General features: G+C 43.1%; 3 protein-coding genes across 10 annotated transcripts; 2 read left to right on the top strand and 1 right to left on the bottom strand.

Annotated features, from left to right (window-relative positions):
- Window positions 1-4,416: 4,416 nt before the first annotated feature.
- Window positions 4,417-61,896, top strand: LOC139542125 (plexin-B1-like). 5 transcript variants are annotated; one of them, XM_071347189.1, is made up of 39 exons: window positions 4,418-4,775; window positions 6,530-6,639; window positions 31,907-31,984; window positions 32,078-33,197; window positions 34,101-34,283; window positions 35,077-35,205; window positions 35,492-35,592; window positions 35,758-35,893; window positions 35,985-36,141; window positions 36,280-36,388; window positions 36,480-36,582; window positions 36,915-37,814; window positions 38,309-38,407; window positions 38,513-38,635; window positions 39,762-39,855; window positions 39,955-40,121; window positions 40,203-40,354; window positions 40,449-40,554; window positions 40,663-40,799; window positions 40,969-41,142; window positions 41,225-41,459; window positions 41,799-42,041; window positions 42,164-42,340; window positions 42,533-42,681; window positions 42,801-42,901; window positions 45,191-45,408; window positions 45,557-45,735; window positions 45,869-45,935; window positions 46,038-46,184; window positions 46,357-46,525; window positions 46,759-46,862; window positions 46,995-47,079; window positions 47,272-47,444; window positions 47,570-47,730; window positions 55,093-55,240; window positions 55,443-55,507; window positions 59,558-59,633; window positions 59,770-59,844; window positions 59,955-61,896. In XM_071347189.1, the coding sequence occupies exons 4-39, from the start codon at window positions 32,088-32,090 to the stop codon at window positions 60,057-60,059; spliced, it is 6,657 nt and encodes a 2,218-aa protein (XP_071203290.1). In that variant the 5' UTR covers window positions 4,418-4,775; window positions 6,530-6,639; window positions 31,907-31,984; window positions 32,078-32,087; the 3' UTR covers window positions 60,060-61,896. The 5 variants fall into 5 exon arrangements, with proteins under 5 accessions (XP_071203292.1, XP_071203290.1, XP_071203289.1 ...); XM_071347191.1 differs by lacking the exon at window positions 6,530-6,639 and having other exon boundaries at window positions 4,417-4,775; window positions 41,225-41,369; XM_071347188.1 differs by lacking the exon at window positions 6,530-6,639.
- Window positions 61,897-70,108: 8,212 nt separating this feature from the next.
- Window positions 70,109-79,834, top strand: LOC139542127 (SRSF protein kinase 3-like). Of its 3 annotated transcripts, XM_071347194.1 has the most exons (12): window positions 70,155-70,334; window positions 74,003-74,106; window positions 74,852-74,960; window positions 75,061-75,148; window positions 75,454-75,541; window positions 75,653-75,759; window positions 75,902-76,067; window positions 77,731-77,807; window positions 78,211-78,318; window positions 78,592-78,661; window positions 78,782-78,874; window positions 79,221-79,834. In XM_071347194.1, the coding sequence occupies exons 1-12, from the start codon at window positions 70,282-70,284 to the stop codon at window positions 79,403-79,405; spliced, it is 1,248 nt and encodes a 415-aa protein (XP_071203295.1). In that variant the 5' UTR covers window positions 70,155-70,281; the 3' UTR covers window positions 79,406-79,834. The 3 variants fall into 3 exon arrangements, with proteins under 3 accessions (XP_071203297.1, XP_071203295.1, XP_071203294.1); XM_071347196.1 differs by having other exon boundaries at window positions 70,109-70,334; window positions 78,782-79,232; XM_071347193.1 differs by having other exon boundaries at window positions 74,006-74,106; window positions 78,782-79,232.
- An 8,276-nt stretch (window positions 79,835-88,110) lies between these two features.
- Window positions 88,111-121,172, bottom strand: LOC139542128 (LHFPL tetraspan subfamily member 3 protein-like). Of its 2 annotated transcripts, none has more exons than XM_071347198.1 (4): window positions 120,096-121,172; window positions 95,134-95,373; window positions 94,442-94,458; window positions 88,111-94,205 (listed from the first exon to the last, which is right to left on the bottom strand). In XM_071347198.1, the coding sequence occupies exons 1-4, from the start codon at window positions 120,499-120,501 to the stop codon at window positions 94,146-94,148; spliced, it is 723 nt and encodes a 240-aa protein (XP_071203299.1). In that variant the 5' UTR covers window positions 120,502-121,172; the 3' UTR covers window positions 88,111-94,145. The 2 variants fall into 2 exon arrangements, with proteins under 2 accessions (XP_071203299.1, XP_071203298.1); XM_071347197.1 differs by having other exon boundaries at window positions 94,430-94,458.
- Between the last annotated feature and the right edge of the window lie 7,204 nt (window positions 121,173-128,376).

Genomic DNA, 128,376 nt, shown 5'->3' on the forward strand with positions numbered 1-128,376 from the left:
CCTTCTCCGCTATACAATCTGGCTTCCGAGCTGGTCATCGGTGCACCTCAGCCACGCTCAAGGTCCTAAACAATATCATAACCGCCATCGATAAAAGACAATACTGTGCAGCCGTATTCATCGACCTGGCCAAGGCTTTCGACTCTGTCAATCACCACGTTCTTATCGGCAGACTCAACAGCCTTGGTTTCTCAATGACTGCCTTGCCTGGTTCACCAACTACTTCTCAGACAGAGTTCAGTGTTTCAAATCAGAGGGCCTGTTGTCCGGACCTCTGGCAGTCTCTATAGGGGTACCACAGGGTTCAATTCTCGGGCCGACCCTTTTCTCTGTATACATCAATGATGTCGCTCTTGCTGCTGGTGATTTTCTGATCCACCTCTACGCAGACGACACCATTCTGTATACTTTTGACCCTTCTTTGGACACTGTGATAACTAACCTCCAGACGAGCTTCAATGCCATACAACTCTCCTTCAGTGTCCTACAAATGCTCTTAAATGCAAGTAAAACTAAATGCATGCTCTTCAACCGATCGCTGCCCGCACCTGCCCGCACCTGCCCGCCCGTCCACCATCACTACTCTGGATGGTTCTGACTTAGAATATGTGGACATTTAAAAATACCTAGGTGTCTGGTTAGACTGTAAACTCTCCTTCCAGACTCACATTAAGCATCTCCAATCCAAAAATAAATCTAGAATCAGCTTCCTGTTTCGCAACAAAGCTTCCTTCACTCATGCTGCCAATCGTACCCTCGTAAAACTGACTAACCTACCGATCCTCGACTTCGGCGATGTCATTTACAAAATAGCCTCCAATACTCTACTCAGCAAATTGGATGCAGTCTATCACAGTGCCATCCGTTTTGTCACTAAAGCCCCATATACTACCCACCACTGCGACCTGTATGCTCTCGTTGGCTGGCCCTCGCTTCATATTCGTCGCCAAACCCACTTGCTCCAGGTCATCTATAAGTCTTTGCTAGGTAAAGCCCCGCCTTATCTCAGCTCACTGGTCACCATAGCAGCACCCACCCATAGCACGTGCTCCAGCCGGTATATTTCACTGGTCACCCCCAAAGCCTATACCTCCTTTGGCCGCCTTTCCTTCCAGTTCTCTGCTGCCAATGACTGGGACGAATTGCAAAAATCACTGAAGAAAATCACGAATTGCAAAAATCACATATCTCCCTCACTAACTTTAAGCATCAGCTGTCAGAGCAGCTCACAGATCACTGCACCTGTACATAGCCCATCTGTAAATAGGCTATCCAACTACCTCATCCCCATATTGTTATTATTATTATTTATTTTTTGCTCCTTTGCACCCCAGTATCTCTACTTGCACATTCATCTTCTGCACATTTATCACTCCAGTGTTTAATTGCTAAATTGTCATTAATTCGCCACTAAGGCCTATTTATTGCATTACCTCCCTAATCTTACCTCATTTTCACACACCGTATACAGATTTTTTTCTATTGTGTTATTGACTGTACGTTTGTTTATTCCATGTGTAACTGTGTTGTTGTTTGTGTCGCACTGCTTTTCTTTATCTTGGCCAGGTTGCAGTTGTAAATGAGAACTTGTTCTCAACTGTCCTAACTGGTTTAATAAAGGTGAAATAATAACATTTAAAAAAAATATTAACAGCCAATAAAATGTAGGCGCTGGAAGCCACGCCTACATTTTACTGGACGTTACATTTCTAGAACCCTCCCCCATTGTCTCATGTCAGATGGCGTCATTCTAAAGCTACATGCACTTGCTAGGAGACGGCAGTCGCTCTTTCTGATGTGAGACAATGCCATCCCCCCAACATGGCTGTAAATTGGATGCTGCATGTAATGACATGTGTCACTGGGTGTTCGTGCTCCTCACTCCAAGGACGTTCTATTTAGTACGGTCTTGTGAAGACGAGAGTGTGGAGAACTCATCAAAAATTACATTTGAAGCACTGCACACTCAGTGCTACTGCATTACCTTTGACCAATACAGACAAAACCAGATAACTACATAAATCAATAGCTAGCTTGTAATTTCATAATTATCAGCCTTTATGGGTAGCTAGCTAGCTACCAATTCTTCATCAGTTCACCTGTGGTCTATGCAAACTACAGTGGATATTTTAGTCAGGCAACATACTTGTTATGTCTCGTGGGTTTCATAACCACGTCTTTATAACAATTCAATAATAATGAGACAAGAATTCAGTTCAACCATTTATCTCAAACGTGATCATCTCAACATACCACAACTCCCATGATGCTCTGAGGCACAACCCCAATACACAAAATCTCCTCCACTCCTTCTTAAATTGCCCCCATTATGAACAACAGTCCTGAAAAGGTGACTGTGAGCCCCTAGGTGACGGCTGCTGGGACAGGATGTCACCCGGTAACAGTTCTGGACCACTCACAGTACTCAACAGTAACTTATCTGTGTGTCTTTTCCAGATGAAGTCCTCTGAAGTCTGGACAGTGTGGGACACAGGACCAGTCTGAGCAATGACTGTAGCAGGATCCCACTTTGGTCTGTTGAGCTAGTACCTAGACAGTTTCTCCAGGATTGAAAGCTCTGTCCTTTTAAAAAATATATATATATTTAACTTTTATTTAACTAGGCAAGTCAGTTAAGAACAAATTCTTATTAACAATGACAGCCTACCCCGTCCAAACCCTAACGATGCTGGGACAATTGTGCACCGCCCTATGGGACCACCAATCATGGCCAAATGTGATACCAGCCCAGGATTGAACCAGGGTCTGTAGTGACACCTCTAGCACTGAGATGCAGTGCCTTAGACCGCTGCACCACTCGGGAGCCCGCTCAGTTCACATTGTCACACTGTCTCCTTTGCGTTCAAAGGTTTGAGTAGATCGAAACTTGTGCGTAGCTCTCTCTTCATGAGTAGTGATACAGAAAAAGCCTTGGTGGTTGTGTGTGGCATGTTCCTGTAGGATAGCAGGAAGCTGTTCAAGCGTTGGTGCCGTGCCCCTTGACCCTGAGACGCTTTCAAGTCATGTTTCATGGTCTGTACAAACCTCGCCACCAGCCCGTTGGTTGATGGATGATACGGTGCAGACCTGATGTGCTGTACGGCATTCACATGTAGGAACGAGGCCATTTCTTTGGACATTTCTGTGGTCCGTTGTTGTTAACGAGTTGGAGTGGCGATCCAAACCGACTAAACACTTCCACAAGCTTCTCAATAGTCTTCTCAGCAGTAGATCTCATAATGGCAACCACTGGCCACTTTCTATGAGCATCCACGACCACGAGAAACAAACTTTGACTGAACCTGCGAAGTAGTCGCAATAGTCGACAAACTATTCCTAGGGCTTCCCGTTTTATTGCGTTGTAACTTTCTGCTTTCTACAATGTCCTCGATGCGAAAGCAATTGGCTTCTCTTCACCGGAAGGCATGATATAGGACATGACTGCTCCCACACCATAGGGACTAGCATCACAAGCTAGTTGGATGGGCAATGACGGGTCGAAATGTGTCCAGATTAATCGAAATCCCTCAGTTTCTTCTCCGCAAAGAAACCCACAGTACCTCCCAGATGATATCTAGAACGCGAACACATTCTAACCGTTCTGATTGGTTCTAGAAGTTGATGGGTTGGGCCAGAGCTAGAACACACATGGTTAAAGCAGTTTTGAAAATGCATGGTTGGCTTTGATACTCTGATTGGTTAGAAATTATCCAATCACTGATTACTTTATTTTGTACAACACCCCTCATTTTGACATGAGTGGTGTTATACAAATTTTGACTTAGATGATGGCAGTCACACTGAAGCATGTAGCAAAACATAGAGCAGCGGAATAAATCAGTTTGAGTCTTCAGGCAACAAATTAAGTGTGATATACAATGACATCGCAACACAAAAAACACATAAGTAGGAGGCAAAAATGGTTCCTACACAAGTAAAGAATGAAAGACATGCTATACAATTATGAGTGGTAATCAAATCTGTTATTTTATTTTTTTCCTCGCCTGGTACGTTAGGTTATTTTTTGTGTAACTGTGCTTTCAGTCCCACTGGCAACCACCAGAGGAGGCTCATATCACATAGGTCTACATACGGATTTTGAGGTGATACTGTCATTGAATTTCCTCTTGTATTACCACCTGGAGCTGTGAATTTATACCGTTCTTTGTTGTTTATAACTAATTATGTTTGTGGTGGTAACACGTATGTTTTGGGCAGGGGATAGGCCTACGTATGGGAATTTGCTAAATCATTATAAAACGAATATAATTAAAATGAGGATAAAAGTATCCATTATTTCAAGTATTTAACTTGTTTTTGTGAAAGTTCGACGATATCATTCATTTATTGCGCGTCTTGCTTGTCTGTAAACAATGGCTCACTGCGGGACGAAGCAATTGCGCTTCCACAAAATAAGTTGCCCACTCCCAGATATGCCTAAAAAGAAGTCTGCCACTCAATTTGAGCTTGTTCGTTGTAGTAACTGTTCCTCTGAACTCCCCGTGCGCAAACCAAGCGGCGTGTCAGCTGTGGCGATCCTCAAAGACAACGAATGTACAATACGACAACTGACACAGTGCTGCTCGGTAAAGAATAGGAAGGGGCAGTAAAGTAAACGCACGTTTTTAGAATAATTTGTCAAACAATTTGCATTTGGATTAGCTGGAGATAACGGTCGTCCATTTGGACGGAGAACAGACACTTTTCTCTCGCTAATAACGCCGGGGAGCTCAAATCGAGATAATCCGTGACATCGTATCGCTTTACTTTTTAAGGTAAGAATACAGTTTGATTTGAATGCCTTTTAAACAAAAATGTACTTAAAGTTGTTTTTAGTGCCTAATAAACATTACAACCTAGAGGAGAAACAAATGCGACAATTCAGACTACGTTGAATGAAACAAATTACGGGCTAGTTTCAGATGGTACCTCATTCCATAGATTTTTAAGATGGGAAGGTGCAATAATGTATTGCGTTGTTGCAATACTTTAAAAGTTCCTATGTTGTCAAAAAACAAGTCCAAGTCAAATGTAATATCACTCAATACATCTTTATTTGTCCATGAGCATTTTGTTAAATGTTTTTAACACTAACCCCTGCACCGAAGGAAGGTATCCTTGAAATAAAAAATGGTTTTGCGTATGGGTGTATTATATTGAATTGCTCAGTGGAGACAGTTGTCTAGTGTGATTATTCCACTTGGGGTCGTTGTTCAAATTGTCTAGGCATAGACCATCAAAACAAATGTTTTGTCTGACTATCATTTGGCAATTATCAGACAAACTATTGATGTACCACCACCACTTTTTGGCGTTATGCAAGTAAAGCTGGCAGCATGCCATTCTCTTTCTCCCACATGTAGGGATTGATGAGATGATGATCCAGCTGACACAGTTGGGCTCCACTCTCACCTGATATAGATACTGTAACTGGATGTGTTGTGTGATTTTTCCAATGCCATTTTCAGCTGCTGTCATAATCTTTTGGATACAGACACACATCCTCTTCCTAACTGTCTAAAGCTGTTGTTCCCCCTTTTGAAATTAGCTTACAACTTGCCATTGGCAAAATCAGTTGAATTTGTACATATCTGTATGTTTGCCTAGGTGGGATTCTGAAAAAGTTTGGTCTTATCTTTTAACAGGGGTTACAATTATAGCCTAACAGTGGAAGTGTATCTTTTTTAAATAGCCACTCCCTTTCTTTTTCTTTCTACTGCAGCAAATTATTGTGTAATATTCAAACTTTATTCATACAATGGCCAACGTTTTATAAAGGATCACATGCTATGTTTTCAGCTGTGATCAGGCTAGGAGAGGCTTTGTTTAAAATCCCCCAAAATCCTGTTTTGCACCTAATAAACCCTATTGAGATGGTGCTTTCATTCTTTCCCCCCCAGTCGGTTTTCACTTTCCTACCTTGTGTAGGTAATCCAGAAGTGCAATAAACAAAACCAGATTTATATATATTTTTGTATACCAAAGGACAACCTTTTTCTAGGTGTATTGGCTGATCAGATGTAATTTGATTACGTTGGATTAGGGTTTTGATTATCCAGCATCTTACCCTAGCCCAGTAACATCATTACAGGAAGACTTTGTCGTAAAATGGCCATGGGCATGACCTTCGAGCGCTTACTCTTTCACTTGTTTTGCTGTTCAAAACCCAGACGGACATTCTTGAATAGCAGGCCATCTGCTAGTCCAAGTGCTTTTTCCATGAGCACAATATCACATTACCCTCAGATCACTTTGCAATAGTGGGGGATGTGATTTGTTGGCAAGGGGGAATACAGTCTCATTCCCAGTAGTATGTCTTCAACACAATGTCTGGTAAAAGGCTTTTACATTTGTGTGGGTGGCTACCACCAACACCATCTTTGCTTCCGCTAAAAACCCTGCCATCTGATTGGTTGAGACTTGTGGGCTCACTTTCCTTGGCTGGCAAAGACACCACGGGATAACTCTCAGATTTGGATTGCTGTGTGCTTTCGCTCATGTCTTAAAAATGTCTGACTATTTGGCCCAGAGGCCTATTTCAAGTTTTCAGGTAACAGGAATGAACATGCCGGCCTCCAGTCACCACTAGCCAGCCTCCTTCCGGTACCCTGCCCTGCACCTTAGAGACTGCTGCCCTATGTACGTAGTCATTGAACACTGGTCACTTTAATAATGTTTACATATTGTTCTACCCACTTCATATGTATATACTCTATTCTAATCAAGGCTCATCCTATATAACTACTGCTGTACACACCTGTCTATTCATATACTGTCCATTCATACCATTATATAAATGTATTTTATATTTATATTCTGGACTATGACATTGCTCGTTCTGATATTTTTGGGATTTGTGTGTTGTTTTATACTGTTAGGTGTTACTGCACTGTGGGAGCTAGAAACATAAGCATTTCGCTGCACCTGTGACAACATCTGCAAAATATGTGTACGAGACAAATGCAATTTTGATTTGAAAAGATCAAACGTTGAAGGCACTAGGACCTCTCAGACGGACAAAATAAAAAAACTTCATCAGCGGCTGCCGTTCAATCTTGCTTTGTGACAATTTTTTTTACAAGCAATAGAAGGGAGGCTGTCATCTACAGGATAGATATACTTGATTGATAAGTGAAATGTTTAAAGGATACTTTGGGATTTTGACAGTGAGGCCTTTGATCTACTTCCACAGCCTCCAATGAACTCGTGGATACCACAAAAGTTAAAGTGTTAAGTTTCAATGTCACATACACAAGTACAGTGAAATGTCTTTCTTGGAGACACAAAGCCCAACAATGCAATAATCAATAACGATGTATTACTGGGAAAGAAAAAAAAAACTAGAAATAAGAGATACAGTAAGTAAGCATACCATATACAGGAAATATTTAAAGTCAGTTCCAATACCATATTTACATGTGCAGGGATACTGGAGTGATGGAGGTAGATATGTATAGGGGTGAGGTGACTAGGCAACAGGATATAAGATACACAAAGTAGCAGCAGCTTGCATGTGAGTGGGTGCAGGTGTGTAGAGTCAGTAAAAATGTATGTGCATATTATCTGTGAGTGAGAAAATGATGGAGTGAGCGTATGTGTGCGTGTTGGCGTGACAGTGTGAGTGTGTAGGGCTCTGTGAGTGTGCATAGAGACAGCGCAAATACTGAAATAAAAGGTCAAACTCGGTCCGTGTAGCTATTTTGTTAGCTATTTATCAGTTAGCTACGTATTGGTTGGGGATCGAAGCAGTTCAAGAGCTGTCTGCAGAACCCTCTGTAGTGCCATGCGATCCATGGTGGTGCTATTGCAGTGATGCTATTGCTATTGCAGTGATGCAGCCGGTCAATATGCTCTCAATGGTACAGCTGTAGAACCTTTTCAGGATTTAAGGGCCTATGACTAACTTTTTCAACCTCCTGAGGGGGAAGAGGCACTTTCGTGCCTTCTTCATGAATGTGCGTGTGTGTTGGAACCATTTTAATTATTTTGTGATTTGGACACAGAGGAACTTGAAGCTGTCTACCTGCTCCACTGCCGACCTGTCAATGTGTATGGAGGCATGCCCCCCCCCCCCCCCCCCCCCCCGTTTCCTGTAGTCCACAATCAGCTCCTTGGTCTTGCTGAGGGAGGGTTTGTTGCTCCGGCACCACACTGTCAGGGCACTGACCTCCTCCTTGTAGGGTGACTCATCGTCGCCGGTGATCAGGCCTACCACTCCTGTTGTCAGCGAACTTGATAATGGGGTTAGTCATGCGTGGCCACATGGTCATGAGTGAACAAGAAGTACAGGAGGGGACTAAGCACACACCCCCTGTGGGGCCTCCTGGGTCAGTGTGGTGGAGGTGAGGTTGCCTACCCTCACCTCCTGGGGTCAGCACGTTAGAAAGTCCAGGATCCAGTTGCAGAGGGAGGTGTTCAGACCCAGAGTCCAAAGCTTGGTGATGAGCTTGGAGGGGATAATGGTGTTTAACACTGAGATGTAGGCAAGGAACAGCATTCTCACAGGTATTCCTCTTATTTAGGTGGGAGAGGGAAGTGTGGAGAGCAATTAAGATTGCGTCATCGATTGATCTGTTGGGGCTGTATGCAAATTGGAGTGGATCTAGGGTGGCTCGATGTTGTCAAAGCGTGCATAAAATGCATTGAGTTCGTCTTGTAGAGAGGCATCGTTGGGCAGATCACGGTTGAGTCTTCCTTTGTAATCCGTAATAGACTGTAGCCCCTGCTCATGGGGCGGGTGTCGGAGCCTGTGTAATATGATGCCACCTTATTCCTATATTTTCCTTTTGCTCGTTTGATGATTCTGCGGAGGTCATAGCGGGCCTTCTTGTACTTATTCCTGTCTTCGGCCGTAGCATCAGGGTTGTCTGCGATAGCTCTGTGTTCAGTAGCCCTGCTCTTTAGTTTAGCGCCAACCTCTGTGTTAATCCAGGGCATTTGATTGGGGAAGAAGCGAACCCTCACCGTGGGTACAACGTCGTCGATGCATTTTCTAATGAAGCCTGTTGCTAACTAGTGCTAGCGCAATTGCTAACTATTGTGCGAACGTTTGCGAAACTACCTCTAACTTCCTTCATACTGAACACAGAGACAAATGGTAAACACGAGTTAATCTGACTCTGGGATATATCCCTTTAATGATGTAGGCTAACCCTTTTGCTTTTCTCAACATGAGAACAAGCTGACCGAGGGGTGAGTTGTTGGCCCTTTTGAAACAGGATGCTTACTGTATGAGTAGTGGGTTTCCCAGAGTGACAGTTGCAAACCAGTATGTTCTGAGATAATAAAAAGTAACTGCTCACATGTAACATGAGCATTAATGGAATTTAGGGATTTTTTTCGCTCTGGCCAGCTGGTCTAGCCATTTCTCCTCATCCTACTCCGACTGGTCGTGTAGACCTGTATTCTAGGCCCCAGAGACATAGACTATTGACTATTGGATTGGTGGAGATCCCAAGCCACAGTCTCAGTTCAGCATGGCAAAGGGGATTGACACTTGTCTTCCTCTGAAGCAACAGTAGATGTACCTAAAGTAATTATTCTCACAGTGGAACAAACACTAGCCTAGATGACAGAGACTTGACAATAGGGAGAGAGTGGGTCAAATAACTCCAAGCATATCTAGACAGAAGGACATCTTATAGTAATCTCCTTTAAAAAAATATTTTCGAGTGATATGGGCATCTTGAGGTTGGAAGATCTGAGAGGTCAAGGATTGGAAGGAGGTATTTGGGGCGTCCACCCCATCAATCACTCTAGCAGCAGCTGCTCTTCCCTTATGATGCATTCTTGTGCTGCGGGGTGTGGTTTTATGATCTGCCGGGGTGTGGGAGGTTGACAAGGGGGCACCACTCTGGACATACTGCTCGGAACATCACTGTGAGAAAATGAAGGAATATTACAAAGGATTTACATGGTGAAAGTATATAAAGTATTTTAACTGTTTTAACTGGCAAAAGTTGTATCGGCCCATCTTTCATAATTTGTCCACCACAATGTGACTATCATAGGTAACTATGACGAACATGCTGTACATCCTGCTGTTTTGGTAATTACATCTTTCAGCCAGACCTGTAGCTTGATGCACTGCACAGGTTGAGTGTACTGTACAGTTGCCGTATGCAGATCTCAGAAGCTGCCGACTCGTTGACTGCTCTGCATTACATCACTAAGCCCACCCAGGATGGAATATTCATTAGCTAATGCTAACACGTGTGAAAGCCCTGCATAGTTTCCCTTATTTTTTAGGTAAAAGTGTCTCTTTATGTCCTTATCTGCTTTCATGTCTCCCCTCTTTCTTGCAAGTCACTGTGGAGGTTGGAACACACTCCGGCTGCTGATCCTCCTCTGAGGCTGTGCCCATTTGATTTGGCTTCCTAATAAATACCCCTTTTCATTAGTGGTAAGCAGCTTCTGTGTTGTGCTTACCAATGATAAGCTTTTCCATTTCCTGACTAAGCTAGGGACAGTGCTAATGGTCATTACCCTCAATAGGGTCTGGTGGACTGGGTTGAAGATGAGCACTGTCTGGATACCAAGTTACTGCCTTTTTTTAGGTCTTTCCCTGGCCTTTGGAAACAGGTGATGTTAGAGCCTGAGGAAACAAGGACGGTCACAGCAAACACCAACAGCTGTCAGATAGGTTAACAGAACATTGTTTTGTAAAAACATATCCCCATGGGCTGTTTTTCCACTCTATTTTGGTGTCATCACATTGTATCCTGTTTTCCATCAAAGCCTTAAAGGCTGTTCAAGTTCTATAGTGAATGTCAATTGATAATGTCCCTGCGATCCACCTTGACACTTGAAATGTATAAAAAATAAACATAATTTAATTTTAAGTGTCGTAGTCTGCTGAAAATTCCCCCTTTATCATAGCTCTTTGCAGTCCCATGGGAAGCCCCAGATATGGAGGGTGTGGTTATTGTGCGGTAACATGGCAACCTCCCTCCCTCCCTCCCTCTGGACACTTGCCTGTGAGCCCAGCTCAGCTATGCAAGTTATTTCAATCACAGTTGTTAGCATTCCCTTGCTAAACGACATGCCAGTAGAACCTTGTGGTCCCAACTGGAACCTGGCATGACTGACAAATGGTGTTTATGCAGTCTGGCGTCAAATGTTCAGATAATAAATGATACATTATTGCACAAGTAATGACTAAAACCAGCCTAAAACCAGTTGATTGATTAAACAAACCTCCAAGCATCTTATCCCTCTGCCAATCGAGTTAATGCATATGGGATTACTGTACTTGAACAGAGGGGTGTATTGCGAAGTCAGCTTCGCTTCTCACAAGTTCTCTGTTTCTCATCTTTATTAGCAGTGAAGGGGATTTGGAGAGAGTCTGGGTAGATCCTAGATAGGAGATCGCTTTAATCCCCTTTACCTCAGACAATGAGATTGAGGAAGAGGAAATATGCACAGTAAACAGAAGTTAAGGACTATAGTCATGTTTCTTTACTCGATCTTTTTTTACTTCCAATATCTAACTTCCTGAAGCACATTGACGGTTCTGTTAGATCCTCCTCATCAAATATGTGGTTCGGTATCAGAATAAAATGCTAATATTCAAATGTAACTTTCTACCTTGCTTCTCCTAAGTTGATTTGGAGGGTTGTTTCAGTATCGTCATTGCTATTTAGACTCAAGAGTTTCTTGTTTGGATGTTAGTTAAATCCCTTGCACCTTGTCCCTTGATTTAAGGAAAATGCTAAAGAAGAGTAGTGCATTAAAGTTGAACTCAGCCTTGACTTTAAAGATTAGACCACAGGGCTGGCCTCCCAGTCTTGATGCTCAGCCCAATACGCTATGCAAGTGACGCGCTCCTAAGTCATACTTCCGTGTTCATGTCCCTTGTCTTTTTGAATGGGCTTGACGATGATCTCATAAATTTCATGAAAACACAGTCATATAATATAACAATTATGTTCTTGTTTGCTTATGAATTTACTTGTGTCAGATGCCTTTCATGAAGTTTTGGCACTAAAAAGCCTACAAAAGTTAAAAAACTGAAAGGCTACTTGCTGTGTCATTTTGCATAGCGTGTATGCCTTTTTTTAGAGTATGGCGTGCCAGTTTGTTTAGACATTAGAAGGGAAAACTCGGCAACAAGGAAAGCAAGATAAATATTTTGGTTATTTGAACCTTTTTATTTTAATCTTTGCATGCTTTGAACGATGTTGACCTTAGGTCTCAGTCAAAGGCAAGTAATTGGCTTCACAAAACATTCCCTTTTGATCTCAAAATAATGAATGACATGGTTGTTCTGAAATGTCCACATAGTTAAACAGACCAGGGACGATAATGCTGATATCTATCTATGTAATGCACATGAATGTGCAGTAATGGCGTGTATTCAGAGGACACGTTCAGAGACCAAACCAGAGCCATTATGGTAGGAACAGAGTAGAGCGGATGATACGAGATGCTTGTACTTACATTGACAGTAAATAACCTCAAATCGAAGAATTAGATCATAATTCCAATGAAGAAGCTCACAGTATCTTGATCCCAAAATTCAAGATGCTTGTTTAATGTTTACCAGATGTCATTAAATTGATTATTCAACTAAAGTTTCTAATATTGCTAGTAGGCCTTAGACAAAACTATTCCATAGAAGTAACATTCTGCATTATATTTAGCCTATTCTTCAAATTGTGTTAAAGGTTAGTTTCACTCAGACCGTGGTGAATAAGCAGATGCGTAGTCCTTTTCTTTGTATTGAACCTGAGGAGTGGCTTTAAATTTTTCAACCAGTCTCTGGTTGAAACCTAGCTACGTCTCAGACCAATTGAAGATGCCTTCTGCCAAGCATCCCTACTTAGTGGGATCGGAGACTGACTGCTTAGTGTTCTATCAAATGGCAAGTATTGGAATTTCTGCCTGTTGAACTTTGTAATTTAGTAGAGGATCTTGGCCAAGAAGGCCGTGCTGTTTGTTCCAGTTCTATAGTCAGCAGAGAGTAAAAAATGTAGCGTTGTTTTGACCCACTGCAAGCGACTCTGTAGGCCTACAGCCAATTCAATCAGATCTTGGTAACACAAACACGTATTCTATTTCTGTGCGCTTGTGAGCATACATTTGCATTATGTTCTGTATGCATCGCCTGTCATTTGATTCCTGAGAGTCTTGTCCATGTATGCCTCTGTCCAGGGATCTACTCAGTCACAGCACCTTCATTCATCAGTCTACCCTTTATTGTAAAGACTTCTTGGGCACTCTTGAGCGGAAGTCAAGTTGTGGTAGTGGGGTAAAGAAACGAAGGAGATTGTATTTTTCTAATTCGGTAGCTAGGTCTAGAAAACACACATTTTCCTTAGAACCTACAGTATTAGAGTAGACCACACAGTCTTTGTGTGGGGAAAGTGAGACAAACAAAACAAACATCCTCAAGCTCAGTCTAATACTTTGAGCCTCTCTCCCCTCTCTCTGTCATTGTTCAGTCACAGCTTTGCTGCTTGCTTTTCCATGTATACTGAACAAAAATATAAACGCAACATGTCAAGTGTTGATCCCAAGTTTCATGAGCTGAAATAAAAGATCCCAGAAATGTTCCGTATGCACAAAAAGGTTATTTTTCTTAAATTGTGCACATCCCTGTTAGTGAGCATTTCTCCTTTGCCAAGATAATCCATCCACCTGACAGGTGTGGCATATCAAGAAGCTGATTAAGCGGCATGATCCTTACACATGTGCACGTTGTGCTGGGGGACAATTAAAGGCCACTCTAAAATGTGCAGTTTTGTCATACATCACAATGCTACAGATGTCTCATGTTTTGAGGAAGCGTGCAATTGTCATGCTGACTGCAGGAATGTCCACCAGAGCTGTTGCCAGAGAATTGAATATTAATTTCTCTACCATAAGCCACCTCCAACGTTGTTTTAGAGAATTTGGCAGTACGTCCAACCGGCCTCACAACCGCGGACCACGTGTAACCATGCCAGCCCAGGATTGTTTGAGGCCAGCCACCCGGACAGCTAATGAAACTGTGGGTTTGCACAACCGAAGAATTTCTGCACAAACTGTTGTCTTCACCAGGGTCTTGACCTGACTGCAGTTCAACGTCGTAACTGACTTCAGTGGGCAAATGCTCACATTTGATGGCCACTGGCACGCTGGAGAAGTATGTTCTTCATCGATGAATCCTGGTTTCAACTGTCTTGGGCAGCATGGCAGTATGGCATCGGGTGGGTGAGCAGTTTGCTGATGTCAACATTGTGAACAGAGTGCCCCATGGTGGCGGTGGGGTTATAGTATGGGCAGGCATAAGCTATGGACAACGAACACAATTGCATTTTATCGATGGCAATTTGAATGCACAGAGATACCGTGACGAGATCCTGTGGCCCATTGTCATGCCATTCATTTGCCACCATCACCTCATGTTTCGGCATGATAAATACACGGCCCCATGTCGCAAGGATCTGTACACAATTTCTGGAAGCTGATTCCATGGCCTGCATACTCACCAGACATGTCACCCATTGAGCATGTTCGGGATGCTCTGGATCAACGTGTACGTCAGCGTATTCCAGTTCCCGCCAATATCCAGCAACTTCGCACAGCCATTGAAAAGGAGTGGGAAAACCTTCCACAGGCCACAATCAACAAACAGCCTGATCAACTCTATGTGAAGGAGATGTGTCGAGCTACATGAGGCAAATGGTGGTCACACCAGATACTGACTGGTTTTCTGATCCATGACCCTACCTTTTTTTTTAAGGTATCTGTGACCAACCAATGCATATCTGTATTCCCAGTCATGTGAAATCCTTAGGTTAGGGCCTAATTTATTTATATAAATCAGTAAAATCTTTTAAATTGTTCCATTTATATTTTTGTTTAGTGTAGAACTTGGCATTGCTACAACTCTCTCTGGTGATCTAGCAACATACTCCAGGGACCTTAACCCTGTCAGCTCTCATCTGCAACATTGTGTTTTCTGTGAGGATGTGATATGGGTCAAACTGAGTTGTTTGCAATAACTTAAGTCATTAGTTAGAAAACATCCATGTCAATGAAAAGACAATGTCCTATGTCTTCTCTTTTTGAGACTCGCAGTGTTAGCTCAGGGAATTGTGTGTGTTATTTACCGTTGTAATTGCTGCTGTCAAGAAAGAGGCTAGCCTCAAACCAGCAACTTGGGTAGAAGATGACAGCATTTGAAGCTTTTACTGTTTTTTCTTAGCACAATAATTATATAGGCTTACTACCACAACACTACTAAAGACTGGAGCAGCCATTTTTAAGTCTGTCTTGGCCTGTCCTCTTGATGTACAGTCATGTTGTCTGGATGCTTCGGGGCTTATGAAGTTGGAAATGTGATCCAAAGACATAATTAAGTGGTAAACTGCATCTGCTCATCTTCATATACCTCTGTAATTCTACTTATAATTGATTGCAACGGTTATTAAAACTTCAATTGTATCAGCAATTCAACTTCATCTAAATACACGGAACAAAAATTTAAAAAATACTCAAATATACAGAAAGTACTTTAAATCCTAGATACTCAAATACCTGTTTTTGAACCCAGGTCTGATTCTACAACATTTAACCCGAGCTAAGAGTTTCCATATAACTTTGAGGCAGCACTAATTTCACAGTAACAGATTTAACTTTTCCACAGCTTGCTGCGTATCGCCATTTTTAGACATTGAATTACATTTTGGAGATGTCTGACGTTAGCAAACATGGCAAAGTGGAGCCTATTGGACAAGCATAGCTGGCGACGTGAAATCCCACCTCCAGCAAGAGGATATGTTGCCAGACGCCTCAAAGAAATCTGATTTGCCATTGTACATTTACTGTACATGCTGATGCTGTAGCCTGCAAGCATTGTGACCACACAGTAGCTCCATACAATCCATCCATTGTGGCAACAGTCTGCTAACCAGGAGTGTTCTCTGTGTTTATACAGATGAGCCTCCCCGCATTGCGCTCCCTACAAGCAGCCCTGGCAGCATATTGTTTTAATATCTCCCTTTCAGCTCCATGTGTAATGGCAATTTGAGAAGGAGCACGGCCCACATGGTGGCTGTGTTTTAATTGGGCGCTCCAGGGCATTCAGTGGCCTCTCCTCTCTTCTGTTCTGAGACGTGCTGCAGTCTAACCAGGTCTGTTTGTCCAGCTGCTGGATTACCCCCCCCCCCATCTCCCCCTCCTTGTTCTCTTTTTAAATATACGTGCACGCACACACGCATTCACGCGCACACACACTTGCTGAGAGTTTTCCAATCGGCCTTTGTCATGACAAAAATGGGTTCCGTTTTCCCCCTTCACTCAGTGGCATGTCCAAAGGCCATGTTTGTCTGTCTCCCTCGGTCCTTCTCCTCTCCTCCTCTCTCTTTGTGTCTTTCCTTTTCCGGGTGTGCAGTTTGACCCTGGTTGCCCTTGACACATGTGCCTCTAAAAGCTGAACCAATCAATATGGCTCTCAGGGTCCAGTGTCAGATGTCTCCGCTCACTAATTGAATTCAACATTTCAGTTTATGCATGAATGGAGGGGCTATAGGCTAATTTGCAGCATTGTTGTTTTGATTTGGACTTTTTGGTTTGGGAACATAAAATAGTAGGCCTAAGCTATTTCTAAAATGTCTCCAACTCAATCCCAAAAAGTGGATAGAATAATTTGTTTGGAGCCTGAATGTTGCTGACCTGTGAACAGAGGGAATATGTTCATTTTATTGCAGAGAATAAAACTCACACAGAGCAGAGTCAGGCGGTGTCAGTGTGCAAATTTGTCATCAAGGCAAAGGGTGGCTACTTCGAAGAATCTGAAATATAAAATATATTTTGTTAACTTTTTGGGGGGGGGTTACTACATGATTCCATATGTGTTATTTCATAGTTTGATGTCTTCACTATTATTCTACAATGTAGAAAATTGTAAAAATAAAGAACCCTGGAATGTGTAGGTGTGTCAACCTTTGACTGTGTGTACGTGTGTGTGTGTGTGTGTACGTACGCACAGACAGACAGTTGATGTTGGAAGTTTACATACACCTTAGCCAAATACATTTAAAACTCCACTTTTCATCATTTCTGACATTCAGTCCTAGTAAAAATTCCCTGTCTTAGGTCAGTTAGGATCACCACTTTATTTTAAGAATGTGAAATGTCAGAATAATAGTAGAGAGAATGATTCATTTCAGCTTTTATTTATTCCATCACATTCCCAGTGGGTCAGACATTTGCATACACTCAATTAGTATTTGGTGGGATTGCCTTTAAATTGTTTAACTTGGGTAAAAAGTTTCAGGTAGCCTTCCACAATAAGTTGGGTGAATTTTGGCCCATTCCTCCTGACAGAGCTGGTGTAATTGAGTCAGGTTTGTAGGCCTCCTTGCACACACATGCTTTTTCAGTTCTGCCCACACATTTTCTATAGGTTTGAGGTAAGGGCTTTGTGATGGCCACTCCAATACCTTGACTTTGTTGTCCTTAAGCCATTTTGCCACAACTTTGGAAGTGTGCGTCGGATCATTGTCCATTTGGAAGACCCATTTGCGACCAAGCTTTATTTTCCTGACTGATGTTTTGAGATGTTGCTTCAATATATCCACGTTATTTTCCCTCACCATGATGCCATCTATTTTGTGAAGTGCACCAGTCTCTCCTGCAGCAAAGCACCCCCACGACATGATGCTGCCACCCTCGTGCTTCACGGTTGGGATGGTGTTCTTCAGCTTGCAATCCTCCCCCTTTTCCCTCCAAACATAATGATGGTCATTATGGCCAAACAGTTCTATTTTTGTTTCATCAGACCAGAGGACATGTCTCCAAAAAGTATGATCTTTGTCCCCATGTGCAGTTGCAAACCGTAGTCTTGCTTTTTTATGGTGGTTTTGGAGCAGTGGCTTCTTCCTTGCTGAGCGGCATTTCAGGTTATGTCGATATAGGACTCATTTTACTGTGGATATAGATACTTTTGTACATGTTTCCACCAGCATCTTCACATGGTCCTTTGCTGTTGTTCTGGCATTGATTTGCACTTTTCGCACCAAAGTATGTTCATCTCTAGGAGACGGAACGTGTCTCCTTCCTGAGCGGTATGGCGGCTGCGTGGTTCCATGGTGTTTATACTTGTGTACTATTGTTTGTACAGATGAACGTGGTACCTTCGGGTGTTTTGGAAATTGCTCCCATTGATGAACCAGACTTGTGGAGGTCTACAATTTATTTTATAGGTCTTAGCGGATTTCTTTTGATTATCCCATGATGTCATGCAAAGAGGCACTGAGTTTGAAGGTAGGTCTTCAAATACATCCACAGGTACACCTCCAATTGACTCAAATTATGTAAATTAGCTTATCAGAAGCTTCTAAAGCCATGACATAATTTTCTGGAATTTTCCAAGCTGTTTAAAGGCACAGTCAACTTAGTGTATGTAAACTTCTGACCCACTGGAATTGTAATACAGTGAAATAATCTGTCTGTAAACAATTGTTGGAAAAATTTCTTGTCATGCACAAAGTAGATGTCCTAACCGACTTGCCAAAACTATAGTTTGTTAACAAGAAGTTTGGAGTGGTTGAAAAACTAGTTTTAATGACTCCAACCTAAGTGTATGTAAACTTCCGACTTCAACTGTGTGTATGTAATGTTATGTATGTATGTATACTATCGTTCAAAACTTTGGGGTCACATAGAAATGGCCTTGTTTTTGAAAAAAACATTTGTCCGTTTTTAAAATAACATGAAATTGATCAGAAATACAGTGTAGACATTGTTAATGTTGTAAATGACTGTAGCTGGAAACGGCTCATTTTGAATGGAATATCTACATAGGCGTACAGAGGCCCATTATCAGCAACCATCACTCCTGTGTTCCAATGGCACGTTGTTAGCTTATCCAAGTTTATCATTTTAAAAGGCTAATTGATCATTAGAAAAACCTTTTCCAGTTCATAGATTGTGCACGGCGGCTTACAGAGTTAGTCTACAATTTATTACAGTTAGCCTACAATTTTATAGTGAATTTGCATTTTTGTTTAAATATATTTTCATAATTAATAGCCTGACACACATTACCTTTTTAGCTACCGACTCTCACCACCGTCTCCTTTCGAGAGCTTAGAGAGAGAGGGGGGGGGGGCTGTCAACAGTTTAATTTAAAATATGTTTTGTTGAGATGTATCGATGTTCCCGAGCAGATTTCACTTTTGTTTTCCAAATGAAGCACTGGGTAGCTGCAGGAACAGGGTTGGAGAGCCCATGGCATACAGAGTTTGGGTGTACTATCAACTGTCGCCCAGCGAGAGGCTGCATGCTTCTCAAACAGTGGTTGATGCATGGAGTGAAATTAGTGTGTTTTATAAATCCAGGCATTTCTATATGCAATCCCGTGTGAAAGCAGAGCTCTGATGGTTGCCACTAAAAAGAGGAAGTTCCCAACCTTCTACTGCTGATATTTATTTATCAGCTAAAATATTAAGCATTGCTCTGCTATAAAACCAGAGTAGCCAACCCGGAATGATTTAAAAACGAACCTCCGGCCTCCATTCGCTATTCGAGTGCACATAGATTATGTATTTTTCCCCCCTTGCCTCTGTTCCTTCCCATTTGATAATGGGCCTTTTCTAAATTGAAATAAACTTTATATATTAGTAAAGACTAGATTAAATTGAGAATAGTCTGATGGATGAAAATATGCTCATGTGATGAGAGAACAGCGTGTGCGGACTCAGTGCAAGCTTTTTTTGCTACTTTTTCAACTCATCAATAGTCTATAGTCGCATCTTGCAGCCCATATATGTTTGGAATTCTAAGACATTATAGGGTTTGTATCATTCACAACTAATGTTGCCAATTAACTCTCATATAGGACCTGTTTCAAATGATCACTTTTACGCTCAACAAAGGGAAAGGGGTATACCTAGTCATGCCTTAACATCCACGTCTTGGGTGCCCGGGGAACAGTGGGTTAACTGTCTTGCTCGGGCAGAAAGACACATTTTTACATTGTCAGCTCCGGGGTTCGATCCATCAACTTTTCGGTTAGTGGCCCAACGCTCTAACCACAAGGCTACCTGCCGCCCATCTTCATATGCGCACTCTTTCCGGAATGAGAAAAATATGCTGTTTTATTCAGATAATTTAAATTATATTCTTCTTACTATAAAATAATGGCACATGACATATAAGCATATCATCTGCTAAATTAACTAGCATGGCGTATAGCCAGATAACATGCAGTAGGCCCACTCATATTCTGTTCTTCTGAAATACATTTTCATGTCCTAATGTTTCTTTAGATCTGACTAAAATAATGGATTTATTCTGATGGTGTATATTAAATGGATTTAGAATTGTTTTAAAGTAGATGTTCCAAAGGCACGCGGCATGGCATGTATGCGTGGAGGCCTGGCGATGCTTCATGTATTTGTTAATTAAAGGTCAATTACCAATAGACCGGCAGTCATTTGCATGAGAATGACTGCCCTACCCATGAGCCCTGTCATTCCATTTACTGAAACCAGCATCCTAAGCAACCACCGACACCAGACGTCCATGGATGCTGAAAAGTAGTTACAATTTGGTCAGTCCATCCTTACCTTCATCTCAATGTCCACAGACGTCATTTTTTGGTACGGTCCGAACCGGATTTAATTTCAACTTCCACAGATGTTGATTTTTGGACCGGCCTTGATTTGGCCGAAACACAGACGTCCATGATTGGTTCGAACCGGACCACATTTGAAGCAGCCATAGACATTTGGAAAGCACTGTACAGTAAAGTTTAAAAAAAAGTTTAGCAGAGTACAGTAGAGCACAAATTAGAGTGCAGTACACAATAGAGCACACGAGTTGAGTACACTATATTCTGTAATGTACAGAACTCTACTGTTCTGTGCTTTACTGCACTCTTTACTGCACTCTGCACTCTAACTCTCATTCTCTAATGATTGCCTCGCCTGGTTCACCAACTACTTCTCTGATCGAGTTCAGTGTGTCAAATCGGAGGGTCTGTTGTCCGGGCCTCTGGCAGTCTCTATGGGGGTGCCACAGGGTTCAATTCTTGGACCGACTCTCTTCTCTGTATACATCAATGATGTCGCTCTTGCTGCTGGTGAGTCTCTGATCCACCTCTACGCAGACGACACTATTCTGTATACTTCTGGCCCTTCTTTTGACACTGTGTTAACAACCCTCCAGGCGAGCTTCAATGCCATACAACTCTCCTTCCGTGGCCTCCAATTGCTCTTAAATACAAGTCAAACTAAATGCATGCTCTTCAACCGATCGCTGCCAGCACCTGCCCGCCTGTCCAACATCACTACTCTGGACGGCTCTGACTTAGAATATGTGGACAACTACAAATACCTAGGTGTCTGGTTAGACTGTAAACTCTCCTTCCAGACTCACATCAAACATCTCCAATCCAAAGTTAAATCTAGAATTGGCTTCCTATTCCGCAACAAAGCATCCTTCACTCATGCTGCCAAACATACCCTTGTAAAACTGACCATCCTACCAATCCTCGACTTCGGTGATGTCATTTACAAAATAGCCTCCAAAACCCTACTCAATAAATTGGATGCAGTCTATCACAGTGCCATCCGTTTTGTCACCAAAGCCCCATATACTACCCACCACTGCGACCTGTACACTCTCGTTGGCTGGCCCTCGCTTCATACTCGTCGCCAAACCCACTGGCTCCAGGTCATCTACAAGACCCTGCTAGGTAAAGTCCCCCCTTATCTCAGCTCGCTGGTCACCATAGCAGCACCTACCTGTAGCACGCGCTCCAGCAGGTATATCTCTCTGGTCACCCCCAAAACCAATTCTTCCTTTGGCCGCCTCTCCTTCCAGTTCTCTGCTGCCAATGACTGGAACGAACTACAAAAATCTCTGAAACTGGAAACACTTATCTCCCTCACTAGCTTTAAGCACCAGCTGTCAGAGCAGCTCATAGATTACTGCACCTGTACATAGTCCATCTATAATTTAGCCCAAACAACTACCTCTTTACCTACTGTATTTATTTATTTATTTTGCTCCTTTGCACCCCATTATTTCTATCTCTACTTTGCACATTCTTCCACTGCAAACCAACCATTCCAGTGTTTTTACTTGCTATATTGTATTTACTTCGCCACCATGGCCTTTTTTATATTTTTATTTATATATATATATTTTCTTTGCCTTCACCTCCCTTATCTCACCTCACTTGCTCACATTGTATATAGACTTATTTTTCACTGTATTATTGACTGTATGTTTGTTTTACTCCATGTGTAACTATGTGTTGTTGTATGTGTCGAACTGCTTTGCTTTATCTTGGTCAGGTCGCAATTGTAAATGAGAACGTGTTCTCAACTTGCCTACCTGGTTAAATAAAGGTAAAATAAAATAAATAAAAATGCTACGCTGTACTTTGTTGTGCAAACTTGTGAAACAGACATCTATGATTGGTTCAAATTTGGTCTTGTTTGGGGGCGGGGGAGCTCATTTAAATAATAGACAAATATGAAAAGGAGGATATTGCATATTTATACCTTTTTTTTTTCTTTTCTTTTTTACCAACAGTATTTAGGATACATCATCATGAAGCGAATTACATTCATATCTATAATTATGCATTTCTGTGTAGTACAGATCAGGGACCCATGATGAAATTCCGTTTGCACAATTCTGTTACTGTGGAATTGCCCATAAGGTGAATCCTCAATCCCTCTGGAGAGAGAAATATATTGTGAAATTCAATGTCACCATCTAGTTCAAGACACGTGGTTTTAAATAATTCAAACAACGTCTGCTAATTTTGGTTAATCAGTCAGTTCCACTGGGAGGGCATGGCCTAAACAGCTAGCTAATGTTCGCTAGTTAGCTAATTTTCGCTAAGGTTAGCTAGCTAGCAAGATTAATGTAAACCTAACATTAGTACTCGGCTAAGTTAGGTAGCTAGCTAATGTCTGATAACTAACAACTCAGGCACATTTGAAGGCACAGGTCCCTCATCAAAACATGAGCCTATTTGACTACATCAAGGGAAAGGTATTCCCTGAAGGCTGTTCTATTCAGGAACAATGCTTATGGATTGCCAGTAAAGATCTGTGTGGATTAGCTCTGAGTGTCCTTGGGAGGAGGGATTGTGGCTCTGCTTACTAAGCTAATTAATCTCAGTCAGCAGTCTGAGCATCCTCTTTTAATGAAGCTTTCGGTCTGGGTCACGGCACAATTTGGATAATTATTCAGAGATTCAGCATGATTGCCAGCACAGACCTCCCTCTATTGTATTGTAATAGCCGTGGCAAAAACTCTCCATCAGCTCCCTCTCTGCTAATAAGTCCAGACACTGGTATCTACTGCTGGGCTTTCCCCGGAATGCCAGGTTGCATGACTAGCTGCACTGAAAAATAAAGCTGAATGAACACAGGCTTATGTCAGTTTTTTTTTATTTCTGTGTTTATCTACATATTTTCTACAGTGCGTCATACAGTAGGCTATAGATTCTCGGGGCAGTAAAGGCATAAAAGAAAGAGTGTCTTGCTGAGCTAAAATGTTGCTTACAGTAGGTGTTACTTTGGAGAGAGCCGGCCAGGGCAGTGGGGAAGAGGGAGTAGTGGTGTGGAAGAGGAGTGTACCTAACTAACCATCACATTTCAGTCCCTGTGGAACACTTTAATGCTCTGTTTATCTTTCACTGATCTGGGCACAGCCAAAACCTGACGCACAGCCGGCCACTGCAGCATACCAGAATTTACGGCTATGCTTTGATGTTAGTATCTACAGTATGTAGGGATTTTCTGTCGCTGACTGGAACTGACCATGTACGTTTTGCTTGGCCTTTTGTTTGGGTGAACTTAACTCACTGACTTGGTTAATACACCAACGCTGAGTTAAACCCTCAGTCAGTCTGGCTGAAACCCATTGAAGCTCATCCACTCCCTCATACTGGCCTGATCAATGATTAATGCAGTCCCCAGGTGTCAGTCCTGTTAGCAGACTGTCTCAGGACCTCAGGGGAGTGAGCTCCTGGTCTGACTCCTCCCAACCCCCATGCTATGTTTCCCAAGGCTGTCTGTAGGAGACTCTCGCTCGCTGTCCCTCTCGCGCTCGCTGTCCCTCTCGCGCTCGCTGTCCCTCTCGCGCTCGCTGTCCCTCTCGCGCTCACTGTCCCTCTCTCGCTCGCTGTCCGTCTCTCTCTGTCTGTTGCTCGCGGTCTGTCTCGCTCGCTTTCTCTCTCTCTCTCTGTCTCGCTCGATCTCCAAGCATCAGAAAGATTGCCTCAATTAAAGGCGCGGCGGGGTTCCCTAAGCCATTATCCATATTAGTGTTGGGTCCATGACTGTGGCCCTCTTAAACAAAGACTTTCTAATGCTCTGTGGTGCGGCTCATCCATAATTATTCTGCTCAGTCTGTTTTAGAACCCCATCTAGTCACAATTTACTAATCGTGTATCGAAATTGCATCAAAAAATCTTTGGTTTTGTTTGTGTTGAAAGATGTCATGGATTTCAGTCAAGATCTTTTCACTGCCTCCTCCTGCAGGTTCCATCCTAGATTTCACCACCCTATTGTCCTCAGGTCATAATTAAACACCTTTGCTTTTAACACAGCAAGCTCTGCACATCAATCATTAATGATTTTCTGTCAGGGTTTAGAGAAAGGGGTTGTGTGTGTCACATGCATGCACTTCTGCTTAAGAGAGAAAGAGTACACTCTATTAACCATTTGACAATTGAAGACCTCCCACTCGTAGAGACCTGCTCTGATTCTCTCCCTCTCCCATTATCTTTTAAATGAAGCTGTCTGTCATTCAGCACACGAACAGAAGGCCACGATAGCTCCCACCTGCCTTGCTCTGCCCAACACCCTTTTTTGGAGAGGCATTGTTTTTGTAGTGATTTTTTTTGTTGTTGTTGAGAGTTTGACAAAAATCAACACATGTACAGTGCATTCGGAAAGTATTCAGACCCCTTGACTTTTATCCACATTTTGTAATGTTACAGCCTTATTCTACACACAATACCCCATATTGATAAAGCGAAAACAGGTTTTTATACATTTTAGCAAATTTTATACAAATTTCTAAACCAATACCTTATTTACATAAGTATTCAGACCCTTTTCTATGAGACTCGAAATTGAGCTCAGGTGTATCCTGTTTCCATTGATCATCCTTGATGTTTCTACAACTTGATTGGAGTCCACCTGTGGTATATTCTATTGATTGGACATGATTTGGAAAGGCACACACCTGTGTGTATATGTAAGGTCCCACAGTTGACAATGCATGTCAGAGCAAAAACCAAGCCATGAAGTCGAATGAATTGTCCGTAGAGCTCCGAGTCAGACAGGATTGTGTCGAGGCACAGATCTGGGGAAGGGTACCAAGAAATGTCTGCAGCATTGAAGGTCCCCAAGAACACAGTGGCCTCCATCATTCTTACATTTAAGAAGTTTGGAACAACCAAGACTCTTCCTAGAGCTGGCCGCCCGGCCAAACTGAGCAGTCAGGGGAGAAGGGCCTTGGTCAGGTAGATGACCAAGAACCTGATGGTCACTCTGACAAAGCTCCAGAGTTCCTCTGTGGAGATGGGAGAACCTTCCAGAAGGACAACCATCTCTGCAGCACTCCACCAATCAGGCCTTTATGGTAGAGTGGCCAGATGGAAGCCACTCCTCAGTAAAAGGCACATGACAGGCCGCTTGGAGTTTGCAAAATGCACCTTAAGACTCTGACTATGGGAAACACGATTCTCTGGTCTGATCAAACCAAGATTGAACTCTTTGGCCTGAATGCCAAGCGTCACATCTGGTAGAAACTTGGTACCATCCCTACGGTGAAGCATGGAGGTGGTGGCAGCATCATGCTGTGGGGATTTTTTTCAGCGGCAGGGACTGAGAGACTAGTCAGAATCGAGGGAAAGATGAACAGAGCAATGTACAGAGATCCTTGATGATAACCTGCTCCAGAGCGCTCAGGACCTCCAACTGGGGCAAAGGTTCACCTTCCAACAGGAATACGACCCTAAGCACACAGCCAAGACGATGCAGGAAGGGCTTCGGGACAAGTCTCTGAATGTCCTTGAGTGGCCCAGCCAGAGCCCGGACTTGAATCCGATCGAACATCTCTGAAGAAACCTGAAAATAGCTGTGAAGCGACGCTCCCAATCCAACCTGACAGAGCTTGAGAGGATCTGCAGAGAAGAATGTGAGAAACCCCCCAAATACAGGTGTGTCAAGCTTGTAGCGTCATAGCCAAGAAGACTCAAGGCTGTAATCGCTACCAAAGGTGCTTCAAGAAAGTACTGAGTAAAGGGTCAGAATACTTATGCAAATGTGATACTTCCGTTTTCATTTAATACCTTAGCAAAAATGTCTAAACCCGTTTTTGCTTTGTCATTATGGTGTATTGTGTGTAGATTGTTGAGGGGAGAAAAAAAATATTAAATCAATTTAAGAATAAGGCTGTAACGTAACAATGTGGAAAAAGTCAAGGGGTCTGAATACTTTCCGAATGCACTGTGTATCATAAAATCTGGCCTCGTACGGCGTCTTTCCCATATCACTTTCAGTCACTCCTCGGTGTGGTATTTTTCTCAACAGTGTTATTGAATTATTTCCACCTCGTGAACGGTCGTCGTTCCATCGTGTGTGAGGAGAGTATGTAGTTAACCCTATGGTTAGTGTATTTTCTCCTGAAAACAGGATTACAACGCATTGCAGAGCTTCATGATCATCAGTTTAGATGCATGTTTTTATAGTTTGACCAAAATACCTGGTACATCTGTCACTCTGGGAAAGGAAAGCAGCCCTTTATGAGCAGGACTGATTGCGGTCTTTCTCTGGTCCAAAGGGAAAAGTTCATTTGGAACGCTTCTCACAGTACCTTTTTAACCATTCAGAGTGATTATTTCTGCATGACGTCTCTGGCAACTGATGAAACACATTTGTGATGAAAGTAACAGTCTTTGCATACACTTGTCCTGAACAATCATGCCAATGAGGTAATCTTGCCAAGTTCTCTCTCTTTTGGCTTAGTTACAGACTACTAAAGAGATTTGACTTTAGATCCACCAGCATAAGTTATTGCTTCGGTACGGTATGTGATTCAAACAGAAGCTTTAATTACACTGCCTTAAATACGTTGCTCTGGTTAACCTTGGCAACCCAAGTAGAATGACTGGTTTTACATGTATCCTGGATAAAATGTCAGACCAGTAAAGAACATTGAAACCCATACTGAAGGTAACTGAGGCTGGTAATTATTCAGATGTATTGTGGTTTGACAGAGATGACAGATTTGAACACCTGTAATGAGTGAAGGTACATGTGCACCGTACACACACACACACACACACACACACACACACACACACAGCTTAAAGATCAAAGGGTACAGACTACCACACTAATATTTAATTTCCCTGACCAACAGCCTGTATTTGTTAATGGAGTAGGACAGAGAAGACACACTGTGTGTAACGGCGCTGGCCTCACAAGAGCCCCTCTATGAGACTGCCAGGGGGAACACCAGTTCAGTCAGCACAGCATTTAAGAGGACCAATCCCAGCTCTTGCTGGGTGATGCTCAGGGGAAAAAGCAGGCATAAATAAATAAGGGAGGGAAAATAAACTCAAATTTTTTCAGATTTCAAAATGCAGTCATGGAAAAGCTTCACTGTTTTTCTGACTTGATTTACTCTGCAATGATGGTGATTTAAATGTGTACTAATGACAGCTTCACCAGATTGACCCTCTGAAACGGTCTACAGTGATGAACATCACTCTATCCAAAGCACAATTCCTTGGAAATCGGCTAATGTAGACCTAGACTGTATGTCTAGTTGGACAGTAAAGTTGTACAAGCCCAACCTGGCATGATACTAAGCAGAGATGTGCATGTTTCTACATGAAAATAGAAATGTGCCGAGCTGACTGGCGTATGTCTACTCAGACTACTTAAGGGCCTATTATAAGTGCTTCATAAATATGATTATTACAATACCACATCAGTCATTGAGGCCTATATTGCCCAGATAAGCTAAAGCTTCTCCATTTTCCATTCCCCAGTAGTGGAGTGTTTTGTTAGGGTATACGCTCCTCCACACTGCTCAAGGCCAGAGCTTGGGAGAAGCCCTCCCTGCCAAGCATTCAGAAAATGCTTGGTATTCTGATAGGTGACTGTGATACCAGTCCCTGAAGGAAGAGGAGAGTGAGTAGTGCAGTGTATCTATGTTCTTATAGGCTTACGTGGGGCTCTGCTGTTGCCTATGTGTTCTTATGAAGAGCTAAGAGCTTCTGGTTCATTTAGTCAGGGGGTCAAAGCCTAGTTGGGATCAGCAAAAAATCAGCAAAAAATTATACTATTTTTCAAATGAAACAAAATACCTCTGCTCTTGTTAAATCTTTTTGAATCGTTTTTAAGATGAGGCTTGTTATTTTCTGTCCATCTCTGTAGATTCTGAGATTACAAAGGGTCGGTAGAAACAAATAGCTTTTGCCTGCACGGCACGTTGGAAATAATTCCTACTGGTGGACCTTTTTGGTTTCGATTATACTATTTTCTTGTCAAGTCAGGGGAATAATTCAGTGCAGCATTAGGGAGCGTTTCTTACCATGACCTCTATTCTTAAATGATAATACCAAGCACCTAACCATGAATTATTTTGTCAGGGAGTGTGAGTGGTTGTACAGTTTCTACTAATTCAAATGCCTATGAGTTGACGCTAGACTTCAGCTCTCCTTTTCATCCAACCACGAGACGTCGTCAAGACAACCACAAATGACAAAGGGCTTTCTCAGTCTATTCAGCGATATGAAAGAGAGGCTGTTTTGTGTGATGGAGATGTGATAGCACATGCAGTGGGTGGTAATGTATGCAGCCAGGGCACAAACACATGAATAAGCATGTTTCGCCACCGCTTCAGCCTCCTGTGATGCCAACACAAAGACATGCATTATCAATATCCTATTGACGTGACACTAAAAGCACCATATGGTCTGAATAAAACATATTGACGCAATCACAACAATCCTTAATCGCACGTTTCTGTTGTAGCTACTTCGGCTCGACAGAACCGAACCGCTAAATGCCATTTATAACTCACTTGGCAAAAGTCTGTGGCACAGAAACGGGAAAAGAGTGTAAAAAGAAATCAAGCTAGAAATAGAGGAAGAGATTTGAGTTTTGCCTTTGTTATTTTCTGCGTTCACACGCTCTTCCTGTGTTCAGATTCTGCTGACATCAATCCCAGAGGAATCCCCAGTCCAGTAGTTTTGTCTGTAATTTAGTTGGAGCAGTTGGATTATGTCCTGGTCCTGTACCCACAGCAGTCAGCAGAACCTGACCACCAGACACTTACTGGCCTCTCTTCCTCCCATCATTCACTACCATTCTTCTGAAGGGTCCTTATTTTACAGTAGTGTGGGTTTGAAATGTGTAATTTGATCCAATCTTAATTCACCATATACGTAAGTTTTACACACTACTATATATAAGTATGATATAGCCTATGTATGAATACATAATCGTCAACCCCTCCAGAAACCCTTGGAAAGCATTTCAGATGCTTCCATCCATCATTCTTGCAGAATGCTGTCTCTTTACTGTGCCTACAACAGACTTCCATGCTGTATCTATCTTGCGTCACACATGTTGTTTGGGTTGATTTCAGACTCTCCTGTCAACTGTACTAAGTTCTTCTGCACCTTGCTTCCCGCTGACAAACCACCTTCAGAAAGGTCTAGGCCTATGTGAAGGGTCCCGTTATAAGCCAGACTGTGTGAAGCTCTTTTTACAAGGAAGTGTCTTTATTCTCCACCCGGTCAGAGAAGCCACTTGGTCAGAGAGGACTGAAAGGGACACTATTCCCACCAACGGCTACACACAGACTCCCTTTTCAACACCGGGGACATTTTTTAAAAGAGGGGAAGAGAGACCCTCTGTGCATTTGTTAGTGGTTTGCTATAGACCTAAAGAAGTGGACGGAACTGGCAGAGGGCCGACGTGTGTGTGTGTGTGTGTGTGTGTGTGTACATCCGCCTTTGATATTAGCTTGTTAACATTTTCTTTGTCTACAAACATTTTCTATTCTATACTGTAGAAATCACATCTGTGACTGGCCGCGACTGTTTTTATTCACTACAGAAATACCCTCAAAGTCTGACGATCACACCCTATGCTGTGACATTTTATGTGTTGTAAAACAGAACATCTATGTGTAAGATTAACTGTACTGTAGTTGGATTCTGCCTCGTAGTCATAAAACGATGAACTATGGTGGCTGTGTGTTCCCTGGAGCCTGTCATAACTCAAGCAGACGGGTACAGTACCATTTGGCTGTGTTCCAGAGGGGGAGATGCCAGGAGCAGCAGAACAATGTCAGGCCTCCGAGCCTAAGGCCGTCTCTCATTCAGACGCCGCATGAAGAATCGCACCCTTGTCTTTTTGGAGGGATTCGCTGTTGACCTCACATTTTTATGGGGTCTTAGCGTTCAGACCCCTGTCACGGATCATTAAGAGTTGAACGTCAAACGTGCACAGCAACCACTTTCAATGATTGATAAACATAGAGGGGAGTCTCGTGGAGCTCAGCGGACTTGGCTGTAGTGTAGTGGGATTGTAAAGCCCCGATCAGACCTCAGTGATGCTGACAGGCTAATAGCCTAGCAGTAGTTATTTATAGGTTCCTTGGACTGCACCAGGGCAGAGCCATGCATTCCAGACACGGCCAATGAACTCTGGAGATTGTTGGCTCTGCATGCCCCCTCTCCTCCCAAGTTATTGTTTTTATCATTACAACCACTACACTTTACAGTAGTAGCAGCAGTAGTAACAAAGTGCTACATTACTAATTACAATTTGGGTATTTGGCAGACTCTACTTTTCCAGAAGTACTTACATTCAGCTGAATCATCTTGTGAAAGGTCACTACAGCCATGATCAGGAAGGGGAAACGTGATGGATGTACAAGAAATAATTGAAAATGAGGCTACTTTTTTGGGGGTTTTTTTATGTAGAAAAGGAATTACTATCGGTTTCCCAGTCCTATACTGCTGCTCCAGTTACTAAGGAAGTTCCCATGACGATTGGTCCCCATGCACTATAAATATTGACAATGGGATGTCAGCCGTTCAAAGAGCTGGTGAGGACTGCAGACCAGTAGCATGGCTGTTCTCCATTGTTTCCAGGCCTCACAGTGCAGCTGTGTATCACAGGCCAATCGGTCTAGACTGAGACTGAGCATCAAGGACAACAGTGACAGCAATAGAGGCCCACAAATAGACATGTTGTGGATAGTGCTAATGGCTCTAGAAAGTGTCTTATTCCCCCATACTATTCTTATCTCTCAAAGCACCCCTATTCTGGACATAGGTTTGACTCAATAAAACATGATGCACATGGAATAATGCATGTATTTTTCATGGACTACCCTGTGGCAGTGGGCCTGGAAGTTACCGTCCAAGAAGTGACAGACCTCTTATCCCTCCATGAATAAGTAAAGAGGGGTCTGACTGAATCACTTACTGTATCAGAGCAGCACACCAGACGCACCTGCTCCAGGACCACCAACTAGGGCTCTCTTCACCCTCTTATGCCCCATCCTCTTGTCACTGGCTACAGTCACGTACTGTAGGACTACTGCACTTAGCCATTCTTGACCTCTCACCAGGGTGGAGGGTGAGGACGGGGAAGAGCTGCTCAATTATTAAAGGGGTTGCAGCTGTAATAGAGGACTCCCACTGGCCAATTGATTTGCTGGGGTAGTGAGGTGACGAGTGACAAGTGTCCTAAATGGAGAATGCGCAACATCGCTTTAAGGCTCATGTGATGTAGAAAAGTGGCGGGGTGGCAGATTCTAGAACATGATCCAACCAATGTTGTAACTCCTGATGGATTATTGGCTAACATTAGACTTGCAATAATACTTCCATATTTTATTTTCTCTACAGGTGTAGTGAACAATAATGGGTTATGTTTGCGGATGATCAAGAGGAGACTGGCGTCTTGAGCTTATCGTCGGACACATGGTTAGACATATTGTATAGATATCTATTAATACTGTAAGTATTTGTATAGCAAACTTGATGTTCAGCGTTTTTTTACTATTCTTGTGTTTGCAGAATATTTGCCATGCCACTTGGGATGGCTCTGATCTCAGCCCTGCTCATCCTCCTACTGATCACCACCTCATACTCCCTCGCTGTCCGCACTTATCCACGCTTCTCCAGAAATGACACTTCTTTTGAGCACCTGGTCCTGCACCCGGACCCCTCTGTGGGCACGGTTTATGTGGGGGCCAGGGACCACCTATTCCAACTGGATGGGCTAGACGGCCTGCGTCTGGAGCATGAGGAGAGGACCGGCCCTGTGACTGATAGTAAGGAGTGTCTTCCCCCTGTCACCGAGGCCAACTGCCCCCAGGCCCGGCACACCTCCAACCACAACAAGCTGCTCCTAGTGGACCCCTCAGCCATGGAGCTCATCACCTGTGGTAACGTCCACCAGGGCACCTGCCAGAAGCGCAGCCTGAACTCTGTGAAGGAGGTCCTGTTCTCCACAGAGAGGCCGGTGGATACCCAGTACGTGGCGGCCAACGACCCGGAGGTGTCCACAGTGGGGCTGGTGGTGGGGCCCCGAGGCGGGGAGCGGGCCGTGCTCTACGTGGGGCGTGGTTACACAAGCAGCCATCCGCCCATCTCCACACGCCATCTGGCCCACGAGCCTGTGTTCTCTTACGAGGAGACGGCCAAGCTGGCCGTGGCGGGAAGGCTCTCGGAGTACGACCACCATTTTGTAGCCGCTTTCGCTCGCCGTGGGCATGTGTACTTCTTATTCTATCGCCGTGACATTAAGGCTGTGTCGCGGGAATACCGTACGTATGCTGCCCGCGTGTGTCTGGATGACACCTCCTACTATTCCTATGTAGAGGTACCCCTGGTGTGTCACTCCTCCTCTACCTCCTCCCCAGAGAGGAACTACAACCTCCTCCAGGCAGCCCAGGTGGGTCAGGGGGGTGGCAGAGAGGGGGACACCCTGCTGGGGGTGTTCTCCACCCGGGTCAGCTCTTCCAACGGGCCCTCCGAGGACTCCGCTCTGTGTGTGTTCCCTCTGGACGAGCTGGACAGACTCATCGACTCCACACGAGACCTGTGCTACACACTGGATGGCCATGTGAAGGGAGTAGGCGAGGTGGCCTACATAGAGTATGAGGTCAAGTCCAGCTGTGCCAACTTACCTACGGTAAGGTGTTCGGAGGAGCAGCTGTTGTAACAATACATGCACCTTTCACATGAGTCCTCTGCTTCATTGGAATTAAACACATTTCAATGTAGGTTTCCTCTGCTCAATGCCAAGCATTTGCCCTATTTTTCTTCCTAACGTCAGACTACTACCAATGGAATGCCTTATCTAGTTAAATCCTACTTATTCTCTGCCTTCGCTGCTGTAATGGCTTATTGGCTTCAGCAGTCTGGAAGAGGAGTAGATCCAGCCTCAGCTCAGAGCAGCCGTAGAGAGAGGAAGGCCTGTGATTCATGAAAGGCCTTAATGAGCACTGTGCCAAAGAGCCAAGAGATCCCTGAAGCCTGGGAGGGAAGTAGCCCTGCAGGCCTACGACCCCGGGGTGACCTGGAGCCCCGGCGCTCGTCAGGCCTGCCTGCCCTGCAGCCACGAGCGGTTTAATGGGATCGTTAGGATCAATAAAACTAACTGTCCCGACTCAGCTATCAGACTGGTAAATGAAGGCTGACACGGATGGGGAAGAGCCCTTTGAAGTCCAACGAGACTGACAGATGGATTGGAACGCATAGTTAATTTGGTAAACAATTTGCTTTAAAGTAAACAAGCCCTGTAACAAAAGACTTTCCAATTGACTGGAGTTGGGCTGAAGACTTATTGGTAGGCTTTAAGGGGTTACGCAAAAGCAAAGGCACAAGATTGCATTCTTAGTATGCTTCCCATCTAGTATAATATTTCATCCTCTTATAAAAACTAAGAAGATTGGTTGGATTGTGAAAGACCTGTAAATGAAATATTACTGAATGAAAGTTATACTGTTGGACTTAAAATGAATAACCATGTTCCTGTGATAATGTGAATGGAACGTTCTGAGAGATGTGTTTTTGTTTGTTCTCTGTGTTCCAGAACACCCTAAAGGCTTATCCCTGTGGCTCTGACCACACCCCCAGTCCAATGGCCAGCAGGGTACCCATGGAAGCTGAGGCAGTATTGGACAGCCCATCTGCCCGTCTCACTGCTGTGGCTGTCGGTATGAGTGCTGGGCACACCATTGCCTTTTTAGGAGACTCTAAAGGGAATTTGCACAAGGTATGCCAAGTTACAGTAGGTCATGATGCATTTTTTTAATAGTAATAATAATAGTTAATAGTTGAGATCTAGATCAAGATAGCAGTGTTTCAGACGTACTTCTACTCTGGACGTCGTCTGGTAGCCTTGTTAAAGCTGTGGTCCGAGCCAGTGGGAGAGACCTTCTCAGACAGAACAGAGGGCTTTGAGGTGCCTGATCAAAGCTCCCTTAGTATGCAGCTGACTGAAGTTACCCATTATAAAGGGATTATCTCATCACTGCACACCAAATTCCACAACCACCATTCATACACACAAGTGCACATGCATGCGTGAACACACACACACAATGTGGATACAACATGCAGGTTTCTAAATCGAGTGTCTTATTTTGTCAGCTCGCTAAGATGTGCTGACAGAAACTGCACTTGACAAGCCATTTGATTCCTGCTTACAGCGCTGAGATCACTGCACAGGCTTATGGAGTCTGACATAAAAATCTATGCTAATCTCATTAAACTCAGGTAACTTGAGAGTTTGAGGGCTCATGAATCACTTAGGCAAAGGTGTCTCGGTATCCTCCAGATTAGATTTACTGACTGCCAATCAAATTAACTGTTCTCTTCACAATATGATCCTGCAGACAGTACAAATGCACCTTCAATTTGCTTTTAGACACATTCTAGCCAAGACTTCTTTAGCCTTTTCAATTCTCTTTTTCTGTTTTTATATGTACTGTATGTGCTGAGTTCTATAACCTTCACACTTGGAAATGATTGATGGTTTCTGACCATAACCATCTGCTTCTCTCCAGGTGTTCCTAGGCTCTGGAGGCAGGGTGGAGATGTACTCCTCCGTGCTCATCCAGCCCAACTCGCCCGTCAGCAGTGACCTCCTGCTGGACCAGACGGAGACGCACATCTACGTCATGACCGGCGCAATGGTTAGTCTGAGTGAACAACACAGCTCAAACACATCATCGCTAGCTAGCTGCTTGACTCCCCTAATACAGTCTAGGGTCTTCAGCTGGTGCAGGAATGCAGTGAAGAGGATCACGAGTAGGTACTGTACAGGTGTGTTTTGCATTTTTGACCATGCAGTTCACTGATAGTAGTTCAGGGCAAGGGCTATGAAAAAATATATAATTGATCGAACACAATTATAGCACCTCTACGGTTTCGTTGTATAGTACAGCTGTTTTTAAGAAGAAGGTGTGGGTAACCTTTCAGGTGGAGAAGCGACCGGTGGCAGAGTGTGGAGATCACCTGGACTGTCAGTCCTGTCTTTCAGCCCGAGACCCTTACTGTGGCTGGTGTGTTCTGGAGGGCAGGTGAGGAAGCACCAACTGACTATTCTATAACAAAGAAAATTTAAGTTAAGAGCTCGAAAATATAGGAAGAGCAAAGGCAAATGTCAACATTAACGAATGATCACCTTCCCCATTTCTCACTTGTTCCTCTCCTGTGCTCAACCCCACTTCCCCCTGTGACGGCAGGTGTGGCCAGCGTTCACAGTGCGGTCGGGGGGCTCTGCAGGGCCAGTGGCTGTGGAGCTTTGACCACCAGCAGCAGCAGTGTCTCGGTATCCAATCCCTGAGCCTGTATAACATCAGCCGTGGAGAGGAGACAGACGTAAGACATGAGAGGAGGGGGAGATGCAGTACTTGTTTCGAGTTTGAAAGAAAAAATAAATGTATGTGTTTCTCTCTCTTCTCTCTCGAAGATTGCTGTGTCAGTGAAGGGGTTGCCCAGTCTAGTGCAAGGCGAAGAATACAGCTGTTTCTACCAGGATGTGGAACGTCTGGCCACCGTCACAGACACTGGTGTGACCTGCTCTACTCCCGACGCCAGCAGGTTGCCTCCCATTGGCCAGGGAGAAGGTGAGTGACATCTGTGCGAGTCCAATTTGACACTACAAAGCAGAATGATTCCTCTCTCTTTCTTAATGATCACCAAAGCTAACTATCCTTTTGGAGGGTACTGTAATTTAGGGATGTTCTGACTTCTCTCCTGCTCAGACTCAGTCACCATCCCCCTGTCCCTTCGCTTTCTCAATGTGACTGTGGCTGCTCGGGAGTTCACCTTCTTTGACTGTGGTGTGGTCCAACAGCTCTCTGGACTCATGCCGTGAGTTAAAAGGCTGACATATCTAGCCACAATGCAGTTGTATATCTCCCCTTGTTAACCTCTCAGTCTCTCGTCTTCTCTCTGTTTTCAGGTGCAGAGGGTGTGTGAGCAGTCGTTGGGGCTGTAACTGGTGTATTCACCAGCACATGTGCACCAATAAAATCTGTGAGGGAGTCACAATTTACAACAAACACGTAAGTCTACCTGCAGGTTATCAGGCAGTGCAGTCACAGGACTGCTAGCTGGTACAAACTATATATACTAACCAGTGTATTCAGGTTTGCTTTGTAGTGAAACTGGTATCTGCACCCTAGGTAACTGTTAGTTTGTACGTGTCCTGTCTATTTATGTTTTGTCATGTTCCATTGTCTTTGTTTTAAATTTGTACTTTTTTTTAGTAAACAGTTAGTTTTTTTTGTGATTTCGGTCTTTATGTATTTATTTGCATATATTTCTTGCTATTCCTCTTGTTTTACCATCGTCTCCCTCCTCTCCCCCTCTCTGCTCATTGTGTTACCATCTCAAGTTCAAACCAACATTCACTCCCCCAGCAACCAAACAATCTGACACTCTAACTCCAACTCTCCTGGCTGCCCCAACACTCCCAACCACAGGGACATCTATTAGGACCACTCCCCCAGTCCCGGCCAGCACACCTGTGCCCCCATCCACCACACCCACCACCCCCGAGCCAACCGCAGTCCCCACCACCCACTCACCAACCATTGCCACCACCACACCCTCAACCACACTGGCCACTCAGGCTACCACTGCAACACTAGAGGTGACAACCAGTCTGCAGGCAGGGACAAAGACCACCGCTGGAGAGACCTCAGTGGATGGAGATGGGAGCCTCCCCAGGACTACTGCTGGAACAGGGGAGACGGAGCAGACAACAGTCACTAGGGTTGAGCTGCTAGACTGGCCCGAGTCTCCAGAAACTGTGGCTCCTAGTAGTACAAATGGACTCACCGACACTGACCACACTGTGCCGGAGCCCTCTGACACCACCTCAACCACTGCTAGTGGTGTCCCCCTGTTAATGGACCTGCCCACTGGCTCTGACGGGGATAAAGTCCCCCTGTTAATGGACCTGCCCACTGGCTCTGAAGGGGATGAAGTCCCCCTGTTAATGGACCTGCCCACTGGCTCTGACCGGGATGAAGTCCCCCTGTTAATGGACCTGCCCACTGGCTCTGACGGGGAGGAAGTCCGCCTGGCCCCCTCTGAAGGTACAGACTCACCTCCCTGGACAAAGGAATGGGAGAAGGGAGAGACAGAGATAGAGATGGACCCTCCAACATCCTCTGCCACAGTGCCCTCTGGAGATGATGACCCAAACCAGCCCTCTCAATCATTTACCCTCACACCTGACCCTGACTCTTCAGCAGACTACCAGTCTGACTCCTCTGAAATTGATCTGCCGGTGAGTGGGGTCTTTCAGTGGCAGTCTAGCTGATGCACCCAGTACAACACATGCACTGAATCGGATAAGTGCAGTTGCATCGTGTAAAATAGGTTACTCTTAATTTGATCCGAAATTCCTACCCTCTTATTTATGTCTGATGTGTGCAAACATTGCATCGCCATTACGTTTTGTTTTGAGTGTCATTGGAGTGGTCAACTGTCAGTACTTTGGAGATCAAACCATCAAAAATGGCTGTCTTCAGTTTGAACTAAACCTGCTGTTTTTTGTTTTACGCTTTGTCAGTGTTTTTGTTCTTCACTTTAGTCGCATATAATAAACTTTTAGACTGTAGAGCTACATTTGTGTGGGATTTGCTGAATTGTTCACACAGTCAGTCCAGTTTAATGATTTGAAATTGGTGAGACCTCACCTGAAAAATGTAAGCTGGTGTATTGTTTGTCATATGTCCCATGTGTGTATGTCCTGTAACGTATGTCTTATAATATGAGCAGGACTGCCCGTGTGTGGAGAAGGTCCAGGGCTCCTCTCTCGTTCCTGTTAATGTGGAGCGGAAGATCACTCTGGTGGGACGCCACCTTCACCTCTTCCAGGTGTGTGAGGAATGCTTGCAAAACCAAAATGGTTTACTTTACCCAAGATGCGTGGTGTGTAAAACGTGGCCTATGTGTCTTATATCGGTGTGTGTGTGTGTTCAGGATGAGGATCTGGACTATGAGTGTGTGCTGACCATCGAAGGGCGGTCAGTGGTGGTGGACGCGTACGTGGAGCCAGACGACACCCAGCCCTCTCTCTACTTCATCACCTGCCAGCTACACCAGGTCAGTCGTCATACATTATCAGCCTATGTGGTATTGCAACAGTGCTGTTCATTTGAACAGCGTTTGTCTGCATGTTGTTTCATGTTTTTTTTGAAGAGTGATATTTCAACTATAGCGCTGTGGGAAAGTATTTGCTCGCTTTAAAATCTTCTCAACTTTTGCATATTTTTTTTTTATACTGAATGTTATCATCTTCAACCAAAACCTAATATTATATAAAGGGAACCTGAGTGAACAAATAACAATTACATACATATTTCATAAACAGTTATGCAACACCCAATACCTTTTTGTGAAAAAGTAATTGCCCCATACACTCAATAACTGGGTGTGCCACCTTCAGCTGCAATGACTCCAACCAAACGCTTCCTGTAGTTGTTGATCAGTCACTGTGGAGGAATTTTGGCCCACTCTTGCATGCAGAACTGCTTTAACTCAGCGACATTTGTGGGTTTTCAAGCGTGAACTCCTCGTTTCAAGTCCTGTCACATCTCAATTGGGATTAGGTCTGGACTTTGTCTAGGCCATTCCAAAACTTAAAATGTGTTGCTTTTTAGCCGTTTTCATGTAGACGTGATTGTGTTTTCGATCATTGTCTTGCTGCATGACCCAGCTGTGCTTCAGCTCACAGACGGATGGCCTGACATTCTCCTGTAAAATTCTCCGATACAGTGCAGAATGCAAGGTTCCTTCTATTAAGGCAAGTCGTCCAGGTCCTGAGGCAGCGAAGCATCCCCAAACCATCATACTACCACCACCATGCTTGACCGGTGGTATAAGGTTCTTGCTGTAGAATGCAATGTTTGGTTTCCGCCAGGCATGAGGGAACCCATGTCGTCTAAAAAGTTATACTTTTCACTGCCCTGTCTTTAGAACATTCTTCCAAGAGTCTTGATCATCCAGGTGCTTTTTTGGCAAACTTGAATCCAATTATGATTTTTTTTTTGTAAATTCAGGTTCCCTTTACCTAATATTAGGTTTTGGTTTTAGATCTGATAACGTTCAGTATCAAAAATCGAGAAAATCAGAAAGTGGGCAAGTACCTTTTCTTTTTTTCACGGCACTGTATGTGGGCAGCTGTGATTGCGGTCACTGCTAAGACTACTTTATTTCTGTCATGTTGCAGTACGCCTATACTGCCTTTGTGGAGGAGTACAATGCCGTGATCAATGTGAGGAGGAGAAACACCTTTCAGATTGATAGTGCGGACGACCTTCATGGTAGGTTATACAAGAGAGCTACTGATATGGATCTCGTTGAGATGATCTCTTCTTCAGATTATGCCGTGTAGTTGACTCCAGGTATCCTCTCTGTTCCAGTGACGTTGTTTAACTGCTCTGTGGGCCGGTCAGACTGCAGCCGGTGTCGTACGGCTGATCAGAAGTACGGCTGTGCGTGGTGCGGGGGAGCTCGCTCCAAATGCAGTTACCGGGACTCCTGCGCTGGCGAGATCAAGCAGTCCTGCCCAGCACCCGTCATCCACTTAGTGAGTCCTTTTTTTGGTTGACGTGTCTTCAGACAGTGACATGGACTCGTTTTTTAACTTCTCCGTGACTGTGTGTTGCAGATGGAGCCCATCTCTGGACCAGTAGAAGGTGGTACTGTGGTGACCATCTCAGGCTCCAATCTTGGACAGAAAGCTGAAGACATCCAGAACTCTGTCACTATAGCTGGTGTCCCCTGCACGGTCATCAACAGCAGATATGAGATCTCCTCAAGGTAATGTTCTTCTCGTGCAACAACGTTTATTTGCATCTTCTGCAGCTCTAGTTGTATCTGCATTGAGTAAGAACCTGCGGTAATTCTCCTGTAGGATTGTGTGTGAGACCACAGCCAGTGGGGGAGAGAAGAGTGGTCAGGCCTCAGTCGAGGTGAGAGGAGGAGGGCTTGGACTCTCCAGTCAAAGGTTCAGCTTCCAGGTATCTATAACAGACATTATTATACTCTACTAAAATCTTGCTCTAGCCAAATGGACACTTTCCCTCAGTCTGATAATGTATGCTTAATGCCCTTCCTCTTGTCCTCAGGACCCGGCTCTGATTGGGATAGCCCCTCAGAAGGGGCCCAAGGCTGGGGGCTCAGCATTGACCATAATGGGCCAGAGCCTGAAGACTGGACACCCCAGTGAGGTCAGCGTGCTTATTGGAGGAGTCTCATGCCTCATGTAAGTCTCTTACGCATCTGTTACATTCAAAGTCACCAGATCAACCACTGTAAAGCAAGTGGAGTCAGCACTGCATATGAGAATTCATACATCATTTGGGAATTTCCTTAAAGTCCTGTAATTTGCTGTAGCAGTAGTTGTGATATCTTGTTAAATTAATTCTTTTTAGCTCTGAGGTCGTGGATGACCAGATTACATGTATGACAGGGGGCAGCAACAGAACTGGAGAGCATGGAATCACAGTCCGGTTTGGTAGAGCAGAACGCCATCTACAGGGAGCCATCTATCATTACACCTCAGACCCTAACATAACCATGGCTGCACCCTCAAAAAGCTTCCTCAGGTGGGTGTCACAATGTCACTCGCAATGAATTGTCATATGTGTTTATTCATGTAATAAATGATTCTTCTCTCTGTGTGTCCAGTGGTGGAAGAATGATCCGTGTGTCTGGGCAAAACCTAGATGTAGTGCAGGTGCCCCGAATCCGGGTGACCCTTAGTCCTCTGGAGTCCCTTTCTCCGAGGAAGAAGAGGAGGACGAGGAGGAGCAGCAGAGATGGAGAGAGTAGAGTGAGACGCACAGAAATCCCACTCAAGAGGCAAAGACGGATAGTTCCTGAGCCAGACTGTCTTGAAGACGCACTCTGTGTGGTAAAACGGGTAAACTGGTGGTCCTCTGTTGGTAGAACATGGCGCTTGCAATGCCAGGATAGTGGGTTCGATTCCCGGGACCACCCTGACGTAAAATATATGCAAGCATGACTAAGTTGCTTTGGATAAAAGCATTCTGCTAAATGGCTTATTTATTATTATTCTATTCAACTGAAATGTATGTTGAGTCCTCTAACATGGTGTTCAGATGTCTACTGCCTTAGTTGGGGGATAGGCTCTCTTTTCTTTGATCAAGTAGTGTGACGTATCACCTTTTTAAAGGTAAAGTTGAGAATCAATCACTGCTATTGCTTTCTATAAATACGCCTCTCATCTCTTGCTCTCCAGTTTGAGACAAGTTGCGCCGTGAGCAGCCCCTCTCTGATGCTGTGCCCTACGCCTGCCGTGGGGACAGAGGCCCACCATGCTCGGGTCAAGGTGGACTTCCTACTGGATAACCTGCACTTTGACTTCAACTCTGTGGGCAGTGGGGCTTTCAGCTACGAGCTCAACCCCAGGCTGTACCCACTGAACCAGAATGACCCCAGCAAACCCTACCACCACAAACCTGGCAGCATCATCTCTGTGGAGGTCTCTGTTACATCTCATTTCTGATACCATAACAGTTTCTCCAACAGTTTTTCAGAACCTGCGAGTGTTGTCTGTTTCCTGTCCAGTTGGCTTTCTCCAATATCATTATTGTTATGATCTAGGGGGAGAACCTGGACCTGGCCATCTTTAAGGAGGAGGTGGTGGCTCTGATTGGGGAAGGGGTATGCTCTGTGAAAACCTTGACCCATAACCACCTCTACTGTGAGCCTCCATCCCAGCAGCCCTCTGTGATGGCCAGCAAGAAGCAGGAGGGCATGGATTCTCTCCCCGAGTTCACTGTACGTCTTCACTCCTTGCGTCACCACAATTGGAAATCAAAGAGGGCACATGTCTTTTGTGAATACGTTGTGTCACATCTGTGTAATTCTGAATATTATTTAGTTGTGGTGGTTGTAGGGATGACAAGTGTAAAACACTTCAACGTTGAATCTAATCCTTCCACTCTAAAATCAATTGCTGTCTTGTCCCAGGTCCAGATGGGGAACCTGAACTTCTCCCTGGGCAGAGTGCAGTATGACACCCAAGGCCAGTCCACCTTCCCCCTGGAGGCCCAGGTGGGCGTAGGGGTGGGGGCTTCCATCGTAGCCCTCATCGTTGTCATCATAGTGCTCATATATAGGTGGGTGCCAACAGTCACTTTACTTTGTCAAGTATACACCATTTCATCTGTTCAAAGTAATGCTTGGTACAGTATACTGGATGTGAGCGTTTCTGCCTGTCTGTATGCATCTCTGTCAGGAGGAAAAGCAAACAGGCTGTGAGGGACTACAAGAAGGTCCAGATTCAGCTGGAGAATCTGGAGACCAGTGTGAGGGACCGCTGCAAGAAAGAGTTCACAGGTGAGAGAAAGTGCCATAAGCTTCACCATAAGTTCACAAAACCGCATCTTATATCACAAAAACCTAAAGTGGCTTCAAATGTCGTACCCACAGCAACGATTAAAACATTCCCAAACCAGAAACCGTGGATTGATGGCAGCATTCGCGTGAAACTGAAAGCGCAAACTACTGCTTTTAACCAGGGCAAGGTGACCGGAAACATGACCGAATACAAACAGTGTAGCTATTCCCTCCGCAAGGCAATCAAACAAGCTAAGTCCCAGTATAGAGAAAGTAGAGTCGCAATTCAACAGCTCAGACACGAGGTATGTGGCAGGGTCTACAGTCAATCACGGATTACAAAAAGAAAACCAGCCCCGTCGCGGACCAGGATGTCTTGCTCCCAGACAGACTAAATAACTTTTTTGCTCGCTTTGAGGACAATACAGTGCCACTGACACGGCCCGCTACCAAAACCTGCGGGCTCTCCTTCACTGCAGCCAAGGTGAGTAAAACATTTAAACGTGTTAACCCTCGCAAGGCTGCAGGCCCAGACGGCATTCCCAGCCGCGTCCTCAGAGCATGCGCAGACCAGCTGGCTGGTGTGTTTAAGGACATATTCAATCAATCCTTATCCCAGTCTGCTGTTCCCACATGCTTCAAGAGGGCCACCATTGTTCCTGTTTCCAAGAAAGCTAAGGTAACTGAGCTAAACGACTACCGCCCCGTAGCACTCACTTCCGTCATCATGAAGTGCTTTGAGAGACTAGTCAAGGTCCATATCACCTCCACCCTACCTGACAGCCTAGACCCACTCCAATTTGCTTACCGACCCAATAGGTCCACAGACGACGCAATCGCAACCACACTGCACACTGCCCTAACCCATCTGGACAAGAGGAATACCTATGTGAGAATGTTGTTCATCGACTACAGCTCAGCATTTAACACCATAGTACACCTGGGGACGGGCCGCCCCCAGGTGGTGAGGGTAGGTAACAACATCTCCACCCCGCTGATCCTCAACACCGGGGCCCCACAAGGGTGCGTTCTGAGCCCTCTCCTGTACTCCCTGTTCACCCACGACTGCGTGGCCATGCACGCCTCCAACTCAATCATCAAGTTTGCGGACGACACTACAGTGGTAGGCTTGATTACCAACAACGACGAGACGGCCTACAGGGAGGTGAGGGCCCTCGGAGTGTGGTGTCAGGAAAATAACCTCACACTCAACGTCAACAAAACAAAGGAGATGATTGTGGACTTCAGGAAACAGCAGAGGGAGCACCCCCCTATCCACATCGACGGGACAGTAGTGGAGAAGGTGGAAAGTTTTAAGTTCCTCGGTGTACACATCACGGACAAACTGAATTGGTCCACCCACACAGACAGCGTTGTGAAGAAGGCGCAGCAGCGCCTCTTCAACATCAGGAGGCTGAAGAAATTCGGCTTGTCACCAAAAGCACTCACAAACTTCTACAGATGCACAATCGAGAGCATCCTGTCGGGCTGTATCACCGCCTGGTATGGCAACTGCTCCGCCCACAACCGTAAGGCTCTCCAGAGGGTAGTGAGGTCTGCACAACGCATCACCGGGGGCAAACTACCTGCCCTCCAGGACACCTACACCACCCGATGTCACAGGAAGGCCATAAAGATCATCAAGGACAACAACCACCGAGCCACTGCCTGTTCACCCCACTATCATCCAGAAGGCGAGGTCAGTACAGGTGCATCAAAGCAGGGACCGAGAGACTGAAAAACAGCTTCTATCTCAAGGCCATCAGACTGTTAAACAGCCACCACTAACATTTAGTGGCCGCTGCCAACATACTGACTCAACTCCAGCCACTTTAATAATGGGAATTGATGGAAATTATGTAAAAATGTATCACTAGCCACTTTAAACAATGCCACTTAATATAATGTTTACATACCCTACATTACTCATCTCATATGTATATACTGTACTCTATACCATCTACTGCATCTTGCCTATGCCGTTCTGTACCATCACTCATTCATATATCTTTATGTACATATTCTTTATCCCTTTACACTTGTGTGTATAAGGTAGTAGTTGTGGAATTGTTAGGTTAGATTACTTGTTGGTTATTACTGCATTGTCGGAACTAGAAGCACAAGCATTTCGCTACACTCGCATTAACATCTGCTAACCATGTGTATGTGACAAATAAATTTGATTTGATTTGAAATAAGTAAGGTTTTTCAGGTGTAGGTTATATATGATTTTGCTAAAAAGATTCTCACGATCTCAATGTGGTCTATTTTCCTCCCTCCTCTGTGTAGACCTGATGACTGAGATGATGGACTGTTCAAGTGACCTGGTGGGTTCTGGTATTCCCTTCCTGGACTACAAGGCGTATGCAGAGCGCATTTTCTTCCCTGGCCACCGGGAGTCGCCACTGAGGCGAGATTTGGATGTGCCGGAGTGCCGTAGACAGACGGTGGAGCAGGGACTAGTTCAACTGTCCAACCTCCTCAACAGCAAACTATTTCTCACCAAGGTAACCTTAACCAAGTCTGAAGAAGTGAACTTGACCTACCGTACCTCTCAATACCATTCAGACTATAAAACGTCAGCGGTAATATATAATGCATGCACGTTATGCTTCACTTTCACTGTTTTGACCCCTTTGTGCCACTCTCTCCCAGTTCATCCACACCCTGGAGGTGCAGCGGACCTTCTCTCCTCGGGACCGGGCCTACGTGGCCTCACTTCTCACCGTGGCCTTGCATGGGAAGCTGGAGTACTTCACTGACATCCTCAAGACTCTGCTAAACGACCTGGTGGTGCAGTACGTGGCCAAGAACCCCAAACTCATGCTCCGAAGGTGAGGGGGGCTGATCAGTATGTGTTCTCATCAGTCTTGGGTAATGGCAGGCTTCTTCCTGTGTCTTTTTAAAGTCTCTTGTGGTTTACTTATCCGTGTCGGACACATTCACGTGGAACATGTTCTGTTTCAGAACTGAATCGGTGGTCGAGAAGCTCCTGACCAACTGGATGTCCATCTGTCTGTTCACCTTCCTGAGGGTGAGTAGCTCAGCCTGCCCTCTCCCCATTCACCCCCCCCCCTGTGTCTCCTCACTAAAGAGACAGTTGAAGAAACATGTCCCGTCTGTGCTGTGTTATTAGGACACTGCAGGGGAGTCCTTCTACATGCTGTTTAGAGCCATTAAACACCAGGTGGACAAAGGACCGGTGGACGCTGTGACAGGAAAGGCCAAGTACACACTCAACGACAACAGGCTGCTCCGCGAGGACATAGAGTACAAAACCTTGGTGAGAGCACAGCACACACAAAGCCTGATGTCCCTTTACCATAAATACACATCTACATTCAGGCTTTGTTTATCATTATAAAGCCGGGGCTGGAATAAAGGAGCTGTGCAACATGGTGAAGTAGTCACGTTTTTTTGTGTCGTGATTTAATTAACTACCATTAACCTTCCAGACGCTGAATGTCCTCATGCCAGCGACAGGCAACGGTGGCGAGCCCCAGACCGCTCCTGCCAAGGTGCTGGACTGTGACACCATAACCCAGGTGAAGGAGAAGGTTCTGGAGCAGGCATGGAAGGGGATGTCCTTCTCCCAGAGGCCCCACACAGACTCTCTCCACCTGGGTGAGCCTCCACTACAGCTCTCTGTCATTCACTGTTCAATCTGAAAAGGTGACATCTTTGTCCATTCTGGCATGCCAGGTAGAAATGAAGCCAAAGAACATTTATCCAAGTTAATGGGCGTACTATAAACCTGAGACACCCTAGAATTGACAAAGCCAACAGAATCCTTCCTTGGTCATCAGTTATAATCAACTCTTTTGGTAGCTAATCTTTTGTATTGTGTCCTTGATCAGAGTGGCGTGCGGGCATGGCTGGTCACCTGATCCTGTCAGACGAGGACTTGACGTCGGTGGTGCAGGGCTCCTGGAAACGCCTCAACACCCTGCAGCATTACAAGGTCAGAAACGGCAGGCCACACATCCCATCCATCCCTATCCCCTTTAACTAGAATTACTAACTACATGACTGTGAAGTATGTTTTTGGTTGACTTTGTTCATTTGATTTAATGATTTTACAAATGGTCTGCAGGTTCCGGATGGAGCCACTGTTGCACTGGTACCCCGGAACTCCAAACACATCCACAATGACAACCATGACTACTTTCCTGGAGAGAGTTGAGTCTCAACTAATCTATGGCACTTAAGTGCAGCATGGTCATAGGATATTGTTCAGCATCCATACAATATTGCTACCAAATTTGGACAATGCACAAGAGCTGCATTTGAAACATAAACATAAAGATATAACTTATACACTGTACCTAGACTATATCAGAGATGTCTGACCGTGTGTGTCCCTCTATCAGAGACGCCCATGTTGGACGATGGGGACGAGGGAGGTGTGAAGCTCTGGCACCTGGTGAAAGCCAATGAGGAGCCAGACCTGCCCAAACACAGGCGTGGCAGTCTGAGAGAGAGGGAGAGAGAGAGGGCCAAGGCCATCCCCGAGATCTACCTCACACGCCTACTCTCCATGAAGGTGCCAGAACGCACATGCACAACACAACGCAACAAACAAGCAGACACACACACACACACACAGTATGTGTAATATTTACACTTGTGCATATATTTATTCCCATATCTTCCTACTCTCTCTCCCAGGGCACACTGCAGAAGTTTGTGGATGACTTGTTCACAGTGATCCTGAGCACTAACCAGCCAGTTCCCATGGCTGTCAAGTACTTCTTTGACCTGCTGGATGAGCAGGCTCTGCAGCACAACATTACAGACCCTGAGACCATCCACATCTGGAAGACTAACAGGTAACTCAGTACTACTACTACTACTGGCTCATTTGCTTTTGAACACCAAAGTGTTTCCTGTCCTTTGTAATTACAGTAACCAATACAGACCTGGGCTCGTTTTTTTATACCAATATCAAATCATTTCTGGGTAACAATTAAGTACCTTACTGTAATCGATTTCCATTGAAATGGGCAAAAATAGCTTTTTAACAAAACTATTTCTCAAGCAAGAATTTTGCTAGGACTGTCTGGCCCTTACCAAAATGTACCATGGTAGTACAATAAAAAAATTCCATGGTACTATCATTGAAAATGGCATTTTCACCAGTACCATGGTATTTTCCTGCCATGGTAGTGAACAAAAAAACATGGTACCAAAGTATTGTTTTTCATTGTACTACCATGGAACAAAAATGTACTGTGGTAGTACAATGAAAAAAAGCCATGTTTTTGTGCTAGCAGCATGTGAACCATGAAAGCATGGTAGTTGTTTACAACGTATTATCATGATGGTAAAGTGACCAAAAATGTAGTAATTTATGGTACTCACATAATGCAACAATTACTTCTCGCTCTGCAGTGGCAAAGCGTAGGCCTAGTGTACCCTCTTAAACCCCTTTAGCTCATAGCGAAAAACCACATCACACATGATCTAGTAGTGTACCATCTTAAACCTTCTGATATGGTATTGTAAGAAGAATGGAGGGGTAGTGGTGGGGAGTCGACTCCAAAATAATTGCTTCCTCAACTCCTTCCCCGTCAGCTCCCATTTTCCTCGAATCCTAAGATTCCGTTTTTTTGCAACGAGTCTGAGTAGTTACATTACAGCCGTATTCTAAAATTGATTAAATTGATGTTTTTTCCCCTCAATCTACACATAATACCCCATAATGACAAAGCAAAAGCAGGTTTTTAGAAATTTGTGCAAATGTATTAAACATAAAAATAAATCACATTTACTTAACCTGTCTCACTCCCCCGTTCTGCTAGCGGAACTCCTCCCACATTCCACTGAAAAGGCAGAGCGGGAAATTCAAAAAAATTTTTTTTTGAAATATTTAACTTTCACACATTAACAAGTCCAATACAGCTAATGAAAGATACACATCTTGTTAATCCAGCCAACATGTCCGATTTTTTTAAATGTTTTACAGGGAAAACACAATATATATTTATGTTAGCTCACCAACAAATAGAAGACATTTTTCACAGCACAGGAGGCATGCACAAAATCAACCAAACTAACCTAGAACAAACCAAAGAAACCAAGAAACAACTTAATCAGATGACAGTCTTATAACATGTTATACAATAAATCGATGTTTTGTTCGAAAAATGTGCATATTTCAGGTATAAATCATAGTTTACATTGGGGCTACAATCAGAAATTGCACCGAAAGCAGCCAGAATAATTACAGACACCAACGTGACATACCGAAATACTCATCATAAAACATTTCTGAAAAATACATGGTGTATAGCAAATTAAAGACAAAGATCTTGTGAATATAGCCAATATTCCCGATTTTTAAAATGTTTTACAGCGAAAACACCACCTATATTTATGTTAGCTCACCACCAAATACAAAAGACAGACAGACATTTTTCACAGCACCGGTAGCATGCAGCTAGCATGCACAAAGCCAACCTAACTAACCTAGAACCAACCTAACTAACCTAGAAACAACTCCCTCAGATGACAGTCCTATAACATGTTACACAATAAATCTATGTTTTGTTCGAAAAATGTGCATATTTTAGCTATAAATCAGTTTTACATTACTGCTACCAACATAGCCACCATCATAGCTACAGTCAGAAATCGCACGGGAGTAGCCAGAGAAAATACAGACACCAACGTCAACTACTAATTACACATCATAAAACATTTCAGAACAATATATGGTGGATAGTTAATGAAAGACAAATATCTTGTGAATATAGCCAATATTTCCGATTTTTGAAGTGTTTTACAGCGAAAACACAATATATCGTTATATTAGCTTACTACAATAGCTAGCACACAGCAGCATTGATTCTAGTCAAACAGTAGCGATAGCACAGTTCGACAGATATATGAAAAAGCATCCCAAATTGGGTCCTTATCTTTGTTGATCTTCCATCAGAATGTTCTCCAAGGGGTCCTTTGTTCAGAACCGACTTTATTTGGATCCAGAACGAACGATTTCCCTCTCGAATTAGCAAGCACACTGGCAGTGCGGTGCTAACCTCTCATTCTTGAACCAATTCTTGCGACGCATCACCTCTAAAGTCCAGAATAAATTTCAATAATATAATGAAACTATATTGAAAAAACATACTTTAGGATGATATTGTGACATGTATCAAATAAAATCGAAGCTGGAGAACATATTCACCTTTAACGAGGGCTTTCCAGGAGCCGAGCCCAGGTCCAACTTCGCGCCCAGGAAAAAAAAAAAATGGCGCTCCTGTCACTCCAAGAGGTTGTGTTCAATCCCAGGACAAGATAATCAAGTCATTTCTTCTCTCACTTCCGCATGACACCCAGGGGAAGGCGTATGACGTGTTTCTACAGTCATAAGTGACATGCCCTTTTATAGACAAGCTCTTGAAGAGAGACTTCGCTTTTGGAAATCTCACTTCCGGTTAGGAAATGGTCTGTAAAAAGAGTTCTGTTTCACTTAGAGAAATAATTCAAACGTTTTTAGAAACTAGAGACTGTTTTCTATCCAATAGTAATAATAATATGCATATTGTACGAGCAAGAATTGAGTACGAGGCCGTTTAAATATCATACGATTTTCCCCAAAAGTGAAAATAGCACCCCCTGGTCCTCATCAGGTTTAAGTATTCAGACCCTTTACTCAGTACGTTGAAGCACCTTTGGCAGCCTCGAGTCTTCTTGAGTATGACGCTTGGCACACCTGTATTTGGGGAGTTTCTCCAATTCCTTTCTGCAGAGCCTCTCAAACTCTGTCAGGTTGGATGGGGAGCATTGCTGGACAGCTATTTTCAGGTCTATCCAGAGGTGATTGATCGGTTCAAGTCTGGGCTCTGGCTGGGCCACTCAAGGACATTCAGAGACTTGTCCCGAAGCCACTCCTGTGTTGTCTTGGTTGTGTGCTTAGGGTCGTCGTCCTGTTGGAAGGTGAACCTTCGCCCCAGTCTGAGGTCCGGAGCGTTCTGGAGCAGGTTTTCTTTGAGATTCTCTCTGTACTTCGCTCCGTTCATCTTTCCCTCGATCCGGACCAGTCTCCCAGTCCCTGCCACTGAAAAACATCCCCACAGCATGATGTTGCCACCACCATGCTTCACCGTAAGGATGGTGCCAGGTTTCCTCCAGACGTGTCGCTTGGCATTCAGGCCAAAGAGTTCAATCTTGGTTTCATCAGACCAGAGAATGTTGTTTCTCATGGTCAGAGTCCTTAGGTGCCTTTTGGCAAACTCTAAGCGGGCTGTCATGTGCCTTTTACTGAGGAGTGGCTTCCACCTGGCCATTCTACCATGAAGGCCTGATTGGGGGAGCGCTGCAGAGATGGTTGTCCTTCTGGAAGGTTATCCCATCTTCAGAGGACTTCACAGAGGAACTCTAGAGCTCTGTCACGATTGGGTTCTTGGTCACCTCCCTGACCAAGGCCCTTCTCCCCTGATTGCTCAGTTCAGCTCTAGGAGTCTTGGCGGTTCCAAACTTCTTCCATTTAAGAATGGAGGCCACTGTGTTCTTGGGGAACCTCAATGCTGCAGACATTTTTTGGTACCCTTCCCCAGATCTGCGCCTCGACACAATCCTGTCTCGGGGCTCTACAGACAATTCCTTCGACATCATGGCTTGGTTCTTTGCTCTGACATGCACTGTCAACTGTGGAACCTTATATAGACAGGTGTGTGCTTTTCCAAATCATGTCAAATCTATTGGATTCAGCACAGGTGGACTCATATCAAGTTGTAGACACATCTCAAGGATGATCAATGGAAACAGGATACACCTGAGTTCAATTTCGAGTCTCATAGCAAAAGTTCTGAATTCTTTGTTCTGTTTTTAATAAATGTGCAAAAATGTCTAAAAACCTGTTTTCGCTCTGTCAATATGGGGTGTTATGTGGAGAATGAGAAATGTTAATTTTTTAAATCAATTTTAGAATAAAAAAACGTAACCTATAGGCCCAAGACCCCTGGAACACGGTTGGAGAGCCCATAGCCTACAGAGACATGAAATATATGTTCTTTTAAGTCTGGTCATTGCTCAATTTGTTTGAATATGGTAGACGTCCTTCCTAATAACAATACCCCATATCCTGTTGATTTGAGCTGCTTTTAAACAGTATTTGCACTTGACTGTTTATGGATGAGAAAGTGAACTTGGCATTTCCAAAAAGTTTAGCGGTGATGCTGCTTTGTGATCGATTGCCTAGGACAGGGCTCTCCAACCCTGTTTGTGGAGAGCTACCATCCTGTAGGTTTACACTCCAACCCTAATCTAGCGCATCCAATTCAATAATTATCTGGTTGATGATAAACTGAATCAGGTTAGTTACAACTGGGTTGGAGTGAAAACCTACAGCAAAGTAGCTCTCCGGGAACAGGGTTGGAGAGCCCTGACCTAGGACATCAACAGCCAGCCAGGGTTTAATTAAATAAGCTATAGGCAATACTTTTTGTTGCACATTTAGGCCTAATTAAACTGATGTATTTGGCGATGTTCAACTTCAATTTACTGGCATTATGACGGATGGCTTAGCTATACTCATTGATAGCCTAATATACAGTGGGGCAAAAAAGTATTTAGTCAGCCACCAATTGTGCAAGTTCTCCCACTTAAAAAGATGAGAGAGACCTGTAATGTTCATCATAGGTACACTTCAACTATGACAGACAAAATGAGGGGGAAAAAATCCAGAAAATCACATTGTAGGATTTTTTATGAATTTATTTGCAAATTATGGTGGAAAATAAGTATTTGGTCACCTACAAACAAGCAAGATTTCTGGCTCTCACAGACCTGTAACTTCTTCTTTAAGAGGCTCCTCTGTCCTCCACTCGTTACCTGTATTAATGGCACCTGTTTAAACTTGTTATCAGTATAAAAGACACCTGTCCACAACCTCAAACAGTCACACTCCAAACTCCACTATGGCCAAGACCAAAGAGCTGTCAAAGGACACCAGAAACAAAATTATAGACCTGCAGCAGGCTGGGAAGACTGAATCTGCAATAGGTAAGCAGCTTGGTTTGAAGAAATCAACTGTGGGAGCAATTATTGGGAAATGGAAGACATACAAGACCACTGATACTCTCCCTCTATCTGGGGCTCCACGCAAGATCTCACCCCGTGGGGTCAAAATGATCACAAGAACGGTGAGCAAAAATCCCAGAACCACACGGGGGGACTTAGTGAATGACCTGCAGAGAGCTGGGACCAAAGTAACAAAGCCTACCATCAGTAACACACTACGCCGCCAGGGACTCAAATCCTGCAGTGCCAGACGTGTCCCCCTGCTTAAGCCAGTACATGTCCAGGCCCGTCTGAAGTTTGCTAGAGAGCATTTGGATGATCCAGAAGAAGATTGAGAGAATGTCATATGGTCAGATGAAACCAAAATATAACTTTTTTGTAAAAACTCAACTCGTCGTGTTTGGAGGACAAAGAATGCTGAGTTGCATCCAAAGAACACCATACCTACTGTGAAGGATGGGGGTGGAAACATCATGCTTTGGGGCAGTTTTTCTGCAAAGGGACCAGGACGACTGATCCGTGTAAAGGAAAGAATGAATGGGGCCATGTATCGTGAGATTTTCCATCAGCAAGGGCATTGAAGATGAAACATGGCTGGGTCTTTCAGCATGACAATGATCCCAAACACACCGCCCGGGCAACGAAGGAGTGGCTTCGTAAGAAGCATTTCAAGGTCCTGGAGTGGCCTAGCCAGTCTCCAGATCTCAACCCCATAGAAAATCTTTGGAGGGAGTTGAAAGTGCGTGTTGAAAGTGCGCTAAATAGGCTAAGCCTAAATGGATTAAATTGCCTAAATAAACTAGTACATTTCATAGATAAACTCCCCTTGTGATAGTGTGGTGCAATGACAGAATGACGCAATTTACCACCATCTGTCACCATCTACCACAAATTGTCGCGGCATAAGCTCAAAACTTTTAATTGAGCAACCACTGTAGTTAACTCCAAACGTGGTTATAGCGTTGACTGCATGCTGACAGTGAATTCAGAGACAGTCAGTGGCTAACTACACTACAAACATACTTTTGCCAGACCCCGTGAAGCAATTGTAATGAGTCTACCACAACATACTAAACAGTTTCCTGATTAGCATGGGGTAGTCTGTGTTTAATTTCATTGTGTATTAGAAATGCAGTTTGAGATCATTTGTGTGCAGATTTCGCCAGTGGTTGAATGGGGAATTGGGCTTCCCGGGAAAATGTTGTCTGAGGTTGAAACAGTAACCAACGGAGCTTAGCGAAGGGTCAATTGTTGAGGAATTGTACTTACGAACTATCTTGTGAACTTATTTTTTCTCAAAGGCCCAGTGCAGTCAACACTGAGGTTGGAATAATACTGTAAAATTGTGCAAATTATGATAATGCCCTTTTAGTATACGGTAAATTAGCTAATAGACCAATAAGAAAGAGTTCCAAACCTCTCTGCCAATAACAGCTATTAATCAGTTTTCCCCCTCTCCACTCAGACCATTCCCAGACAGTCCTAGCAAAGTTCTTGCAAGAAAAATCACAGTAAGGTACTTAATAGTTACCCAGAAATGATTTGATATTGAAATAAAAATGGCTACATTGGGGCCTCCCGAGTTGGCGCAGCGGTCTGAGGCATGGCATTGCAGTGCTAGAGGCGTCACTACAGACCGAATTGGCCCAGCATCATCTGGGTTAGGGGAGGGTTTGGCCAGCCGGGATGTCCTTTCCCATCGCGCCCTAGCGACTCCTATTGGCGGGCCGGGTGCATGCATGCTGACTTCGGTTGCCAGTTGTACGTTGTTCCCTCCGACACATTGGTGCGGTTGGCTTCCGGGTTAAGCTAGCAGTGTCAAGAAGCAGTGCAGCTTTGCAGGGTCATGTTTCGGAGGACGCATGGCTCTCGACCTTCGCCTCTCCCGAATTCGTACTGGAGTTGCAGCGATGGGACAAGACTGCAACTACCAATTTGGATATCACGAAATTCGGGAGAAAAAGGGGTAAAAAGTACAACAACGAAAAATTTAAGAAATTAAAAATAAATAAATCCAATGTAGCCGTGTTTATTTTTTAAAAATGTTTTACATTTTTTGTGTAGTGTTTTGGGAATCTGGGCCCAGGGCTTTGTCATTGAATAGACTTAAGTTATTTCTGCATTTTATATGGTGCGACTTGTTTGTTGATTTGTTTTCCCACCAGTTTACCCCTGAGGTTCTGGATCAACATCTTGAAGAACCCCCAGTTCATCTTTGATGTTCAGGCATCAGACCATGTGGATGCTGTGCTGTCTGTCATAGCCCAGACCTTCATGGACTCATGTACCATCGCAGAGCACAAGCTGGGCAGGGTGAGCCAAACACAGGGAGAGGAGACATTACAGATGATGCTAAGGGGGTACGGAAGGTCTAGCAGAAATTAAGGGAGAGTAGAGATGCCAGGGGTTTTGAAAGAAAGAATACTAGATGGAGAATGAGAGCATGCAAGTTCTCAACATTTGTGTAACCATACTGTGTTTTGAGTATAACATGTAAATGTTTTCCCCCCTCTAGGACTCTCCTATCAACAAGTTGCTCTATGCCAGAGATATCCCACGGTACAAGCAGATGGTAGAGAGGTGAGAATACACCAGGCTCTTGCCCTCCTGATTGGCAGAGCAGAGAGGGCACCGCCACTGTATCAGTGCCATGCAGCGGCCACACTGAGCCTGCAGGGCTTCTTCTATGGAGAGTCTGTCTGGCAGCACGCTGCACACACCATTGCTGTAGCTATACACTATGGTTGAGGAAACTCAGTCATACGAATTCTACTGAACAGTCTTGGCCAAAGGTTTTGAGAATGACACAAATATTAATTTCCACAAAGTTTGCTGCTTCAGAGTTTTTAGATATTTTTGTCAGACGTTACTATCGAATACTGAAGTATAATTACAAGCATTTCATAAGTGTCAAAGGCTTTTATTGACAATTACATGAAGTTGATGCAAAGAGTCAATATTTGCAGTGTTGACCCTTCTTTTTCAAGGCCTCTGCAATCCGCCCTGGCATGCTGTCAATTAACTTCTTCTGGGCCACATCCCGACTGATGGCAGCCCATTCTTGCATAATCAATGCTTGCAGTTTGTCAGAATTTGTGGGTTTTTGTTTGTCTACCCGCCTTTTGAGGATTGAGCACAAGTTCTCAATGGGATTAAGGTCTGGGGAGTTTCCTGGCCATGGACCCAAAATATCAATGTTTTGTTCCCCGAGCCACTTAGTTATCACTTTTGCCTTATGGCAAGGTGCTCCATCATGCTGGAAAAGGCATTGTTCGTCACCAAACTGTTCCTGGATGGTTGGAAGAAGTTGCTCTCGGAGGATATGTTGGTACCATTCTTTATTCATGGCTGTGTTCTTAGGAAAACTTGTGAGTGAGCTACTCCCTTGGCTGAGAAGCAACCCCACACATGAATGGTCTCAGGATGCTTTACTGTTGGCATGACACAGGACTCTGATGGTAGAGCTCACCTTGTCTTCTCCGGACAAGCTTTTTTCCAGATTCCCCAAACAATCGGAAAGGGGATTCATCAGAGAAAATGACTTTACCCCAGTCCTCAGCAGTCCAATCTCTGTAGCTTTTGCAGAATATCAGTCTGTCCCTGATGTTTTTCCTGGAGAGAAGTGGCTTCTTTGCTGCCCTTCTTGACACCAGGCCATCCTCCAAAAGTCTTTGCCTCACTGTGCGTGCAGATGCACTCACACCTGCCTGCTGCCATTCCTGAGCAAGCTCTGTACTGGTGGTGCCCCGATCCTGCAGCTGAATCGACTTTAGGAGACGGTCCTGGCGCTTGCTGGACTTTCTTGGGCGCCCTGAAGCCTCCTTCACAACAATTGAACAGCTATCCTTGAAGTTCTTGATGATCCGATAAATGGTTGATTTAGGTGCAATCTTACTGGCAGCAATATCCTTGCCTGGGAAGCCCTTTTTATGCAAAGCAATGATGATGGCACGTGTTTCCTTGCAGGTAACCATGGTTGACAGAGGAAGAACAATGATTCCAAGCACTACCCTCCTTTTGAAGCTTCCAGTCTGTTATTCAAACTCAATCAGCATGACAGAGTGATTTCCAGCCTTGTCCTCGTCAACACTCACACCTGTGTTAATGAGAGAATCACTGACATGATATCATCTGGTCCTTTTGTGGCAGGGCTGAAATGCAGTGGAAATGTTTTGGGGGGGATTCAGTTCATTTGCAGGGCAAAGAGGGACTTTGCAATTCATCTGATCACTTTTCATAACATTCTGGAGTATATGCAAATTGCCATCACACAAACTGAGGCAGCAGACTTTGTGAAAATGTATATTTGTGTCATTCTCAAAACTTTTGGCCACGACTAGTCATTAGCATGTAATGGATTCGTTTAACCATTTATTAGAAAAGATTAACAATACATTAGGTATTGGGAATTGGCTCTGCTCCTTCAGGGTAGCTCTATTCCAGAGCAAAGCTTCAATATACAGTCAGGTCCATAAATATTTGATATATATGAGCTGAAAGTGCAGACTTTGAGCTGTAATTTGAGGGTATTTACATCCAAATTGGGTGAACGGTGTAGGAATTACAGAACTTTTTATATATGGTCCCCCCGTTTTTAAGGGACCAAAAGTAATTGGACAATTGGCTGATCGGCTATTCCATGTCTTCTGTTATTCCCTCATTAGTTAATTTACAAGTAAGCAGATAAAAGTTCTAGAGTTGATTTTCAAGTGTGGCATTTACATTTGGAATCTGTTGCTGTTAACCCTCAATATGAAGTCCAAAGAGCTGTCACTGCCAGTGAAGCAAGCCATCATTAAGCTGAAGAATCAAAACAAACCCATCAGAGAGCAAAAACATTAGGTGTGGCCAAATCAACCATTTGGTACATTCTTAACAAGAAAGAACCCACTGGTGAGCTCAGAAACACCAAAAGGCCCGGAAGACCACTGAAAACAACTGTGGTGGATGACAGAAGAATTCTTTCCCTGGTGAAGAAAAACCCATTCACAACAGTTGGCCAGATCAAGAACACCCTCCAGGAGGTAAGCGTATCTGTGTCAAAGTCAACATTCAAGAGAAGACTTCACCAGAGTAAATACAGACGGTTTACCACAAGATGTAAACCATTGGTAAGCCTCAAAAACAGGAAGACCAGATTAGAGTTTGCCAAACAACATCTAAAAAAGCCTGTACAGTTCTGGAACAACATCCTATGGACAGATGAGACAAAGATCAACTTGTACCAGAATGAAGAGAAGAGTATGGAGAAACGAAGGAAATGCTCATGATCCGAAACGTACCACCTCATCTGTGAAGCATGGTGGAGGTAGTGTTATGGCGTGGGAATGCATGGCTGCCAATGGAACTGCTTCCCTTGTATTTATTGATGATGTGACTGCTGACAAAAGCAGCAGGATTAATTAAGTGTTTGGGGCTATATTATCTGCTCAGATTCAGCCAAATGCTTCAAAACTCATTGGACGGCGCATCACAGTGCAGATGGACAACGACCCGAACCATACTGCGAAAGCAACCCAATACTTTTATATAGTCCAAGAAGTGGAATGTTCTGCAATGGCCAAGTAAATCACGTGACCAGAATCCAATTGAACATGCATTTCACTTGCTGAAGGCAAAACGCCCCAAGAACAAGCAGGAACTGAAGACCGCTGCAGTAAAGGCCTGGCAGAGCATCACCAGGGAAGAAACCCAGCATCTGGTGATGTCTATGGGTTCCAAACTTCAGGCAGTCATTGACTGAAAGATTTACAACCAAGTATTAAAACTCACAATTTAATTTATGATTGTTAGTTTGTCCAATTAGTTTTGAGACCCTAAAATTGGGGGGACCACATAAAAAGTAGTGTAATTCCTACACTGTTCACCCGATTTTGGAAATAAATACCCTCATATTAAAGCTGAAAGTCTGCGCTTTCAGCTCGTTGTTTCCCTTCAAGTCCATTGTGGTGGCGTACAGAGCCAAAATGATAACTTGGTCAGTGTCAAAATATTTATGGACTTACTGTATAATAAAATAACTACAGGCAGTGAACACAGTATTCTATACATCTCCCCCTGCAGGAAGGAAAATGGAACCAAACAGGTGGAGGCTGGGGTGGTGGTGGTTAGCAAGAACAAGCAAACACATACTAGCAGTAGCATAAAGTGGCAGAGGATGTGTGAGCGGAACCTGGTCAGTTTAAATAGACCGCCATATTAAGTGTTAGCATCTGATCTGCACCAATCTCAGATAGGTTAGCATTTTTCGTCATGAATCTTGTTCTGGAGGCAACTCTGCAGTGGTCATTAGCTGACACAGCCACAAAGTCATAAAATCTGATTTTAAACCTAACCCCACTGCTAACCCTAATGCCTAACCTTTAAATTAAGCACATTTTTTGTTTTCATGAATTATTACAATATAGCTGGCTCCATCTAGCGGAAATCACTCAGATCTGCCTCCAGGACAAGATTAATCCCAATAAACATCAACTTGCCAATCTTAGCTGATGCATATACCTGGGTTTCACTTCTGAACCGGCTTCGCTTTATGGATGAGTGGTGTATGAGTGTATAGCATATGTATTTTATGACGGGTGCACAAATCTCAGATTTCCATTCCATCTCTCTTTCTTTCTCTCTTTTCAGATACTATGCTGACATCAGGCAGACCATTTCTGCCAGTGACCAGGAAATGAATTCTGCTCTTGCAGAACTGTCTCGAGTGTGTTACATAAAAAAAATTAAACACTGTGGTGCATGTTTTGACATTTTCTGCTGTAGGCCTTTTCCGTTTAATCTTTGGTTAAGCACTTAGAAGTTATGAACCAAAGTTTTAGTATTTCCACCTTTTTTTACAGAATTATGCTGGTGAGGTGAACTACCTTGTAGCCCTGCATGAGCTGTACAAGTACATCAACAAGTACTATGATCAGGTGAGTCCAACATTTCTATCCATTGGTTTTTGAGGCCCATACTTGTAATTTCTATTTGATGTTAAGCTAGTTGATGAACTTAACCTGTTATTGGTATTGTCTCCTCCCAGATCATCACTGCTCTAGAGGAGGACCCTACAGCTCAGAAGATGCAGCTGGGCTACAGGCTCCAGCAGATTGCGGCTGCCGTGGAAAATAAAGTCACTGACCTATGATAACAGAGTGGCCCTGAGACGGGACAGGCCGAGACCCTGAGGAAAAGACACCTGCTGAGAGGAGTAGTCCGAAAGGAAAAGAATGTGTGAAAAGGAAAAAGACCTTGTGCATACAGGGTGTGATTTCCCTCTCTTTTTGGCAGACTGAAGGAAGTAAAGAAGGTTGAGGGGCACTCAGTGGTGCCCTTCTCTTTTTGCCATATCTGTGTAGAGTTACTGTGCGTAGATTCTCCTGACAAGCTGCACAGGAGATTTCCATAGCGACCTGACTACATTTACCCACTGCTACTCAGTGTGTACATACATAGACATTATCCTGAGTAAATGAGCAAAGCCCTGTTGAACTCTCTGGACTGCTGCAGAGTTTCTGCAACACAAACAATGTCTTACTGGGATGAAATGGATGGATAAAGTTCATTGAATAGCACTTATTGCATTGATGCTATTGTCATTGACTTGCTAATGCCTTCTGTTTCCCTGAATCACATTTTCAAAGTCTTACTTTTCTGGTATAACTATCCTTTGCAGACAATGTGTGCGGTAGTATTGTCTTCACTCATCCTTTTCACTCCCCATCAATGTTTTTGTCGATCCACAAAGTTTTTCTGCTTCATGTAGTTGGACACTAAAGAACAGACTGCTTTCAATACATAGTGAAAATGTTAGGTACTCCATGTGCTGACTTTTATGGTCACCCAGCTTTGACATTCTCTATGATTTGAATGTTCCCTTCCAAAATCGTGTATGATGTACAAGTAATTTTAGTGCATTTCTGATGGTAATTCTATGGTACCCTATAACTAGCAGAGAAATCTCAGCTAGTTAATGTTCAATCTGCAGAATGTTCCTTCTCTTAGCAGTGTGCGAGACTTCACTACACATTATCTTTCAATGGCAGACTAGAAGGTGCTCTCAAAAAGGTGTATTTTGTGAGCAGCCGGAGCTAGTAACCAAACACAACAATTCACAGAACTGAATGTGATCGAACAGTTTGTTTTAGAAAATGGCTGGTTATGTGACCAATATGACATTTTCTGTCAACACTGTGGGATGCAATGACTAACAAGCAACACCTGTTTGCAGGTTTTTCCGACACGGATTATTTGAACAAATCACAATTTAGCAGGGTGTGTGTCTTTTGAATTTCAGAAGGGTGGGGAGATGACATTTGTCCCTCTGACTTAAAAGAAACTTGCAGAGAAAGGGAAGCTAACGTTCTGCTTCCGCTCCTCATTCTAGTATCTTTTCTCATACATATCCCCCCCAGAACTTGAAAGAGTATCTGACGCAATTACGTAAGATTTTAGTTCTGGGTATCCGAGATTAGTATAGTTGTAAAGGTTGAGCGAAAGGAGTTTGAGATTGGCAATATATATTGTTTATCTCATAAAACTTGCAGCATGACATGTTTTTAGTCTCAACAATGAATCCTTTAGCCCAAGGCCTCATCACTGACCTTTTTTATGACTGAAATTAAACGGTAGCCCTATTGTTTGCTTTTCACTAATACAACATTTTAACCCTCAAGCTACTGACTGGAGTCATTTTGACCCCATAGGTATATTTATCATAGCCCAAAGGTGGTTTATTAAAATCTTCAAATTTCTAATGACTTGTTCTTAACAAATCTAAATCCATGGTTTTAGTGTTTCTGTATCAATATGGGGGTCATTCCACCAATTCGATGCCTTTTTGGATGTGTAATTTGGTTGGATTTTTTGTTGTTTTCACCTCATTTTAACATTCTGTCATAAAAAGCACATGTTCAACTAAATCAAAAATTACTATAGTAAGTGCCAAATAAAGTGACCTGGTTGACGATTTTAACCTGAAATCAGCCATAAATCTCCTTGTGACAGGGGGAATGGAAGCTTGTTGTGTGCAACAGGGAGGGGCAATTTGAGTGCAAGCTTCAACATTTAAAAAAAAATATTTAAACATTTCTAGCCTGTTTATCTATGGGTAACAGGGTTCACATGTTATGCTCGACCCATTCCGTTTCCCACCAGAAAATGGCCAAAAAGAGTAGAACCATCTCACCTGTTTTTACACTAATTTCATTATCAGATGTTCAATGTTTCTTTTGAAACATTGAGTTCACATAACAGCGTTCACCTTAAAATGAGGGACTGTTCTTTTTTTTTACCTTAAAATTAATCACTAAATAAATAATTTAAATAAATACTTTTCAGAAATTACTTTGTCAAAGCAACAAAATAACCAGGGCTACACAATCATGTGAGAACTTTTATAGAAGTCACAGATGATGCACAGAGGGACATGTCAAAATGCTGAATTTTGGCACATTAGCAAGTCTTTATATAAAAAATATGCTTTATTGAATTGTGCATGTGATCTATATTAAAAGGGCACTTCATTGAATATAACAGGCTTTTAAAATTCATTTTTGGCGCAAAAATTCGACTTAAAATGTCAAAAGGACGCAAAAGGTACTAATTTTGTGGAACAACCCATGGACTATTCAGAAATTCAATTCCTTTTGGGATCGTTTTGACCCTAGCCAAAAACACTTAATTTTGTCTATAGTAATTTGATTTAAAAAATGACTTTTTATTTGAATCTAGGTTTCTCTAGAGACAAATACAAGTTATCCATAGGGTGGAGGGGGACCTGTATCAGTGATTTTGATCCAATACAGATCCTCTGCAGAGATACAGCTCCCCATGTAACTTACTTGTCTAACATTGTACTTTTCTTTACCACGTATCGTATGACTGTACTACAAAACCAAAATGACCTTATTTTTGTGCATATAAAAATCTGACAACGGTGTACAAAGTTTGCCAGTGGTATAAATACTTGATAGAACTGCAATAGAGAACTCCGATACACTCCATCTACATAGAGAGCTGTATTGGTATGTATTCTCTGAAAAGTTGTTATTCTAGGGCAAATCCCACAAAAAGTATTTATTTGAATCCAGGTTTCTCTGGAGACATAATATTAAGTTATATGTATCATCAGAGGGTGGAGGGGGACCTGTATGAGTGATTTTAACCAAATAGACCGATCACCTGCAGAGATGGAGCAGCTTATGGACTCGCCTATGGTTATAAATCAAATCTATCACATTTTATTTGTCACATGCTTTGTAGGCAACAGGTGTGGACTAACAGTGAAATGCTCACTTACGGGTCCTTTTCCAACAATGCAGTTAAAGATTTGTTTTTAAATAGACACGAGGAATAAATACACAGTGAATAACTAAGTAAAAATAAAGAGTAGTGGTAGCTGCAGTGTGTGTGTGTGTGTGGGGGGGGGGGGGGGGGGGGGGGGGTGTCAGTGTGTGTGTGTGTGTGGGGGGGGGGCAGTGTCATTGTGTGTGCATAGACAGTGCAAGAGAGTTGGTAAAAATAAAGGGTAAATGCAGAAAGTCCGGGTAGCCATTTTAATTAGGTATGTAGCAGTCTTATGACTTGGGGGTATAAGATGTTCCGGATACTTTTGGTTCCAGACTTGGTGCATTGTTACTGCTTGCCGTGCGTGCTGTAGCAAAGAGAACAGTCTGTGGCATGGGTTGCTGGAGTCTTTGACAATTGTTTGGGCCTTCCTCTGACACCGCCTGGTATAGAGGTCCTGGATGGCTATAACTAGATATGACTGTGTACAAAATCTAAATTTACCTTAGATATATGCCAATTTGCAGTCAAAACAGCTCAGAACAGTCTGTCGGTCGTATTAATACTTGGTAAAACTGTAATACGGAAACCCACTACCCTCTAAAATGAACACACAGTGCTGTGTATTCTCTACGGTAAATGTTACATAAATTCCTATATTCTAAGGGTGCAAGCAACTTGTGATATTTTGGATGCTATACCATTTGTTTTGAGGTGTCTTTGGGCATGCTTTTTGCCATAGCCTCCTGTCATAGAAACGTTTATATTTTAGTTTTTACAGAATATGCAAATTAACTCTAATTTAGCTAAAATAAGTCTGTTTTGGTCTCTTTTTTCCCCCAGATTACATTAATTACATGTCTAAAGTTTTAATAAGAAATATGTTGATATTTTGCTATGATTGTTGCTTTTTCAAATATAGTTTCTTCTTGGGGTAACAAGGAACCCAGATGGTAATCGATGTATGAAAATATTTTGGTAGCTTGAGGGTTAAAATATTTTTAGGTTTTAAAATTGTATTTATTTATTTATTTTCCTGTCTGGTTGGCTGCTGGTTCGTTATCTATTTACGAAGACCAAATAATCAATGGAATTACAATGAAATCCATTGTTTGAAAGTGAGATCCGATTTCATGCAAACGCCTGTCATATTCTTCTTTGGTACTGATGACATGGTCCACAATGAATGAATTACACTGTTATTTTTATTTTTATTTTTTTTTATAAATGCAGTAGAAGCTTTATGTAGGCCTATACTGGTCATGTTTTGACTTTTGACCCTTTGATTTTTGTTACTGTGTGTTTGTGGGTTGGGTAAGGGTATACTTTACAAAAAATCTGAGTATCAAAATTACGACTCGCATTACATTCTGGGACTACTGCTTTTTGACATGTCAGTTTTTACATACATTTTTAGATGTCAAGCTATAATAAGGGAATATCTGTTTGTTAGTAATGTAGAGCAAGTTATGTTGGCGATTTTAAAGTACATTTTTGTCATCTCTTGCCATGGACATAGCAAAAGCAATCATTGTTTGTTTTCCTTGCTAAATTCAAACATTATTTGGATTTCCTTGTAAATACTTGAATGATTTGTAAGTAAGCCTACCATTAGCTTTCTCTAACTGTTTGATAGGTGTGATGCAATAAAATAGTCCAAATGTCAATGTAATTTGTGGTTTTGTATTTAAAGTGATCATTATAGAAATTTGCTGCCAGTTTAGGGCTTTGAGAGTACCTCTGTTGTGCCCTCCATCAACTGCACTACAGCAAGACCCTTTAAACTGAAGTTAAGCCTACCCTATATGGAGCTGCAGGTAGCCTAGTGGTTAGAGCGTTGGGGCAGTAACCGAAAGTTTGCTTGTTAAAATCCCCAAGCCGTCAAGGTGAAAATCTGTCGATCTGCACTTGAGCAAGACACTTAACCCTAATTGCTCCAGGGTTGCCGTCAATAATGGCTGATCCCTGGCCGTGACCCCACTCTCCGAGGGTGTCTCAGGATAGGCAGAAAATATATTTCCATTTCACACCTTACAATCATACAGGTTACCCACTTGTACATGCAGTGAAACAGGACTTTTGGGGGCCCCCCACCTCGCGACAAAACATTTTAGAGGCCCCCCTCTTAACGGTGGAGAGAAATTAAAGTTCACTTCCTGCACTTAATTTTTTTTTGCCATGGGGCGTAGAGAACTTGCTATAGAATCGTAAAATTTTCTTCAATTCTACTCATTTTGCCATGGGTTGGAGAGAATTTTTTGCTGTTTGATAGCCAAATTCCTGCAATTCTACATGTTTTGTATTGACTTACGCCATGTTATGATAGCCTGAGTGAGAATGACAAACAAAATGAACTGCATGCTTTCCCGAGTTGTAGTGGGACCACGCAACATATCACTGCATGACTCCAAGCTTATAAACAGGTTTCCACCGCCATATCTCGCATAATTCATTTTACAGACACAAAAAGATCCCACCTTTTCTATTATTATTATTTGGTCGGGGGCCCTAAGAGACCACTTATGTCGCTTATGCCTGGATCCGGCCCTGTGTAGAGGTGCTGACTTATGAAGAGTAAACTGTATCATTAAAAGCATCTTCACATCATTAAGGTCCAATTTGTCTGACACAGATTTACCATTGAACATGCGTATTAGTCCAGGAGCTGGCATAATCTAAATCCGGGAAAGTGGCTCACACAGTGACTTTTTAATGAAGGGAACCACATTGTACTTGACTCAAAATGTGAATTGTGTTGCTTCATGTTGGCAGATGGTTTACAGTAAATGGTGTTTTTCCAATAATTTTCAGATTGCTCTATTTGTTATGCTGTACCCTCCAGCCAATCATTCTGTTGCTGAAGCCAAGGTATTGTGAGATATTTACAGTATGCCTGTCTGGTGACTGGTGTGATGAAGAGGTTTAAGAGGAGCTCATAAAACCCAGATAGCCTAGGCAGAAAGTCCTCAGTGCCATGTGCTTCACTCCCCTCTAACAAGGGCCAGGAGGTTGTGTGTGTTCAAAAGCAGAAACGGTGTCACGTCAAATGAATGCAAGTCAGTGAGGTTGTGCTAATGAAGACCTTGGTGTTTAGAGGGGAAGGTTGTTGGGTCAAATAAGTCAGTGGGGCCTGGCCTGTTGTACTCCCTGCTCGTGTCTATGAGAAGTAACCGAGTTTCTCTCTAGTTGCCGTACCATGTTTGGATTTAGTCCAGTAGCATTTGTAGTACAGTTACAGTAGCTGTGGCAGCACATCTAAAGATAAGTGATCATTAAAAAAAACTTGCTTTTGCAATAGGCTCACAGAAAAGTGAGATACATTAACCATATGTTTATTGCACTTTATTAAGTTTTAGACCGTAGCTTTAGTGTAGCCTCCCAAGGTTTACAGGGAACATTTGAATTCCTACCAAGTACTGAGGATCACTCCCCTGTCTTTATGGGAGCTTAACATTTATCTCCGTTTCAGTACATCTTTTAACATGGCTAGTAAAAAGGTGTATGCGATACCTATGATACCCAACTTATGTTTTATATGCATCCCCTTCTGACCCAGTTTTCAAACTCTCCTCATCACGTTTGCGTCTCAGTCAAAAAAAAGCTACAGCTGAGCCCCTGTGGGTCTGCTACTCGTGTTACCACACATTGGAACAGCAGCACTAATGGCTAACTGAGGCTTTACAGCTTATGCTGTGCCAAGATTAGGCCGTAATTCACTCAGGCCATAAATGGAGGCCAAAACTGTGGTAGCTGGAATTATAGACTGAATAGGAGGTGAATTATGTTTGCAGTAGAACAAGGATATTCAGCCTAAAGAAAATTCACCCAGGGTAACAGAATGAAACAAAGAGGTTATGATGACCCCTCAAACAAATGTGTCTAGCACTAGAAAGATGTTTGCCCAGTTAGGAAAAGTATTCCTGGGCAACTATAGGCCACATACATTGTGTTTTTCTGGCCCAGTATAAGCCTGGGTCCCCAGCCCAAGTCTGGTGCACATACTGCATCACCGTTAGATTAAAAAAGAGAGGCACAGATCTGGCCCACACACTGATAAACTACAAATGCGTGGCCCAGCTGGTGTTTGTCCAAACCTTGCTGCCTGCCTCTCCAACCTGTGCAACAATGTTGCATATATTTTTTTTGCAATCTGTGCCATAGAGAATGAACTTGTCTGGGTGAGACTGACAGCTTCTCTGAGCCAGGCAAATTCATTTATCAGGATCATTATAATGGATCTATCCAAAGAAATGGCAATAGAAACGAATGTGGAACTAACAAGAATGCACATAGTTTGCTGTCATTTCAGCTGCTTGTGTGCCATATTTAGTTGGCTAGATAGCAAAGGAGGAGCTAACCAGCATAGCAACATCATTTGCTTGGAATGGACCAGTCCACTTGGCTGGCAACCATGCCAATAGAACGGACGACCAGCCTGTTTGGCTAGCAACTTCAGAATCTCATGACTGGCTTTTGCCCGGACTCTGCTTTATGTCGGGCCTAAGAACAGCCCTTTACGACCATGATCCACTAACCTTGATAATTTGGACAGCCACACTAGCTTTGCCCTCATGTGGGCGCTTGCAAGCAAGCATGTAAAGGATCAACATGCTATATTGAACTTTGATTGGTCAATCGCACTGCGATATAGCAGAGTATTTGCTTTCCGCAATTTAGGTCCCGCCTTGTTCACACTTCCTCGCCCATGCATGCATCGCTCAATGCCCCCGCCCACTTCGCTTATCTCTATTGAAAAGGAATGGGGTTTCCGTTGTTTCATTGCTCGATAGTGGATCTGGACTGTTAGTGGGGTGTTATTCACAGGATTACTCCCGGGTTCTCATGCCCCTTACTAAAACATGTTGAGTGTTTTGAAACGTTTCTTGCCGATAATGTCGCATTGATTTTACAAACGCGTTTCATAACGCTCGGACTGCAATTTGGCAACGTATTCATGTCCCAGCCATATCCCCTGTAGCTCACGTTGTTGAACATTTCCCTGCCTTTGACCACATTTATTATATTTCTATTGTTATGACACTGTGCCTTTTCATGTAAAAAAAAATATTGTTTACGCACATGGATTACTCTCTGCAACTTTAACAATAAATCCTGCACCTATGAATCATCTCACCTCCCGTGCCTATAATATCTAGGCACTGTATTATTTAAAAAAAAAAATTCGACCTGATTTAGGTCTACAGCAGGACACATAAATTAAGGATTAAGGGCTTGTAAATACGCATTTCGCGGTAAGGTCTACCTGTGGCTTTCGGCGCATTTGACAAATACAATTTGATTTGAAATGTACCAATAAGTAAGGTCATAAGTCACCTTGGACCAATTAAACAGTCACGCCAGTCGTGTAGGCTAGTGAAACTGAGCTGGGGCCTCTTTCTCTCCGATCCATCAACTGTCTTTCAGTTTATCGCAGTGCGCCTTGCGGTTTCTGAAGTGTCTTCGGGTGGCGTGTTGGAGCAGTGTTAACAGCCCAGTATTAATCACAAAGAGCAGAGCCAAGCCTGAGACCTCACCCTGCTCTCCTCTGTATCGTGACCGTGGATATTTTTACCCTCTCTCCAAGTCCATGCGTGGTGTGGAAACATACTGATGAAAGTGTAAGAAGTGTAGCTTCCCACTGACTTGACTTCTCACGGTGGCCATCAAGCAACTGACAGAAGTGAATTCAATGACACAAGACTCGTTTGATATAGCCCATATATCTACTTTTACTGTTCCTAATTAGATCAAATCAGATATAGCTTATTATATAATTAGATAAAGCTCTTTCTGACTGCACCATAGAAGGAAAATGCAGTGCAGCACGTGTCCAGTGCAATACTCTTGTGCTACGTGCTTTTATTTCCTCATGCCGAGATTACTGTAACTCTTAGTTCAAAATTCTGCAGCTCGGTTTTTAACAGGCACCACAAAATGTAACCATATGAAATCAAATCAAATTGTATTTGTCACATGCGCGCCGAATAGAATGGGTGTAGGACTAAACTGTGAAATGCTTGCTGACGAGCCCTTAAAATTAATAATAATAAAAAAACGAAATACACAAGAATGGAGCTATATACAGGGAGTACCAGTACCAGGTAAATGTGCAGGGTATGAGGTATTTGAGGTAGATATGTACATGAAGGCAGGGAAAAGTGACTAGGCATCAGGAGATAATAATAAGAGTGAAATAAAGAACAGAGCAGCAGCAGCATATGATGTGTGTGTGTGTGTGTGTGTGTATTTAAACACAACTATTTGAATTTCTCTACACTGGCCACCAGTCACTTTTAGAATAGATGTTAACATTTTAGTAATCATGTTTAAGGCTTGGTTTAGCCCCATCCTATATCTCAGATATTTTATCTCCCTATGAGCCAGTACACAGCCTGAGATCCTCTGGCAGGGCACTGTTGACCATTCCAAAGTCTAGGTTGAAAATGAAAGGAGACTGGGCATTGGCATTAGGGCCCCTAGACTTTGCAATTGTCTGCCAGAGGAGATCAGGCTTGTGCCTCTTTTTCAAATCCCTGCTGAAGACACACTTTTATAAAGATGCTTTTCATGTATGATTTCAATTTATGATTTTCAATTTATGTTTTTCATTCTCCTTCCTCCTGTCTTTGTTAGTACTTTTATCTAATTATAATTTTTTATGAGGTGAAGCATTTTGTTACTTGCATTGAAAAGGTATTATTATTATTCCTTGTTTTGATATATCATACTGTACAGGTATTTGCACATGGTGGAAAAAGGGGTGCCCTGGCGTTCCTGTGAGATCATGAACTGTTGGACTGGGGTCGTTAAACTCCCCAGTAACCCTACACAGCTGTCATTTCCTCTTCCCCCTACCCTTTCACAGCTGTGGAGAGATATACAGAGTGGGGGTGAAGGGAAGAAAGAGCAAAAGAAGAGGACAGGAGAGAGAGCTGGGGGGTTGGGGATTTCCATGTTTAGACCTGGCCGGCTCCTCATACATAAACACTGCTGACTGGTCACAGGCAGTCAGAGTCCTACTGTATACAGGCTCTGTATACTCAGTCAGAGTCCTACTGTATACAGGCTCTGTATACTCAGTCATGGAGAGGAATACGTGCTCAGCTCAGACTTCTGTACAGTTGGCTCAACAAACGTAAGTATCATCTGTTCTCACTTTAAGTATGCCAGATCTAGAACAGTACACTGACATGATAATTACTCATTGAAAGGTGCACCTCTCAACCTGTAACCTGGCTGCCCACTAAATTGTCAGTGAGACTCACCTGTTACTCATAGCAAGTCACAAAGTCAATGAGTGGAAGCTTTGTATCTTTTTCATTAAGAAATATTTTTGAGGAACAGGTCTTAACCAGAGGACTTTAACCCTGTGTGTGGTTGTTAGCTAGCCCGGTGCCAGTCTCTTTAGCTAACATTCTACTATTTGACACTCCTTGTCATTGACAAGGAGACCAGCCTTTCTGCCATCTTCAAATATGAACATTCTATCATTACTGAGATTGAGGAGAACAGAGGAGCTGATCCTGATTCGATAACCCTCACAGCTATCCTCCAATCACAACGATTATCCAAATATTATACAACGGGTGGGTCTAATCCTGAATGCTGATTGATTAAAACCGCATTCCAGCCGGTGTCTATTCCACAAGTTACCACCGGCTAAATCTATGACGCTAAAATGCCTATTTACTCTGTTCCATCTGACTGTGCAATCCACTGTCTCATCAGCTATTTATAAACATGATCTCCACTATAAAAATCATCTAGACATTATCTCACATTTCTTTTAGACTAACATTTAGTTTTCAACATATTTGTATAAACTTTGCTGTCTGTCTCTCCAACATTTGCAACATTATTTCAATATTCAAATTCGATCTCCACTTGTGCCATAGTAATGAACGAGTCTGGAATCAAGACAAGACAGACAGGCAGGCAGCATTTCTCAACCAATCAAAATCATGAATCAGCTGGCATCAGTTTTATGGTTATATATACAAAGAAATGTCAATTGAAAAAAGGTCAAATGAAACAAAGTGCAGCAAGTTTGCCGTCTTTCCCGCTTCAGTTTGAAGTGATTGTGTTAGCTGTGTTGTTGGCTAGCTCTTTTGAACAACAGTGTCCTGACGAGTGAGCACATGTTTTATGCCAGGCAAAATCACACCTCATCAACTCATTGTTAGGGATGTATCCAAATAAATGTCTCTAGAAAACAGCTTAAACAAAGCAAATGAAGCTACTTTGCTGTTATTCTGGCTTTTTGACGTGACTGTAAATTAGCCGTAGTTGGCTATCTAGCAATCAAGAGATAAGAACGTTGCCAGCCAGTATGGATATTGAACAGTATGCATATTGAACATTGACTTTTCCTCAAGGCCAGTCTCTATGGCAATGACATAGAGAGGCAGGAAGTGGAATGTTAGCTAAAAAGACTACCCAGACTAGTTGTACCCAGACTAGTTGTTGGCCTCAGTAAATGGAAACCAATTTATAGCTTGACCCTAACCTTTTTTTCCATGGCCAAAGAGGCAGGGGCTCCATGTATAGCTCGCCTGGCACACAATGAGAATGTGTGCATTATTTTAGTGCCTGTGGAGGTGAATGACAGTTTAGAGTTTCACTGGGTCTGTCACAGTGTCAAGGACCTGGGCCAATATCCACGCTCTGAACTGGAGCCACAACATTCTGAGAGACTGTCCTGGAGAGGATATTTGACTATAAATAAATGATTCAGAAAAGGAGCAATAATTGACAGATCTACACAAGACAATATTTATAGTACACTAACCTGATACAGCATATCCTAATGAATTTGACCTTTCCCCCTTTTACGGAGAGTCACAGTGAGGTACATGTAGGCAGTGGTGATTTTAACATGTAAATCTTGGTGGGGCAACAAAAATTATAATACGTGGGATGCTTGCCAGCAAAGCCACTACACAACACAACACTAAACAATACATGAATTGCACTATAACGGTGACAAACGGTGCCCACAAACTGTTAGATCCTACAAAAAGCTGTCCCAACATCTTACCACTGCTACACCTGGCTATCAGCGGAGCCTTGTCTGGCAGTGAAACAGTTAATTCAGCCTCCTTTACTGCCAGGGTGAGGCACATGGGCTACTAACAGCTTACTACACAACATACACTTAGTATTATTTTCTTAGCTACAGTATACATATCTCCCTGGCATATTATGTAATTTTTGCAGCAGCATACAAGACATTTTTGGACTCACCTTGTTGTGCTGTGCTCACTTGAACAGGAAGGTGGCACGGCGGTCCTTCGTGGGCAAATTTTGTCTTCAAAGTCTGGCTTTCTCTGGATTTATGGTGCTTTCAAGACAACTGGGTCGAATCATGATGACATCATTGATCTTTAGGTCGTAACTCTAGAAAGAGGCCCGAGTTCCCGACTTACAATGATGGTTCAAAATGTAAATGCTGAAAATGTATTTCCCAGTCGGAGCTCGTTTTTTCCGTAATTCCCAGTTGTCTTGAACTCACTGAAGTCAAGTTTTCGCAGTTGCGAGTTAACAGTTGTTTTGAGCGCGGCACAAATCATGCTTCATTGACAGAATGGCCAATGTTGAATGTTTATCATTTTAAACATGGCAAATAGACACTTAATCCCAGAGTTGGAACACACAGCCACTGCACTGAATAGCAGGCTAGTGATTTATTTGCTATGCTTGCAGTTAGCCATTGTCACTGATTCCTTCCAAATCACTCATTGTTGAATTTGCGATTTCTACCCTGTTGTGTAACGTTTATGTCCAATGACCGGTGAGCACCGAAACATTTTATCTATAATTTCTCTTCGTTACTTCTCTTCATACGACATGGATTAAAAAGGATTTGCCAGTAGATTGTAAACTTTATTTATTTATTTATTTTGAATTTCTTTGCAAAAAATGTGCCACTCAAAACAGGTGGGGCTCTACCCCATCTGCCCTGAACGACGGGTTGCCACCGCATGTAGTCCATCTGGCTGTGAAAGATGGTTTTGTTCTCTTTTTAACAAAAATATATGACTTATAGAAATAGGACATGTTAATCACAAAACATAGCGTGACTGCAGAAAAGCTGTTGTTAATCTAGGGTGTCGACTGTGCTAACCAGAAGGTTGAGACAAGATGGAAAAATGCTGAATAACAAGAAAACAGGAACTGAGGAATGTGTAGCCACCGACAAACTCAGCTCAAACTTCACAACAAACACTTCCGGATATCTGGATCCTGTGTGCTGTGAGGCTGGGACCAGCCTGGGCACCACCGATAGGCTAGCAAGTTTAAACCACGCTAAGCCTCTACTGTGACAGGCCAACTCTAAAGTTGGAACAACATCTGTCACAGTATAAAAGAAGATGTCTGTACTATTTCAGTCAGTTCTCTGCTTTACCCTGCGTGGTGATACAGTGAACCCGTATATACGAAAATTGCATTTACCATTTATCGCTTATGTTAAATAAAAATACTTAAAGTATATTCGGTGACTCTGAATCACATTTTATCCTGATACCAGATTCGATTGACGCAACCTTTTACACTATAGTGGCATGTCTGTTAAATGTCTGAGACCCATTCTGAGTCCTGTCGGCTGGGTATCCATGTGAACACCAATGGAAGTGTCTAAAAGTAGTCTCACCCTGTCTGCTCCCAGCAACCCGACACTGACTTAGACACAGAGGGGTCACATCTCTGCCCTGTGTGGGATCAGATAGGTTGACAGTGTGTGCACAGTATGTAGACAATATGTGTCTTTGTGTAAGTGTATTAGCATGTGTGTGTTTGTTGCAGCAGTAAACCTGGGACATCCAATGGACTTGATAAGCTGAGTCGTTTGGAACAGCTAGAGCCAGAGGAGTCACTGGACAGAGAGGACCCCCGAGAATACTGCCATGGTCTGATATGGGTCTACTCACTCTGTCTTTCTCCTTACATGTCTTGTTGTACTATTCACTCCCTTCCAGCATACACATAGTCCGTTTCAACTCAGTAAATACAGTAGTGTTGAGTACTGTGTTTACCTTCCGTGGCCTCCAACTGCTTTTAAATGCTAGTAAAACTAAATGCATGCTCTTCAACCGATTGCTTCCCATACCTGCCCGCCCGACTAGCATCACTACTCTGGACAGTTCTGACTTAGAATATGTGGACAACATAAGCATTAAGCAACATTAAGCATCAGCTGTCAGAGCAGCTTTCCGATCACTGTGCCTGTACACAGCCAATCTGTAAATACCACACCCAACTACCTCATCCCCATATTGTTATTTATCCTCTTGCTCTTTTGCACCCCAGTATCTCTACTTGCACGTCATCATCGGCACATCTATCACTCCAGTGTTAATGCTAAATTTGTAATTATTTCGCCTCTATGGCCTTTTTACTGCCTTACCTCCCTATTCTTCTACATTTGCACACACTGTACATCGATTTTTCTATTGTGTTATTGACTGTACGTTTGTTTATGTGTACCTCTGTGTTGTTTTTGTCACACTGCTTTGCTTTATCTTGGCCAGGTCGCAGTTGTAAATGAGAACTTGTTCTCAACTGGCCTACCTGGTTAAGTAAAGGTTAAATAAAATAAAACAAACAAAAAGTTGTAGTAATAACTATTTGCTATCATCCTGTATGTTTCAATAGGGGGGTACCACCCTGTTCACATTGGAGACACCTTCAACAGGAGATACCAGGTTCTGTCTAAGTTGGGCTGGGGATACTTCTCCACTGTATGGCTCTGCTTGGACCTCAGGTTCATTCACTATGTTGCTGTGTGGGGATTTACTCAAATATCTTCTTCTTGTCATATAGGAAAAGCTCCAGTGTGATTAAAATAGTCTCTGTATGTGCAGGTTGGGCAGGCGAGTGGCCGTGAAGGTTTTGAAGAGTGGAGAAGGATTCACACAGGCTGGGCAAGACGAATTGACTCTGCTACGCTGTGTGAGTCTCCCCTCTTGTCTCTCTTCTTTGTATTTATCTTTCTCTGCTTCCTCTATCACTTTCTCATCGTCACCCCTAACTCTTCTCTAAGGGCAATAGGGCATACATGAATAACACTTTTTGCTCTTAGTCCACATGTTATTTATCTGTCACTACCACTTATTCACATCCACCCATGCTTTCATGGTCCATTATTCTTCTCCCTTGTCTCATACAGACCCATCTCTCTCTATTTAAACAAGTACTCGACCAGTATAGTCCAGACCCTGACTCTGACCTCTCTCACCGCCTCCTCTCCCCCTCAGGCCAGTGGTCCCACTGCTCGTCACCTCCAAAGCCGGAGGATAGTCCAACTACTGGATGAGTTTAAGATAGCTGGGGTCAACGGGGTTCGTATCCTTTCTCAGACTGCATAGTCATGACACACACACACACGCACACAAACCTGCAGCAAAATTTGACGCCGTAGGGAGCGTGTTTGGTTCCTTGACCTCCTGTGTGTAGATGTATGCCTAGTGCTGGAGCTGCTGGGACCAGACCTCCGCTGTTGGCAAGTCTGTTTTGGAAACCCAGGGCTATCGCTGTCTTGGGTCAAACAGGTCATTGCTCAGGTAAAAGAGTGACAGAGTTCATAGTATGAGATGAGTAGAAACAGCTGGGGTGTCATTATCGAATCACTACACTAATAAATGCATCTTTAGTTTGATGCAGGAGTTGTTTGGAGTTCACAGTGCCATCACTCTTTCCCTGTAGGTTCTTCAGGCATTGGACTACCTGCACACTCAATGTAAAATCATCCACACAGACATCAAGCCTGAGAATATACTGTTATGTTTGGAGGAGCAGAACCCAAAACAGACAGCAGGGGGCAGTGCCTGTCCATACCCTGGGAAAGATGCCAAGTCAAGGAGCACAGCAGGTAGTGTTCACTGTCCAGCTACAGATGTTATAGAACTCTGTAAGGTCATATGACTGAGTGGACCAGAAAATTAATCTGTTTACTGTACATCAAGGCTAGTATTCTGTTTCTATGTCACTTCAGATTATCTGTGTCCAGTATGCTGTTGAAGTGTTTAAAACTTCTTATGGCTGCAATCCCGTTAACGGGATCGATATGACAACAGCCGGTGAAAGTGCAGGGCGCCAAATTCAAACAAACAACAGAAATCTCAAAATTAAAATTCCTCAAACATACATGTATCCTATACCATTTTAAAGGTAATCTTGTTGTTAATCCCACCAAAGTGTCCGATTTCAAATAGGCTTTACAGTGAAAGCACCACAAACGATTATGTTAGGTCACCGCAAAATCACAGAAAAACGCAGCCATTTTTCCAGCCAAAGACAGGAGTCACAAAAAGCAGAAATAGAGATAAAATGCCTTTGATGATCTTCATCAGATGACACTCATAGGACTTCATGTTACACAATACATATATGTTTTGCTCGATAAAGTTCATATTGATATCCAAAAACCTCAGTTTACATTGGCACCATGTTCAGAAATGCCTCCAAAATATCCGGAGAAATTGCAGAGAGCCACGTCAAATAACTTAAATACTCATCATACACTTTGATGGAAGATACATGTTTTACATAGAATTAAAGATACACTTGTTTTTAATGCAACTGCTGTGTCAGATTTCAAAAACTTTATGGCAAAAGCACAATATTCAATAATCTGAGAACAGCGTTCAGCCACAAAAGGAGGCCATACAGTTACCCGCCAAATTGTGCAGTCAACAAAACTCATAAATAGTATTATAAATCTTCCCTTACCTTTGCTGATCTTCGTCAGAATGCACTCCCAGGACTCCCACTTCCACAAGAAATGTTCGTTTTGTTCGGTAATGTCTATCATTTATGTCCAAATAGCTATTTTTGTTAGCGTGTTTGGTAAACAAATACAAAGTCAGGAAGCGCGTTCACTAAAAGCAGACGAAATGTCAAAAAGTTCCGTAACAGTCATTAGAAACATGTCAAACGATGTATTGAATCAATCTTTAGAATGTTTTTAACATAAATCTTCAATAACGTTCCAACCGGAGAATTCCATTGACTTCAGATGTGCGATGGAACAGAGCTCCCTCTCATGTGAACGCGCATGGTCAGCGCATGTTCAGCTCATGGTAGACCTTACTCAATCCCCTCTCATTCGGCCCCACTTCACAGTAGAAGCATCAGACAAGGCTCTAAAGACTGTTGACATCTAATGGAAGCCGTAGGAATTGCAAACTGATCCATATCCCACTGTGTATTCAATAGGGCTGGGTTGAACATCGACCAACCTCAGATTTCCCACTTCCTGTTTGGATTTCTTCTCAGGTTTTTGCCTGCCATATGAGTTCTGTTATACTCACAGACATCATTCAAACAGTTTTAGAAATTTCAGAGTGTTTTCTATCCAATACTAATAATAATATGCATATATTAGCAACTGGGACTGAGGAGCAGGCAGTTTACTATGGGCACCTCTGGGCACCTTTCATCCAAGCTACTCAATACTGCCCCTGCAGCCATAAGAAGTTGAATCAGATCATAACCCTGTACTGTATGTTGTTTATCTCTTACTGTCTATTCAGAGAAGGACCTGGTCACTCCCATCAGTCTGAAGGAAATCACAGTAAAGATTGCTGACCTGGGAAGCTCCTGTTGGGTGGTGGGTATGATCAGTCAGTCAGCGATTGTGAAATAGCGTCCCCCATGCAATTACTACAAATGCCTCATTTACTAATTTCATGTTGTACATTTCTCTCTGTTACTCTTTTTTTTTGTATAGTCATTAGCACAGTAAACATGACTCAATTTTAGCTCCAAGAAGCAGCCAATTTCAAGAACCGCAAAAGTAGATTGTGCTGATTTAACCATGTCGCACGCCGTAGTTTAAAAACTCAGTGGATAGCGCCAAAACATTGATGTCATATCTGAATTCCGACATCTTTATGAACCGTTGCCATTCGTATTCAGTAGTTGGTTACAAAATAAGAGTAACTAATGTGGGATACTGCCCTGGGGTCAGGACTGTATTTCACATGCTGCCTTTGCTCTGTGTGACATTCCAGTACAAACATTTCTGTGAGGAGATTCAGACCCGTCAGTACCGCTCACTAGAGGTTCTATTGGGCTCTGACTACGGCCCACCAGCAGACATCTGGAGTGTAGCCTGCATGGTAAGAGAGACAACCACCATACAACCAACACATCAGCAACAACACTTATAGTCTGCATCTGTTTACAGCTTCACTAAAGTAAAACCATGTTATCTCCTGTCTCCTCTGATTCACTTGCATCACTTAACTCTTGTACCATTCAGTTACCCTTCCAGTCTACCAGCACTCTTTACATCAAGACAAATTCACCCACTCCTTTAGCACTAAGCTTAATAGATAGATGCCACTACAGAATAGTTCCAGGCAATTAAATTCTTCTTCTTTTTATTCTAGGCTTTTGAGTTGGTCACTGGGGATTCATTATTTGAGCCCAAAGCTGGGAAGACCTTTTCTTTAGAGGAAGGTATGTCGATATTAGGCGTGACAAATATTGACATAGGATTCAATGGAGATAACATTGTGTCCACTTTGTGACTTTTGCATAATTGTTTATCCAGTGGGGTTTTGGTTCTGTTACCTCCAGATCACATCGCTCACATAATAGAGCTCCTTGGCAAAGTCCCAGCAGCAGTAGCCTTGTCTGGCAAGTATTCCATGGAGTACTTCAATCGCAAAGGTGAGTGTGTTTGGGTCAAGGAAAACCTGGCTGAACCAAACCCTCCCCTAACCCGGACGACGCTGGGCCAATTGTGCGCCGCCTCATGGGTCTCCTGGTCATGGCCGGCTGTGACACAGCCTGGGATCGAACCAGGATCTGTAGTGACGCCTCAAGCACTGCGAAGCAGTGCCTTAGACCGCTGCACCACTCGGGAGGCCGCCTTGCAGATGCTCATTTTGACAAATCACAGTGTACTTTTTTTGTGAAGTCAAACCTACAAAGAATACATTTTCTTTCCAAGTCACAAAGCTCTCTTGTACTTACCTCCACTGTCTTTCCTCCTCTCTATCATGTGTTCTCCCAGGTGACATGCGTCATATCGGAGTGCTGCGGCCCTGGGGTCTATATGAGGTGTTGGTGGAGAAGTACCACTTCATGCTGAAGGAGGCCTCTCTGTTCTCTGACTTCCTGTTGCATATGTTGGACTTCCAGCCGGAGAGGAGGGCCAGTGCTGCCCAGTGTCTCCTGCACCCATGGCTTAGCTCCTGAACCCTGGCCCTGGAGCCAACTTGATACCAAGCTAGTAGATAAATGTGTCATATAAAAGTGTTATGCAGAGTGTTATGCAGAGACAAACACAGTGGTGCTGAGTCACTAAGACTACGGGAAAGATATACAGTATACATTTTGCCAACTGGCAATTGCCAATGTTCCGGGTGAAATGTACTATTTTATATTCATTCATTAAGTAAGACTAGATTTGTCTCTTCTGATAAACGAATGTGGCATTTGATTATCTGTAGTGTAATGAATGTATGAAGTACAAACTTATATAAGTGTTGTATGATTTACTGAAATGTAGTACTTGTGCTCAAGACTTTCCACAGCTGTGCTGCACAGTGCACTGCGCCAATTGTACTACTGTATATTTGTAGTTCTTTTTTACAGCATACAATAAATCATGTTTTGCTAGAAATGTATTGTTTCCATTGTCTCTTTTGGGCTTACATCTGCATGCCTTCTCTTTTTCATCTACTTGTAGTTTCCCCAAGATGGTGGTAGGTACTTAGTGCAAGATGGCGTCGACAAAGATGGTCGCCTCGCTTCGAGTCCTTAGGAAACTATGCAGTATTTAGTTTTTTTATGTATTATTTCTTACATTGTTACCACAGGAAATCTTAAGTCTTATTACATATAGCCGGGAAGAACTATTGGATATAATAGCGACGTCAATTTACCAACATTACGATCCCGAAGCGGATCCTCTGTTTGGACCACCACGAGGACAATGGACCTAATCCCAGAAGCCGACCCAAAACAACGGCGCTGCAGAAGGTGCAGACGGAGCGGCCTCCTGGTCAGGCTCCGTAGACGTGCACATCGCCCACCGCTCCCGAGTATACTACTCGCCAATATCCAGTCTCTCGACAACAAGGTAGATGAAATTCGGGGCAAGGGTTGCCTTCCAGAGAGACATCAGAGATTGTAACATTCTCTGTTTCACGGAAACATGGCTCTCTCGGGATATGTTGTCAGAATCTGTTCCGCCACCGGGCTTCTCCATGCATCGCGCTGACAGAGATAAACTCTGGGGGTGTATGCTTCATGATTAACGACTCATGGTGTAAGCATAACAACATACAGGAACTCAAATCCTTCTGCTCACTCGACCTAGAATTCCTTACAATCAAATGCCGGCCATATTATCTCCCAAGAGATTGATAACAACATCGATTTATACACTGACTCGGTGAGTAAGTTTATAAAGAAGTGCATCGGAAATGTTGTACCCACTGTGACTATTAAAGCCTACCCTAACCAGAAACCGTGGATGGATGGCGGCATTCACGCAAAACTGAAAGCGTAACCCACTGCATTTAACCATGGAAAGAGGTCTGGGAATATGGCTGAATATAAACAGTGTAGTTATTCCCTCCAAAGGCAATCAAACAAGCAAAATGCCAGTACAGGGATAAAGTGAAGTCACAATTCAACGGCTCAGACACGAGATGTATGTGGCAGGGTCTACAGGAAATCACGGACTACAAAAAGAAAACCAGCCACAGACACAGACGTCACGCTTCCAAACAAACTAAACATATTCTTTGCCCGCTTTGAGGATAATACAGCGCCACAGTCGCGGCCCGCTAACAAGGACTGCACCCCCCGCCCCTCCTTCTCCGTGGCCAACGTGAGTAAAACATTTAAACGTGTTAACCCTCGCAAGGCTGCTGGCCCAGACGACATCCCTAGCCGCATCCTCAGAGCATGCGCAGACCTGCTGGCTGGTGTGTTTACGGGCATATTCAATCGCTCCCTATCCCAGTCTGCTGTCCCCACATGCTTCAAGATGGCCACCATTGTTCCTGTACCCAAGAAGGCAAAGATAACTGAACTAAATGACTACCGCCCCATAGTACTCACTTCTGTCATCATGAAGTGCTTTGAGAGACTAGTCAAGAATCATATCACCTCCACCTTACCGGCAACCCTATACCCACTTCAGTTTGCATTCCACCCCAACAGGTCTACAGATGATGCAATCGCCATCACACTGCACACTGCCCTATCCCATCTGGACAAGAGGAATACCTATGTAAGAATGCTGTTCATTGACTACAGCTCAGCATTCAACACCATAGTACCCTCCTAGCTCATCATCAAGCTGGAGGCCCTGGGCAATTGGTTCCTGGACTTTCTGACGGGCTGCCCCCAGATGGTGAAGGTAGGAAACAACATCTCAACTTTGCTGACCCTCAACACTTGGGCCCCACAAGGGTGCATGCTCAGCCCCCTTCCTGTTCACTCACGACTGCATGGCCATGCACGCCTCCAACTCAGTCATCAAGTTTGCAGACGACCCAACAGTAGTGCGCTTGATTACCAACAACGACAAGACATCCTACAGGGGGAGTGTGGTGTCAGGAAAACAACCTATCACTCAACATCAACAAAACAAAGGAGATGATCGTGTACTTCAGGAAATCTTTGTACGTGCATTTACCTGTTGACATGAAATGGAGACAAAAAGCAGGTTGGCATTTATTGTCATGAATCTTGTTCTGGAGGCAGCTCCGCAGAGTGGTCCCTAACTAGCACAGCCACAAAGACATAAAATCCCATTTTAAACGTAACCCTAACCTTAACCCTTACCTTAACCACAGTGCTAACCCTAATTCCTAACCTGAACCTTAAATGAAGACCAAAAACCTAATTTTTGTTTTCATTTTTACGATATAGACCATGTTGACTTTGCAGCTGGCCCTGTAAGCTCAGTTCTGCCTCCAGGTAAAGATTCATGACAATACATGTCAACCTGCAGATAAAAAGGGTAAGTGACTGTTCTCATATGTCAGACAGGACAGATGTGTTTAAAACATTTAGGCTTGATCCTGTATTTGCCCTCCAATGTTGAGATCACACTTACTTCATGGCTGAGTTCCTCTTGTCCCTACAGAGTATAGGCTGGGACCAAAAAGCCTCATGGAACACATTTTTCACCTTGAGAGAAGCAGATCTAGCATGAGGAGCCCTTTAGGCCAGATAAAGGTCAGATAAACACAAACAGAAGTAGAGAAGAGGGGCAAGTCGTCCCATCAATGCCTGCAGCTGTGTTACCTTTTTTTCGAGTCTGATTCCATGATTTTGCAAACTTACGGGTGCCAGTGGGACACAGTAAGCAGAACAGCACTAAGCTACAAAAGAAAAGAAAAAAAGAAAGAAATATCCACTTTCAAAATACCATGTTTTTATCAGATCCCATTCCATTAAACATTCGGTATCACGGTATCACTGGGACAGACCACAGCTCCATAGGAGGATGAGAGACAGGCACGCAGTCCACAGCAATGAGCATGACCATGATGGGGTGACCACACTCCCCAGACGCAACATAAACATCCACTGATTAAAACTGGATTTTCAATTATTAAAATGTTTTGCTTGGAAAAGTCTTCAACTAACTCTTCACACCAAGACAGATGGGATGGTGCCTATGAAGAGAACTTGGGAGCACATCCACCTGCAGCTACTGTAATACCTTAGTGACAACCCAACATCTCTACAGTCTGTATTTATAGACTACTTCCCACCTGTGAACTCTACAAAAAAATGGGTTGAGGCATTCTGACAATTAGTTTTTTCTCTTTTCATTACAGCCGCTGATCTGCTTTTCCTTCTTCCACTCTCCCTCCATCTTCCGTTTCAGGGTATTTGGGTTGGGCTAGCTAACAAAGCATCCCTGTAAATATTAATATTGGCCTATGTGGTGTCTACAAGTCCCCTCTGCTCTGCTCTGTGTGGGTGAAGGGAACGGGAAAGGGGGATACCTAGTCAGCATACAACTGAATTCCTTTAACTGAAATGTGTCTTCCGCATTTAACCCAACCCCTCTGAATCGGAGAGGTGCGGGGGGCTGCCTTAATCCACATCCACGACAGGAGCACATACAGTGGGGAGAACAAGTATTTGATACACTGACGATTTTGCAGGTTTTCCTACTTACAAAGCATGTAGAGGTCTGTAATTTTTATCATAGGTACACTTCAACTGTGAGAGAAGGAATCTAAAACAAAAATCCAGAAAATCACATTGTATGATTTTTAAGTAATTAATTTGCATTTTATTGCATGACATAAGTATTTGATACATCAGAAAAGCAGAACTTAATATTTGGTACAGAAACCTTAGTTTGCAATTACAGAGATCATACGTTTCCTGTAGTTCTTGACCAGGTTTGCACACACTGCAGCAGGGATTTTGGCCCACTCCTCCATACAGACCTTCTCCAGATCCTTCAGGTTTCGGGGCTGTCGCTGGGCAATACGGACTTTCGGCTCCCTCCAAAGATTTTCTATTGGGTTCAGGTCTGGAGACTGGCTAGGCCACTCCAGGACCTTGAGATGCTTCTTACGGAGCCACTCCTTAGTTGCCCTGGCTGTGTGTTTCGGGTCGTTGTCATGCTGGAAGACCCAGCCACGACCCATCTTCAATGCTCTTACTGAGGGAAGGAGGTTGTTGGTCAAGATCTCGCGATACATGGCCCCATCCATCCTCCCCTCAATACGGTGCAGTCGTCCTGTCCACTTTGCAGAAAAGCATCCCCAAAGAATGATGTTTCCACCTCCATGCTTCACGGTTGGGATGGTGTTCTTGGGGTTGTACTCATCCTTCTTCTTCCTCCAAACACGGCGAGTGGAGTTTAGACCAAAAAGCTCTATTTTTGTCTCATCAGACCACATGACCTTCTCCCATTCCTCCTCTGGATCATCCAGATGGTCATTGGCAAACTTCAGACGGGCCTGGACATGCGCTGGCTTGAGCAGGGGGACCTTGCGTGCGCTGCAGGATTTTAATCCATGACGGCGTAGTGTGTTACTAATGGTTTTCTTTGAGACTGTGGTCCCAGCTCTCTTCAGGTCATTGACCAGGTCCTGCCGTGTAGTTCTGGGCTGATCCCTCACATTCCTCATGATCATTGATGCCCCACGAGGTGAGATCTTGCATGGAGCCCCAGACCGAGGGTGATTGACCGTCATCTTGAACTTCTTCCATTTTCTAATAATTGTGCCAACAGTTGTTGCCTTCTCACCAAGCTGCTTGCCTATTGTCCTGTAGCCCATCCCAGCCTTGTACAGGTCTACAATTTATCCCTGATGTCCTTACACAGCTCTCTGGTCTTGGCCATTGTGGAGAGGTTGGAGTCTGTTTGATTGAGTGTGTGGACAGGTGTCTTTTATACAGGTAACGAGTTCAAACAGGTGCAGTTAATACAGGTAATGAGTGGAGAACAGGAGGGCTTCTTAAAGAAAAACTAACAGGTCTGTGAGAGCCGGAATTCTTACTGGTTGGTAGGTGATCAAATACTTATGTCATGCAATAAAATGCAAATTAATTACTTAAAAATCATACAATGTGATTTTCTGGATTTTTGTTTTAGATTCCGTCTCTCACAGTTGAAGTGTACCTATGATAAAAATGACAGACCTCTACATGCTTTGTAAGTAGGAAAACCTGCAAAATCGGCAGTGTATCAAATACTTGTTCTCCCCACTGTATATAACTGAAATGTCGGTCATTACATTTTACATTTACATTTTATTAATTTAGCAGACGCTCTTATCCAGAGCGAGTGCATACATTTTCATACTTTTTTCATACTGGCCATCCTACCTGACCATCTGGGTTTCCTGTGGCTATGCTTCCTGCTGTCATGGCTGTGGTTCATCACAGAGTCTTTCTAGGATGGAGATTGTTTCTTTCTCTCTGTCTTTTGCTCTCTCTTTCCCACTTTCTTGCATGCACATGCACATGCACATGCACATGCACACCCGCACGCAACACACACATGCACGTACGCATGTGCAGACAAACACACACACACACAGCACATTACACCCACACAAGAAGCAATGTCTACTATACGACTGTAGGTGCGTCATTATGACTTGGTGACAGAGGCAACCTGCGTAGGTCTTTCTGGATGAGAACGCCTCGAGTCGACGCATTTAATTACACGGAGAAGCTATCTGGGAGTGAAGTCATGACTGGGTTATATTGTTGAGGAAAACTAAACTTCCATAACATTTTAATGGTCATGGATACTGAGGGTGTTCAGAGACATTTAAGAAATGGGAGAGTGGCTTTGAATGGAGTGAGAACTACATTAGTTACCTCACCTGTCTGAAACAGTTTAACTGTCAGGAAGGAGTTAATAGAGCTGTGTTGCATTTACTGCACTTATTACAGTAATTGTAAGGGCATGCATAAATTAGTGGATCAACACTATGTAGGCTACTGTAAGCATAGTATGATTTCTAAGGGAAAATGTTGTACTTGTCTGTGCATATTTGCTACAGTAGATATGGCTTGCGACTGCAATAAAAACATAAGGCAGTGTGGTAGATCATTCATTGTCATAGGCTTCAACATTTATGCCAGGCGAGAAACCAATTCAGGAAATAATGAAACAATACAATTCATGTACTGTATATGTTTTTGAGGTCATTTCCAGAAAAAAACATGTCAGCATGTAGGCCTACTAAATAATGTCTAATTTTTTCCACTCATGTACAATGAACTGTATTGTTGTAAAGCCTTTAGCCACATTATTACGCATATACAATTATGTGCACCCACATTCACAGACACAAGCGGGAGGGTTTAACCGTCCCTTTTTCAGGACCCTGTTTTTCAAAGATAATTTGTAAAAATCCAAATAACTTAATTGTAAAGGGTTTAAACACCGTTTCCCATGCTTGTTCAATGAACCATAAACAATTAATGAACATGCACCTGTGGAACGTTCGTTAAGCTTACAGACGGTAGGCAATTAAGACGGTAGGCAATTAAGGTCACAGTTATGAAAACTTAGGACACTAAAGAGGCCTTTCTACTGACTCTGCAAAGCACCAAAAGAAAGATGCCCAGGGTCCCTGCTCATCTGCGTGAACGTGCCTTAGGCATGCTGCAAGGAGGCATGAGGACTGCAGATGTGGCCAGGGCAATAAATTGCAATGTCCGTACTGTGAGACTCCTAAGACCGCGCTACAGGGAGACAGGACGGACAGCTGATCGTCCTCACAGTGGCAGACCACATGTAACAACACCTGCACAGGATCGGTACATCCGAACATCACACCTGCGGGACAGGTATAGGATGGCAACAACAACTGCCCGAGTTATACCAGGAACGCACAATCCCTCCATCAGTGCTCAGACTGTCCGCAATAGGCTGAGAAAGGCCGGACTGAGGGCTTGTAGGTTCTCACCAGACATCACAGGCAACAACGTCGCCTATGGGCACAAACCCACCGTCGCTGGACCAAACAGGACTGACAAAAAGTGCTCTTCACTGATGAGTCGCGGTTTTGTCTCACCAGGGGTGATGGTCGGATTCGCGTTTATCGTCGAAGGAATGAGCGTTACGCCGAGGCCTGTACTCTGGAGCGGGATCGATTTGGAGGTGGAGGGTCCGTCATGGTCTGGGGCGGTGTGTCACAGCATCATCGGACTGAGCTTGTTGTCATTGCAGGCAGTCTCAACGCTGTGCGTTACAGGGAAGACATCCTCCGCCCTCATGTGGTACCCTTCCTGCAGGCTCATCCTGACATGACCCTCCAGCATGACAATGCCACCAGCCATACTGCTCATTCTGTGCGGGATTTCCAGCAAGACAGGAATGTCAGTGTCCTGCCATTGCCAGCGAAGAGCCCGGATATCAATCCCATTGAGCTTGTCTGGGACCTGTTGGATCGGAGGGTGAGGGTTAGGGCCATTCCCCCCAGAAATGACTTGCAGGTGCTTTGGTGGAAGAGTGGGGTAACATCTCACAGCAAGAACTGGCAAATCTGGTGCAGTCCATGAGGAGGAGATGCACTGCAGTACTTAATGCAGCTGGTGGCCACACCAGATTCTGACTGTTACTTTTGATTTTGACCCCTCCTTTGTTCAGGGACACATTATTCCATTTCTGTTAGTCACATGTCTGTGGAACTTGTTCAGTTTATGTCTCAGTTGTTGAATCTTGTTATGTTCATACAAATATTTACACATGTTAAGTTTGCTGAAAATAAACGCAGTTGACAGTGAGAGGACGTTTCTTTCTTTTTTTGTTGCTGTGTTTATGTCTGTCTTCCACCAGGCTACCTAGCCAGTAAGCAAAGCTTGCTTTGAGAGAAAGGAAAACAAATGGTCCCAGAGTCTAAGTGACTGGATCGTGTGGTGGCCCTCTGACAGGCCAACTGGAAACAGATGAAGTCTGTATTCCCGCTTACCACCAGTCACCCCTCAACCCAGACCAACCGAACATCACAACCGCTAAGACAACTGCTGCGGTCACATCAACGTCAGGCTGGTGTCTTTTGTCGTCAGTCATGCTGGAATGTGAGGCAAACATCGTCTTGTTTTGCCTATTGTAAATGGGACTATGATTGCTCTGCTTCCATCTATTGTGTAATTGCCAATATTGATGTGGCAGGGCTGTGTTGACTTTTTGATTTTTCTCTGATAGTAGGCCAACTGTGGTAGGTAGGTCAGAGGACCACACAGTGAAGACCAGACTGATGATGGACTGTTATGACAGACTGAGAATTTGAGAGGCTCTCTTCTCAATGCCATCCTATGGCCTTGAATTCCTCCTTGGTGACTCACTTTCTGTTAGAGGGGCACATGATGCTCTATACACTGCCCCTGTCCAACACGTGTTATCAGGATAAGGATCAGCAGCTCCTGGACAAATAACGACTAGCCTCCTCTGTAAGTAAAGCATATTTATTTGACCTTCTCCAAATACTTTCTAACAGTAATGTCAGATGGCGAATTTGAACTTTATTCACACATTTGACTTGAACATTTCAGATACAGTGCCTTCCGTAATTATTGGGACAATTAATTTTGTTATTTTGGCTCTGCACTCCAGCACTTTGGATTTGAATTATACAATGCCTCTGAGGTTACATTGCCGACTGTCAGATTTGACATGAGGGTGTTTTCATCCATTTCGAGTGAACCGTTTAGAAATTACAGCACATTTTAGGGGACCAAAAGTATTGGGACAAATTAAATTATGTGTATTCAAGTGGTCAAAAGTTTAGTATTTGGTCCCAAATTCCTAGCACGCAATGATCACACCAAGCTTGTGATTCTACAAACTTGTTGGATGCATTTGCTGTTTGTTTTAGTTGGGTTTCAGATTATTTTGTGCCCAATAGAAGTGAATGGTAAATAATGTATTGTGTCATTTTGGAGTACTTTTTATTGTAAATAAGAATATAATATGTTCTTCACACTTCTACATTAATGTGGATGCTACCATGATTACGGATAGTCCTGAATGGTGAATAATGATGAGTCAGAAAGTTACAGATGCAAAAATATCATACCCCCAAGACATGCTAACCTCTCACCATTACAATAACATGGGAGGTTAGCATTTTTTGGGGGGGTTATGATATTTGTGCGTATGTAACGTTCTCACTCATCCTTATTCAGTATTCAAATACTGACATTTTCAAATATTCACATTTTAAATACCCTCAAATTAAAGTAGACAGTCTGCACTTTAACATGTATCATTAACTGTATCATTTCCAATCCAAAGTACTCGAGTAAAGAGCCAAAAGAAGAAAACAATGTTTCACTGTCCCAACAATTACAGAGGGCGCTGTACAGTGCATTCAGAAACTATTCAGATCCCTTACCTTTTTTCACATTTTGTTACGTTAGAGCCTTATTCTAAAATGGATGAAATAAAAAATATATAATTTATTTAGGACATTTTTGCAAATATATTCAAAATATAAAACAGAAATACCTTATTTACATAAGTATTCAGACCCTTTTCTATGAGAATCAAAATGTGAGCTTAGGTGCATCTTGTTTCCTTTGATCATCCTTGAGATGTTTCTACAACTTGATTGGAGTCCACCTGTGGTAAATTTAATTGATTGGACATGATTTCGAAAGGCACACACCTGTTTATATAAGGTCCCACAGTTGACAGTGCATGTCAGAGCCAAAACCAAGCCATGAGGTTAAAGGAATTGTCTGTAGAGCTCCGAGACACGATTGGGTCGAGGCACAGATCTGGGGAAGGGTGCTTGGTCTGGGAGGCGACCAAGAACCCGATGGTCACTCTCACTCTGACAGAGCACCAGAGTTCCTCTGTGGAGGTAGGATAACCTTCTAGAAGTACAACCATCTCTGCAGCACTCCACCAATCAGACCTTTATGGTAGAGTGGCCAGGTGGAAGCCACTCCTCAGTAAAAGGCACATGACAGCCCGCTTGAAGTTTTCCCAAAGGCATCTAAAGGACTTTCAGACCATGAGAAACAACATTCTCTGGTCTGATGAAACCAAGATTGAACTCTTTGGCCTGAATGTGAAGCGTCACGTCTGGAGGAAACCTGGCACCATCCCTACGGTGAAGCATGGTAGTGGCAGCATCAGTGGCAGGGACTGGGAGACTAGTCAAGATCAAGGGAAAGATGAACGGAGCAAAGTATAGAGAGATCCTTGATGAAAACCTGCTCCAGAGCGCTCCAGACTTCAGACTGGGGCGAAGGTTCACCTTCCAACAGGACAACAACCCTAAGCACACAGCCAAGACAACACAGGAGTGGCTTCGGGACAAGTCTCTGAATGTCCTTGAGTGGCCCAGCCACTCAAGGGCAACCCGATCGAACATCTCTGGAGAGACCTGAAAAAAGCTGTGCAGTGACGCTCCCCTTCCAACCTGCAGAGAAGAATGGGAGAAACTCCTCAAATACAGTTGTGCCAAGCTTGGGGGCATCATACCCAAGAAGACTTGAGGCTGTAATCGCTGCTTAAGGTGCTTCAACAAAGTGATGAGTAAAGGGTCTTAATACTTACAGTTGAAGTCAGAAGTTAACATACACTTAGGTTGGAGTCATTAAAACAAGTTTTTCAACCACTCCACAAATTTCTTGTTAATAAACTATAGTTTTGGCAGCGTAGCCTAGTGGTTAGAGCGTTGGACTAGTAACCGAAAGGTTGCAAAATCAAATCCCCGAGCTGACAAGGTACAAATCTGTCGTTCTGCCCCTGAACAAGGCAGTTAACCCACTGTTCCTAGACTATCATTGAAAATAAGAACTTGTTCTTAACTGACTTGCCTAGTTAAATAAAGGTAAAATAGAAATAAAAAATAAAAATATAGTTTTGGCATCTACTTTGTGCATGACAAAAGTAATTTTTCCAACAATTGTTTACAGACAGATTATTTAACTTATAATTCACTGTATCACAATTCCAGTAGGTCAGAAGTTTACATACACGAAAATTCCAGAAATGATGTCATGGCTTTAGAAGCTTTTGATAGGCTAATTGACATAATTTGAGTTAATTGGAGGTGTACCTGTGGATGTATTTCAAGGCTTACCTTCAAACTTTACTTGATATCATGGGAAAATCAAAGGAAATCAGCCAAGACCTCAGAAAAAAATGTGTAGAGCTCCACAAGTCTGGTTCATCCTTGGGAGCAATTTCCAAATGCCTGAAGGTACCACGTTCATCTGTACAAACAATAGTACGCAAGTATAAACACCATGGGACCACACAGCCATCATACCGCTCAGGAAGGAGACGCGTTCTGTCTCCTAGAGATGAACGTACTTTGGTGCGAAAAGTGCAAATCAATCCCAGAACAACAGCAAAGGACCTTGTCAAGATGCTGGAGGAAACAGGCACAAAAGTATCTATATCCACAGTAAAACCAGTCCTATATCGACATAACCAGAAAGGCCGCTAAGCAAGGAAGAAGCCACTGCTCCAAAACCAACATAAAAAGCCAGACTACGGTTTGCAACTGCACATGGGGAGAAAGATCCTACTTTTTTTTAAAAAATAGAACTGTTTGGCCATAATGACCATCGTTATGTTTGGAGGAAAAAGGGGGAAGCTTGCAAGTCGAAGAACACCATCCCAACCGTGAAGCACGGGGGTGCCAGCATCATGTTGTGGGGGTGCTTTGCTGCAGGAGGGACTGCTGCACTTCACAAAATAGATGGCATCATGAGGCAGGAAAATTATGTGGATATATTGAAGCAACATCTCAAGACATCAGTCAGGAACTTAAAGCTTGGTCGTAAATGGGTCTTCCAAATGGACAATGACGACAAGCATACTTCCAAAGTTGTGGCAAAATAGCTTAAGGACAACAAAGTCAAGGTATTGGAGTGGCATCACAATGCCCTGACCTCAATCCCATAGAACATTTGTGGGCAGAACTGAAAAAGCGTGTGCGAGCTAGGAGGCCTACAAACCTGACTCAGTTACACCAGCTCTGTCAGGAGGAATGGGCCAAAATGCACCCAACTTATTGTGGGAAGCTTGTGGAAGGCTACCCGAAACGTTTTACCCAAGTTAAACAATTTCAAGGCAATACTACCAAATGTAGTATTCTGACATTTCACATTCTTAAAATGAAGTGGTGATCCTAACTGACCTAAAACAGGGAATTTTTTACTAGGATTAAATGTCAGGAATTGTGAAAAACTGAGTTTAAATGTATTTGGCTAAGGTGTATGTAGACTTCCGACTTCAACTGTATGTAAATGTCATATTTCAGCGTTAAATTCTTTATACATTTGCAAAAATGTATACAATCATGTTTTTGCTTTGTCATTATAGGGTGTGTAGATTGAGGGAAAAAACATTTAAATCAATTTTGGAATAAGGCTGTAACGTAACAAAACGTGGAAAAAGTCAAGGGGTCTGAATACTTTCCGAATGCAGGCTACAGGATTTTGACACATTTATATAATTGGACAGTCATTAGACAATGAGAAACTCTTATTTGATGCTGTTGTAGTTGTTTTTGTTGTTGGACCATCACTCTATCAATAAGTGTCGCCTTACAAAGTGAGTGACTGAATGATCATCATCACATTTTCTGTGAAAAACTCACAATACATTACTGCTTCATTCAATAGCACATACAACTAAAATGTGAGCAGAAATACTCAACAATCACATGTACAGTATTATACTTCAATATACAAAAACAATCCTCCAGTTATCATTGATATATTTTTCAAATGATGGCAACATTTTGGCAACATTTTTGTGGGTAAGATATTTTAAAAAGTAGGAACTGATTGAGACTAATATCTAAAATCTTTTAGATTATGTATATCTGTATTACTGTATCTATCCCCAGTGTCTCTTTTTGTGAGTGTCTATAGAAGCCTACTCTTCTCCTTGACTCTGTTAGTTGCCTGTTATTTAAAGAGGCCTCCCACTGAGTTAAGTGATGGGACAAAGACAGGACAGAGCTACTTTGAAGCCAGAATAAAACATTTGAGTCACTGGTTATGTATCCCATCTGTATTATAGAGTTCCATATGCACCTAAAGGTACAGTAGTTTGCTCATTGGGTTAAGGTTTGTGTGCTCATTGGGTCACAAAAGCTATGCTTGAAATCTTGAAGTGTCTCATCAGACCCAAGGCTCTATTCTGGAGGAACAATAGTGTTTGAATCAGTGTACAGTAATTGCTGTCTTACAGTACAGCTTCCTGAGGATCGGCTGCCACCTAAACATACATAGCTTCTCAATTTACAATAACTGTATACAGTGTAGCAAAGATGATGGACAATAACTGTATACAGTGTAGCAAAGATGATGGACAATAAGTGCAAATGTGTAGTCCTTCACTAGATACCATTTGAAAATATTCATTTTAAAAGTTAGTAGAAACGCTGCCTCTACGTATATTTTTACCAGGATACTTTTCCCATTGTGGGGTGTTAAGGTTAATTACACACAGGCCCACTGAAAGCCCATCTGGGCTGGCAGCCTGGCACAGTGTGTGTTGGTCACTGCAATGTGCTGTAGAAGGCCTGTTTGGACGGTATGGTGGAGACCTGTGGCCGGAGTGTCTCAGTGCCGAGAGAATGCAGCATACAGGGCTTCCTTCTGAGAGATGAATGCCAAATATTACGTTTTCATGTCATCTATCTACCAGATCATTTCTTTAATCTACCCTGTTTCAGTTGAATAATTTCAAAAATTATTCAAAAATTTTCACTGTTTACAGTAAATACCTTCAAAAAGAAACACCAAAAGCTTAGTTTTGTAGGGTATATTAAATGTTTACAAAATATTTGTTTTGTTATACTTTATTCTACCCTTTACTCAAATCGTTATGCAAAGGGTAGAAATACACTGAACAACATTTTCATTGTTGGATGATCTTGTTTTTTTGCCCAATGTACCAGTACCAATATACTGTATACATTACTTTGTATATACAGTACATAGATTCCCAGAGATGTCGGTTTCTGTAAAGCTGCAATATATAGTTCCTTTTGGACACATAATATTTACAAATATTGTCATTTTTTAAAAGTATTGTTAATGCACTTTACAACATCATAGTGCCTTTGTAAAATATGCTTTCTCCCAGTTTCATAACACGGAATGCTGTACAGATGTAGGCTCTTCATTTGATCACCTTGTTGCAGGAGAACTTTCTTGCAATGCAGTAAATGTTGAACTTGTAGTGTATCTGAGGTTTAAAAAGACTTCTGAAGTTTGTTATTTCCACGTTGAAATTTCAGACTTGATTTTCCATTCCAAAAAAATGGATCAGCCCCGACAAAAAATGTCCATTTTTTATTATCTACATAATAATTCACATTTCCCTACTGTAGCAAACTGGCTCAAATTAAGATCCTACATCTATACATGTGGTCTGCACATATAGCCGGATGACTGGATGGCAGGGAGTAGAGGAGAGGTGGTCATCCTGGTCATCCTAAAGATCCCATCAGTACAACCGCTGGACTCCAACATACCTTGGGTCGCTTCTTCTGTCCCGGACCTCAATCTAAGGGCAAGAAAAAAAGTATCACAGCAGGGCATCATGTAAGGATATTGAAATAATACAAATTATATAGCAATGTATTACAATACAGAACCAGACAGTGCTTTGAACTCATTCAGCCAAAACACATATTATACAAGACGGGACTAATGGGACAAACACACTGATCAATTTAGACAATAACTGCACCATGCACGAAGCCATGACACTGTGTACTGTTCACTTACGAAGTCACTTACCCCGGACACAGCAAAATCTGCGAGAACAAAGTAAAATATTGTTGTAAACAGTGTCAAAAATATACATTCTGTTGAAGCCCTGTACAGCACATACAATATTACACACAGTATAATCTCTATCAGTGAGTTAGTGCAGGGTTAATCAGATGAGTGGTGAGAGAGACACTGCAGGTGATATATAGATACTGGCATATCCCACTGAAAGCTGGTGAGTAACCATGGAAACCACCATAGCGCGTATAGTATAAATAAATCACGATACTTTGGCATTTCCCTACCAAACAGTGTAATCCTCTGATCTGACAGTTAACAACTTCATGAGGGGTCTATTACTTTTCTGTCATAATGGCGACAGTGAGTTTTAGAACACTTCATATAAGATTCTGACATCAATCTCTTCAAAGGTCCCCTGAACGAACGCCTCTCCGCTCTGATAACTCAATATGATCAGACCAGTCTGATGCAATCCTGTGCAAACAGTGAGAACAGACTCTGGTGGACATTCCTACCCTCATTCATGCAGTTTCACGGTGAGTGCAATAGGCTAGACTGATCGACCTAATAACAATACCAGATGTATTATTTTATCATTCAGAAATCATGTCAACTATCAGAGCAGGTTATGCAATGGGTCCTGGTTAAAAGAAGTACATTATATAGAGAGTCTTGTCTTGGTCTAATCCATCCCTCACCTTTATTGTTGTCAGCCTTGCGTTCCTCCAGGAACATGTTGTTCTGTCTGTTTCCCAGGACGAAGGCCAGGAAGGAGAGGATCAGGGCGTCCAGGATGCCGATAATAGCAAGGATGTAAGACCAGCGGACAGAGCAGTTACCCAGGGTATACTTCCCCGTCTCTTCCCCACACAGGTCCCGCACCACCTCTGCATCCCAGCCATCTGGAAAGATTACACAGCCCAACACCAGGCATACAGCTGGGGGGAGAGAGAAGAGAGAGAGGATGTTAAGGAGCTAGAGTCTATGGAAAACATGGACGCGTGATTCAAAAGCTAAACTTTTATTACATTGTCATCAAAAGACCAGTAAAAATCCTAGAGATGTCTAAAGATCATTACATGTAAATAAGTGTTTTTTGCATAGACATTATCATTGAGGGTTTCCGTCATTTTAAAGTAGTCATCTGAGTGGGGATTCCTATGGGTTGGGAGTGATCAGCCAATGATCAGAGCATTGTCTTCTTCAAATTGGTTTGCCTACTTTGTAAATGGCTTTAAGCTATATGACCGCCATCTTGTGGCCACAATAAATGAATGACACAAGATTTGATTCCAGACTCCAGCATTGCGGATAGCTTTACACTTTTTTTTAAACTACTTTAAAATGGAGATAGCCACAGTGCCGAGTCCATAACTTCACAGATGCCATAATTGTCACAGATACAAGGTTGAGATCTCTATGGTCCAAATACAGTATAGGCAATAAAAAAAATGCAAACCATAATTGCTGTAATTGCTATAATGTTTTAGAGGAGACATGAAGGAGACATTAGCATTGGCATGGAAAATCACATAGAAGTCATGAGTCACTCTTCTTTGAGTGAGAGAGTAAGTAAGATCCCTGTGCCTGGCTCTCAGGGTTGGTGGGGTGGAACAGGGTCTTTTCTGCTGATGTTCCTGCTGCTGCTTATCTTTCAGCTCTGGGCCTCTCTGAGTCCCCAACTCTCACTCATTCTTCTGTCCCGGGAGTCTCCGATTCCCCCTCGTCTGCCTCGCTGCTGCTGAGCTCACTGCAACCTCTCTGCTGATCCCATACTAATGTGCTTGTAAGATTGCCTCCCAGATGATATTCCCAATACTGCTGAGCAGCGCCAAACACACGGCTTCCCATTATTCCCAAGCAGCTCATCCATCAACGGTATTGAGCTCAGACAGTCCGGTGGATAACGATGGCATTATGCAACTGCAAACATAGACACACAGATGAAAAGACACAAGCCTGAAACTCTCTAATAATAACAACGTTTGATCGTGCAGCTAAATGTAGAAATGCTTGTACTAAATTTGGACTATACTAGACATTCGGATTTTCTATTGGAAGGGTCTTTCTCCTCCTCAGTCGGCCCTGTAAAGCTTCCCCTGAGGTTTGGTGAGTAACACTCAGCAGTGTGCACTACATCCCTCCCCAGCCTTGCTGGTCTGCTGGCCTTCAGGCCTACTAACCCCCTTTTTATTTATATGGCCTCCAGGTTGAAAATCATTGCACCACAAATATCTTGTTCTGAGAAACAAAATCCAAGCGCTTTGAAGTTGCCTTTTCTCTTCTTTTCCCTTCTGTTTCTCCCCTCTCATAAGATATTTCTGAACTTGTACAGAGAACTTCAAAGGCAGCAGCCAGGGAGAGGAGTGAGGAGGAGACAGAGCTACAGAGTAGAGCAGTAGAGCTGGCCCACTTTTAGTTCTCTCTCTCTCTCTCTCTCTCTCTCTCTCTCTCTCTCTCTCTCTCTCTCTCTCTCTCTCTCTCTCTCTCTCTCTCTCTCTCTCTCTCTCTCTCTCTCTCTCTCTCTCTCTCTCTCTCTCTCTCTCTCTCTCTCTCTCTCTCTCTCTCTCTCTCTCTCTCTCTCTCTCTCTCTCTCTCTCTCTCTCTCTCTCTCTCTCTCTCTCTCTCTCTCTCTCTCTCTCTCTCTCTCTCACACACACACATACCTGTTCTCTCTTTCCGCTCACTTTTTTTTCACCTCCTCGCACCTCATCGCTTACTCTCACAACTAAATAATAAACTCCAAAAGACCCCAATTCAAAGAAACATTTCAGAGCCTTTAGTGTCTGTATGCTACCATGTGTAGTAGACCTGGGCAGTTCAGTTGAGATATGAGCATTTGAAGCAGTTCAGGCTGTGTAACGGAGAAGGTCACTAGGAGCTGTGGGCCTAGCAGCACCATAGGGTTTATTCTCACACCCATCAGACTGATGCTTTTTGACAACTGAGGGCAGTAATGTTGGTAAGCCAGATCTGGAACATTCAAAATATCCTGGAGCACCATGGTTCACGTGGCTGAAGAGGCCAATGTGAGAAGAAGAAAAAATAAGACGTTTCTGGTAAAGAATGAGTAGATTATGGCTAACATGTTGTGGGCATGTGTTTAAAGTGTTAAAGTGTTAAATAACATATGTGCTGCACTTTATACATCTAGTCCCATTATCATGATGAGAGCTCTGGGCCCCATTTGACCATAATTACTCTGGAGTTGTATTCTTCTCTTAACCATGCAAACACAATGTTGTGGGGCCCCAGGGCTCCAATAAGTAAAATGAAAGTGTCAAAACAGTCTGTCAAGTGCTGTACTTGAATAATCTCAATCTTACTCCATTTGCTTTGATATGAGTGCAATACCCTTGTTAAAACAAAGTATATCGTTTATTTTTTATAATTAATTGGTATTAGATTTAAAAGGTGATTGAATTTCTCCTGAATTGTAATGTTGCTAATGCATTTCTTCTGAATAAATATTTCTTTAATGTACAAGTGAATAGGTTGGTTTACTTTTAAGTTTAAGTTTTGACCAATAAGGTAGCTTGTTAAACTGAGGCCATTGGAAGAGTTGACCTGGTTAACAGGAAGCCTGGGAGAAAGAGACGTTGAAAAAAGAGGGAGAGGCGTTGAAAGAGAGATGGAGAGACATTATCAATGTTGGTGAAGAAAATCTATGAAAGAAGACGAAGACGATAAAAAATAGAAGAAAACCCATACCTACCGAGTTTTGAAGGGAAATACTGATTTGACTTTATAAGAGAGTTATTATTATTTTGTTAAGAAAGACTTAGTAGAGACCGAAGCTACCGTCTCATCGTGGAGGTATTTGACAGCCTCGAGGTTAGCCTAGCAACGTGCGAGACCCTGGAGAGAATTGCTTGGGAAGATTAACAAGTTCATGTTTCCTTGGGATATCTGTTGCTGCTAAGGAGTACTGTCTGCATTGATAGCTGGATCTTGTGAGGACACCTGCACGGAACTGCTATACTCCGCCGAGGAAATATCTACAAGTAGTGAGTAACCACAACGGTGGGATGCTTCGGGACTTTATGCGTGTCGTAATATTTTTGAGCTCCAACGCGCGCCAACGGGTTTAAGCAAGCTTGCCAGTAATTTGGACATGGGTTGTGAAAAATCATTGGGGTTTATTATTTTCATTTCTTTTGATGTGGTACATTGAAAATGTGATAATATACATATTGAACCTTATGTCTGTTGCCTTGGTGGAGTCATTTACTGTTTCAGTGTCATTTAAATGCATGGGAAAGCATATCATTCTATCTGAAGTTAACGTTAATACTCTAGTTGTCATCACCCTAGCGAGTTTACAATAGGGATTCTTATTGGAGATGTCCTTCTCACCTAATATCCCATGCTGTTCAGATTAGAGGTCGACCGATTATGATTTTTCAACGCCGATACCAATACCAATTATTGGAGGACCAAAAAAGCCGATACCGATTAATCGGACGATTTTTTTATTTGTTTGTAATAATGACAATTACAACAATACTGAATGAACACTTATTTTAACTTAATATAATACATCAATAAAATCAATTTAGCCTCAAATAAATAATGAAACATGTTCAATTTGGTTTAAATAATGCAAAAACAAAGTGTTGGAGAAAGTAAAAGTGCAATATGTGCCATGTAAGAAAGCTAACGTTTAAGTTCCTTGCTCAGAACATGAGAACATATGAAAGCTGGTGGTTCCTTTTAACATGAGTCTTCAATATTCCCAGGTAAGAAGTTTTAGGTTGTAGTTATTATAGGAATTATAGGACTATTTCTCTCTATACCATTTGTATTTCATTAACCTTTGACTATTGGATGTTCTTATAGGCACTTTAGTATTGCCAGTGTAACAGTATAGCTTCCATCCCTCTACCGATGTGAAATGGCTAGCTAGTTAGCGGGGTGCACACTAATAGCGTTTCAAACGTCACTCGCTCTGAGACTTGGAGTAGTTATTCCCCTTGCTCTGCATGGGAAACACAACGACAACAGCCACCCTCGAAGCAGCGTTACCCATGCAGAGCAAGGGGAATAACTACTCCAAGTCTCAGAGCGAGTGACGTTTGAAACGCTATTAGTGTGCACCCCGCTAACTAGCTAGCCATTTCACATCGGTTACACCAGCCTAATCTCGGGAGTTGATAGGCTTGAAGCACAGCGAAGAGCTTCTGGAAAAATGCAGGAAAGTGCTGTTTGAATGAATGCTTACGAGCCTGCTGCTGCCTACCACCGCTCAGTCAGACTGCTCTATCAAATCATAGACATAATAACACACAGAAATACAAGCCTTGGGTCATTAATATGGTCGAATCCGGAAACTATCATCTCGAAAACAAGACGTTTATTCTTTCAGTGAAATACGGAACCGTTACGTATTTTATCTAACGGGTGGCATCCCTAAGTCTAAATATTCCTGTTACATTGCACAACCTTCAATATTATGTCATAATTACGTAAACTTCTGGCAAATCAGGCGGCCCAAACTGTTGCATATACACTGACTCTGCGTGCAATGAACGCAAGAGAAGTGACACAATTTCACCTGGTTAATATTGCCTGCTAACCTGGATTTCTTCTAGCTAAGTATGCAGGTTTAAAAATATATACTTCTGTGTATTGATTTTAAGAAAGGCATTGATGTTTATGGTTAGGTACACATTGGAGCAACGATACGCACCGCATCGATTATATGCAACGCAGGACACGCTTGATTAACTAGTAATATCATCAACTATGTGTAGTTAACTAGTGATTATGATTGATTGATTGATTGATTGTTTTTTATAAGATAACTTTAATGCTAGCTAGCAACTTACATTGGCTTCTACTGCATTCGCGTAACAGGCAGGCTCCTCGTTGAGTGCAATGTAATCAGGTGGTTAGAGCGTTGGACTAGTTAACTGTAAGGTTGCAAGATTGAATCCCCGAGCTGACAAGGTAAAAATCTGTCGTTCTGCCCCTGAACGAGGCAGTTAACCCACCGTTCATAGGCCGTCATTGAAAATAAGAATGTGTTCTTAACTGACTTGCCTAGTTAAATAAAGATTAAATAAAGGTGTAAAAAATATAAATAAAAAATTTGCCAAATCGGTGTCCAAAAATACCGATTTCTAATTGTTATGAAAACTTGAAATCGGCCCTAATTAATCGGTCATTCCGATTAATCGGTCGACCTCTAGTTCAGATATTATAAGTAAGGTAATATCGTGAGAGTCAAATTCGAGCCTGGTGAGAGGGTTACATGAGCTGTTAAAACATGCTACAATGTCACTCTGAACACAAATAATCTCTCTCTACGTCTCGTCCTGAGGCAGGGGAAATGCAGAAAAGGAGATGGACGGGAGGGCAAATGAAAATGCAGTCTACCCTGTTGGTGTGAATGACCTTAGTACAGTTTTAATTAAGGAGACAATAGAGAAACACCTCTAAGGGGGAAAAGGACAGCTGTTTCTATTGTTCTCCAAGAGGGTAATTCAATTACTATCAAATATTTCTGTGATTTGGCAATCAGGCTAGAAGCCCAGTTCTGTTACCTTTTTGTCAGACTTTGGCATTGTTGTTTTCTCTTCGCTTTCTGTGTTATTTTGTCAGACTGGACAAGCACACTGGCAAACCAGACAGACTCACATGGGGGGGTTGAGTAACAGTTGAGTTACAACTTTTAAATCACTCTGGATTCGAGCATTATTACACTGTTAATAACTATTATTACACTTCTTCAGTTCACACTCACAAGTTACTTTTAAGAAACGGTAATGAAAACAAGACTAACTCCTGAGAGGGTGTGAGGTTTTCAGCAGTGGGAAGACAGTGGTTTGGGTCTGCATCATCTGTGTGATATCACTGACAAACATAGTACAATAAATCATCTATCTTCTGCCACTGGCCAGCCATAGCCCCAAACCTTGGCAAACCTTACATCAACGCTGCGAGGGCAATCTGTTTCATTATTGGTCCGTCTGTTGCTCCACTTGGCTGGCGTTCTCTTTTTTCAAAGTGGCTCCTACGTCTGGACCTGAGGTGTCAACTCATTCAAACCCCTGTGCCCAGCTCTCCACCGTTCCAAGTCAATGTCGCAACACATATGCTGTCAAGTGCATTTATCGTCTGGTGCCCAGCTCCAGTCCCCTAGGTACCCAGCAGGGTGGGAAAAATCAGGGTGGGCAATCTAAGGTTACCCTAACTATTCAGTGACACATCCCAAAACCACAACTCCCTCCGTTTTAGCTATAAGGAACCAAGTTATTTTCCCTCCCTGATCTTTGAGAACGGTTTTCGGTGAAGCTAAGGAAAAGCCCCAGAATGATTATAAAGCCTGAGCAAGTGAATCCTCTCATTTTTCTTCCAATCTCTCTCTCTCTCTCTATCTCTCTCTCCCCATCTCTGTCTCTCTCTGTGTGTCTCTCTCTCACGGGTGACAATTCAAATACAGGTCAAAAGAATACGTTATTCACTCTGCAGAATATTTTTAGTAGCGCACTGTTGACTTTGGAATGATTTATTTGTGCCTGATGATTAAAACATGTGCATTTCAGGGAAGCCTGGACAGAAATCCCAGGTCAAAGAGAAAGCATGGGATCTCCTGGGATAGATATTTATATTTATATAAATGTATCGACTTGCTACATCTCCTTTTGCAAGCTTATGGAAAACACTTGCACGTGCATGCACTTATCCACACACACATGCACACGAGCATACTCGCACATACACAAACACACACGCACATACAAACGCAACGCAATACATTTTTCAGAAACAGCAAAAAAGGGGCCTACTAATAAACTAAATGGAATCCTCCTCATCAATTCGGCAACCACCCACACACACACACACACACACACACACACACACACACACACACACACACACACACACACACACACACACACACACACACACACACACACACACACACACACACACACACACACACATTGCATACATTACCGTAGAGGATCAAAGAGCACTTTTACAGTAACACAGGTAGAACAAAAAAACATGTTAACACAGGGAAAAACAAAACGCCCCTGGTACTGAATGAATGGGGGTTTAAAGTGAGGAAGACATCTCCCTGAAGGGGACCAGAGGAATAAGATCCTCATAATGAGCTGCCTCTCTTGTTATATAATATCTCATACGAGGCTGACGCACATCCAACACCACAGAGAGGGGGGGGGGGGACACGTGGGCTATCAAACGCAGTGGCTCAGTGGCATGATTGTGGACTACAGGAAAAGGAGGACCCCATTCTCATCGACGGGGCTGTAGTGGAGCAGGTTGAGAGCTTCAAGTTCCTTGGTGTCCACATCACCAACAAACTAACATGGTCCAAGCACACCAAGACAGTTGTGAAGAGGGCACGACAAAACTTATTCCCCCTCAGGAGACTGAAAAGATTTGGTATGGGTCCTCAGATCCTCAAAAGGTTCTACAGCTGTACCATCGAGAGCATCCTGACAGGTTGCATCCCTGACTGTTATGGCAACTGCTCGGCCTCCGACTGCAAGGAACTACAGAGGGTAGTGCGTGCGGCCCAGTACATCACTGGGGTCAAGGTTCCTGCCATCCAGGACCTCTATACCAGGCGGTGTCAGAGGAAGGCTCTAAAAATTGTCAAAGACTCCAGCCACCCTAGTCTCTGCTACCGCACGGCAAGCGGTACCGGAGTGCTAAGTCTAGGTCCAAGAGGCTTCTAAACAGCTTCTACCTCCAAGCCATAAGACTCCTGTACATCTAATCAAATGGCTAGCCAGACTATTTACATTGATGTTCAAACCCCCCTGGTAGCCTACAGCTCAAAAGCATGACCACGGGTGAAGGGAATCCCATTATACAACAAGTTGTTAGTTCAGAGCTTCTCATCTCATCCAGGGTATGTGGAAGCAGATCCGCATTTGGTTTCATTCTGTTCCACTCTCCATGGGGTCGAGGCTTGAACTGGTTTTCTATCTGATTAGAGGTCAACTTAATTGAACATGAAACCATGAATGCTTGTTGGTACCATTCAGTAATATACAGCACTAAAGCTTGTTCCTGCTATTATATTCACAGCTCTTCTACCTTTGCATTAAAGTTGGATAAACACCTGTATATTGTCTGGCCTCATGTGATCAATAAAATACTACAATGTACATTTCCTGTAGAAACTGCTGATTCGTTTTTGTCAGCCTCTCAGCCTCAGGACCTTGCGCAGGGACAGAAACAATAGAAGAGCCCTGATGTAACTTACAGTTAAATTTCATTCAAAAACTGTATTTTGGTCTTTTTTTCACAAGTCAAGTGTTGATTCAGTTTCAAAATGTTTTGCATGTCAGCAGTCAAGTTATCAAGATTATTGGACTTTTAAGAAGCAGAGTGTCACCAGACACACACATGATGATGAAAAATGCATCATATGATGCAGAACGCATCATCATGATGATGAGGCTAGTGACATTTTGCTTCTTAAAAGTCCAATATCTTGATTGACTGCAGACATGCAAAACATTTTGGGACCGTGTCAACAGTGGACTAATGAAAAATAAATACCAAAAGATCGTTTTTGAGTGAAATGTCTCTTTAAAAGGAATATAGTATGCTGCTGCAGGAGTAGCTAGTTGTAAACTGAGTAGAGCGGAGCAGAGCGCCAGACCATGTAATGCTTAGTTCTGTTTAATATTTCAGGGAGACAGGGTCAGGACATGAGTGAGAGATGAGTTGATGGAGGTCCTATGGGAGATGGGGTGTAGAGTTAGAAACCACTGGCCTGTAGAAATCAGGCTTTCCTCTTTTAGGTTATGTGCTATTATTTTGGAGGGACACATAACAATTAGCATATCTTGTATTTCTGGGAGACCAGCTATCGTATGCACTTGCATGGCCTTACAGTGGCAATGAAAAGTATGTGAACCCTTTGGAATTACCTGTATTTCTGCATAAATTGGTCATCAAATTTGATCTGATCTTCATCTAAGTCACAACAATAGACAAATATTGTTAGTGTGCTTAAACTAATAACATAAAAATTATTGTATTTTTCGTGTCTATATTGAATACATCATTTAAACATTCACAGTGTAGGATGGAAAAAGTATGTGAACCCCTAGGCTAATGACTTCTTCAAAAGCTAATTGGAGTCAGGAGTCAGCTAACCTGGAGTCCAATCAATGAGACGAGATTGGAGATGTTGGTTAGAGCTGCCTTGCCCTATAAAAAACACTCACAAAATGTGAGTTTGCTATTCACAAGAAGCATTGCCTGATGTGAACCATGCCTTGAAAAAAAGAGATCTCAGAAGACATAAGATTAAGAATTGTTGACTTGCATAAAGCTGGAAAGGGTTACAAAAGTATCTCTAAAATCCTTGATGTTCATCAGTCCACGGTAAGACGAATTGTCTATAAATGGAGAAAGTTCAGCACTGTTGCTACTCTCCCTAGTAGTGACCGTCCTGCAAAGATGACTGCATGAGCACAGTGCAGAATGCTCAATGAGGTTAAGAAGAATCCAAGAGTGTCAGCTAAAGACTTACAGAAATCTCTGGAACATGCTAACGTCTCTGTTGACGAGTCTACGATACGTAAAACACGAAACAAGAATGGTGTTAATGGGAGGACACCACGGAAGAAGCCACATTGCTGCACGTCTGAAGTTTGCAAAAGTGCACCTGGATGTTCCACAGCGCTACTGGCAAAATATTCTGTGGACAGATGAAACTACAGTTGAGTTGTTTGGAAGGAACACACAACACTATGTGATTGTGAAAAATAACAAAAAAAACTACAATTATAACATAACTCAAATGTCCAAGTTTATCAAGACATTTTGCAGGAGAATGTCTTAATAAACACCTTCTGGAGTGGCCCAGTCAGAGTCCTGACCTCAACCCGATTGAGATGCTGTGGCATGACCTCGAGAGCAGTTCACACCAGACATCCCAAGAATATTGCTGAACTGTTTTGTAAATAGAAATGGTCCAAAATTCCTCCTGAATGTTGTGCAGGTCTGATCCTCAACTACAGAAAATGTTTGGTTGAGGTTATTGCTGCCAAAGGAGGGCCAACCAGTTATTAAATCCAAGGATTCACATACTTTCCCCACAATGCACAGTGAATGTTTACACGGTGTGTTCAATAAAGACATGAAAACGTATAATTGCTTGTGTGTTATTAGTTTAAGCAGACTGTGTTTGTCTATTGTTGTGACCTGGATGAAGATCATATCACATTTTATGACCAATTCATGCAGAAATCCAGGTATTTACAAAGAGTTCACATACTTTTTCTTGCCACTGTCTGTCTTTTTCCATTTTGGTCAGTATGCTATCCATTCCTCTCTCGATGTGTTTGGGATGGAGTGTGTGATTGATTTCTCCTCCTTCTGTCTAACACAGTTGCAGGGCACCAGCGAAATGACAGAGGGTCTAAACTTATCGATTTCACCTGGGCTTTTCCGGTACTCATTAAAAAAAACAAGACGTGTGTCTTGGGGGTGTTATTCTATGTGGGTGTGTTATGTTTGCTATTTCGTATACTGGCAGTAATGTCATTTGTCCCTCTTCAGTCACCGTCCAGAACAGGCCACCGCAAAGATGGTGGATAAATGAAGATGTCCCACTCAGGCTGTTTACCATTGGGGGAAAAAATAGCCAGTTCCAGTCTGCTTAACAGGGTTGCTCTCCCAGAAGCACCAATGCATTAGCAGTTGGGTCTGGTCTTCTTAGTTCATTGACTCTATATGAACCAGAAAAATTGAGGGAGAGAGATGTCTCGCTTCTTCTTCCGTTTCTGGCTCCGTACTGAATGGCTTAGCAACCGCGTGACCCAGCATGACAAACTTGAACATGGTTAGTCAGGGGATCCTGCTTCGAGCGTACTGCATTTCCTGCTTTCTAGATGTAGCTACTGTATCTTTGATGAAGGTTGTGTTTGTGCTAACGTTAGCACACGAATGTGAGGATATTTCAGTTGGAGAAAAAACCCAAGCCGTATATGAAAAATGAATCTCGTTCTTTCAACATAACATTTGCGACAAAGTCTTGCATATATTGTTGTCTAGAAAAGTCTGAGGCGCTTCATGCTAATGGTTAGTTCGGCTGTCGGTAAATAAATTACGTTTGAGGTTGATTCTGGTGAGCGATTGGATAGTGTGCACTGCAGCACACCGGGCAGTTGTGATCCGGATGATTTGATTACTGCCAGCCGTGATTAGAATGTGCCAGGCAGTGGTCCCGTGTGGGCAGGATTGAAATCAAAACCCAACCGTCATTAAGTTGTGACATCCTCAGGTCCACAAATCTCACAAAACTCAGTTTTGGAATATATTGACTTTATGAAATGATCCTACATACACATGTTAGTACATTTTGGCACAGAAATAAACTTCTGGGACGAATATTGATGCAACATAGGCCGTATTCAACCAGAGAAGTTGTTTTTGCGTTCAGTTGCACTTTAAAGGAGCATTCGCCGGAGACAGAGTGGAGCAAGACAGGCAGTTCAGAGATCCTGTCATATAAACTCACTAAGAAAAACAGAGAAAAGATGTGTATTCGTTTTCTTTCCACGATGTAACTGCAGTAGGGATAATGAGACAACAGTACAGTTTATGGTTTTGTATAGTACAACATATAACATTGAGCTCTCCTGACTGAAGAGGAGAACCATGATGGTACTCCCCATGAGGAAGGTCATGGGCACTGAGAGGAGCAGCTGGTCCTCTTTGTCCTCTTCCCAGGGCCGGCCCGCTGTTGGCACCACGCTCTGCCAAAGCACTATGCCACGGCCCAGGATACAGCAGCTGATTAAACTATCATCTCTTCAGTGGTGAGAGCATTGGCCCCATAGCCAACACTATCAGGCCACTCACCTGTACACAGGGTAGCAGATGCAGCCTCATCGCAAGGCTATACCCTGTACCGAGTTGGAGCTGATCCAGCAGCCACTGGGAATGGGAAAGGGCCTCAATTGCAAATACATACAGTGCCTTCAGATTCAACCACAAAGACTAGGGAGGTTTTCCAATGCCTCGCACAGAAGAGCACCTATTGGTAGATGGGTTAAAAAAGTAGATATTCAATATCCCAGTCACTACAAAGATACAGGCATCGTTCCTAACTCAGTTGCCGGAGAGGAAGGAAACCGCTCAGGGATTTCACCATGAGGCCAATGGTGACTTTAAAACAGTTACAGAATTGAATGGCTGTGATAGGAGAAAACTGAGGATGGATATACGACATTGTAGTTATTCCACAATACAAACCCCTAATTGACAGAGTGAAAAGAGGGAAGCCTGTACAGAATACATGCATCCTGTTAGCAACAAGATACTAAAATAATACTGCAACAAATGTGGCAAAGCAATTTACTCTTTGTCCTGAATACAAAGTGTTATGTTTGGGTCAAATCCAATACAACACAATACTGAGTATTTTCAAACATAGTGGTGGCTGCATCATGTTATGGGTATTCTTGTAATCGTTAAGGACGGGTGAGTTTTTCAGGATAAAAAAGAAGCGGAATGGAGCTAAGCACAGGCAAAATCCTTGAGGAAAACCTGGTTCAGTCTGCTTTCCACCAAACACTGGGAGATGAATTCCCCTTTCAGTGGGACAATAAACTAAAACACAAGGCCACATCAACACTGAAGTTGTTGACCAAGAAGACAGTGAATGTTCCTGAGTGGCCGACTTACTGTTTTGACTTGGCAAGACCAAGTGCATAGTGAGTCTCCTGTCATCCTAAGAGTATGGAAATAGTATTTCATGGATTCTCTGTTCCTCCATCTTGCTGATGGTTGAACATTCTTCCAACCAAACAAACTGACTCTGCAGATCAGAAAGGAGAGTGGACAAATGAAGAAAACAACGATACAAACAGAAAAAACTGCTGATATTTTTCTGCTTTGTCTGCTGACTGTTGAGGTATTCTTACTCCCACACGTTTGTGCATATCTCATGAGTCGTTTCACCTCAAAAAGCACAAGGAAGAGGTTTTCGACACCCACCATCTCAGATTGTTCTGAAAACGTTTCTGTAGTTAGACACAGATAAGATTAGTATCCCTGAATCATTATTTTGTTGAAAGTTTATTTGAGCTTATTGATTGCACCCAAATTGGCCATTTCAATTCATAGGATTCATATCATATTCAATAAATATAGTACCCAACATCCGATTTGGACCAAACATTTTCTTAACAATGACTAATACGATGTCATGTATTCTCTGGGAATTTTGTGATGCTTTTTTCCCCTCTGTTCAGAGAAATTAGCCATTCAAGTATGAATGCATTTCCCTCCATAAATCACTGTGAAAGTACCAGGTTTTGCACACTATATGCTGCTCTTCCGGCTGTTACTGCCACACAATTGTATACATTTTTCTGGTCTCTTGTGTTTATTAAATTGATCACAATATTATTTTTCAACTTTGGGTAGAAAACCAATAGCTTTTGCTCATGATGAAAATACATTGTGTGGTCATCCGCACAAGTCAAGCCAGTCCTCCATGAAAGCAATTCAGTTTGTCATTCTCTCAGCAACCTAAGGCTTTAACCCAACTCTTCTCGAATAGTCCAACAAATGACAGCTCTCTGAGAGGGCTATCCCTATGATGCAATTATCATATTAAGACTTTTCCTACAAGACCAAAAATGTGATGGAGAAATGGGCTAGTGACTAAAATGTTGTGAAAACCCAAATAAAACAATTATAAACCATTACATAGTACGTGTTCATTCTCTTTATTTATTTAACGAACACCGACAACAACAAAACAAAATACGAACGTGACGTTCTGCAGGGCAAAATACCAACCAATGCAAAAATAAGAACCCACAAATGAAAGATGGAAAAAGGACTACCTAAGTATGATTCCCAATCAGAGACAACGATAGACAGCTGCCTCTGATTGGGAACCACACTCGGCCAAAAACAAAGAAATAGAAAACATAGAAATAAAGAAACTAGAATGCCCACCCTAGTCACACCCTGGCCTAACCAAAATAGAGAATAAAAGCCTCTCTATGGCCAGGGCGTGACAAACAGTCTTGTGTTTTTCCCTAAAATGATTAGAAAACATCTCCTATATGTTGTTTGATGAGTGAAATGTACCATTAAACCCAACCCAATACATTCCATTACCATTACAGTGCTTTCAGAAAATATTCACACCCCTTGACTTTTTCCACATTTTGTTGTCTTAATTTAATCCATTTAAATGATTTCTGTGAGCATTTGTTTTGTCACTGGCCTACACACAATACCCCATAATGTCAACGCGAATTATGTTTTTCTACATTTTTACAAATTAATAAAAAATGAAAAGCTCAAATGTATTGAGTCAATAAGTATTCAACCCCTTTGTTATGGCAAGCCAAAATAAGTTCAGGAGTAAAAATGTACTTAATAAGTCATATAATAAGTTGTCTGGATTCACTCTGTGTACAATAATGGTGTTGAAACTTTTCCTCCAGTGGGATAAATCAGGCTCACACAGAGCTCATGGGAATATGAAGTTGTTGTGAATTGTGACAATGGCCTTGAATTGGCTTGTGTTTTAAAATGGAGGCAGATGTCCGAAGGTGGGACAAGATGTGTTTTAACGATGGTGTGCTCTACACCTTTTTAGCACGTTCATATTAGAAGTATTGCACGTTCATATAAAAAAGATGACCGCTATGGTGTGTGGTCATCCACACCCCCTCCCAAAATGGCTGCTGTGCCACGCAGTTGACACCCAAAATAAATACAAGGCTTTAAAAAAAAAGGTTTTGTGTGTTTCCTGAAGATGTCTTGCATAGTCTTACTATTATTTTTGAAAAGAGTGTTTCTTGGTAGTCTTAGTCACATCTACTTTGAAACAAAAGTATACACCTCACACACATGATTATGTGCTTAGAAATATAAGACACCTGTTGTCACGCCCTGACCTTAGTTATCTTTGTTTTCTTTATTATTTTGTTTAGGTCAGGGTGTGACAAGGGTGGTATGTGTGTTTTTGTCTGGTCTAGGGTTTTTGTATGTCTAGGTTGTGTGTGTAGTCTAGGCTGTGTGTGTAGTCTAGGCATACGTAGGTCTATGGTGGCCTGGATTGGTTCCCAATCAGAGGCAGCTGTTTTTCGTTGTCTCTGATTGGGGATCCTATTTAGGTTGCCATTTTCCAGTTTGGTTTGTGGGTGATTGTCTATGTGATGTTGCATGTCTGCACTCGTTATATTTAGCGTCACGGTCGTTTTGTTATTTTTGTATTAGTTTGTTTATTGTTCTTCGTTTTCAGTAAAGAAGATGTATCCACATCACGCTGCGCTTTGGTCTCCTTCGTATGATGAACGTGACACCTGTACCATGTCAGATATAGAGTTGAAATGTATTAAATGTAGAGTTGAGACTGAAATATAACAAAACCTTTTCATATAGAAACACCAGATTTTCGGCGGGTTTATTTAAATGATTTGTATTAATTATGAAATTATTAAAAACATGAATAACATTCCACCCATGAGGCCACCAGAGGGCGTTTTGGTCATTTGACTGCAGGATATGACTACCTGTACCATACACAATTATCTGTAAGGTACCTCAGACGAGCACTGAATTTCATACACAGATTCAACCATAAAGACCAGGGAGGTTTTCCAATGCCTCGTAAAGAAGGGCACCTATTGGTAGAAGGGTAAAAAAATCTGACATTGAATATCCCTTTGAGCATGGTGAAGTTATTATTAACACTTTGAATGGTGTTCAATACACCGGATAGGAATGAAACCGCCATGAAGCCAATGGTGACTTAAAAACAGTTACAGAGTTGAATGGCTGTGATAGGAGAAAACTGAGCATGGATCAACAGCCTTGTAATTACTCCACAATACTAACCTAATTGACAGAGTGAAAAGAAGGAAGCCTGTGCAGAATAAAAATATTTCAAAACATGCATCCTGTTGCAACAAGGCACTAAAGTAATACTGCAGTACATGTGGCAAAGCAATTCACTTTTTGTCCAGAATACAAAGTGTTACTGTATGTTTGGGGCAAATCCAATACAACACATTACTGAGCACCACTCTCCATATTTTCAAGTATAGTGGTGGCTGCTATGGGTATGCTTGTAATCTTTAAGGACTCTGGAGTTTTTCAGGATAAAAAAATGACAGAATGGAGCTAAGCACAGGCAAAATCCTTCAGGAAAACCTGGTTTAGTCTGCTTTCCACCAAACACTGGGAGATGTGTTTACCTTTAAGCAGGGCAATATCCTAAAACACAATCTCCACTGGAGTTGTTTACCAAGAAGACAGTGAATGTTCCTGAGTGGCATAGTTTCATTTTTTACCTAAATCAACTTGAAAATCTATGGCAAGACCTGAAAATGGTTGTCTAGCGATGATCAACAAACAATTTGACAGAGCTTGAAGAATTTTGAAAAGAATAGTGGGCAAATGTTGTACAATCCAGGTGTGGAAAGCTCTTTGAGACTTACCCAGAATGACTCACAGCTGTAATCGCTGCCAAAGTATTGACTCAGGGGTGTAAATAGTTACATAAATTAGATATTTCCGTATTTCATTTTCAATACATTTGCAAAAATGTCTAAAAACATGTTTTCACTTAGTCATTATGAGGTATTGTTCTTCCGGCGCCGAAAAGAGATGGCTGCCTCGCTTCGTGCTCCTTGGAAAATATGCAGTATTTTGTTTTTTTACGTGTTATTTCTTACATCGGTACCCCGGGTAATCTTAGGTTTCATTACATACAGTCGGGAGGAACTACTGAATATACGATTAACGTCAACTCATCATCGTTCCTACCAGGAATATGACTTTCCCGAAACGGATCCAGTGTCTTGCCTTCCACACAATACAATGGATCTGATCCCAGCCGGCGACCCTGTGCGACGCCGAAAAAGGGGAAAACGTGGCGGTCTCGTGGTCAGGCTTCGGAGACGGGCACATCGCGCTCCACTCCCTAGCATACTACTCGCCAATGTCCAGTCTCTTGACAATAAGGTTGATGAAATCCGAGCACGGGTAGCATTCCAGAGAGACATCAGGGATTGCAACGTGCTCTGCTTCACGGAAACATGGCTAACTCAAGGGACGCTAACGGAGTCGGTGCAGCCAGCTGGTTTCTCCATGCATCGCGCCGACAGAAACAAACATCTTTCCGGTAAGAAGAGGGGCGGGGGGGTATGCCTTATGATTAACGAGAAGTGGTGTGATCATCATAACAACACACAAGAACTCAAGTCGTTCTGTTCACCTGATCTAGAACTCCTCACAATCAAATGTCGACCGCATTATCTACCAAGGGAATTCTCGTCAATCATAATCACAGCCGTATACATTCCCCCCCAAGCAGACACATCGATGGCCCTGAACGAACTTTATCTGACTCTTTGTAAACTGGAAACCACACACCCTGAGGCTGCATTCATCGTAGCTGGGGATTTTAACAAGGCTAATCTAAAAACAAAACTCCCTAAATTCTATCAGCATATCGATTGTGCTACCAGGGCTGGAAAAACACTAGACCATTGTTACACTAATTTCCGCGACGCTTATAAGGCCCTCCCCCGCCCCCCTTTCGGAAAAGCTGACCACGACTCCATTTTGTTGATTCCAGCCTACAAACAAAAACTCAAACAACAAGCTCCCGCGCTCAGGTCTGTTCAACGCTGGTCCGACCAATCTGAATCCACGCTTCAAGACTGCTTCGATCACGCAGATTGGAATATGTTCCGCATCGCGTCCAACAACAATATTGACGAATATGCTGATTCGGTGAGCGAGTTCATTAGGAAGTGCATTGACGATGTCGTACCCACAGCAACGATAAAAACATTCCCAAACCAGAAACCGTGGATTGACGGCAGCATTCGCGTGAAACTGAAAGCGCGAACCACTGCTTTTAACCTGGGCAAGGTGACCGGAAGCATGACCGAATACAAACAGTGTAGCTATTCTCTCCGCAAGGCAATCAAACAGGCCAAGTCTCAGTACAGAGACAAAATCGAGTCGAAATTCAACACCTCAGACACAAGAGGTATGTGGCAGGGTCTACAGTCAATCACGGATTACAAAAAGAAAACCAGCCCCGTCGAGGACCAGGATGTCTTGCTCCCAGACAGGCTAAACAACTTTTTTGCCCGCTTTGAGGACAATACAGTGCCACTGACACGGCCCCCTACCAAAACCTGCGGGCTCTCCTTCACTGCAGCCGAGGTGAGTAAAACATTTAAACGTGTTAACCCTCGCAAGGCTGCAGGCCCAGACGGCATTCCCAGCCGCGTCCTCAGAGCATGCGCAGACCAGCTGGCTGGTGTGTTTACGGACATATTCAATCAATCCTTATCCCAGTCTGCTGTTCCCACATGCTTCAAGAGGGCCACCATTGTTCCTGTTCCCAAGAAAGCTAAGGTAACTGAGCTAAACGACTACCGCCCCGTAGCACTCACTTCCGTCATCATGAAGTGCTTTGAGAGACTAGTCAAGGACCATATCACCTCCACCCTACCGGACACCCTAGACCCACTCCAATTTGCTTACCGACCCAATAGGTCCACAGACGACGCAATCGCAACCACACTGCACACTGCCCTAACCCATCTGGACAAGAGGAATACCCATGTGAGAATGCTGTTCATCGATTACAGCTCAGCATTTAACACCATAGTACCCTCCAAACTCGTCATCAAGCTCGAGACCCTGGGTCTCGACCCCGCCCTGTGCAACTGGGTCCTGGACTTCCTGACGGGCCGCCCCCAGGTGGTGAGGGTAGGTAACAACATCTCCACCCCGCTGATCCTCAACACTGGGGCCCCACAAGGGTGCGTTCTGAGCCCTCTCCTGTACTCCCTGTTCACCCACGACTGCGTGGCCATGCACGCCTCCAACTCAATCATCAAGTTTGCGGATGACACTACAGTGGTAGGCTTGATCACCAACAACGACGAGACGGCCTACAGGGAGGAGGTGAGGGCCCTCGGAGTGTGGTGTCAGGAAAATAACCTCATACTCAACGTCAACAAAACAAAGGAGATGATTGTGGACTTCAGGAAACAGCAGAGGGAGCACCCCCCTATCCACATCGACGGGTCAGTAGTGGAGAAGGTGGAAAGTTTTAAGTTCCTCGGTGTACACATCACGGACAAACTGAACTGGTCCACCCACACAGACAGCGTTGTGAAGAAGGCGCAGCAGCGCCTCTTCAACCTCAGGAGGCTGAAGAAATTCGGCTTGTCACCAAAAGCACTCACAAACTTCTACAGATGCACAATCGAGAGCATCCTGTCGGGCTGTATCACCGCCTGGTACGGCAACTGCTCCGCCCACAACCGTAAGGCTCTCCAGAGGGTAGTGAGGTCTGCAGAACGCATCACCAGGGGCAAACTACCTGCCCTCCAGGACACCTACACCACCCGATGTCACAGGAAGGCCATAAAGATCATCAAGGACAACAACCACCCAAGCCACTGCCTGTTCACCCCGCTATCATCCAGAAGGCGAGGTCAGTACAGGTGCATCAAAGCAGGGACCGAGAGACTGAAAAACAGCTTCTATCTCAAGGCCATCAGACTGTTAAACAGCCACCACTAACATTTAGCGGCCGCTGCCAACATACTGACTCAACTCCAGCCACTTTAAAAATGGGAATTGATGGAAATTATGTAAAAATGTACCACTAGCCACTTTAAGCAATGCCACTTAATACAATGTTTACATACCCTACATTACCCATCTCATATGTATATATACTGTACTCTATATCATCTACTGCATCTTGCCATCTTTATGCAATACATGTACCACTAGCCACTTTAAACTATGCCACTTTATGTTTACATACCCTACAGTACTCATCTCATATGTATATACCGTACTCTATACCATCTACTGCATCTGCCATGCCGTTCTGTACCACCACTCATCCATATATCTTTATGTACATATTCTTTATCCCTTACACTTGTGTGTGTGTAAGGTAGTAGTGTGGAATTGTTAGGTTAGATTACTGTTGGTTATTACTGCATTGTCGGAACTAGAAGCACAAGCATTTCGCTACACTCGCATTAACATCTGCTAACCATGTGTATGTGACTAATAAAATTTGATTTGATTTGATTTGATTTTGTATTGTGTGCAGATGTGTGAGAGAATAAAAAATAAAATAAAAATTGAATTCAGATTGTAACACAACAAAATGTGGAATAAGTTAAATAAATATACTGAACAACAATATAATCGCAACATGAAAAACATTGGTCCCATGTTTCATGAGCTGAAATAAAAGATCCCAGGAATTTTCAATTCACAATTTGTGCCCAAATTTGTTTGTATCCCTGTTAATGAGCATTTCTCCTTTGCCAAGATAATCCATCTACCTGACAGGTGTGGCATATCAAGAAGCTGATTAAACAGAATGATCAGAACACAGCTGCACCTTGTAATTGGGACAATAAAAGGCCACTCTAAAATGTTCAGTTTTGTCACACAACACAATGCCACAGATGTCTGAAGTTTTGAAGGAGCGTGCAATTGGCATGTTGACTGCGGGGATGTCCACCAGAACTATTGCCAGAGAATTGAATGTTAATTTCTCTACCATAAGCCGACTGCAAAGTCATTTTAGAGAATTTGGCAGTACGTCCAACTGGCCTCACAACTGCAGACAATGTGTAACCACGCCAGCCCAGGACCTCTACATCTAGCTTCTTCACCTGAGGGATCGTCTGAGACCAGCCAACAGGACTGCTGACGAAACTGAGGAGTATGTCTGTCTGTAATTAAGCCCTTTTTGGGGGAAAAACTCATTCTGATTGGCTGGGCCTGGCTTCCAACTGGATGGCCCCCCCAGGCCCGCCACTGCCTAGTCATGTGAAATCCATAAATTAGGGCCTAATATATTTATTTCAATTGACTGATTTCCTTAAACGAACTGTAACTCAGTAAAATATTTGAAATTGTTGCATGTTGCGTTTACGTTTTTGTTCAGTATACTTTCTGAAGGCATTGTATTTGGGATTTTTACCATTGAAGACCATAACATTTAAACCATTAGAACTCCTGTAGCCTATTGGTTTGCTTGTTCACAAGGAATGGTCTAACTAATACAAACCTTTATTGAAGTGAATAAACAACACACACTTGGGCCATTTCCCAGATACAGCTTAAGCCTTAGGCAGTCAACCCAACACTAGCAGATCTCTGTTGGTGTGTGGGCACACTCTTAGAAAAAAAGGTGCTATCTAGAACCTAAAAGGGTTCTTCGGCTATCCCCATAAGATAACTCTTTGAAGAACCCTTTTGGGTTTCATGTCGGGTTCTACACCGACATGTCGGGTTCTACACGAAACCCAAAAAGGTTCTACCTGAAACCAAAAAGGGTTCTACCTGGAGAAAAAAAAGGGTTATCCTACAGGGACAGCCAAAGAACCCTTTTGGAACTATTTTTTCTAAGAGTGCAGCTAGTTACACAGATTGACTTCATTGAGCAGATTAGATTCAAGAGAAGGAAAGTTTGTATGTATTTGAATTGCTTTCATGGAGGACTGGCTTGAATTGAATGGATGATCACACCATTTATTTCCATCTTGAGCAAAAGCTATGGGTTTTCTACCCAAAGTTGCAAAGGGTTCCATTTAATACGTGGATAAAAGGGTGTGGCAGTAATAGCAGAACAGCAGCATCTAGTGGGCAAAACCTGGTACTAATTCACTAAGAATACATTACGTAGTATGAATAAACAATACTCCAAGCCACAGCTTCATATAACTTGTCAAACATAGAGAACTGATACTGTTTACTGGCCGTTGGGGTGGGCTTGGTGTGGAGTTGGGGCGTCCGCAGGTGGCTTTCGACCATTTTTTTGGATCCCTGAGATCTTAGTCATTGTTAAGATGTGGTTTGGTCCAAATTGGATGTTGAGTACTATATTTCATGAATATTAAACAGTGCCTTCAGAAGGTATTCACACCCCTTGACTTTTTCCACATTTTGTTCTATTACAAAGTGGGATTAAAAGTGATTTTCAATTGTAATTTTTTGTCAATGATTTACACAAAATACTCTGTAATGTCAATACATGTTAGAATCACCTTTCACAGCTATAACAGCTGTGAGTCGTTCTGATTAAGTCTGGAAGAGCTTTGCACTCCTGGATTGTACCATATTTGTCCATTATTCTTTAAAATATTCTTCAAACTTGGTTGTTGATCATTGCTTGACAGCCATTTTTAACTCTTGCCATATATTTACCGATTTAAGTCAAAACTGTAACTAGGCCACTCAGGACCATTCAATGTCGTCTTGGTAAGCAACTCCAGTGTATATTTGGCCTTTGTCACACCCTGATCTGTTTCACCTGTCTTGTGCTTGTCTCCACCCCCAACCAGGTATCTTCCATTTGTCCCCATTATCCCCTGTGTATTTATACCGGTGTTTTCTATTTGTCTGTTTCCAGTTCGTCTTGTCTCGTCAAGCCTACCATCATGTTTTTCTGTACTCCTGTTTTTCTGGTCCCTGTTTTCCAGTCCTCCTGGTTCTGACCATTGCTGCCTGCCCTGACCCTGAGCCTGCCTGCCATACCATTCTGCCTTCCCTGACCTCGAGCCTGTCTGCCGTCCTTTACCCATCTGACTCTGACCCGGTTTACAAACTTCTGCCTGTCCTCAACCTGCCTCTTGCCTGCCCCTTGCCTATTAATAAATATCAGAGGAGGCAGAACCATCTGCCTCCTGTGTCTGCATATTGGTCTCATCCTGTGACGTTATAGCCTTGTGTTATAGGTAATTGTCCTGCTGAAAGGTGAATTTGTCTCCCAGTGTATGTTGGAAAGCAGACTGAACCAAGGTTTTCTCTAGGATTTTGCTATGCTTAGCTTTATTCCATTTCTTTTTATCAAAAATAACTTCTGAGTCCTTGCCAATGACAAGCATACCCATAACATGATGCAGACACTACCATGATTGAAACTATGAAAAGGTACTCAGTGATGTGTTGTGTTGGATTTGCCCAAAACATGACGCTTTGTATTCAGGAAAATGTCATTTATTTGCCAAATGTTTTGCAGTATTACTTTAGTACCTTATTGCAAACAGGATCCATGTTTTAGAATATTTTTATTCTTTACAGGCTTCCTCCTTTTCATTCTGTAATTTATATTAGTTGATCCTTCCTCAGTTATTTCCTACCACAGCCATTAAACTCAGTAACTGTTTTAAAATCACCATTGGCCTCATGGTGAAATCCCTGAGCGGTTTCCTTCCTCTATGGCAACTGAGTTAGGAAGGACACCTGTATCCTTGTAGTGACTGGGTGTATTGATACACCATCCAAAGTGTAATTAATAACTGCACCATGCTCAAAGGGATATTCAATGTCTGTTTTTTGTTTTGTTACCGCCCTACAAATAGGTGCTCTTTGCGAACCATTGGAAAAGCTCCCTGGTCTTTGTGGTTGAATCTGTGCTTGAAATTCACTGATCGACTGAGGAACCTTACAAATAATTTTATGTGTGGGGCACAGAGATGGGGTAGTAATTGAAAATCATGTTTAACACTATTGTTATTGAATCCATGCAACTTATTATGTGACTTGTTAAGCACATTTATACTCCTGAACTTATTTAGGTTTGCCATAATAAAAGGGTTGAGTACTTATTGACTTGAGACATTTCAGCTTTATATTTTGAATTAATTTGTAAACATTTCTAAAAACAGAATGACATTTTGACATTATGGGGTATTGTGTGTAGATCAGTGACACAAAATCTAAATGTAATCCATTTTCAATTCAGACTGTAACACAACAAATGCAGAAAAGTCAAGGGGTGTGAAAACTTTCTGAAGGCACTGTATGAATCATATAAATTGAACTGTCCAAATTTGTCAGAGTTAAAATTGTCTTTCAACAAAATAACGTTGCAGGAATGCTTACCTTATATTTTTCTAACTACATAAACCATTTAAAAACAATCTGAGATGGTGGGTGTCTTGCTGAAATGAAATGGAACGACCCGCATTGATGAATTTATAATCCACTCTGGGAGGTCCTTGAGGTATAGATCTGAGTGGGAGTGAGTGAATTAAGTTCCATAAATGACCTGTTTTCATTTCCCCCCTACTTGTTTCTTCTATTTATCAAGAGGGCAGCTCTCTATGTGGTCAGGTCATGGTTGAAGGAATGCATCCACCCAACAGAAGGAGGCCTTTTGTAGTGTGTTGGCTGTTTTTGAGACTGATTTGTTGAGCAAATGAATGCTTCATCTGCAATCGCTAGAGCTCAATGTGGGTCAGTGTGGCAGCCTATAGTATATCTGTCTTCCTTCCACAGTTCCATGACTCTGAGTGACAATGGAAAATGACATGAAGTCATCCAACTTCCACTCCCAGTAAGCCCGGAGAGTTTGGAATCTGTGTAGAAATGTGGAGTCAAAATGATTTTGCAGCGGGGTGAATCTAATCTGCCTGTAGATATAACCCATCATCCTTAGCAATAGCAACAGCACAAGCAGCATGTTGCAATTGTTTTGACAAGGTTGTTTGCATGTAACTTGTAACCGGTAGATCCATGTGTTTGCAGTCGCCTGTGACATACCAGTGAAAAATCCTATCCACCAATATATTAATGTGCTGAAACAATATTGTGTAACTGAGTTTCCATTGGTTTTACGTACCACATAGGAGCTGCATCCAGGCACAAGTCTTGTAGACGGTAGCGGTGTTGCAGAAGAAGAAGAGCGCCATGCAGGCGATGCAGCCCAGAATCAGCACCATGGACAGAAACACGAAGACCGACGCCGATTTGAAGGCGCCGGAGGGGATGGAGCTGAACTCGGCGAAGCTTCCGGTGCAGGTGAGCTCTCGGTTGGGCGGTCCTCTTCCAACGCACTGGTGAAACAACCCGAAGTAACCCACCTGCGGCGTGCTCACACTGTCCCCGATCCAGTAGGGCTGAATGAAGACCACCACGTTGATGATGGCAAAGCATATGGTGAATATCGCCCAGAGTACCCCGATGGCGCGGGAGTTCCGCATGTAATTATCATGGTAAATCTTGGCGGCTTCTTGTGAAGGCAACATGTTTTCCACTATACTGTAGCTTTCTTTTCGTTATTTTAATGACTCACTCATTCTTTGCGCGTCTCCGTTTGTGAAAGCTGTGATTGTAAATTTGGTAGCAGTGTAGCTATTCAGAATAAATCCATTATTAAAATACGTTGATTAATTATTATCATTGACTAGCCTTTATTTATTTATTTTTGGCTACCATATCATTGTAGATTCAACCTGCGAACCTACAAGCCTACACATATATACATGTATGTATAATACTGGTAATTAATAATGTATCGTTCCTTAGAAAAGAGAAGTGGAGTCCGAAATAGGATATTTCACAGTAAAACGGTTTTGCAATATCCTCAACCAATGCTATCTTAAAAAGATGTCCTTTAGTATCCTCATCCAAGCCCACCAGAAATGATAAGCTGTTGCCTAGTGCCAGTGGTGGATCCCCCGTTTACGTGTATTATCTGAGGCATCCGTGGAGGGCTTCTTTGAGCTGGAGATATTGGCGCACAGTACCTAATTATAGAATTTACATCCAATTTTGAGAAAATGAAAACGTCAACTATGACCAGTCCGAGCTCGCGAAACCGACCTCCTCCGCCGCCACTCCATTATTGGGATTTTCCCTATTTGTCTCGCGCCCTCTTCCTGCCTCTCCCCTCGTCGTCCTGTCTCTCCGTGGATCTCTCGCGCGCTCTCAGAAGACGCTGAGCACTGTTGATTGCGGCGCGTTCACGTACCGCACAATAACCAACAGAGATTTGCATGGAAAATGGTATTCTCCCCTCCTTATTCTTTTACTACAATTATAACGATTGTTTGTATGCAGATTTAGGTTAACCATTTTGATTAGACATAGGCCTACGCATAGAAGACAGAATGTTTATTTTCTAAAGATGATCCCACTAAAGATGATCCTATGAACTGGTCCATATCAACTGTCTATCAGCAAGTAATATGGGAATTGATTGAATTGAATGTTGTTTTAATCTTGTTGGTGATTGAATAGTTGTTTTCTCTCAAATCGATTACCCGCTAACGAAAATTAATCTGGCACTAACTGTTTCATGAATATCTAGGTCAAGAGATCATGCCTCAGTAGACCTACACAGAGGGGTTGATAAGAGAATCACACAATAATTTGAATCTTTGTGTTAGGAAAAGCCTAGAATGTCTTTTTTATTATTATTTTTTATTTAACTAGGCAAGTCAGTTAAGAACAAATTCTTATTTTCAATGATGGCCTAGGAACAGTGAGTTAACTGCCTTGTTCAGGGGGAGAACGATAGATTTTTACCTTGTCAGCTCGGGGATTCAATCTTGAAACCTTGTGGTTACTAGTCCAACGCTCTAACCACTAGGCTACCTGCCGTCCCACAAAAATTGGTTAGAGGCGCCCCCTTCTGAGACAGCACACACGCGGTTTATTAACAAACAAACAGGACATAGCCAATGGAGTTCCACTGCACCGTACACACACGCACGCACGCACGCACGCACGCACGCACGCACGCACGCACGCACGCACGCACGCACGCACACACACACACACACACACACACACACACACACACACACACACACACACACACACACACACACACACACACACACACACACACACACACACACGCGGGAATAACAGAGTAACGGAGTTTCCAGTGTGAAGCTTTGCTAGCCAGTGTGAGAGAGGCCTGCAGCACAGCAGTTGATTTAAAGGACAGGACACATAGAGTGGTGGGATGCCTTCATCCTTCACAGAGGTTGTTACTACTTTTGTGCATAGCATGCACTGAGAGATCCGACTGCAACACACACTTGTGTTTCTGTGCCACTGTGCACCATACAACATTTAACAGCATCTAATATGAGATATTGTCTGTATATATATGTTTTTGGTACATTTGTGTGTGCTGTGCTCAGGTTTTTGTCTTGAGTGTCAGTGTTATTATGTATGTGCATGTTTATCCTTGAGTTATCTGTGAACTATATTTGTGTGTCTTTACGTTTGTCTGTGGCTACTCTGGGGTCTCTAGCTACATTTGAAACACGTTCCCTCAGTGTGAATTCACACTAGTCTTGACATACGCTGCCATCTGCTGGATATAAAACGAATTGCAAGAATATTGTGTCTCACAGAGATACAAAAAAGAGGCGCTTGTGTTTTATAAAACCAGGGGGCAGTATTTCATAACATCTATTTCAGTAAATGTCTGGTAACAATTGGTTTATTCTCGACAACAAGAACTGAATCTGCAGCTTGATTTTGTTACGGCTGTGATCAGAGTCTGCAATTTGTCTGGTATCTTTTCTTTAATTGTTCATGACTCAGACTGAACTGCTTGATGGATGAAAAAGTTAGTACAACAAAAGCAAGGGCATGTTGTCTTTATGCATGACAGAAGTAATGAACCGTTAGATAACGTCCAATCTCGATTTATTTGCTGTACAAATGGAGCTGTAGACTCTTTCCTCATACCACTTCTGACCTTAAGCTCTGAAACAATATTACTTCCAAGAAACCAGCCATCAGAATATTGCTTCCTCTAAGGCAGCATTCAGGCAGCCATCCTAATAATGTATCATACATTGCTCACTTTCCTCAAAATCACAGTCAAGTTTCTGTAGTTCGGACAACAGAAGGCATGGTGAGTCATTGTTATCCATGTGTTTGACTATGCCAGTCCAGATGCTGTCTGATAGGAGAGTGATGTTGGTGATGCCGAATCCGTAGTGTCAGAGGTAGGCACGCTATCAGACACGTTGTCTTGTTGCCTTATTCCCATGCAGTCCCCTCCAACTCTTATGTGCCCTAGTGTTACCGATGTGAAATGGCTAGCTAGTTAGCGGTGGTGCGCGCTAATAGCGTTTCAATCGGTGACGTCACTCGCTTTGAGACCTTGAAGTAGTGGTTCCCCTTGCTCTGCAAGGGCCGCGGCTTTTGTGGAGCGATGGGTAACGATGCTTCGTGGGTGACTGTTGTTGATCTGTGCAGAGGGTCCCTGGTTCGCGCCCGGGTCGGGGCGAGGGGACGGACTAAAGTTATACTGTTACACTAGAACTGGTGCCTGATTTCAGAAACAACCCACAGTAGATCTGAGATCATCTAGACACTTGGCTGTCTGAATTCCTCCCCAGAGATGTGCACTGCGTCTCAGATTACTTGTATGGTATGGAACACCAATGTAAAAAAGGTAATTGATTGTAGATATATATATACTGTATATACCGTCAAAGGTTTCAGAGTCCATTTCAGTATCATGCTGTGAATTCCATCAGATCATTCTAGAAATGGATCATAGTACAAACTTGTTGTCAGTGATGTATTGGGGGAAACAAAGGCATCTTGAGTCCGTGCTTAGAGGACTTGTGTGGACATTTGCATCTAGCTTCTGTGTGGCAGTGCCTGTGGCACTTGATTGGACCTGACCAGCATTTTCAATCTGATGAATAAATGAGGTAAAGTCAGGAAAGCACCCAACAGAACCCAGTGCAACCAATAGAACTTTGTGTTTGTACATTACTTCATTAACTCTGATTCACGAGCTCCACTCTCCTAACTTAGTCCTTGTCATTATACTATTCATGCCTGATTGCACTTTACCTTGTTTTGTGTGTGTGTCTGTGTGTCTGTGTGTGTGTGCTTCATTATCTACCCTGTGGGGATTGTAGTGGAGTGCCCTATTTTGAGCATCCAAACTGGCCTAAAGGGTACTAGAAATTAAGCTGTGTTAAAGCCCTAAAACATCTGTGGGTTATTGTTTGGGCACAGTTTTGTGATATAATGTGATGACTAGTAACTGTAATGTGCTCCAGGCTATCCTTTGCAATGGACCCCGTAGTTCCACTCTCCGTACCTCTGATACCTCCTTTGTCCCACCTCCCACACATGCGGTGACCTCACCCATTGAGACCAGCATGTCCAGAGATACAACCTCTCTTATCATCACCCAGTGCCTGGGCTTGCCTCCGCTGTACCCGTGCCCCACCATACCCCTGTCTGCACATTATGCCCAGAATCTATTCTACCACGGCCATAAATCTGCTCCTTTTATTCCTTGTCCCCAACGCTCTAGGCGACCAGTTTTGATAGCCTTTAGCCGCACCCTCATCCTACTACTCCTCTGTTCCTCGGGTGATGTGGAGGTAAACCCAGGCCCTGCATGTCCCCAGGCACCCTCATTTGTTGACTTCTGTGATCGAAAAAGCCTTGGCCTCATGCATGTCAACATCAGAAGCCTCCTCCCTAAGTTTGTCTTACTCACCGCTTTAGCACACTCTGCCAACCCTGATGTCCTTGGCGTGTCTGAATCCTGGCTTAGGAAGGCCACCAAAAATTCTGAGATTTCCATACCCAACTATAACACTTTCCGTCAAGATAGAACTGCCAAAGGGGGAGGAGTTGCAATCTACTGCAGAGATAGCCTGCAAAGTTCTGTCATACTTTCCAGGTCTATGCCCAAACAGTTCGAACATCTAATTTTAAAAATTAATCTCTCCAGAAATAAGTCACTCACTGTTGCCGCCTGCTACCGACCCCCCTCAGCTCCCAGCTGTGCCCTGGACACCATCTGTGAATTGATCGCTCCCCATCTAGCTTCAGAGTTTGTTCTGTTAGGTGACCTAAACTGGGATATGCTTAACACCCCGGCAGTCCTACAATCTAAGCTAGATGCCCTCAATCTCACACAAATCATCAAGGAACCCACCAGGTACAACCCTAAATCCGTAAACATGGGCACCCTAATAGACATTATCCTGACCAACTTGCCCTCCAAATACACCTCTGCTGTCTTCAATCAAGATCTCAGCGATCACTGCCTCATTGCCTGTATCCGCTACGGGTCCGCGGTCAAACGACCACCCCTCATCACTGTCAAACGCTCCCTAAAACACTTCTGCGAGCAGGCCTTTCTAATCGACCTGGCCCGGGTACCCTGGAAGGATATTGACCTCATCCCGTCAGTTGAGGATGCCTGGTCATTCTTTAAAAGTTACTTCCTCACCATATTAGACAAGCATGCTCCGTTCAAAAAATGCAGAACTAAGAACAGATATAGCCCTTGGTTCACTCCAGACCTGACTGCCCTCGACCAGCACAAAAACATCCTGTGGCGAACTGCAATAGCATCGAAGAGCCCCCGCGATATGCAACTGTTCAGGGAAGTCAGGAACCAATACACGCAGTCAGTCAGGAAAGCAAAGGCCAGCTTTTTCAAGCAGAAATTTGCATCCTGTAGCTCTAACTCCAAAAAGTTCTGGGATACTGTAAAGTCCATGGAGAACAAGAGCACCTCCTCCCAGCTGCCCACTGCACTGAGGCTAGGTAACACGGTCACCACCGATAAATCCGTGATAAGCGAAAACTTCAACAAGCATTTCTCAATGGCTGGCCATGCCTTCCTCCTGGCGACTCCAACATTGGCCAACAGCCCCGGCCCCCCCGCTGCTACTCGCCCAAGCCTCCCCAGCTTCTCCTTTACCCAAATCCAGATAGCAGATGTTCTGAAAGAGCTGGAAAACCTGGACCCATACAAATCAGCTGGGCTTGACAATCTGGACCCCCTATTTCTGAAACTGTCCGCCGCCATTGTCGCACCCCCTATTACCAGCCTGTTCAACCTCTCCTTCGTATCATCTGAGATCCCCAAGGATTGGAAAGCTGCCGCGGTCATCCCCCTCTTCAAAGGGGGAGACACCCTGGACCCAAACTGTTACAGACCTATATCCATCCTGCCCTGCCTATCTAAGGTCTTCGAAAGCCAAGTCAACAAACAGATCACTGACCATCTCGAATCCCACCGTACCTTCTCCGCTGTGCAATCCGGTTTCAGAGCCGGTCACGGGTGCACCTCAGCCACGCTCAAGGTACTAAACGATATCATAACCGGCATCGATAAAAGACAGTACTGTGCAGCCGTCTTCATCGACCTGGCCAAGGCTTTCGACTCTGTCAATCACCATATTCTTATCGGCAGACTCAGTAGACTCGGTTTTTCTAATGACTGCCTTGCCTGGTTCACCAACTACTTTGCAGACAGAGTTCAGTGTGTCAAATCGGAGGGCATGTTGTCCGGTCCTCTAGCAGTCTCTATGGGGGTACCACAGGGTTCAATTCTCGGGCCGACTCTTTTCTCTGTATATATCAATGATGTTGCTCTTGCTGCGGGCGATTCCCTGATCCACCTCTACGCAGACGACACCATTCTGTATACTTCTGGCCCTTCCTTGGACACTGTGCTATCTAACCTCCAAACGAGCTTCAATGCCATACAACACTCCTTCCGTGGCCTCCAACTGCTCTTAAACGCTAGTAAAACCAAATGCATGCTTTTCAACCGTTCGCTGCCTGCACCCGCACACCCGACTAGCATCACCACCCTGGACGGTTCCGACCTAGAATATGTGGACATCTATAAGTACCTAGGTGTCTGGCTAGACTGCAAACTCTCCTTCCAGACTCATATCAAACATCTCCAATCCAAAATCAAATCTAGAGTCGGCTTTCTATTTCGCAACAAAGCCTCCTTCACTCACGCCGCCAAACTTACCCTCGTAAAACTGACTATCCTACCGATCCTCGACTTCGGCGATGTCATCTACAAAATAGCTTCCAATACTCTACTCAGCAAACTGGATGCAGTTTATCACAGTGCCATCCGTTTTGTTACTAAAGCACCTTATACGACCCACCACTGCGACCTGTATGCCCTAGTCGGCTGGCCCTCGCTACATGTTCGTCGTCAGACCCACTGGCTCCAGGTCATCTACAAGGCTATGCTAGGTAAAGTGCCGCCTTATCTCAGTTCACTGGTCACGATGGCTACACCCACCCGTAGCACGCGAACGAATTGCAAAAATCTCTGAAGTTGGAGACTTTTATCTCCCTCAACAACTTTAAACATCTGCTATCCGAGCAGCTAACCGATCACTGCAGCTGTACATAGTCCATCGGTATATAGCCCACCCAATTTACCTACCTCACCCCCCATACTGCTTTTATTTATTTACTTTTCTGCTCTTTTGCACACCAGTATCTCTACTTGCACATGATCATCTGATGATTTATCACTCCAGTGTTAATCTGCTAAATTGTAATTATTCGATTTATTGCCTACCTCCTCATGCCTTTTGCACACATTGTATATAGATTCTCTTTTTTTCTACCATGTTATTGACTTGTTTATTGTTTACTCCATGTGTAACTCTGTGTTGTTGTCTGTTCACACTGCTATGCTTTATCTTGGCCAGGTCGCAGTTGCAAATGAGAACTTGTTCTCAACTAGCCTACCTGGTTAAATAAAGGTGAAATAAAAAATAAAATAAAAAATCCTCTGAGCTGACAACTGCCCATGTTGCCATTATGATATCATTTGACCTCAGCAAGACTTGTGTGGTTGCATTGTACGAGTGCACAGGGCGATGAGGACAATAAGGACCAGGGATAGTCTTTCTCCCTGCTGTCTCGATAGGGAATTAGGCTTCTTTGGAACATTGTTTACCTCCTCTATCAGGGTTAGGAACTAGCTGGTGCATTGGCATCTCAAGGGTATAAAGACACTGCACGTCCTTTGTTTGCAGGTGTAATGACAGTAACTACTAGCCCATGCGTTTTCTCTTCCCTGGCTAGCCCCTGGTCTGTGACAGGAAAACTAAACAGGAATTCACCCTGAGGGCAATTAAGTATTCCAGCAGCCAGTGAGGCCAAAGCAGAGTTTATCATTCTTTCACCCAGAAGATATAGAGGCTCCCCAAAAAGAGAGGAGTGGAAAATGGGCAGATAATTATTTTCTCTCTCTCTCTCTCTCTCTCTCTCTCTCTCTCTCTCTCTCTCTCTCTCTCTCTCTCTCTCTCTCTCTCTCTCTCTCTCTCTCTCTCTCTCTCTCTCTC

The sequence above is a fragment of the Salvelinus alpinus genome, chromosome 17 (assembly GCF_045679555.1).
Source record: "Salvelinus alpinus chromosome 17, SLU_Salpinus.1, whole genome shotgun sequence".
Taxonomy (NCBI): Eukaryota; Metazoa; Chordata; class Actinopteri; order Salmoniformes; family Salmonidae; genus Salvelinus; species Salvelinus alpinus.

Coding starts and splice junctions, on each gene's coding strand:
- LOC139542125 (XM_071347189.1), top strand. CDS start 32,088: ATGCCACTTGGGATGGCTCTGATCTCAGCCCTGCTCATCCTCCTACTG. Junction 35,206..35,491: donor ACGTCATGACCGGCGCAATG/GTTAGTCTGAGT, acceptor GTAACCTTTCAG/GTGGAGAAGCGACCGGTGGC. Junction 40,555..40,662: donor GTCAAAGGTTCAGCTTCCAG/GTATCTATAACA, acceptor TCTTGTCCTCAG/GACCCGGCTCTGATTGGGAT.
- LOC139542127 (XM_071347196.1), top strand. CDS start 70,282: ATGGAGAGGAATACGTGCTCAGCTCAGACTTCTGTACAGTTGGCTCAA. Junction 75,149..75,453: donor AATTGACTCTGCTACGCTGT/GTGAGTCTCCCC, acceptor TCTCCCCCTCAG/GCCAGTGGTCCCACTGCTCG. Junction 76,068..77,730: donor CAAGTCAAGGAGCACAGCAG/GTAGTGTTCACT, acceptor CTGTCTATTCAG/AGAAGGACCTGGTCACTCCC.
- LOC139542128 (XM_071347197.1), bottom strand. CDS start 120,501: ATGTTGCCTTCACAAGAAGCCGCCAAGATTTACCATGATAATTACATG. Junction 95,374..120,095: donor CTGGATGCAGCTCCTATGTG/GTACGTAAAACC, acceptor CTCTCCCCCCAG/CTGTATGCCTGGTGTTGGGC. Junction 94,206..94,429: donor TGTCCGGGGTAAGTGACTTC/GTAAGTGAACAG, acceptor TCTTGCCCTTAG/ATTGAGGTCCGGGACAGAAG.